The 121,896-nt window shown below is 36.9% G+C and overlaps 6 protein-coding genes across 7 annotated transcripts; 5 read left to right on the top strand and 1 right to left on the bottom strand.

Annotated features, from left to right (window-relative positions):
* Nucleotides 1-6,625: 6,625 nt before the first annotated feature.
* On the top strand, nucleotides 6,626-17,443 carry LOC113520111 (vesicle transport protein GOT1B). Its single transcript, XM_052901301.1, has 6 exons — nucleotides 6,626-6,786; nucleotides 9,504-9,595; nucleotides 10,225-10,403; nucleotides 12,850-12,931; nucleotides 13,714-13,752; nucleotides 16,632-17,443. Exons 1-6 carry the CDS (start codon nucleotides 6,762-6,764, stop codon nucleotides 16,641-16,643), a joined length of 429 nt encoding a protein of 142 aa, XP_052757261.1. The 5' UTR covers nucleotides 6,626-6,761; the 3' UTR covers nucleotides 16,644-17,443.
* A 3,763-nt stretch (nucleotides 17,444-21,206) lies between these two features.
* Nucleotides 21,207-83,521, top strand: LOC113517094 (Kv channel-interacting protein 1). The gene is made up of 7 exons (XM_026901694.3): nucleotides 21,207-22,269; nucleotides 48,789-49,171; nucleotides 66,340-66,409; nucleotides 68,273-68,343; nucleotides 73,899-74,108; nucleotides 74,526-74,692; nucleotides 75,354-83,521. The coding sequence occupies exons 2-6, from the start codon at nucleotides 49,016-49,018 to the stop codon at nucleotides 74,652-74,654; spliced, it is 636 nt and encodes a 211-aa protein (XP_026757495.2). The 5' UTR covers nucleotides 21,207-22,269; nucleotides 48,789-49,015; the 3' UTR covers nucleotides 74,655-74,692; nucleotides 75,354-83,521.
* Nucleotides 83,522-85,388: 1,867 nt separating this feature from the next.
* On the top strand, nucleotides 85,389-89,111 carry LOC128202128 (uncharacterized). The gene is made up of 2 exons (XM_052901302.1): nucleotides 85,389-86,439; nucleotides 86,964-89,111. The coding sequence occupies exon 2, from the start codon at nucleotides 86,969-86,971 to the stop codon at nucleotides 88,838-88,840; it is 1,872 nt and encodes a 623-aa protein (XP_052757262.1). The 5' UTR covers nucleotides 85,389-86,439; nucleotides 86,964-86,968; the 3' UTR covers nucleotides 88,841-89,111.
* Nucleotides 89,112-89,873: 762 nt separating this feature from the next.
* Nucleotides 89,874-96,726, top strand: LOC113517145 (uncharacterized). The gene is made up of 5 exons (XM_026901719.3): nucleotides 89,874-90,075; nucleotides 90,944-91,010; nucleotides 93,800-93,916; nucleotides 94,735-94,844; nucleotides 95,684-96,726. The coding sequence occupies exons 1-5, from the start codon at nucleotides 89,995-89,997 to the stop codon at nucleotides 95,804-95,806; spliced, it is 498 nt and encodes a 165-aa protein (XP_026757520.1). The 5' UTR covers nucleotides 89,874-89,994; the 3' UTR covers nucleotides 95,807-96,726.
* Nucleotides 96,727-97,052: 326 nt separating this feature from the next.
* Nucleotides 97,053-113,183, bottom strand: LOC113517143 (phenoloxidase-activating factor 2-like). 2 transcript variants are annotated; one of them, XM_026901716.3, is made up of 9 exons: nucleotides 112,966-113,183; nucleotides 107,859-107,997; nucleotides 106,264-106,412; nucleotides 104,045-104,192; nucleotides 102,828-102,958; nucleotides 101,745-101,854; nucleotides 100,830-100,991; nucleotides 98,611-98,774; nucleotides 97,053-97,278 (listed from the first exon to the last, which is right to left on the bottom strand). In XM_026901716.3, the coding sequence occupies exons 2-9, from the start codon at nucleotides 107,994-107,996 to the stop codon at nucleotides 97,087-97,089; spliced, it is 1,194 nt and encodes a 397-aa protein (XP_026757517.2). In that variant the 5' UTR covers nucleotide 107,997; nucleotides 112,966-113,183; the 3' UTR covers nucleotides 97,053-97,086. The 2 variants fall into 2 exon arrangements, with proteins under 2 accessions (XP_026757517.2, XP_026757516.2); XM_026901715.3 differs by having other exon boundaries at nucleotides 107,859-108,000.
* A 1,497-nt stretch (nucleotides 113,184-114,680) lies between these two features.
* LOC113513605 (zinc finger protein OZF-like) lies at nucleotides 114,681-120,378 on the top strand. Its single transcript, XM_052901303.1, has 5 exons — nucleotides 114,681-115,222; nucleotides 116,823-116,925; nucleotides 117,913-118,109; nucleotides 118,447-118,620; nucleotides 120,179-120,378. Exons 1-5 carry the CDS (start codon nucleotides 114,696-114,698, stop codon nucleotides 120,258-120,260), a joined length of 1,083 nt encoding a protein of 360 aa, XP_052757263.1. The 5' UTR covers nucleotides 114,681-114,695; the 3' UTR covers nucleotides 120,261-120,378.
* Nucleotides 120,379-121,896: the final 1,518 nt, after the last annotated feature.

Here is a 121,896-nt window from a genome sequence, read left to right on the forward strand (position 1 = left end):
CTGCGGTGGCGCACACGCAGGTGTTGTAGCGGTGCCGAAGCGGTGATGCTGCTGCGATGTATCTTCAGTGCTGCCAAGCTGCTGCCAAACTTTCCCTTCTTGTCGCTTCGACTGCTGGCCGATCAACTACTTTCGAACCATAGCCATATTTCGGCCGTAGTCGACGTGGTGGCGGCGGACGTTGTGGCTTCGGTGACGGCGATTTTTTGTTGCGATGACTTCATGTTTCTCGTAGTCGGCATTTCAGTGATCCGGCTTCAGAATGGTCTTCCTCCAGCGATCCGGCTTCTCGATGTACCAACGGTGTTCCTCCAGCAATCCGGCTTCTCGAAGGACCACGGTGTTCCTCCAGCAATCCGGCTTCTCGAAGGACCACGATGAACGGTGTGGACTGCCGTTCGGTGAGCGTGGACTGTAGGGGCGTTGGTTCAGGCTGGAGTGAAACACAGCGATTACTATTCTGAAGCCTCCGGTACCGTCTGAAGAGAGTATTTTTTCTTCTTGTCCTATTTCTTCTCGAGTGTAGTGCGTCGCTGCCCGGAAGCGAATGCCGCTCGACGGGAGGCGGCCTATCTTTATACCCGCCCGCTCGCACGATAACGTTTCCAACTCGCGTTAGCGAATCTGCGCGAGCGGGACGGGGCGAGAATGAACGAGACGCGTGTCTCTTCAGATCGGTACCCTATAGCGTTTATTTATTTATTACAATTTACAATTTCTTAATTCTATTTATTGTTACAATTTCTATTTCTATTTGTAGGTAATAATGACAACACACAAAGGAATACTTTATTTAACTTACACTATAGGTATCTTAAATCTATGTAAAATCTATATAAAAATAACAGTATACAAAAACGATTAAACTAGGGACTTAACAACTAACTATAAACATTGCTATAAATATTGCTATAATTACACATATACAATAATGTCGCGAACATAATCTCCCGCCGCAGCTCTCGTAGCTGGAGTTAACTCGTGTTCGCGTCGCTCGATGTCGATGTGGGCAGTATGATCAGCTTCTTAGTGGGTCGCCGTAGGATGCCCTTGTTCGTCCGCACGTCGACTGCTCGGATCTCGCCGTCTGGTCCAGGGTAGGTCGCCACCACCACGCCTCGCGGCCACGTGTTGCGAGGCAAGGTCCCATCAGCTATCAGGACCAGGTCGTCCATTTTGATGGCTCCGTGTGTAGCTCGGGGCTCCCGCCGGTGTTGCAACTCGGGTAGGTACTCCTTCACCCACCGGTTCCAGAAGCAGTCAGCTAGCCTCTGGCTGGCACGCCACTCCTTGTGTCCCGCCGCGTCGCTCTCGGTGAAGCTGCCTGGCAGTGGGACGCGCGATGGACCGCCCAATATGAAGTGATTGGGGGTTAGGGCGCTGTCGTCGTCTGCCGATGTTGACACGTGGGTTAGCGGTCGACTATTGAGGGTGTGCTCGACCTCGACCAGCAGAGTGTGGAGGACTTCTTCCTTGGGGGCCCGCTCGTTCAACGTAGCGGCTAGTGCGGTCTTCACGCTACGTACCAGCCGTTCCCACGCACCCCCCATGAAGGGTGCGCTCGGGGGAATGTAGCGCCACCGGATGAAATGGACTGATGACTCTTCTTGGATGGCTTCCTCGGCTGCTTTCTTCAGTTCGACGTCGGCACCTTTGAGGTTGGTGCCTTGGTCGGACCATAGCTCAGCGGGACACCCTCTGCGGCTTATGAAGCGCCGCAGGGCCATTATGGCGGAGTCCGTGCTGAGGCTGCCGGCGATTTCTAGGTGGACTGCGCGCGTCGTTAGGCAGGTGAAGAGCACTCCGTATCGCTTCTGGTGAGTGCGGCCCACTGTCACGGTCATAGGCCCGAAGTAGTCTAGGCCGGTGAACGTGAACGGTCGTTGATGATGCGCCAGCCTGCTCTGTGGATGGTTGCCCGTTGACGGCTGCGCCGGTCTTGCTCTTCGTAGGCGGCACAGCTGACACCTCTTCAGTTCACTGCGGACGGCGTGTCGTAGGCGCAACACCCACAAGTGTTGTCGCACCTCGTTCGTGGTGATCTCGAAGCCGCCGTGGTAAAGTTTCCGATGCACCCATGCGATGTATAGGCGCACCCAGGCGTGGTTTCCGTCGACGATGGGGGGCTCTCGTTGCTCGGCTGACAGATCGGCGGCGGCTGCTATTCTCGATCGAAGACGCAGAATGTCGTCGTTGTCTATGACGACTGACAGCTGTATGAGTCGACTGGATGACGGCAGCTGTTTCCCTTGTTTCAATACTGCGATTTCGTCGCCGAACGCCTCTTGTTGTATCGCGCGAATCCATAGCCGTCGCGCGCGATCTAGGTAGTGTGTGTCTATGGGGATGAAACACACAGATGGACTATTGCTGTTCTTGATTTTCATCTTCGTCTTCTCTCTATCAACTTTCTTCGTGCGGGTCCAAGTGGGGTCGGTGCTCTCTTTCTTCTTGTTTCTCTTTCGGATGGCGGTGCAGCGTTGACTGGTCGGTCGCAGGAGGTCGATGAACTGCAACACCCGTGCTGAACTGCGAACAAGTTTCAACCAATTAGAAAAACGTGACGGATCGGGTAATGCTATAGACAACTGCGTCGCGTTCTGTAGCTTGTGTACGCGTTCTTCTCCCGTTTTCGCTTGACTATCGTCGCTTGAACTATCTTCACGCGGCCACTGTTCTTCGTTTTTGTCGAATTTCCTTTCGACCAGTTGGAGACGTCGCATTGCCGATTCGTAGTTATCCGGCGGCACAGGGTCGTCCTTCTTCCATAATAACCCCGTCTCGTATCCTCCCGCCGGTAGCGGACGAGTTTTCTCTTCTAAAATGCGTAGGGCGCGACGTTCTTCTTCATTGTAAGACCTCTTCGGTGCGATTCCCAGCGATTCGAGCGCGAAATGTTGCTTCATCATTTCTTCCATCGATTGTTCCTCTTCATGTGTCGTCACTATGTGGCTGATTCTGTGCACCTGCTGTCTTGTCCTGCCGCGACTCGTACCGTGCAGTACCCATCCCAGGTCGGTGAGTGATGCGACCGGCTGCGTGTCGGATCCTCTTCTGACTTCGTGGGCCAGCAGTAGGTGCCAGTTGTCTTGCCCCAACAATACCGTCGGTTTGCCCTCTTCATAGACCAGTTCCCTCTCTATGTCTTGTAGATGTGGACAGCCCTTGATGACGCTGCGCGGTACCGACTGCGGTGATAACTGCAGTCTGTCCGTCGTCCGTGCCCCCACTGTGTATTCTTGTGAATTCCGCCCGTGGATCTTGAAGTGAACACGCGTCGATTGAGCTGCGTTGATCCGTGCCCCGGCCACACCTTCCATGTAGAATGGTGCGGGGGGACCCGTAGCACCGATTCGCTCCGCCACCGCCGTCTCGATGATGGTGCAAGTCGACCCGTCGTCCAGTAGCGCGTAGGTGTCGCACGTTCCCGTGGGACCGGTGACTCGTATCGGCAGGATCTTCAGGAACGCGATCTTGTCGTTTTCCCTTGCCGATGCGGCGACTGCGGCGGACTTGTCCTCGATGACGTGTGTTGTCACTTCGTTCTCCGGCTGTTGTCGCGTGGTGTGCAGCAGAGGGTGATGAGTCTGCGTGCACTCATCCACTCCACATCTCTTGCTCTTGCAGGCGTGGCGAAATCTTCTCACTTTGAGGCAACGGAAACACAGCCTATGAGTCTTCGCTAACTCCCATCTCGCCGATGTGTCTGCTTCCTTCATCGTCTTGCAGTCCGATGGAGCGTGTCTCTCTCGTCGACACATCGGGCACGGTGGTGTAGCGGGTTTCTCCTGCGTCGTGTATGTCTTCGCCGTCTTCCTAGGAGCGGACTCCCGCCGGTCTTCGGACGGTATCTCCTCGGCGGGGGCGAAGTTTCCACATCGTGCGGCGGTCCTTTGCAGGAACTGAGAGAGTGTTATGAGGTCCGGTTGTCCCTCCGGTTGGTCGTTGGCGAAATCGTAGTACTTGAAGCGTAGTACCGACGGCATTATCTCTGTGACGTTTCTCACTATTTCTTCGTTGTAGAGGTAGTGACTCTTGTTCAGCGCTCGTATCGTGGCGACGACGTTCTGCACCTTGCTTGCGAAGAGGCAGACGTCTCTTGCGTTGTCCGAGAGTCGTGGTAGCGCGCGGAGTTTGTTCAGTTCGGCTGTGACGAGTGCTCCAGGGCGGCCGAACCTCGCGGCTAACATCTTCATTACTTCTTCTGCGGTCGTAGACCCGACGAATAGGGAGCGTGCCGCGTCCTTTGGGCCCCCTTCAAACTTCTGCGCAGTCTTGCTAGGTTCTCTTGTTCTGTGAGTTGACTTGCGCTCTCTTCATAGGCCATCTTCCATGGTAACCACTCGCTCGACGATCCATTGAAGACTGGCAACTCGGTGACTCTTGACGCTGTGGAGGGCAGTATGTTGCGAGCGGCCATCTGCATGGCGATCGCAAACTCATTACAATCGATGCCCACCTTCAGCACCGGTTCTTCCTTCTTCATCGACTGCATCGCTGCTGCTATCGTAGGCATGGCGGCATGTGGGTCAACGTGGCGTGCGTGGTCCCGGTGAAGTGCGTCGCTGCTCGGCTGTGGCGGCGGCGCTCTCGAATCCTCTTCAACGGGTCTCGATGGGACGAACCCCTGACGCTTGCCGGTGACTTCTTCTATCTCTGGTACATGCGGCTCCATCGTGAGTGCTAGCGTGCTTCGATGAACCCAATCCGACGTTCGTTCTCTTCTGACGGTAGCGTCGTCGTCTTCTATTTCCTCGTCGTCCTCTGATTCGGCTTCCAGGGCGGCGACACGTGCAGCAGCCAATTCCACCTCCTTTCGAAGTAGCTCCTCCCGTGCCTTGGCCAGAGCCTTCTTCTTCTGCGAGGCCGTGGTGCGAACCGTGCGTGCCGTGCCGTGCTTCGGTTCCTTCTTCCTTGCTGTCTCCTCTGTCGTTCCTGTGGCTTCGGTAGTCTCCGTGGCTCCTGTGGTCGTCGTATCGCCGGACGTGTTCGTAGTCGATGTGGTGGCGGCGGTAGACGACGTGGCAGCGACAGATGACGTTCTGACAGCCGCAGACGACGTGGTGGCAGCAACGGACGGCGTGGCAGCGACGGACAGCGTTCCGGCGGCCGTAGTCGACGTGGTGGCGGCGGACGTTGTGGCTTCGGTGACGGCGATTTTTTGTTGCGATGACTTCATGTTTCTCGTAGTCGGCATTTCAGTGATCCGGCTTCAGAATGGTCTTCCTCCAGCGATCCGGCTTCTCGATGTACCAACGGTGTTCCTCCAGCAATCCGGCGTCTCGAAGGACCACGATGAACGGTGTGGACTGCCGTTCGGTGAGCGTGGACTGTAGGGGCGTTGGTTCAGGCTGGAGTGAAACACAGCGATTACTATTCTGAAGCCTCCGGTACCGTCTGAAGAGAGTATTTTTTCTTCTTGTCCTATTTCTTCTCGAGTGTAGTGTGTCGCTGCCCGGAAGCGAATGCCGCTCGACGGGAGGCGGCCTATCTTTATACCCGCCCGCTCGCACGATAACGTTTCCAACTCGCGTTAGCGAATCTGCGCGAGCGGGACGGGGCGAGAATGAACGAGACGCGTGTCTCTTCAGATCGGTACCCTATAGCGTTTATTTATTTATTACAATTTACAATTTCTTAATTCTATTTATTGTTACAATTTCTATTTCTATTTGTAGGTAATAATGACAACACACAAAGGAATACTTTATTTAACTTACACTATGGGTATCTTAAATCTATGTAAAATCTATATAAAAATAACAGTATACAAAAACGATTAAACTAGGGACTTAACAACTAACTATAAACATTGCTATAAATATCACTATAATTACACATATACAATAATGTCGCGAACATATATGTTATTTCCTTCTTAATGGGCCTTGATTGAAAAAATAACACATGTTATTTAATAACAGAAATTTGAATATGTTATTATTACGTAATAATATATACCATATATATATATAATAATATATAACATATATTATGTTTGTCCTGTTATAACTCACTTCTAGTTATGACTATACCTAAGAACATTTTTTATACACTAGCCTGCTATTATTTGAGAAAAATAGCAACTGATAGTCTATCTTTCGTCCTCTTTTTGCTAATTATATTTGCATAAGAAAAAAGGAGTCAACCATATCACTTATAGTTTTTATTTTATCAATCAATGTAATTTGAGAGAAGTGTGGACTGAAAGTCGATGTAGTGACCAAAATCGAAAAAGGAATGTTGCGTTGGTTTGGTCATTTGGAGAGGATGGATGAAAGAAGAATTACGAAAGAGATTTATCGAGCAAGAATGAATGGAGATGTCGGTAGGGGCCGCCCTAGACGGACGTATGTCGACCAAATAGGCGACGTGCTGAAGAAGGGCCAAATTAAAAGTACCCGTAACCGACGAGCGTGTATGACAAGATTGATGAATGTGGAAGAAGCGAAAGAGGTTTGTTTGAATCGAAGCATTTGGCGTTCCATTGTTTCTGCCTACCCTAATGGGAGACAGGCGTGACAGATATGTATGTATGTATGTATGTAATTCCTTGTTCTTAGGACTATATAGCTCATGTCAATTAGACATTGACAGTCAATAAGATTACATTGTCAATTTTGACAAAACAAATATTCGATAGCTAAAATGACGTGGAGTAATAGGTTATGAATTTGTTGTATTAATTTATTTACAATTTAATGAGCTGTTTCTATGAGCACAAATAGGTTAAATCTCCATATATTAAATAAAACAACAAAATGATTGAAATATCTGACGTTCAAAGTAAGTACAATATAACAAGCCTGACCTTACTAGCTATGGTTTGTTTGAATTATTTCCTAATATATTTTTTCAATTTCTTTTAATGAATTCCTCATTAAATCATTATAAATAATGAGGGAGAATTTGTATAGAGTCTTTTAACACATTTGTACAAGTTTCTTTGATTGAATTTTATGATTAACGATGGTAAACCTTTTGTAAATTATTGTCAATAAACTATGATTATATATTCTAACTACTTTAACTTTTAGGGTGTAATCTACTAATTTAATTGGCGCTATTAGTGCACAAGTTTCAAATTTTAATAATTTATCTACGTGCCAAGATTGCACGCAGACATGTTATTAAATTTGAAAATTCTATTCTTTTTTCAATTATGACTAATTCATATTTAAAAAAAAAATATTTTTTTTAAATTATGGTCCTATTGGGGCTTTGATGATGTTGCCAGTATCAAGGTTGGAAGAGAGATTATTTTATTTATGAAGACATTAGTTTATTTCAGGTATTGTAACTTAATTTGCACTTATTTAACAATAAATGCACCACCTATTTATTTCTCTACCTGCCACATTGTTGACTGGTAGAGGCCATTAGGTATCGAGTACACCATATGTGGACATATTTATTTAACACTTTATTGCACCAGAAACATAAATAAACAATAACATAAGAACAATTCAAGTGAAATACAGTATAGATTAAAATATATACATAAAGATACAAAAGGTGGTCTTAACGCTAGAGCAATCTTTTACAGACAACCTTTGGTTAAAGGAGGATTAATTTGTATAATTGGGTATCAAAGTTAAAATAAATAAATATTATTTATATCTGTATTGTTTTTTAAGTAATTAATTTTAGTAAAAAAATCATTTTCAATTTCTCAATATGTTTTTGACTAAATCTACATATGTGATATAATTTGAAAAACTTTGAGAACTTCTGCTCTATAGTAAATAAAGTATGCAATAGAGATATTGTATAATTAATAAACAAAACCATTGTATTTTTTTAACACCACAGAGGTGGTAAACAAGCATACAACTCATTTGACGGTAATCAGTTACCATAGCCTATGAATGCCTGCAATAACAGGGGCATTACACTCGTGTGGACCGTAAAGCATTATTTTGAAATCTTAAGACTCTTGGATATAGTGGAAATGATTATTGGAAATGACAAGCAGTGATTTTATTAAGTTCCCATTTGTCTCATGTTGTTTAAAACACTAATTAAATTTATTATTAATTTAAATTATATTTTAATATTTATTTATATATTAATGTTTAAGGTCATTAACCGACCGGTCACTAAACATAATTGGACATGAAACACTAGATGGCGGTAGAATGAAGTTATATATTTTATTATGGTTTTTTTTTTTTATAATTTTTTTTTATACCACTGAGGTTGCAAATAAGCATACAGCCTACCTAATGATGGTTACCGTAGCCTATGAATACCTGTAATACCAGAGGTATTAAGTGTGCGTTGCAGACCCTGAAGAAACTTCTTTACCTCCCTTTTGAAGAATCCCATGCTGTAGTCTCTTGGGAAAACCTCTGCAGGGAGTTCTTTCCATAACCTGATATAATTCGAGGCAAAATTTATAAATTGGCGAGTGGCTTTATTTATTTTTTAGTGATATAATAATATATTTATTATTATTTTTGTCTTTATTCTCTCATATTGTACAATTTTGTAATAAAACACATACTAGCAAGAGATATTGCAATTGTGTGCGTTATAATTCATCCTGTAAAAGATGGCGTATTATCTGTCTTTCCACATTTGTACATAATAACAAAAACCACTCGTCAATTTAGAAATTTTACTTCCAATTGTCTTTAATTACAAAATAATCAATTAAAACCACAAGTCTCGACTCCAGCGCCATCTATTATTTCTTGTCTAATTTTGTTTAGTGACCGGCCACTAGTGATGTTCCGATACCGTCAAGGTATCGATACCTACTCATTTCGATAGTTATCAAATCTTATTTCGATATTACTTAAACAAATACTCCTGAAGTATCGATACTTACTGATACAGGTATTTTTAGAATTTTTTTTATTTTAAGGAAACTAATGTGAAAATAACGTAAAAACGTAAAAATTACCCATAGTGGTCGCCGGAAATAATATAAAGTGGAAAATATATAGCAATATATATATATATATTGTAGTTATAATATCTATATATTTGCCTAGTAACAAATGTATTAAATGTCGATTACTTACCAAATATAATACCAAAATAAAGAACTCTACTGAAATAGAGATATCCGATTGTTGTGAAAACCCAATATATAGATAACGTGACTTTTGTTAATGTGTGGAATGGTACCCCCCCCCCCCCCCCCCCACCTATCTGCGCTATCGGTATACGCTGGCGGGGCACCAGTGAGAAATGAATGAAAGCAGGTCAGTTAGCCCATCGTGACGAATTTATTTATTTATTTATTTATTTAACACTTTATTGCACCAACATAACATGATTTGTTAAAACAATTTTCAATACGTATAGTGTAGTACAAAAGGCGGTCTTATTGCTAAGCAATCTCTTCCAGACAACCTTTGGGTAGAAAGGATTAAAGCATAAGTAGGTAGGTGGCGCGTTAAAAAAGATAGATTCGAATTCCACTAGGATTAACCACGATGGTGATCGCGTGCGCATTGACGCCATTAATCAGTTAATTATTATTTTTGTTTCAGAAATCGGTGTTGGCCTGGTGGGGTTTGGGATGACATTCCTTTTCCTGGGGATACTGTTGCTATTTGACAAAGGCCTGTTGGCAATAGGCAATGTGAGAATTACCTTTACTTACTAATATAATGAAATACTGTTTTTTTTAACCCTTAAAAGCCTGACTTTTTAAAATAAAATTAAAAAATATATAAAGGTACACATATACTTTTACTGTGTTTACTAATGGGGAAAAATAGTAAAAAAAATCAAAAGGATATTTTTATATATTTAAAAAAAAAACATTTGGTAACATGTAAACAGCCAAATATTAAAATAAAATCGATTGTAGGCGCCCAATGCGATTTATAACCCCGGCATTAAATTTGAAACTTCACGTATTTAAGGGTTAATGGGTGATAATGGAGTGATAACCCCGCCCGTGCTATCGGTATATACTTGAGAGGCACCAGTGAGAGATGTTAGGTGAGGATGAAGCAGGTCAGTTAGCCTATCGTGAGAAATTCAACAAGAATTGTTCACGATGGTTTCCAGGGGGAACCACGTGGACGTCGACCTAATAGGGCATATTGCTAGCAATGGGGCTGTCAAACTCCATTACTAACAATCCCTTTACCCCCAATTCAATAGTGACTAGACGTTTATACATATAGGCATATTATTTGTTTAAGTTTTTCAAAAATTTAAGCCTACATTCGATGGACCTTTCATAATTTTTTTTCCTTGCAGATATTGTTCATCAGTGGTCTGGCTTGCATCATAGGTCTGCAGAGGACCTTCTTCTTTTTCTTCCAAAGGCATAAAGTAAAGGCGTCCGTGGCCTTCTTCGGAGGCATCACGATAGTCCTCATGGGCTGGCCCATGTTTGGGATGATAGCCGAGATATATGGATTCCTTTTACTGTTCAGGTAAATCACTAGTCTGTATTAATATATATCATAGATAGATAGATAGATACTCTCTATTGTTTCCTCCATAAGATTACAATAGTAAACTTATTATAGATACAAACAATTACAAGAAACGATCACAGTGAGACAACAATGGATGGCCTTATTGCTAAGAGCGATCTCTTGCAGCCAACCTTTGGATAGAGAGGAGTAATTATAAACAGTTTGATCGGAGGCACGATGTAAATTCTGTTTTTAAATGCATATATGTATATCATATAGTATATAGTTACAATATCTATATATTGACACAATGACGAATATATTAAATAGTATGAGCAATATTAATTTATTTATTTAACTCTTTATTGCACCATAAATAAAAATATACAATGATAAGTGAATAATTCAAGTGAAATACAGTAATATAAATAAAATACAGATTGAAATATACACATAAAGGTACAAAAGGCGGTGTTATCGCTAGGGCGATCTCTTACAGACAACCTTTGGTTGAAGGAGAACAGATAGAAGTGGGTAGGTGGCGCAAGAGTGAATTAATAATTTTTCGTGCACAAAATACAATAACCTGTAATGCACAAAAATGTCAAATACATATAATTTATTAAACTATTTACAAAACAATATATATATATATATATATATATATATATATATATATATATATATATATATATATATATATATATATATACACACACACACACACACACATATATATATATATACATATATATATATATATGTATATATATACGAGGTTTGTCCGGAAAGTACGTATAAAAGTTTTTTAAAAATTTTATTTTACAATTATTCAGGTAAATCAATTTTATCCCCTTCAAAGTACTCCCCCTGTGACATAATGCACTTGTGCCAACGCCGTTTCCACTGTGAGAAGGCTCCTTGAAAGTCCTCTGGTTGTAGGTTTCTCAGCTGCCCCGTCGTAGCTTTTTTTTATCTCATTTATGTCCCCCAAATGCCGCCCCCGAAGTACCAATTTGGTTTTTGGGAACAAGAAGAAGTCACACGGGGCCAAATCCGGCGAATAGGGGGTGTTCGGTCACCGTAATGGAATTTTTACTCAAAAACTCACGGACAACAAGAGAGGTGTGGGCAGGGGCATTGTCGTGGTGAAGAATCCAACGCCCCTCTCGCGCCAATTCTGGACGAACTCGTGCCACACGAGCTTTGAGGCGTCTGAGCACATCGACGTAGAATTTTCCATCAACTGTCTGGCCTGGAGGGACGAATTCTTGATGGACAATCCCCCGAACATCGAAAAAAACAATCAACATTGTCTTGACATTTGAGCGGGATTTTCTTGATTTTTTTGTTCGTGGTTCCCCGGATGTCTTATCGAATTAGATCGGCAAAAATTTCACGGCCATTCTTGCCGAGTTTCGAGAGAAACTTGATTACGACGCGCTGCTCTTCAACGGAAGCGGGCTCCATGCCGACGGGGTTTCGTTAAGAGGTAACTTCACAGATGGCGTGACAAGCCAGTTCGCACCGCACGGCGGTCAGACCAGAACTGAAGCATTGTTAGGGACATAAGGAAGGGGTCCTGCGCTTACCTGGCCTCCCCACTCCTCTTTCTCGCATTCCAGAACACTTTTATACTTATACGAACTTTCCGGACAGACCTCGTATATATATATATATATATATATATATATATAATATATATATATATATAATATATATACAAAATACATAAACATACACATATAAATACATACATAGCACACACAAGGAGCAAATATGACAAATCTAGTCCAAAAATTACAAAGGAATGGAAAAGAGTAACTACAGTGAAAGAAAATGTGATTTGGTATTGAAATGGGCCATGACTATTTTTATGGATGATAATGGAATGGTAACCCCGCCTGTACTATCGGTATACTCTGACGGGGCACCAGTGAGGGATGATAGGAGAGGTGATAGTAGGTCAGTTAGCCCATCGTGACGAAATCTACAATAACTGCCTAAATGGTTGCGTACAACGCGGTTTCAGAAATGTTTCTTCCCACGAACACTCAGGTTATGGAATGAGCCCCCTGCCGAGGTTTTCCCAAGAGACTACAGCATGGGGTTCTTCAAAAGGGGGGTAAAGAGGTTTCTTCAGGGTCGGCAACGCGCGCGTAATACATCTGGTATTGCAGGCGTTCATAGGCTATGGTAACCGCTTACCATCAGGTGGGCCGTATGCTTGTTTGCCACCTCAGTGGTGTAAAAAAAAACTAACCATGATGGTTTCCAGGGGGAACCGCGTGTAGCTCGAAGTGATAAAGTATATTGCTAGCAATGGGATTGTTAGATCCCATTACTAACAATTCCTTTCCCTCCACACAGGCGGGGTTAACATTCCATTATCGTCCATTAAAAAAAAAAAACTTTCACTCTTTTTTAAAGCAGATTTTAAAGTGAATATTTTTATTTTCAGAGGATTCCTGCCAGCTGCCATCAACTTCTTGAGAATGATCCCAGTGCTAGGAAGTGTACTAAACCTACCATTTATAAGAGGGGTAAGTCGTTATCTATACTTTTTTTTCTACCGTCAAGCAGTTGTGTACGCATGGCTGTGTTTCGGTTTGAAGGGTGCGATATGGCAGTGTATTTACAGGGTACAGAGGAATAACACCTGAGTCCTCAGGAATGGCAACGCATGGGGGGTATCATGGGCGAAACAGTACACTCTGTTATGTCCACGGTACTGCTCATGTTTATAGGCGACGGTTACCACTTTCCATCAGGTGGGCCGTCAGCTTGTTTGCCATTCTAAGTTGTATAAAAAAAAATCATACATATATATATATCCGTCACGCCTCTCTCTGCTAATATTGGGTACAATTTTAGATTATATAGATAGAGTCGCGAGCCTCAAAAAGTGGCCAACATTTTGTCAGCTAATTGTCAAATTAGCTGACTCGTTTAAGCGTGCGTAAGTTTGTGTGTGTGTGTGTGTGTGTGTGCGTGCGTGCGCCTATGCGTGTGTGCGTGCGAGTGTGCGTGCGTGCGTGCGTGAGTGCATGCATGCGGCCGTGCGTGCGTGCGTGCGTGCGTGCTTGCGTGAGTGCTCGCGTGAGTGCGTGCGTGCGTGCGTGCGTTCGTGAGCGCGTGCGTGCGTGCGTGCGTGTGTGCGTGTGTGCGTGAGTGCGTGCGTGCGTGCGTGCGTGCGTGCATGCGTGCGTGAGGGCGTGCGTGCGTGCGAGCACGCGCGCCTGTGTGCGTGTTCGCAGTTAAAGTACATATCTGTTTTTGTGAATATATTTGTTATTTATGTTAATATTAAATTGTATGTTTCCAGATCGTGGACAGGATAGCGGGCGACAACGGGCGCAACATGGTATGATAGTGTGTGCTCAAAGACTTGTATTATATAGTGTATATGTGCGAATGTGTGTGTACCTACGGACCACCGGCGTTCAGTTTGTACCTAAACTAGTTACGTGCTAAATGTATCATATTATTTACTTAAATTTATTTAAATTCAACGTCGTTTTATTCATAAGTTTTTACCATAGAATAAATGACTGGGTAGAACTGACACTCTTTAGTTTTCTTTGTATGTTCCAAAATGTGTACTCTATTGTTTTTTTTTTTTTTTTTATACAACTTAGAATGGCAAACAAGCTGACGGCCCACCTGATGGTAAGTGGTAACCGTCCCCTATAGACATGAGCAGTACCATGGACATAACAGAGTATACTGTTTCGTCCATGGTACCCCCTATGCGTTGCCACTCCTGATGACTCGGGTGTTATTATTCTTTTAATGGGTTATAATGGGATGGTAACCCCACCCGCGCTAACGGTATACACCGGCGGGGCACCAGTAAAGGATGATAGGTGAGGATAAAGCAGGTCAGTTAGCCCATCGTGACGAATTCAACAAGAATGGTTCACGATGGTTTCCAGGGGGAACCGCGTGGAGGTCGACCTAATAGGGCATATTGGTAGCAATGGGGCTGTCAAACTCCATTGCTAACAATCCCTTTCCCCCCAGGTTATTACTCTGTGCCCCGTAAATTTACTGCCATATCCCACCCTTCAAACCCAAACACAGCCAAGCAAACACAACTGCTTCACGGTAAAAACACGAATGGGACAGAGGTGCCCAAGCAGACGACTTTTGTACAATATCTCCTTCTGTTCCCCTCAGAGGATGATCATCATTATTTCAACCATTATTCGTCCACTGCTGGACATAGGCCTCCCCCATAGACTGCCATAAGGATCGGTCCTGAACCACCTGCATCCACTGACTCCATGCAATGCATTTGAGATCGTCTCTCCATCTAGTCATCTAGTGGGGGGTGGTTAAAGGGGGTCAAAGGTAGATACAATTACATAAATATATATACCAAAAAGGAGTCAGTAGGTGATGGTGGCCAGGACCGTTGCTTATGGCAGTCTATGGGGGAGGCCTATGTCCAGCAGTGGACAGACAATGGCTGACATGATGTGCATGATATATACAAGAAATAATAATTATAAAACTCGAGATATGAAGGTAACAACTATGTATTTTTTTTAATGAAGTTCATGGAATGGTAACCCCGCCTCTGATGACGGAATAAACTTTTTTTTAATGGATGACAATGGAACGGTAACCCCGCCTGCGCTATCGGTATATACTGACGGGGCACCAGTGAGGGGTGATAAGTGAAGATGAAGCAGATCAGTTAGCCCATCGTGACAAATTCAATAATGGGACAATCACTATGGTTTCCAGGGGGAACCGCGAGGAGGTCGACCTGATAGATTATATTGTTCGTAATAGGGTTGCTAATCCTCATTACTAAAAATCCCTTCCCCCCTGCTAGAAAAAGCTGGCGAGGATTCAGTGAGTGATGGATGTAGGTCTGTTGGCCTATCATGACGAATTCGTCAAGAACCAAGCATGATGGTTTCCAGGGGGAGCCGTGTGGAGGTCGACTTGATAGTGTATATGTATTGCTAGCAATTAGGCTGTTTAACTCCTTTACTAACAATCCCTTTCTCTCTGCGGGCATTAGCAGTTGCTTTTTTTTAATGGGTGATAATGGATTGGTAACCCTGATCGGTATACACTGGCGGGGCACCAGTGGGAGGTGAGAAATGAGGTTCAGAACAGGTCAATTAGTCCATCGTGACGATTTACATAAGAATTAACCATGATGGTTTCCAAGGCGAACCGCTGCGATAGCGCAGGCGGGGTTGCCATGTCATTTTCACCCACAAAAAAATCCTTCAGATGGATCCAATAGAAATATCATCACAATCGATTCACTAGATGGCGTTTTAAATTAAAATACATGACTGGTTTTGCTACGAACCTTTTTTTGTTGGACTATAAATATAACTGGTTATTTGTACAGAATTATTTTGTTTAATTAAGCTACCATTAGTATGTGTGCGACTGGCAACACTCGAAGATCGACTATAAACACAAATACATATCGAATTAAAATAATTGTAACTAATTAACCAGTGATATCGCCGTATGGTTTCGGCGTAGAATGGCCTACCTTTCCCGTGGGTGTCGTAAGAGGCGACTAAAGTATCTTTTTTTTTTATACAACTTAGAATGGCAAACAAGCTGACGGCCCCACCTGATGGAAAGTGGTAACCGTCGCCTATAGACATGAGCAGTGCCATGGACATAACAGAGTATACTGTTTCGCCCATGATATCCCCCATGCGTTGCCATTCCTGAGGACTCAGGTGTTATTTCTCTGTACCCTGTAAATTCACGTCATATCCCACCCTTCAAACCGAAACACAGCCATGCAAACACAACTGCTTCACGGTTGAAACACGAATGGGACAGAGGTACCCAAGCAATCGACTTTTGTACAAAGTCTCCCTCTCGCACTGTATAACTACATATTTATTTAACACTTTATTGCACCAACATAACAGGATTTGTTAAAACAATTTACAATACGTATAGTGTAGTACAAAAGGCGGTCTTTTTGCTAAGCAATCTCTGCCAGACAACCTTTGGGTAGAAGGAGTTAAAGCATAAATAGGTAGGTGGCGCGTTAAAAAAAATAGATTTGTAAGAAATAATATCTGTGACAGCATAGTTAAATATGTTAAAGTAAATGCTGTGAATACCTATAATAGGCGTGTGCATTAATATTGTATTGTATTTAATGTTTGTTATATGTATTATAATGCAATATGCTGTTGATGTTCCTTTAAATAAATTAATTAATAAATTTGGACTCCTTACTTGCAGGACGACGCGTGACAACCCTACGAGCTGTGACGTCATACTTCCATAAACCCTTTCAGTAGAACTAAAAAAAATAGAGGAAAAATAGAAATAAAAATAATTAACCAGTTTTTCAATTTGAATGAAGTTATCAGAGAAACAGTTTCTACATGAAGTTAGTAACGAATCGAAACGTCCAATGAGTAATAGTTTTTTTTTTTTATTTGTACTATTGTTTGGGCATCGGCGGGCTGTCTTACGGTCGGAACGATTATTCCTTTGTAGTTGTTTGGAGGGAAATAAGTATAACAACTAGCTTTGTCTATTCACATATATTATGTACAGAAGGTAAATATTATATACAAAGAAATATGTAGAAAATAATATATAAAAAAGGAAATTAGAATTGCCAGAGGCGAGCGATCGAGATGGAGAGAATGGCAGCACAAATGAATGTAAGAAGTAAATATCGCTGTCGTGTCTGTACGAGCAGTATGAAAGAAAGAAAGAGACGAAATAAATGTGTACAATTTAATTAACCTACTTGATGGAAAAGAAAGTAATGATGTTGACAAGTAGCTATGAGATGGTATGGTATCATGAGCGAAACAGTATACTCTGTTATGTCCACGGTACTGCTCGTGTCTATAGGCGACGGTTACCACTTACCATCAGGTGGACCGTCAGCTTGTTTGCCATTCTAAGTTGTATAGAAAAAAAAAGATGAATATGTACAATATTTATTTACAAACGCCACAACTTTGTTTATATTTTTGTTAAGTTCTATTGAAACAAGGTATATTATAACATGTTTTCTCAACTGTACACATTCCGTATTATATTTGAAATAATAAAAAATAGAAAAAAAAATTACATATTTTATTATGACTGATTATTTCAGTATGTTATAATAATTATGTCGCATATTTTTCACCACGTCTGTCCTTCATACGCTTTCTGTTTTTACCCAATGGTTAGCTGGTAGAGAATGTCATATGGCATTAAGCTCGCCACTTGGACAAAGTTTTATTGTGCAATAAAGAATAAAATAAATAAATAAATAAATTTTTTTTTGGCAAAGGCAAATGTAAAGCATTTTTTTTATGTACTGTGAAATAAGCTGTCGCTTATATATATGAACCGCGTTGTAAACATCATAGGATGTACTGTGACACCGGGGCACTCCTCACACGTTGCCAGGGCACTTTTTTACATAACGCAGGGGCTAAACGAATGTAGGTCACGTGGTCCTTGCTTACCTCATAATTGTCTGGTGTCCACCGTAGGATGCGAACGGAGCTTTCAACTATGGCAAAGACATATTTGAAAGAAGATAAATTTAAATAAAAATGGCGGCCATTTGCGTTAATTCTGACAGCGGACCCATATACGAAGTATATATGGAACCTCGGATATCGATTTTAAATAACCAGAGGAAGACTTTGTACAAAAGTCGTTTGCTTGGGTACCTCTGTCCCATTCGTGTTTCAATCGTGAATCAGTTGTGTTTGCATGGTTGTGTTTTGGTTTGAAGGGTACGATATGGCGTGAGTTTACTGGGTACAGAGGAATAATATCTGAGTCCGGGGGGAAGGGATTGTTAGTAATGGGGAGTTTAGTCCCTATTGCTATCAATATACTCTATCAGGTCGACCTCCACGCGGTTTCTCCTAGAAACTATCGTGACCAATTTATCATTGAATTCGTCACAACGGGCTAACTGACCTGCCTTTTCATCCTCACCTATCACCGCTCACTGGTACCCCGCCGGTGTATACCGATAGCGCAGGTCGGGTAACCATGCCATTTACACGCAAAAAAAAAACCTGAGTCCTCAAGAATGGCAACGCATGGGGGGTTTGAAGGGTGAGATATAGCACTGAATTTACAGGGTACAGAGAAATAACACCCACCACAGGAATGGCAACGCATGGGGAGTATCATGGACGAAACAGTATACTCTGTTATGTCCATGGTACTGCTCATGTCTATAGGCGACGGTTACCACTTCCCATCAGATGGGCCGTCAGCTTGTTTGCCGTTCTAAGTCGTATAAAAAAAAATAACAAAGAAAATAAAAATGGCGGCCATTTTAATAAATCGTGATATCGGATCCATATTTGAAATATATAGGGATACTCCAATATCAATATTTAATGTCAAATGTTCAATTAATCAAAATGACCGCCATTTTTATTTAAAGTGATAAAAGTATTTATTTGGACAAGGATTAACAAAATATAATTTAAAATACAATTCATTAATTATTATTACATTCAATAACTTAATTATAATTTATTAACTCATGTTTTCTATTCCAATTCCTAGGTGTTTCCAAAAGTCCGCATAAAATTAAAATGGCTCCCCCTTAAAATAATTCTAACATTAATACATGTTTTAAATCTACAAAGATTGTAAGATTTTCGTATAAAAAGAAATCGGTTAAGTAAAAAGAATTTTAAAATGACCGTTATTTTTTTTTATACAACTTAGAATGGCAAACAAGCTGACGGCCCACCTGATGGAAAGTGGTAACCGTCGCCTATAGACATGAGCAGTACCGTGGACATAACAGAGCATACTGTTTCGCCCATGATACCCCCCATGCGTTGCCATTCCCTTCAAACCGAAACACAGCCATGCAAACACAACTGCTTCACGGTAGAAATACGAATGCTACAGAGGTACCCAAGCAATCGACTTTTGTACAAAGTCTCCCTTTGGTGATTGCCATTATCCGTCTATATTTAATGTATATATGGATTAAAATATCGATTGTCAACTTTCGCTTCAAAATTTTACTAATTTTTAAAGTAATGAAATAATTATTAAATTCTATTCTACTGCATTCTTTTTCTTTATCTACGCATTACTCTTAACGCATTTCATTTGACGCAGTCTGGCGAAAAAAGACAGCTTCGTTTTTACGTCGAATACGCGGGAGTAGCAACAGTATCCTGAACATGTTTGTTAATAAATTGGATAGTCCTCTCGTGAGAATGCTCTCCGAGAGTACTAGATCATTATTAGTAATTAAGTATTAACATAGTTTTTAAGTACACTTACTAACAAGAATGGATCCCAGTTATCTAAAAATAAAAATAAATAAAATAAAAAAAAATTATTCTTAATAAATAAATAATTAAATCTATACTTATAATAAATCTGTAGAGAGGTCAATTCTGTACATGAAATATATTTCCAAAATAACTATCAGGCGGTGATTAGTGATCGAGACTGATGCCAAAAATGCAATCAGTAAAATTATTGTCTGTCTGTCTGTTTGTATATTCGTTATGGATGTTAATACTTTTTGGTTGGTCCAAAATTTAAATGCGGTGTGACACCTATTGCTGTGTTGCCTAGCAATTGTTGACTGTCGTTTATTACGAAAATAGAAAATTAGTAGGTGATTTAAATATTATTTTATTTAAACATCAAGTGATATTGTGTGTTCGTTTATATATATATATATATATATATATATATATATATATATATATATATATATATATATATATATATATATATATATATATATATATATATATTGTGTTATTCGTTTGAACTTTATAAACTGTATAAGTGAAATCTACTGACAATTCTGCTAATTCTTACTACCAACCCTTGAAGAGTTCCCTTACTGTACAAGGTACAAGGTACAAGGTACGAATATCTTTAAGTATAGAAACAAAAACTACTCGACGGATTTGAACGAAACTTGGTACAATTATTCTTCATACTCCTGGCCAGGTTATAGTATACTTTTCATCACGCTACGATCAATAGGAGCAGAGCAATGAAGGGAAATGTGTGTGTTACATCAAAACCATTGAACCGTGAGGAAGGCTACTTATTTTAAACGCGGACGAAGTCGCGGGCAACAGCTAGTATATAAATAAAATTAAATATCATAAAGGATTATTTAATTCCAATAATATTTTAAATTACGACCTTCATTTATTTATCTTAATTGAAAGTAAAAATTTTCTAATCTGGTAACCCTATCATGTACACCATTGTATGTAAAAATTGACCCGTTTTTTTAAGAAGCATTTGCATGGAGACACTCTATTTATATAATTTAATGTAAGAATATAGAACAAATGAAACAATGTCCTATATTCGTTCTTCTTCTTCTTCTTCCCGTTGGTAATTAATGCTCCTATACACAAGGTTTACTGGAAGAGAACTCTTATAGAGTTAAGCTGATCTGTTGTACATATTTATTTAAAATTAATTATAAAAATGTAATTTTTGTGTACAATAAAGTATAATTAAATATAAAATAACAATAAAAGGGAAACAAAACAGCTGATTTGACGATTAATTGGTAAAAAGTAGCCTGCCCTTTTTTTAAGATTCGATGCTCTATTTACATAATCTAAGCTCCTAACCTAATATTTAAAATTGATAGTTTCGCAAAATTATTGTTTTATAGACTATTGTAATCTAAATTTATAATATATATATATATATATATATATTTTTAAACTATTAGAAATTTAATCCATTTTGGTTTTGCTGTAATATCAAATTGAAATTGTGATTTTAGAGATAGGTTTATAAAAATGGTGCTTCAGAATCGATCCGACAGGTTATAAATTTTTTGAAAAAAATTCAATATGGCGGCTACGTGGCGCCAATTTCAAATGTGACATTTTTCATTTTATTGTTATTTCAATTTTTAAAAACTTCTTTATGTACGATATTATACCGATGTATGGTATCATATGGTTTTTCCATAATCTAAGGGGTTGACATTTACAAAACGTATACATGTTCCTTAGCAATGGTTTATTAGAAAAAAAGAAGATAAAATCTGCTAAGTATCTATCTTTCCTCTCTTATATACATAGTCTCTGATATAAAAGAAAGATTGCATTGAAGTTTCAACTGTTTGAGAATTACATACTGTAAAATAAGAAAGCAATCGCTTTAAAATCAGTATATTCTTGACGGAGTTACGATAATACTACAAATATAGGTACTATTTTGCACACAATTTTCAATTACTACCTAAATAAAACAGTCGTGTACCTAATTCAATCAAACATTTGGCGCCCAGCTGTCTGACGGAATGACATCGTCTATAACTGTAACTAAAAAAAATTATATCACTTTCTTTATTGCCATAGATTAAAAAGTAATCAATTATGTTACGGTTGTAATGATACGTTATTGCAACAGTAAATCATAAAATGTAATCCGTGGAATATCTGTGGAACATCGATATGATGGTGTAGGTGGCAGCACAGACGAGATAGCTCAGTCACCGCCCGCCCGTTCCCGGGCAGACAGCTGTTCATGAGGGCTGCGATCGATTTTTTCAGCGTTTCGAAACGTACCCATGAAATAACCGCGCGTAGCCTCATAAACATCACATTATAGTGTATATAATGAATAAATTAATACATGAAGAACTGTATAAATCCGAATTATAGTGTTAATCTTAAGTTTAAAATCACTGACTTACCTTATAAAAGGACATAGAGGGAGAGAGGTGTACAAAAAAGGATAGCTAGTAGAATTAACAACGTTTCATTCTGTTTTAATTGAATTATGTTTGGTATCCTGGAAGTGTAATGTATTTTTCATGTGGATTGGGGTTTGCGATTAATTTTCACGACCGCTCCAGATTTTTTTTACAACTGTGAGACATGTAAGTGAATAATTGAATGAAGTATTTTTAAAATTTTATATGTGAATGTGTGTAAATTAGTATGTATTATTATTAATTACTTTTTAACGTCTACCTAATAAATATTTTGATTTTAGAATGCATGCTTAGAATGAAATAAATCTAATATTTTAATAATACTGCTTGTTGAAATTAAAATAGCCTATGTGGTTTTTTTTTTATTTTAATTTTATAGCTTTATTTTTTTTTATATAGCTTGGACACTTCTTTTGTGTACATTGCTTTCCTTATTTTTTTTTATGTTAGCCATTTACCTTATGTTTTGTTGTATTGTTTTTTATTAAATAAAAATTGTGTTATGTTTTATTGTTTTTGTTTTCTTTGCTAACCTTTTCGTGTTTTTAATTTAATTTTATTATTAACAATAATATTATTAAGAATTAATAAATACAGGGCATACTGTGGTTGCCTTTAAATGTAAGAACGGTTAGACATTAGGCCAACTGTAAGGACTAACTATTATATTGTATAGACATGCTTCGCTGTATTTTATGTTGGAAATCTTATAAATAAATAAATAGGTAAGTAAAAAGAGAAAAAAAAAATTTCTACGTGGGCTGTATTCTATTTTTAGTTGACACGTGTCAAATATACATTTCTACCGTGGAGCAGTTATGTTTGCATGGCTGTATTTCGGTTCGAAGGATGGGATGTGCAGTGAATTTACAGGGTACAGAGGAATAACACCTGAGTCCTCAGGAATGGCAACGCATGGGGGGTATCATGGGTGAAACAGTATACTCTGATATGTCCAGGGCACTGCTCGTGTTTATAGGCGACGGTTATCACTTTCCATGAGGTGGGCTGTCAGCTTGTTTGCCATTCTAAGTTGCATAAATAAAATGACTGTGTTAGGTTTTTTTTTTAAAAAGCTAATTTTACATTTCCGTCTTCAACATGTATAAATAAATAGTAATATGTTATTGACAAACTGTATATAAGAATTTCTGAACTAGACGTTTTGCGATGAAATATTTATTTTGAGAAACAAAGTAACTAACACTTTATAGTTTCACACGGGTGTAAATCTATCTATACTTATAATAAATCTGTAGAGAGGTCAATTCTGTACATGAAATATATTTCCAAATTAACTATCAGGCGGTGATTAGTGATCGATACTGATGACAAAAATGCAATCAGTAAAATTTATGTCTGTCTGTCGTGTATGTTCGTTATAGAAACAAAAACTACTCGACGGATTTTAACGAAACTTGGTACAATTATTCTTTATACTGCTGGGCAGGTTATAGTATCTTTTTCATCACGCTACGATCAATAGGAGCTGAGCAGTGAAGGGAAATCTTAAAATTGTCCATCCGTGCGACGCCGGGACGGGCCGCTAGTTGTAAATATAAATCTTATATTGAAATATCGAAATGTCCATGAAATCTGAAAAATATCGAATGTATTAAAATCTGTTGAGTGGTTTAGAAGTAAACGGAGAAATGCCTGTTTTATTTTTATATAGTCTGTATACAAATATATAATGCTGTGTGGTCCCATCATAGAATGGACCACCCCTTCCATTCCCGCGGGTGTCGTGAAATTTGACTGAGAGAACTTAATGGTCGAGTGATGGGCGGCGTCCCTCTTAACTTATCATCAAATCCTAACTGCGGTTGCCAATCCGCTTGCCACGCGCGGCGACTACTAGCAAGATTATTCTGATGCTAAACGGCCATAGGAAACGGCCCCGTTCTTTATAACAGTCTATGCGTGAGGTCTTTGTTCAGCATAGGACAGATAACGGCTATTATGGAGGAAAAGGGACTGTAAGTAATGGGGTTTAACCGAGCCATTGCTAGCAATACACCCTATTAGGTCGAGCTCCATGCAGTTCCCCTTGGAAACCATGGTGGTTAATTCTAGTGAAATTCGTCACGATGAGCTAACTGACCTGTTTTCATCGTCACCTATCATCCCTCACTGGTGCCTCGCCAGCGTATACCGATAGCGCGGGCGCGGTTACCATTCCATTCTCATCTCGGCCTAAAAAAGAACCTCTAATGCATTACGATGATTTCCAGGGGAAACACAAGGAGGTCGTATATTGCTAGCAATAAGACTGGTAATCAGCCAGTCAGAATCTGGTATCATGGGCGAAACAGTATACTCTGTTATGTCCATGATACTGCTTGTGTCTATAGGCGACGGTTACCACTTTCCATCAGGTGGACCGTCAGCTTGTTTGCCATTCTAAGTTGTATAAAAAAAAAGAATTACTAACAATCCCTTCCCCCCCCCCCCCAGCTAAAGGTGCTCAAGGTCATCATTTTAAATGATTCCTTAGGAGACAATCAATTATACAAGCGGTAGAACACACAAAGGGAGACAAAGTCTCGACTTAGACTTTAGAACGTTCGTATAGAACAGGAGTTCCCAAACTTATTTTGTCTACTGCCCACTTTTGCCCACAAATTATTTTTAGCTCCCCCATTTTTTCACCTACTTAAAAACCATTATTACCTCAAGATCAACAAATCACCACCCCAAGCCTCTACACAACGCCCCCATTTTATTCTGGGTCTCTTACCGTTCCCCTTTAGGCCTGCAGCGCCCACAAAGGGACGTTATCGCCCACTTTGGAAAAGGCTAATATAGAAGTCTGTCCCATTCGTGTTTCTACCGTGAAGCAGTTGTGTTTGCATGGCTGAGTTTCGGTTTGAACGGTGGGATATGGCGTGAATTTACAGGGTACAGAGGAATAACACCTGAGTCCTCAGGAATGGCAACGTATGAGGGGTTTCATGGACGAAACAGTATACTCTGTTATGTCCATGGTACTGCTCATGTCTATAGGCGACGGTAACCACTTTCCATCAGGTGGGCCGTCAGTTTGTTTGCCATTCTAAGCTGTATATAAAAAAAAAGAAGAAGGTCTTAAAATAAATAAATAAACTAACTTGTTGAAACGTAGCAACGTCGTAGTAATTACGTTTAATAATATATAGATATTGCTAAACATTACCCACCCCTAGTATCTATGTATTGAGGAAAAACTGAGAGAAAATAATAATTCTCTCAGTTTTTCCTCAATCGCTAGGTGACAATTCCTAATTTAAAAGTAAAAATTCTTTAGATTAATGACTATAGGCTGTGGTTCAATAAAGAAAATATCATAGACAGTGTAATATACTTAGATTAAGGAGTAGTCTAAGGATATTTAGAAGAAGAAAATTCCATAGAGTTTTTTTTTTATTTATTAGGAGTACATGTAACGTACTCTAAGAACAAGGAAAATCTTTGAACGTACCTAAGAATAAGGAAACTGACTATTACTTAATTTATGACCTATTATGGAGATTAGAGATAAAGATAACACTCGATAACCATCTGTATATAAAAAGGTGTAGGTTAAATGTATAGACAATAATGAATAATAAATTAGGGTGGTGCTACTGTAGCAGGTAAATTTAAAAAAAAGTAAACAAGGAAAGCAATTCTTCCGCTTTCCTCGGCATAATTTATTTCTGAAATAGCAGTACATAAAAAAAACGAATATAGATAGACAGTATATGTATTTCACGATGAAGTCGGATCGGGAACCACTTTGAACAAGCGCGGTATTCCTAGATATGACTATATTTTAGTAAACTGAAAATAAATCTAATTGCTAAATGTTATAACCGCTCAAGTTTATTTTACAATTTCTCTCTCCAATTTAAGAAACAGAGGTTGCCATAATCTAGAATGCGAAGTAGAATTGATTGAGCAACCATAATGTTGCCTGAAAGAGATCGCTATTTAGCGACAAGGCCGCCTATTGTTGCCTTTTTATTTTGCTTTTATTTAATTAATTAATCATTTCGTTTGTGTACATATTGTTAATCTTTATAATCTGTGTCATTCGTTGAAGGGAATAAAAAAGAGTTTTCATTAATTCATTTAAAATATTGGCATTGATACAGAGAAAGTATTGGAGACGTTTGTGAGAGTGAGATGAGTACATATGTCTAGTTATGTCATTAACGTAAGAGGTCCACGACTATTTACTATCCATGATAAGCCAAGGGTTTTTGTTAATACATAATACTAGGTGGAACATTATAGATAGATAGATACCCTTTATCGTTTCCTCCATAAGACTACAATAGTAAACTTATTATAGATACAAACAATTACGAGAAATGATCACAGTGAGAAAACAGTGACTTTATAAAAAGCGATCTCTTCTAAGCAATACGCACGCACGATGATAAAAATTCTGTCATTTTTAAGTGCATATAAAGATGTAATACATTTGGTACAAAACTATTCAGGCTGAACCTCCACATATTCCTTGGTTTTGTGGAATTAAAATCAATAGGTACAGTATTAAATTAGCTGTTCGTCTGCGATCTGGTCATTATCCATCAAAAAAATTTGCACATATGATGGGAAAGTCCTTGTCACCCCATTGTCAAACTTGTAATACCATCGATGATGTGCATCATATTCTATTAGAGTGTCGTATTAACACGAAGGAAAGAGAAGAATTCATGCGCCACTTTAACTTGAATAAATTTAACGCTGGCCTTATTCAATCTATGTTAGTTGAACTTAAACCAGAAATTTTTGAACATCTCTGTAAATTATTGATGCCCATTAATTCTTCTCTTTCCGCGTCTAGGGAAAGTAGATAAAGTTTTGTTTGAGAAATCAGTTCAGGGTACAATAGGACTGATATATCTGAAAAAGGTAAAAGCCCTTAAAATAATATTAAAAAAAAAAGATGTAACACATGCAATAATGTAAATATATATTCTCGCTTATTATATATATATATTGCAGCGTTTATTTTACTTTCTGCTTGCTTCATGGTTGACTGGTAAACAACGCCATTAGGTGTTAAATTCGTCATATGTTTTGAAGTTTAAATAAATACGCACACAGCCCGTTGGTAATTAACGCTCCTTTTCACTCAGGGTTTGCTGGAAGAGAACTCTTACAGAGTTAAGCTCGCCTGTTGTACGTCTTTATTTAATATAAAGTATAAATATAAATAAATAAATATACCTACAGCGCTAGCTACAATTCGTCGATGTGTGAACGAATCTTCGTATGCATGCACCTCTAATTACAGAATCTCGAATGTACGCAATTACACGATACAAATCGGTAGGCGCTGACAAACGTGAGCTGAAATGTTTGGCATCACCTGTAAATAACGATGTATTTGTAACTCCGCATTTATTTATATTAATTGTCAATGTACTGAGTCAACACCCACTAAGTTTAGTGGTTAAACATTAAATTCAAATAGTTTTATTTATTTATTTTTACATTCTAAATATTTATTATTCGATTCGGTGTTAGAAAAACAGAAATCTCGGTTTGTTTGCATTTCAAGGGTATTTGCAAGCTAGCATTTTGTTAAAAATTATAAAGAGCTTGTTAGCAAGTTTGAATACAAAGTATAAATGCAGCGCTGCGCTGTAAAAGTGCAACAGCGGAAACTCGGCGCTGAAGGTTACAAAGCGGGAATAGTGATGTACCAACACAAGTTATATCAACCATAAAGTTTTCTTTTTTTTTTATAATATCGGCATAGAGCTAGTATTGCTCATTATGCCAGTAACAAACAAAAACGAGACTGGATATTTTTTTTTTTTAAGAAATTTTGGTATTAATGTTAGTTATAGTTTGATATTACTCGTATTATGAAAAAGTAAAGGAGGCTAAGGAATTATAGATTAAAGGATCAGGATAAGCAAACAGTCATAAAATGGCTGTAGGACAATCTGTCAAACAATCGTACAACCCGCCAAAAGTTAAATTAAAGCAAAAGCCGCACAAATTAAAGTTTCATCCCAACCATCTGGACGAGTGGCGGTCCTTTTTTCGTACTATTGAAAGGGTCCCGCGATTGATCACAATCTCAACTGATGGAAAGCCATGACGTGGTCTGAGACTCGCGGACTCACTAATAGCCTCTTTACATTTGCCTTAAAGATTCTATCTGGAAGAAAAAACATAAGTGGAGAGAGAAATCCACTCCATGGCTGTATGCATGACGAACGAAGTCGCAAAGCACTTTGTGCGTATAAATGGTATGTCTACGACGTAGGGTTGGAGTTTTTCGCCCTGTGTGATCGTCCGATATTGAAAGGGTGAAGGAGGTCCTAGATTATTGGCAAAACCCTCCAAGGAAAAGGCCTATGATCACCAGTGGTTAGTGAACAGCTGATATGATGATGATGATGATGATCTCTCCTTTACAGATATTGTCTAGTTAAAATTTTATTATAAAAAAATATATTATCAGGAATGGCAACGTATGGAAGGGTGTCATGGGCGAAACAGTATACTCTGTTATGTCCACGGTACTGCTTATGTTTATAGGCGACGGTTACCACTTTCCATCAGGTGGGCTGTCAGCTTGTTTGCTTGTTCTAAGTTGAATAAAAAAAAATATAATGTATTAGTAAAATTTATAGCATATGGACACGAATGTCGAGGCATCACTTCACGGATGTACTAAAGTTGGCAAAGCCAGTTACGGCGCAAGCATAACGGCCGACAGGGATCTTTGTAACAATGTTCAAAGTTACCATTTTACAACATGCAATAAAGAGTTATGGTCTGACATAACTTTTTTTATTACATAATCGTAGTTCGTATACATTTAATTGATGTATCTAGTGTTAAAAAATATCACAATACTGCATAGTAGTTTGTATTTACACAAACTCATTATTTATATAATTAAACTTTTTGAAAAAAGCAATAGCTGAGTTTCTTGCCCGTTCTTTTTTGCTGAAATTGCGTTTCGAATGGGCGGTCATAAAAAATAATACTATTCAAAAATGTGAAATCCAAGTTTATTTGAATAAAAATATTACTTTCTTTCTTTCTTTGTTGATGGTGAGTTTTTTTATTAGTGATTAAATGATCAAACGTTGGGGGAAAGAGATTTTTAGTAATGTAGTCTAAAAGCTATATTGCTAGCAATATACTAGCAGGTCGACTCCACGCGGTTCCCCTGAAAACCATAATTAATTCTTATTGAATTCTTCACGATGGACCAATTGGCCTGACCTCATAATTCGTCCCTCACTGGTGCCCCACCAGCTGATAGCGAAGGACATTTTATAAGGGTATTAGTTCATAAAATTATTTATTTATTTATTTAAAACTTTTAAACTTTGAAGCCGAGATTGGAGAGACTATGTCTAAAGAAATTGCATGTACATTTGGGCACAGACATATAGGACTATTACATTTGGCAGATTTAAAATGATGTTCTCTACTAGATGACTATTGAGCAAACAGAGACATACATATATAAAAAATTATAAATAAAGTTCACATAATTTTTTTTTTGATAAGTGAAAATGGTATGGTACCCCCGTCTGCGCTAACGGGATACGCTGGCAGAGCACCAGTGAAGGGTGATAGATGAGAATGAAAACAGGCAGGATAAATTCATCAGGAATTAACCATGATAGTTTCCAGGGGGAACCGCGAGGAGGTCGACCTGGTTGGGTATATTGCTAGCAATGGGATTCTCAGTCTCCATTACTAACAATCCCTTTCCCCCAGTTCACATAATTAGTAGCGCTACGTGTATTTTATTTTTGTAATTTTGACTGATTGTCCAATTCTTAATGCCTATAATGTAGGCCAATTACAGATTAGGTATAATCTAGGGTTTTTAATCTGTAGTAGGTACGGCACAGCTTATTGGAAGATTTTCGTGGGTTAATAGTGCAAGTCACGCACCCTTAACTACTTGGAAATCTACCAAAAAGTCCACCAGACTTTCGCCAATATTAGGTATATATATATATATATATTTACTTATACAAAGTTATGATTGAGGGCAGGCACAGGCCAATAGTTCAAATGTCAAAAACACGGACTATTTTTATTTTGTTTTATGGCCAAGTACTGCGATGTAATTTTTTTTTAAATAGGTAATGATGAAATGGTAAGAGTGTGTAAGTAAGAGTGAGTATTATCGATGTGAGAGTGTGTGTTATTGCCAGGCATACGAATATTGCACAATGTATTTATTAATAAATATATGTACATTATAATTTCTGTATGTTTGTAAAGAATTTTTTTATACCACTGAGGTGGCAAACAAGCATACGGCCCACCTGATTGTAAGTGGTTACCGTAGCCTATGAATATGGCAATAAATTTATTATTTATTTCTTTATCGGTGCACGCTGCTAGTGGGGTATCAAGAGTCGATTAGTAAGCATGAAAGCAAGTCAGTTGGTCTATCATAACAAAATATACAAGAATTAATCATGATGGTTTCCAGGGGGAATCGCGTAGAGGTCAGTTTCATAAGGTATATCGCAAGCAATGGGCTATTAGACCCTATTTCTAATTATTCTTTTCACCCTAACCAGTTTTGATGTGATAGGGTAGGGAGGATAAAGCTTAACAATCACTTTCCCTACGAAATAATATTTGTTAGATCTGTATAATCAATCTTAACATTGGTATATATATTTTTTTATTATATATTTATCATTATACCACGTACTTTAAATACTAGAACTGAATGCCTTTATTTTTACAAATATTTCCTGCTTCGTCTACTTTCATAACACGTCTAATGCGCTTCGGTAACCCTCAACTTCTCTCTAAGCACACCATCTATGTGATATCTACAAATAATGATATTTTGAACGGAGAATTATAAATAGTTCTACAATACAATGAATAAGTATTTATTTTTTGTGTAGATACTTTTGGATGGTTACATATAATACATTTATTTTTGTATTGTTAATATAAGGAGAGTGCTGACTCTTATAATGTAGTGAGTACTTATTCTGAGGTTAAGATGTTTTTCGTTTTCCATGACCATAGAATAAGTATTGTATATGCAGAAAAATATTAATAAAGTTTCTTTTTACTTTTTTTTTGTCTTTATTCTTTAAAAAGCAGAAACAAATATTATATTAAAAGATTTATTAATGATTATAGTGATTTTCAATATGACTTCTATTTCAAGACTTTGGTTCGGAAAAAACTTTACTTATCGCATACAATTTGAGACATCACAAAAATCTGAATAAAGCAATATCCATAAAGAGGGAATTACTGACGGCCATAAAGGCGACCACCGCTCGGTTTTATATCCAACTTTCCCGTTTGGGGACATTTCAATGTAACCTTCATAACTTCTACTGGGGGGGGGAAAGTGAAAAGGGGTAAATAAATGACATGTCGACGTGGGGTACGATTTATGGGAGGGGAAGGTAATATTTTGCTTTTTCTTGAAATGAAAATATTTGTAAAAACAGTTTTATTAAGCAAATGATTGCGTCTGTGATTCACACACACAAAGCATGTAAGTTTTCCTCGTATTCAAAAATGTGATTTATGAACCATAATGATACATTAGAATCTTAGCTTAAATTTTTAAAAAATATTCAAGCAACCATAGTGGCAAAAAGTGCTCAGCTCAAATGTAAAAATATATGCATACGATTATATGTCAAGCACAACTTTTCATACGAATAGTGTTGCCAGATACTATTTCATATTTTTACTCAAATGTCAATATTTCTTTTAAATTAATTGATTTTCCATGACTTTTATCCAATCACAAACTTGTGTTGTTATTCACTACGATTTACCATGTAACCATTACGTGGATGACAAATAAAAAACAACGCTATAAGCTGTGACTAAACAAACTAAAAATTTTAATTCATAATATATAAATTTCAAATAAAAAAAATTACCTGAGTTTACCCATTCTTCTTTGTTGAAATTGCATTCTAAAATAGGCAGTTAAAGCAATAAAAAATACTATCTAAAATAAATAAATTTTAGTTTATTTTAATAAAAAATATTTCTTTCTTTTTCCATTTCTTTTCCAAAATTTTTCTATAATATTTCATCAGAATTGTCCTATGGTCCCGGCATAGAATAGGCCATCCCATCCTTTTCCGTGGGTGTCGTAAGAGGCGACTAAGGGAAGGCGAGCGTTGGACAGCAGCGTCCCTCTTAAAACGTCCTCAAAGCCCAATTGCGGTTGCTAATCCGCCTGCCAGTATGGCAACCATAAATTATCGCGCAAAATTGTATGAAAAATTCGACCTGTTTTTCTCGAAACATTTGTATGGAGACTGTCTATATAATCTAATGCTATTTAGTATATCTTTTTCATACTCAAATTACATGAGCAATACCTTTTACTATAAGAGTTTGTATTTATTATTACCAGAGGGAGACTTTGTACAAAAGTCGTTTGCTTAGGCACCTCTGTTCCATTTGTGTTTCTACCGTGAAGCAGTTGTGTTTGCATGGCTGTGTTTCGGTTTGAAGGGTGGGATATGGCAGTGAATTTACAGGGTACAGAGGAATAACACCAGAGTCCTCAGGAATGGCAACGCATGGGGGGTATCGTGGGCGAAACAGTATACTCTGTTATGTCCACGGTACTGCTCATGTCTATAGGCGACGGTTACCACTTTCCATCAAGTGGGCCGTCAGCTTGTTTGCCATTCAAAGTTGCATAAAATAAAGTAAATAGATTATTATTTCTAGGATATACCCGAGAACACTTTATTACATTCAATATTTGAAATATTTTTGGTGGAACAAAATGTATTGATGAAACGTATTCAAGCCGGTATTCGTGTTTAATATTTAAGTATATATCGTATAATACAATACAAGAAGTGCACCCAATTTGGTTCGGTCGGCTCTAGACTCTATGCATTGCTTATGAATATGTCTACTTTAAAATTTAACAATGGCCGTTTGGTGCCGAGGGCAAATGTAAAATTAAGGTCGGAGTAGTCGCAGTTCGCACATCACTGTTTGACGTGAAAAAATCTGAGGAATCTAAACAAATGTGGGGGAAAAGGATTGTTAGCAATGGAGTTTGACAGCCCCATTGCTAGCAATATACCTTATTAGGTCGACCTCCACGTGGTTCCCCCTGGAAACCATCGTGAACAATTCTTGTTGAATTCGTCACGATGGGCTAACTGACCTGCTTCATCCTCAACTATCGTCCTTCACTGGTGCCCCGCCGGTGTATACCGATAGCGCGGGTGGGGTTACTATTCCATTACCATCTATTTAAAAAAAAATGTGGGTACCTATTTTGCTGCGAAAATGTTTAACCTAAGAACAAGAAATTACATAGAAGGAATGATAAAATAAAAACTGTAAATTACATGGTTGCCTCCTTTCTTCTTATGCAAATATAATTAGTAAAAAGAGGATAAAAGATACACCATCAGTTGCTATTTTTCTCAATTCATAGCAGGCTAGTGTATAGAAAATGTGTATGTAAAATTTTTGTTCATATTGATATGTCAATTGTTTGTCAATAACAAATTTTAGATTACTAGATTATATATTCGATACAGTGTATGTAGATAGTATGCAAGCAGGTTGTATTTAAATTTGGTAGGGTTATACAGCCAATAAAATCAAGTGACATATCTTGATGAAGTTGACTTCTACGAACTAGTCAAAAGGCAGAAGCATTTTTATATGTCTATCCCTCTCTAACGCATTAGCAATGTCATAAATACAACGAGCAACACACTATGTAAATGTATGCATTCAATCTATTCTATTCCGAAATCTGTACTACCGGGGGAAAGGGATTGTTAGTAATGGAGACTGAGAATCCCATTGCTAACAATATACCCAACCAGGTCGACCTCCTCGCGGTTCCCCCTGGAAATTATCATGGTTAATTCCTAATGAATTTATCGTGATGGGCTAACTGGCCTGTTTTCATTCTCATCTATCACCCTACACTGGTGCTCCGCCAGCGTATCCCGTTAGCGCAGGCGGGGTTACCATACCATTGTCACCCATCAAAAAAAAAAAACTATTTTTGACAGGATACTACATATATATAATTTGAGATTAAAATATTAGTCCACATTCTATACGTGTGCGGAATTATAACAAAACCCGAGTCAGTAAGAAGGTCGCATATGAATGCGGAAAGCCAAGGTTTCTCAAACTTATGGCTCTGCGTACTCCTATTAGACTTTCTATATCACGAACGAATCCCTAATAAAACAATTGAAAAACAAATAAGATCATTTATTACAGAAAGAAGTAATAAAAAAAAAAAAACATTAATGCTATTTCTATGATTTCATCAATTTAATGTGATGGATGGATGAATGAATGAAAACTCTTTATGGTTGCCTTCAAAGAATGAATGATGTGGTTGTTTCGAACGCAAACAGTATTGATTCTCGGAGAAATGTATATTTTCACCACCCATTAATTAATCCCCATTGCTAGCAATACACCTTATCAGATCGACCTCCACGCTGTTCCCACTGGAAACCATCGTGATTAATTATTGTCAAATTCGTCGTGATGGGCCACCTGACCTGACCTCTTCCTCTGTATCATCCCTCACTGGTGCCTCATCAGTGTATACTGATAGCGCACGCGGGGTTACCATTTCATTATTGTCCATTTAAAAAAAAGCAAACAAAAGAGGTTGCCAGATTGGGAGATTTTAATACCGTAATTTTTTATTATATAAAAAAAATCTAGAGGAATTGTTCGGATTGATACCTGCTGCTGATTTTCACCACCGTACAACCCGCCGCAAACTAAAGTTTCATCCCAACCATCCGGACGATTGGCGATCCTCCGCCGTGCGTTTTTCAAGGCACTTTCTTCCACGCACAACCGCTCTTTGGAATCAACTTCTAGCAGCAGTATTTCCTAACCGATACGACAACATAACCTTCAAGAAAAGAGCATATTCCTTTTTAAAAGGTCGGCAGCACACCTGCAATGCCGCTGGTGTTGTGGGTGATCATGGGCGGCGGTAGTCACTTACCATCAGGTGAGCCGCATGCTCGTTTGGCCCCTGTGTTGCAAAAAAAATAATTTTAATCCTAATTCAGATTTAGCGCTCAATCGCTTACTATGTGAAAACTTACATCCACATTGCATTACGTAAATTTTGTCGCGTGGCCCTCTACGATCAAATGATGCGCCCACAGGTAGCTAATAACGCATGATCCTTGACAATTTATATAGGAGGGAAATGACCGACCTCTTCATATACAAATGTCAGCTACTTTCCGCGAAGGTCGTCGAAGAAGCTCTGCAACGTTTCAAAATGCCTATCATTGCTGTGAAACTATGCTTAAAGTCTTTAGTTTTTTATACTGGCACTAGCTAGTAGTATACACTGGCGGGGCACCAGTGAGGGATGATAGGTGAGGATGAAAAGTTAGGCCAGTTAGACCATCGTGACGAATTCAACGATAAATTAATCATGATTGTTTCCAGGGGAAATCACTTGAAGGTTGATCTGGCAGGGTATATTGCTAGAAATGGGACTGGTAATCCGCATGACTACCAATCCCTTCAACCCATCTTCTCTATTTAAATATATATATGTATGTTTACACTTTGAGAAACACTGCAATAATCTTTATATACAGTGGAGCGAATACGAGAGGAAAGAGGGGAGAGGATAATATGAAGCACTTATTATTATGGGTTCATCTTTCCCGTACTAACATAAATTCAAGTCAAGATGTAACAAAAACCCAACAAGGATCTTGTTTGTATAATAAAAAATTGTGACTACATGGTGTCTGTACGTCCTTGCTTCTTCACTACATACATAGTAGTATATTATTTTATATTATTCCCAAATTCGTGTATAATATAGTATATGTCATATATGTGTAAGTATATTTGTTATTCATATATATTTATTCGTTTATATATGTAATTTTAGTATGTATGTATATCAATAATTACTAGTACCGCATTCGAGTATTCCGACACTTGCTTACGGTTGACTGGGAGAGAATGCTTTTAGCATTACGTCCGCCATGTACACATATTTGTACTGATGAATAAATAAATAAATAAAAATAGTATAAAACAAAGTCGCTTACCGTCTGTCTATTCCTATGCATGCTTAAATCTTTAAAACTACGCAACGAATTTTGATGCGGTTTTCTTTAATAGATAGAGTTTTTTTACAACACAGGGGCTAACGAGCTTGCGGTTGTAGGCGGCGGTAGTCATTCACCTGATGGTAAGTGACTACCGCCGCCCACGATCACCCACAACACCAACGGCATTGCAGGTGTGCTGCCGGCCTTTTAAAACGGAATATGCTCTTTTCTTGAGGGTTATGTTGTCGTATCGGTTCGGAAATACTGCTGCTGGAAGTTGATTCCAAAGAGTGGTTGTGCGTGGAAGAAAGTGATTCAAGAGGAAGGTTTATATGTATAATACATGCATAATATTGTAGAGGAACACTGATAAATTTAGAGGTTTCTAATGTGCTCCCGTGTGAAGCCGGGGCGGGTAGCTAGTTACTAATATTGACAGTTTGTATGTTTATTTGTTAGGTATCTTTTAGAGCTTTGACAACTTAATCTAGGTTATTTTTAATCCTGGTCATGCAGACGAAGTCGCGGGAAAAAACTAGTAGGATAAGATTAAAAAAATAATATGTGAACATCTTTATCATATGAGCCGTTTACTGCCCACTGCTGGACATAGGATTCTCCCATAAGTGGGGTTTTGTTGTAAGTTACCACGCTTGGCAGGCGGGTTGGCAACCGCAGTTAGGTTTTTGCTGAAATTTTATGAGGAACGCGCTGCTGCCCATTTCTCGACCATTTCTAACAAAACTGAAGGGAAAGAAAGGGTCGCTGGCGGGGTACCAGGGAGACATGATAGGTGAGAATGAAAGCAGGTCAATTAGTTCATCGTAACGAATTCACTTGGAATGAAACACGATGGTTTTGTAGGCGGAACCGCGTAGAGATCGACCTGAATGCAGCCCCATTGCCAGCAGTAATAAGCTAGTCCTCATTACTCATAATCCTTTCTCTCTCCACATTTATTTAAATGCCTATAGCCTGAGTATTAATACAGGAATATGATTTTCTGGCTATAGGATACCATAAGTGTCACAATGTACTTTATCTTCATGGTGTACATGATATGTATAGGTACACATCGTCCATTACAAGTCACATGAAATAAATTAATAAAATTGTTACAAAAAAGTCTTAGTACGAAACCCTCGGTTCAGTGTTCGACTCACACTTGACCGATCTCATTCCTGAACCCCGTTGCCTTGACTCGCCGTGAGAAATAGCACACTGAATGGGAACTAATATAATATTGATATACGATCGATTGTCCGCGGTACAATCTCAAGGCGATTTACAATAATTTAAAAAAGATTAATACTAAGTATTTCACAGAGTACTGAAAAGAAAATTGAAGTATGGATGATACGTCGTATTTTTATTATTCTACGCATAGATAGAGGATACTAACATCTGTAAGTATAAAATACTATGTGCGTATCTTAGACATAGATAGAGGATCGAGTCTCAAAAACAGGTCGACTTTTTGTCAGCTAATTATCAAATTAACTTATTCGTTTTTTTTTTGTTTTATATACTTACGCACGCAATATATCTTGACGTATGTATATTTTATTATATAATAAATAAAATGAGTTTTGCTCATTAAAAAATGCAGGATTTATAAGTAAAAATAAATATAGAAGTTATAAAGAAATCACTCATAACTATTTGTCACGCAAAATCATATGAATAAGTTGACCCGCTTTTCTTGAAGCATTTGCATGGAGATAGTCTATCTATGTAATCTAAGGTTATATATTATTTTCAAAAGTTCTACTTGTGCGAAACTAGGCCGGATTGTTAGTAACCATTTTTTGTTAACCACTTTTCTAGTGTACTTTGTATTATGAAGGAACCAGAAAATGTTATTCGAGTTTTTTAAATATTTCGTTTATGGAAACTGAAGACTTCAGTAGACTAGTGTAAATGTAAAGAGTTTTTAGTGTTAAAGTGCAAGTTAGGTATTAATAAACTCATTAGTGAAATTTGAAAATAGAAAAAAGAAAAATGTTATTGACGTTAATATTTGTCGATTAATATTATTAATAAACTGTAATTAAAAAGTGTAAGTGACGCTGGTCATCTTTCCATATATATCTACTCCTAACAAGGTAGGTAGGGGGGAAAGGGATTGTTAGTAATGAAAACCGAGAATCCCATTGCTAACAATATACCCAATCAGGTCGACCTCCTCGCGATTCTTCCTGATAATTATAATGGTTAATTCCTGATGAATTCATCATAATGGGCTAACTGGCCTGTTTTCATTCTCATCGATCACCCTTCACTGGTGCTCCGCTAGCGTATCCCGTTAGCGCAGGCGGGGTTACCATATCATTTTCACCCATCAAAAAAACAAGGTCATCATCTCTCTCAAGGTCTCATTCAGCTGCCACTCTAACATTTAGAAGTTTTAGCTGTAGCTTCCGATAGTTGTGGGTTCGCCTTGCACAGTACATTTGTATTCACAACTACATCTGTTTGAATTGTCTTTGTGAAGCAAGCATCGTTCTACAAACAAAAATCCAATATCTTTGTCCTCTTTAATAATTTATTCTAACATGTCCGCGGTACCATCATGGTATCGGAGGGGGCAAATTAAAAAGTAAATATGTCGAGCTATGATAGCTCAGGTAAACAATACAAATATAAAAATGTTTTTTTGCATTAATATAAATTGTAAATACTGCAATAATAATTAATGTTAATGCAGCAAAAATCCTAGGCATCCTACCAGCTGGCAGTGATCTCAAAGAAATTTTTTATCTTTTAATAATTTTTAAATTTTTTAATTACTTGTTCTTGATATTTTTATTATAGCAGGTAGATGTTAATTCTTAGTATAATTTCATCTGTAAATGTTAATTGTTATATTTTTCTAACATAAATTTGGGATCTTTGTCTTTGGTTTACAAAACACGAAACCATAGATTAAGCATAAAACCTGTGGTCATCATAAAACTAGCATGAGGTATCTTTGATAGGTTCTTAGTTATAATGGATTATTGTGGGATGTCATATTTCTAAACTTTCTTGTCAGAAACGCTTGGAGCGTCGTTTTAGATTAAGAATTGCTACAATAATTAAATTTACATTTAATATGATATCACAGCTTAAATATCACGTGACCAACTTTTACGCGAGGCGCGAAATTTATTTTTTTATATATAATTTTGGCAAAGGGCTAGCTGCCTATTATGCCACTAACAGACAGGAAACGAGACGGGATATTAAAAAGATACGTCAAGGATTTTCGTATTAGCGAATAAATGAAAAAAAAAGAAAGTTTTTTTTCTAACAAATACAGCTTTTTAAAATAAAAATAGGTGAATAACCATAAATATGTACCTAATTGCATAAATTATATTTTGCTTGCCTATGACATCACTAATAATAATAATAATTCATTATTTGAAACAAAAACATTAATTACAATGTTTAATATGATGATTATAGTATAAAACTGTGTCGTAAATACCAACGTCCACCTCCTCATTGCAGGATTCCAAAACAAACCAAGTAAGGCATATAATTTAGTTACATCAATAAAGACTTTTTTTATGACTAGCAACTACAGTTATTAGATGGTGAGAGGGAGGGTCTACTGATTACTGAACTGGCGACTACCATTATTAGTAAAATACACTACCAGGTCGACCTCCACGTGGTCCCCTTTAGAAACCTGATTTCCAGGTGTATTCATCACGATAGTCTAACTGACCTGTTTTTCCATTCACAATAATTTAAAAAAATAATTTATATATAATAAAAATACTTAATGAAATACTAGTCACCCACCGCGAATTCGTACGAAAAGATATGTAGGTAGATTTATTTTAAATAAAATACAGGTCTCGTGCCAGCCTTGCGTGTTTTAAAAAAAATTTATGAAATATGCAAAGGTAAATATGATAATTTTATATTATAAAATAGCTAGATTAGTTTCGATTTTGACATTTAAAATAGACGTGTATGATAAATAGTTGCGCGACATGATTACGCACTGAAGACAACGGCTGTATAGGCTTAATCCTTTTGCCTTCCCTATTGATAGGGAAAATAGAACTAAATAAAAACATATTCGTTCATTTTGTTGTGTTGATACTTCTAGATGGTTGCATAGATTAATTTTCCAATTTTGTTAATAGAACGACACTTATTATCGGAAAGTGCCTTATAAAACATACCTATTTAACTTTTTTCGTTGGTGCCAGTACTTATTCTTCATCTACGACTTTCAATTGAAAAACATTTCTACTACTCATTCACGGTTCGAATGTAATCATTACACAGAAGCATTACATTGAGCATAAACAACTTTATTAAAACGATGTTTACGAATAAGCTGGCCGTAAACAACGTTGTATTACCGATGGCGGCGCCGTTGTAGCAATTAACTCTATTTATAAAACAACATATGATTTGAATTTGGAACGCGCCCATCGACAAAAATAGTCGATAAATGTAGATATCCCAGAACAGAGATAGCTTGTTTGACAGCGATCGCGCGGGAAATAACGATACCTTTTTAATCTATATTCGATATTACCTATTTCACCCGCCATTCTATATGCATGGCTGTTAGTGACGTAAGCAACTTCTAGATGGCGTATCTAAATAAAATGTACATCAAAATTAAAGTTTGACCTTCAGGAACACAACTGTGAACTGCATCAAATTTGGTATTAAAGTTTTTGCGTGATGCCCGATCCAATATACAGAAAATCAAACAGTTTCTAAGAATTATTATTTTTTACTTTTATTGCTTTTATTAAGTGCAATAAAAATAAATGTCGTAAGAACCGACCAAGGGAGGGCGAGGGATGGGCAGCAGCGTCCCTCTTAAAACATCTCTAAAACATGATTGCGGTTGTCAATCCGCCTGCCTCTCAAGCGGGAGGCTTATTTTCAGCAGTGGACAGTTAAAACCTGATATGATGATGAAAGGGATTGTTAGTAATGGATTCTCTTGGTGTTTCGATGTGTTTTTTAAGTAACGGGGATTTTACTACATCTGTAATTACTATCTCTGAGGGGAGAGGGATTGTTAGTAATGGACACTGAGAATCCCATTGCTAGCAATATTGGGTATATTGCTAGTAATGGGATTGATCGTCCGCGTTACTAACAATTCCTTCCCCCTAAAAAAGATTAAACTAAAATTTTATTCCAACCGTCTGGACGAGTGGCGGTCCTCCACCGTGCGTTTTTCAAGGCACTTTCTCCCACGCACAACCACTCTTTGGAATCAACTTCCAGCAACAGTATTTCCGAACCGATACGACAACATAACCTTCAAGAAAAGAACATATTCCCTTTTAAAAGGCCGGCAGCAAACTTGCAATGCCGTTGGTGTTGTGGGTGATCATGGGCGGCGGTAGTCACTAACCATCAGGTGAGCAGCATGCTCGTTTGCCCCCTGTGTTTTAAAAAAAAAGTTATTATTACTCTTAAATTACCACGATGGTTTCCGAATAGAACAGACGTGATGGTCGACCTGATAGGCCATATTGTTAGCTGTGGGTCCGCCAAAGATAAATTATTAACAGCTCCCTCGCCCTTGTCAATGACTTTCACTACTTCACCTGTCTTCTACGTTAAAGGAAAGTCTTTAAGGTACCTACCTAGCTTCAGCTTATGAGGTAAAGTTGGGTGACGTCACAGGAATACATCAGGCTGCTGTCAAAAGTTAAATGAAAGATGTCAATCGTGTTTTGAGTCGATAGTTAACAGGCTTCGGCTACATTATTCATCGGATTAAAAACATACCTATTTTTTGGTTTCAAACAAATTACATTTTATTCCGTAAAACAGAATTGGGACTTCTCGAGAAATATTGTGTGGTATAACCACACAATATTATTGGGGGGAAAGGGATTGTTAGTAATGGAGACTGAGAATCCCATTGCTAGCAATATACCCAACCAGGTCGACCTCCTCGCGGTTCCCCCTGGAAACTGTCGTGATTAATTCCAGATGAATTCATCGTGATGGGCTAACTGGCCTGTTTTCATCCTCATCGATCACCATTCACTGGTATCCCATTAGCGCAGGCAGGGAAAATGGGTTACCATACCATTTTCATCCAATAAAAAAAAAAACAATATTTCTCGATTACCACTAACGCCACGTTTATTAACATAGCACTTATTGCACAAAAGAAATGCATACGAGCTATCTTTAATATACAGCCTAGGGATTCGTGTAGACAACATTTCAAGCAAAACAAAATACTTACAGTGACATCTATGTACATTATTGAAATTGCACTTTTTGTTAGAAAACCATCCAAAGTTTTTTGCAAAAGTTGTGGAACACTCTAAATTTGAGAGTAGGGATCCCACTGAATTAGTTGTAGCTAAATGTAAAACTTCTCTACATCAAAGGAACCGACATTTTATGTCTAATAAATTTTATAATAAAATTCCCTAGCATTTCAAAAAATTACCAACTAATTATTTTAAATCCCATTTTCAGGCAAATTACTTTATGCAGCTTGAAAAAAGAACGCGACAGAAAATACATAGTTATTCGACTGTTTTTTGAGACGTTTCTCATCGCTCCATTCAGTTTAATGTGACCCACTAGGTACATGATCTAAGCTACGTTATACATTTAAAAAAGGAACAATCTTTTGAAGTAACTAAATTGTTTGGATTCCAATGGAATTAAATGGCGCGCAGCCAAACAGTATCCTGTCATTTACAGTCCCATTTGCTGTTTCCTGTCTGAATACAGCCAAATATTATTCATGTGTACAAGTTTTTAAGCGTATTCTAAAACGAGAATTTGTACTTTTAAATTCGTTTGCGTAATGTATCTCTGCCGTTCTATTTGTTTCTGCCGTGAAGCAGTTGTACTTAAATGTTTTAATAGCTAAAAATGAAATGGTTACCCAGTTTGCGCTATCAGTATTTTTTTTATACAACTTAGAATGGCAAACAAGCTGACGGCCCACCTGATGGAAGGTGGTAACCGTCGCCTATAGATATGAGCAGTACCATGGACATAACAGAGTATACTGTTTCGCCCATGTTACCCCCCATGTGTTGCCATTCCTGAGGACTCAGGTGTTATTCCTCTGTACCCAGTAAATTCACGCCATATCCCACCCTTCAAACCGAAACACAGCCATGCAAACACAACTGCTTCACGGTTGAAACACGAATGGGACAGATTACATACATTAGATACAGTATTCACTGGCGAAGTATCCATGAGGGATAATAGATGATGATCAGGGGGGAAGGGATTGTTAGTAATGGGATTTAGCAACCATATTACTAACAATATACCCTATCAGGTCGACCTCCTCGCGGTTCCCCCTGAAAACCATAGTGATTGGTTCATTGTTGAATTAGTCACGATGGGTTAACTGACCTGCTTCATCCTCACTTATCATCCCACACTGGTTTTTTTTTTGATGGATGAAAATGTAATGGTAACCCCGCCTGCGCTAACGGGATACGCTGGCGGAGCACCAGTGCAGGGTGATAGATGAGAATGAAAACAGGCCAGTTAGCCCGTCCTGATGAATTCATCAGGAATTAACCATGATAGTTTCCAGGGGGAACCACGAGGAGGTCGACCTGGTTGGGCATATTGCTAGCAATGGGATTCTCAGTCTTCATTACTAACAATCCCCTTCCCCCCCTTTCTCACTTAGTATTAAATTTTCTGCTATTAGCTATTTATTTCAATTATGTCACCAATTCTGTACCAACGTAACCGAACAAAGGCATTGTTTGAGGTTGGAACAGTGTAGGCATTTTGTAAAGGCTTGGGTTCTGTTCATGTCTATAGGCGACGGATACCGCTTTTCAATTCTGAAAATAAATTTTATTATTTACTCGTTTTTACCCGCGACTTCGTTTGTATAACCGGAATATTTTTTTTTATATACAATTTAGAATGGCAAACAAGCTGACGGCCCACCTGATAAAAAGTGGTAACCGTCGCCTATAGACATGAGCAGTACTATGGACATAACAGAGAATACTGTTTATGCCCATGATACCCCCCATGCGTTGCCATTCCTGAGGACTCAGGTGTTATTCCTCTGTACCCAGTAAATTCACGCCATATCCCACCCTTCAAACTGAAACACAGCCATGCAAACACAACTGCTTCACGGTTGAAACACGAAGGGGACAGAGGTACCCAAGCAATCAATTTTTGTACAAAGTCTCCCTCTGGTAACTGTTTATTGACCTGAATAAGAAGTAGCCTATATGCTTCTCCATCCCATACAGTAGTTGTATAGCAAATCTCATAACGATTGGTTAAATCAATATGGCGCTAGAATGCAATGAACAAACATACTTTCATATTTATAATATACTAGCTGACTCGGCAAACGTTGTTTTACCATATACATTATTTCGAGAACTATACATGAATATTTATCGTACTACAATTATTATATTCGATCGTCATCTTGCAACCCTATTGCGGCATATAAAAATCGCGATTAAACAACAGGGGTTGATCGTAAAAGGATAAAAATTTGAAGCTGTATGTATTTTTCGATGCTTAGTCATAATAAAATAAAAATAAAAAAAAATTGGCAAAAAATTAAAAAAATATAGTGGGTCACTCTTATCATTAGCGGATATGGAAAATCGATGTTGGCCGATTCTCAGACCTACCCAATATGCACACAAAATTTCATAAAAATCGGTAAAAGCCGTTTCGGAGGAGTTTGGTAACAAACACCGCGACACGAGAATTTTATATAATAGATTTATACTTTTACACATATATAAATAAAAGACGCGGACTGAATGCCTGATGGCATTATCTACCAGTCAACTGTTACGCTGACAGAGAGAGTAAATAACGATGCATTGATCTGACAAAATCAATTTGTAAATTAAATAAATATTTTGAGAAATAACAACGTTAATACATTGTAAGATAAATAAATATACAAACATATAGAATAATATGTTCATAAGTATAATAATAATATTAGTAAAGATTTATTGTACATTTTGCTCCGCTAATTTAAAAACACGTTTGCCCCGTCGAAAATGAAGTATTTAAAAATAAAATTTTAACCATTGTCACTCGGGACGATGTAAAGATTCTAACGACGCCTCATACATCCAAAATTGTTCAGAAATTTAGACGGAAAAAATGAACACATGAACACGAAAAACAAAACTTTTTTTTAACATGTTGAAAAAATACAGGCTTGAGAATTCCTATATTTTTTTGCCAACACTATGTTTTTTCGACGCTTCTATAAGAAATAAGTTTATTCTGCAAACAGTATTCCGTGTACTTATCATACAAACAAAACGAGAATGTACACCAAGGTGAAGTTCGAAGCGTTTTACGAGGCATTATTTTTTTGTAACGTTGTTTTTGTTACGTACATTTATGTACGTAGATAGAGTACATACATCAGTATTTTTTATCTGGCAATTTTACTGTTAGTGCCAAGGCCACTAGAGTTATATAAAAACTGTGCCACTATTTATTATCCCTTATGGGCCACTGAAGGTCTGGAAACGATGGATTTTCTTCAGGGATTAATTCTCCTTTGTGTAACATCATGTTGCTACGTAATCCGAAACTAGTCAAATTGACTTTGTTTAAGTTCTCTTAACAGGCATTCTACACTAGCCAATGCATGTGATTGTGCCATACTGCGTACCAAAGAATTTATAATAAAAAAAAAACAATTTCATATCTTACAACACCTACAGGAAAGGAAGAAGTGGCCCATTCTATTCCGAGACACACATAACATAACATAATACATGAGTCCTCAGGAATGGCAACGCATGGTGGTATCATAGGCGAAACAGTATACTCTGTTATATCCATGCTACTGCTCATGTCTATAGGCGACGGTTACAACTTTCCAACAGGTGAGCCGTCAGCTTGTTTGCCATTCTAAGTTGTATAAAAAAAAAGAGACCACACGGCAAATGATAGTTACAGTTTGATTTTTTTTTATGTTATTAATATGAGAAACAAACGAAGCTAAGGACCTATATGTACAGCTTGTTTGTAATTTCTGGTATTTTTAATCTATGGTAATTTTCGATCGAGTAATGAAAAAATCGAGACTTATTGTGTTGAGGTTTTATATATTTTACTTTTTAAAACAGTATTTCGTTGTTTTTTTTTTCTTTCAATAAATATTTTATTAATAGGGAACGTCTTTTTAAATTATTACTATTATTGTACTAGGAAATCTATACTTATAATAAATCTGTGGAGAGGTCAATTCTGTACATGAAATATATTTCCAAAATAACTATCAGCGGGTGATCAGTGATCGATACTGATGCCAAAAATGCAATCAGTAAAATTTTTGCCTGTCTGTCGCGTATGTTCATTATAGAAACAAAAACTACTCGACGGATTTTAACGAAACATGGCACAATTATTCTTCATACTCCTGGGCAGGTTACAGTATACTTTTCATCACGCTACGATCAATAGGAGCAGAGCAGTGAAGGGAAATGTTGGGAAACGGGAGAAGTTACTACATTTTTAAGCTTCCGTCGCGTGCAGCCTTAATGGCCATTTTTTTAAATGTAAAAATGTCCACCCGTGTGAAGCCAAGATGGGCCGCTAGTATATAATGTATTGAGCATTTTCTGTTTTATTGTGCTGTACAACGAAGCCATTATGTCGTTTTGAACATTGACTATAACGTACTTAATCTAAGGTTAAATATAACTAAAAATATTCCATCTAATTCCACCGGCTACTTACATGTCTGTTTCTAATCAGAGCCTCTTGAAATTTTTTCGAATGTATTTTAGGATATATCTTTCGAGTTGCTAATGTTTTTTTTAATGGATGATAATGGAATGGTAACCCCACCCGTGCTATCGGTATACACCGGCGGAGTACCAGTGAAGGATGATAGGTGAGGATGAAGCAGGTCAGTTAGACCATCGTGACGAATTTAACAAGAATTGTTCACGATGGTTTCCAGGGGGAAATACGTGGAGGTCGACCTAATAAGGCATATTGCTAGCAATGTGGCTGTCAAACTCCATTACTAACAATCCCTTTCCCCCCAGTTGCTAATGTTGGAGAGAGAAACATATTTAAAAATAATTCCTCACCAATGGTATCTTATTTTCAGACTTCGAAAGGAAGGGGATTCTCAAGTCGTTTGTATATCTTTTGCGTTTGTTACTCCATAACTCCGTCAGTCGTAAACTGATTTGGAAAATTCTTTTTTTTTTATCTTAAATAAAAATAAAAATAAATTATTATTTATTTATTTAACTCTTTATTGCACCATAAATAAAAATATACAATGACAAGTGATTATTTCAAGTGAAATACAGTAACATAAATACAGATTGAAATATACACATAAAGGTTTTTGTACCTTGGAAAGGGATTGTTAGTAATCTAGACTGAGAATCCCATTGCTAGCAATATACCCAACCAGGTCGACCTCCTAGCGGTTCCCCCTGGAAACTATCATGGTCAATTCCTGATGAATTCATCATGACGGGCCAACTGGCCTGTTTTCATTCTCATCTATCACCCTTCACTGGTGCCCCGCCAGCGTATCCCGTTAGCGCAGGCGGGTTTACCATACCATTTTCACCCATCAAAAGAAAAAAAAAAGGAAAATTTATGTCAACATATTGTAGATAGGGCCGCAGCTTAGATCACATAGATAGAGCATCGAGCCTCAAAAACGGGTCAACTTTTTGTCAGCTAATTGTTAAGTCAGCTGACTCGTTTTTTTTTTTTTATCAGTATTCTATATATTTACGCATAAAATGTACTTTAACGTATTATTTAATAAATAAAATAAGTATTTACGCATTAAAAGGATGCAGAATTTAGAAGACAAAATAAATATAAAGAAGAAGTTATAAAGGAAACACTCATAACTGTTTATCATGCAAAATTGTATGAAAAAGTTGACCCGTTTTTCTCCGCATTTGTATGGAGATACACTATCTATACAATCTAAGGAGAGTAGCTACTATTCTTTATCTATGTTGTATATAAACAATTTTGTTCAGTTTTAAATTGAAATGTTTTAATTAAATATATCGCCGTACATTACTCTATTTTGTAATGGTTGACATTTCATTCCTTTTGTTTGATCGTATTTTTTTTTCTCCTATTTTTGTTGCTTCGTGTACGGCGCCTTGTATCTATATTGTTGCTACTTGTGAAAACCTATTAGTGGCTTATTTTTTGATTCTAAACTGTATCTATTTGCTCTAGTGTATCCCCGGTTTTCCTATAAATAAATAAATAAGCTTTTTGCTGATTTTTAAAAACATCAATTATTACATACATGATATATCTAATAAAATTAACTCATTAATTATCATATAAAGGGAAAATATAAACATTCACTTACAGATTGACTAACGAAGCCATAAAAAATAGAGTATACATCATAAACAATGTCATACTAAATTAAAAAGAAGGTTTGAAAATCTCGGTGAGAAAAATGGCGCCGTGCCAATATTGGCGGGAAATCATCGTGTTCAATTATATTAGTTTCGCAGAGCCGTTTGTCTTGTCAGGGGAAGATTTAGTAGCGGCAGTAATGTTCCACATAAACTTATTACATGTTTTTTTTTTATTAAAAATGTTTTTATATTGTTTCAGAACATGATCCTGCCCTTCGCCCACCCATAGATGAAGTACAATAGCCTTCTAGACGTATACAGCTATAACAGACGCTAATAAAAAAAAATTAAAGACTAAAATTTTTCATCTGTGGACTTAGAAGATGACAGATACTTGTAGAGATGCACTGTAGCGCAGTAACTGTGAAAAGTAACAGTTATTTTTAGAATGATTTACTAAGAGAAAAAAGAACTGTTATTAAAAAGATGGCGACGCCGCCAGAGTCTCCTGTTGAGGAGCATGCGTACGAATTGGAGCCGAGTCGGACGCCGAAACCTATTCCAGTGGCACTAGAAGAACTGTGTAGGCAGACTAAGTTCTCAAAACAAGAAATTAGGGTCATGTACAGAGGATTTAAAACGGTAAGAAAATTTGTTGAATTATTTTTAATTACGCTAATGGCGATAAAAATGCTAAGCGTTGCCCATAGATATGAACATCATGGACATTATACAATACACTGTGTTATCCATAGTACCTCTCTTGAGTTGCCATTGCTGAGGACTATGGTGTTATGTCTTTGTGCCCGGAAAATTTATTATCAAATTCCATTCTTCAAACCGAAATACTACCATGCAAATACAGCCGTTTCACACTAGAATATAAGGGTGGACATGAATAAGTTTTTTTTTTTATACTACTTAGAATGGCAAACAAGCTGACGGCCCACCTGATGAAAAGTGGTAACCGTCGCCTATAGACATGAGCAGTACCATGGACATAACAGAGTATACTGTTTCGCCCATGATACCCCCCATGCGTTGCCATTCCTGAGGACTCGGGCGTTATTCCTCTGTACTCAGTAAATTCACGCCATATTCAACCCTTCAAACCGAAACAGAGGCATGCAAACACAACTGCCTCACGGTTGAAACACGAATGGGACAGAGGTACCCAAGCAGTCGACTTTTGTACAAAGTCTCCTTCTGGTAAATTAAAACTCTTTATTGCTCCCTTCAAAGAATGATATAGATTATAAAGATTAACAATATGGACACAAACAAAATGAGTACTTAATTCCATAAAAGCAAGATAAAGAGGCAACAATGGACTGCCTTATCTCTAAATAGTGATCTCCACCAGCCAATCTTACGACGGAGAGGAATAATTAAAATGTGCTTCAATGATTCGACTGTATTCTTTAGTATGTACATTACACGATATCTTGTCAATTCTGAATCAATTTTGATGACGATTGGTACTATACTAATTTTGTTTCGATTAATATAGGTAACTATTTTTTTTTATAGAATTATATAATATCATTATATTAGCCGTTGACTATCCACTGTTGAACATAAGCCTTCTCATAAGAGGGGCAGGGGGGTTTGTTAGCAACTGCAGTTAGTAATATTTTAAGGGGAGGGGGGCGCTGCTGCTCGTCCCTTTATTATTAAGCCTCTTTAAAACATACATTATTATTTTAAATTATTAAATATATGTTAAACGGCCGCGTACAGTGCGGTTTTAGAGGAGTTTCTCTCCGTGAACGCTCTGGCCAAGGTATTCCCTAGAGACTGCAATATAAATTCTCCAAAAAGAATGTATTAAGATTTGCTCAGGCTCGGCAATGCATACGTGCCATCCCTGATGTTGCAAGCGTCCATAGGTTAAACTGATCGTGTATCATCAGACGGGCTTTATGTTTATATGTCACCTTCATGGTATATCTAATATATAAAATTCTCGTGTCGCGGTGTTTGTTACCAAACTCCTCCGAAACGGCTTTACCGATATTTATGAAATTTTGTATGCATATTGGGTAGGTCTGAGAATCGGCCAACATCTATTTTTCATACCCCTCAATGATAAAGATGGCCTACCCCTAAATATTTTTTTTTTATTTTTTGTCAATTTTTTTTATTTTTATTTTATTATGATTTACCATTGAAAAATATATACATCCTAAAATTTTCATCCTTTTACAATCAACCCCTGTTTTTTAATCGCTTTTTTTATATTCCGCAATAAGGTTTCAAGATGGCTATATATATATATATATATATATATATATATATATATATATATATATATAATTTACATTATTTACAATTATTTACAATTTAATACACAGTATTTATGTCTTTAAATCAAGTTTTGTTTTAATCAATCAATGCAACTTCACCTTTTCTTACTATCAGATGTGAGAAAGAAACTGGTAGTCCATTAAATGTAGTAATCACTGAATATTAACATTAGTGGCATGGATTACACTGTGCTGCCTATGACACGCCTTATGCGTGTTCATCGCAGAAATAGATTAGACAGTGGTCTTTACACTGTGCCGCTTTATACGTGTTTACCTCAGAAATAGATTAGACAGTGAACCCAGGTGATTTACATAAAACTGTTTTACTCCTATTATTTTTACGGGACCAACAGATAAGGAACATTTATACGATGATGTTATTTTTTAATCTGTCATCTTTATTATGAGACAAATATTTTGTCGCTGCTTTTTACTATGAATATTAAATTACTGTTGAAACGTTTATTTTGTAATTTCTATCTTTAAACTTTTGCCAGAATCGTGACAACAATGTTAATTTTTTTAATAAATTATATTTTTATTACATATTAAATATTTTATCGTTTCTTTTTGCATATTCTTGGTTATAGGCCCAGTTATTATACTAATATGATAAAATTGTAACTAGAGATATCTGTAGGAAACGATATTTATAAGACATGTAAGAGAAAAATACATATATGTGGAGAATTGATAAGAACAATGGAAGGCAAACCAATAATTTTAATATTATTTGACTCTTATGTATGTTTGTTCCGACATCACGCAGAAACTACTGCAGTAAATTGTCTACATACGATATCTACAGTTAAAGGCCCTACCTACCTACCTCGGTACCTAAAGGCTTTTTACGTACTGCCAAAATCCACGCATTGCCATTTTACGGGCAAAAACTAGTTATTGGAAAAAATAACAGTTACCGAAACGGTTATTTTCTAACTTCAACTAACAACACTAAACTTTCTCTACTGTCATTGTGACAAAGGAATCAATTTAAAGGTGCCATTTTTTAGAAAAAAAAATCAATTTCTAAATTTAATTTTTTTTAATAATCAATTAAATTTTAGATACTTTTATGTCAACATTATTATAAATGTAGTTTAGGATGGTCCTATTATAAAATCGTATATAATATATGTATATATATATATATATATATATATATATATATATACAACATAATTTTAATGATGATAAATAAAAACAGCAGATAAAAGCAAAAAGAAAGGAATAAAGAGAAAAAAGAAAGTTATTAAAAAAAAATTACAATTCGGGGAACAAAAGTTATGGGTACTTTTAAATACACTTTAATATATATATTTTTTTTATGTTTCGACAACCCTACGTCTCTTGTGTCTGCTGTAGCGTACATTTCTCGGTCCATTGAAGGGAGTGCGACATCGAGAACAACAAACAAACGGACGTTTTACATTTGTTTGTAGATATAGGGTGCTGTTTTTTGTATTTCAAAATGTTCGTTCTTTTCTATGCAACTTAAAATGGCAAACAAGCTGACGGCCCACCTGATGAAAAGTGGCAACCGTCGTCTATAGATATTAACAGCGTCATGGAAATCATAGAATATGCTGTGTTGCCCACGGTCTCACCAGAGGGAGACTTTGTACAAAAGTCGATTGCTTGGGTACCTCTGTCCCATTCGTGTTTCTACCGTGAAGCAGCTGTGTTTGCATGGCTGTGTTTCGGTTTGAAGGGTGGAATATGGCAGTGAATTTACTGGGTACAGAGTAACACCTGAGTCCTCAGGAATGGCAACGCATGGGGGGTATCATGGGCGAAACAGTATACTCTGTTATGTCCATGGTACTGCTCATGTCTATAGGCGACGGTTACCACTTTCCATCAGGTGGGCCGTCAGCTTGTTTGCCATTCTAAGTTGTATAAAAAAAACCGTCACCTATAGATATAAACAGCGTCATGGAAATCATAGAATACGCTGTGTTGCCCACGGTACCTCTCCAACTTTGCTAATTCTGAGGGCTAAGGTTTTTTTTCTATGGTGACAATGGATGGAGGCGGCAACTCCGCCTGCGCTAACGATATACGCTGACGAGGTACCAGTAAGAAATGATAGGTGAGGATGAAAAGGCAGGTCAGTTAGTGTTTTCTGACCTTTGTGACGAATTCAATATTTAATTAGTCACGATAGTTTCCAGGGGGAACCGCGTAGAGGTCGACCTGATAGGGTATATTGATAGCAATGGGGACTAACCTCTCCATTATTAACAATCCCTTCCTCCCAGGACTAAGGTTTTATGCCTCTGCACTCTATAATCTTAGTGCTACGCATTAAAAAAAATAACAGTATGTTTTAAAATATTAAAACATACAAAACAAGAACAAATAATAATAAGTATGAATTTTGTAAAGAATCAGTACCACGTGTTTGATACTTAGGTTTGATAATAAAATATTTCAATGATTCCGAGTTCTAAATTCAAATATTTTCAATATTTGAATTTAGAACTCGGAATCATCATCGAGATCCCACACACTTGTGCCCCGCTAGTAAACACCGATAGCGCAGGCTGAGTTACCATTTCATATCCACCTATTAAAAAAAAAAAGTAGATTGTCTTTACTCCACACAGATTAATATTGGTTTAAATCGCCATAAAATTTATAAGAGATAGAGTAAACCGTAACTATTACGAAAGGGGTTGTTACGATCGTTTCAGATGTTTTCCATTTTATCAATTTTTAAACTTTGTATTGTCTTTAAAAACACGACTTCGCCAGTCGGCCTTTTTAATGTATTTTTTAACTTTTATACTCTTTTTAGGCTTATGTACCAAAAACATTAAAAAGGATTGGTCCAACTTTATCCATTCGTCGTCCGTCCATTTTTTTTTATTTTCTTTTATACCACTGAGGTGGCAAACAAGCATACGGCCCACCTGATGGTAAGCGGTTACCATAGCCTATGAACGCCTGCAATACCAGAGGTATTACGCGCGCTTTGCCGACCCTGAAGAAACCTCTTTACCCCCCTGTGATGTACTCATTAAAGTTGAGACTGCAAGTCCCCCCGCTCCTGCCACTCCTCTGGGTGACGTCCGGGTGGGTGGTCGTGTGAGTCGCATTGTGACATATTATTGTTTATTATTTCCTACACCTACCTACCATACCAGGAGGACAGCACACCCCCTTTTGACGAACCCCATGCTGTAGTCCTTTGGGAAAACCTCGGCAGGGAGCTCATTCCATAACCTGAGTGTTCGTCCGTCCGTCCGAGACCATTGTATGTCATGTATTTTTTTATTATCTATATAATTTTCCAATAAATTTTTAGTGCTATATTCAGCAAATAGATGGGGTTGTTATAATTTAGTATGCGATTGGATTTTCTTGTAGAGAAATTTAAATATTCTAGTATTATGATTTGACAAAGGTTACTAGTGTATTGATTGACATTTGTATATTATAGTAATTGTGAGCTTAAGACTTAATAATTTGATTAAATTTCTCTTGGTGTTACGATGTGTCTTTTAAGTAACGGGGATTTTACTACATCTTTAATTACTATCTCTGAGGGGAGAGGGATTGTTAGTAATGGAGACTGAGAATCCCATTGCTAGCAATATACCCAACCAGGACGACCTCCTCGCGGTTCCCTTTGGAAACTATCATGGATAATTCTTGATGAATTCATCATGATGGGCTAACTGGCCTGTTTTCATTCTCATCTGTCACCCTTCACTGGTGTTCCGTCAGCGTATCCCGTTAGAGCAGCTTACCATACTATTTCCACCTATCAAAAAAAAAATACTATCTCTTTCTAATTTAGTTTACCTTTATATGTTAAACACGAGAAGAGCATGTTCCGTGTCTATGCAGTCTGAAATGGTTGTTACGGTTTCAATGGAACAGTTCCGAGTTTTTTATTATGCTACTTAGAATTGCAAATAAGCTGACGGCCCACCTGATGGAAATTGGTAACCGTCGCCTATAGACATGAGCAGTACCATGGACATTATTAGTTTTAAAATATATAGTTTTATTTTTTGACGTTGGCTTTTATTGTTCTCCAGTTACACTCTTCTTTTTGGTAGGCATAAAAACTATTTTTTTCAATGTTTTTTCACTAAAATATAAAAAAAATGTTACTGGCAACTATGCAATCTTCAATAAAAAAAAACAAACTGTTAACATCGTTATTGCTGTAAAAGTTTTTTTAAATATCCGTTTGCAATCGGATTTCATGTCAAATTACACAGATAACAGTGCCGTATTCGTGCCACGTCGCCCTCGGCGTCACATATTTCAAGTAAATGTTTAAATTCCCAGTTAATATCATTTGGTAAGAACGATGGCTTTCAGTAATACGTGATTTAAATGTTAAATTTTGTAACCTATATTCTGACCAAGAGAATGAGATGATTTTATTATTTTGGCTGTATGCTTCAGTTACCTTTGCTTGTCTACATTGCGAATTAAAAATAACAATGTGTTTATTTTTGTTCCGTTCGATTCTTTATCTATGACAATAGTACCCTTAATAATATCTCTTGGTTATATATGTTAAGTACCTAATATATTTATTATCTGTGAAACAGAAAGATGTAATAATCTGTGGTTATTAGCTATGCTTTGTAATCTACTCTGTGGTCTCTCTCTGCTGCGCTACGACTCTGGAAACATAGTTCTAATAGAAAGTGAAAAATAAAGTGTTTAAATAAATGGAGAGTGCATTTAATGTTATTAACAAAATTTCTAACCCGCCGCCACATTACTACAATATTAATATACTCTTTGAATAGTATTGTACTAATACATTACAAATAGTAACATTTAAAACTAAGTAATGGTAGGGTAGGTAGTAAGGGTATACTAAAAATTTCATTTTTAACCTACTTAAAAAAGAAGGATCTTTGCAAATCGGTGGTTTTTTTTATGTTTGTTATCTTTTTTTTATACATACAACTAAACAATGGCAAACAAGCTGACGGCCCACCTGATGGAAAGTGGTAACCGTCCTCTATAGACATGAGTTATACCTCTGTTCCATCCGTGTTTCAACCGTAAAGCAGTTGTGTTTGCATGGCTGTGTTTCGGTTTGAAGGGTGGGATATGGCGTGAATTTAAAGGGTACAGAGGAATAACACCCGAGTCCTCAGGAATGGCAACGCATGGGGGGTATCATGGGCGAAACAGTTTACTCTGTTATGTCCATGATACTGCTCATGTCTATAGACGACGGTTACCACTTTCCATCAGGTAGTCAGCTTGTTTACCATTCTAAGTTGTATAAAAAAAAACATTTTAAGTTTAAAAAAAAGTAGCCATTAAATAAATCCTTACCGTTCCTTTTTAATATCCCGTCTCGTTACCTGTTTATTAATGGCATAATGGACGACATTAGCCCTATGCTAATATAAAAAAAAAAAACTCGCTTGTGAATTATACCATTTACAAAGCTTTCATGGTGCGGAAATGTTCGCTTAGATGTCGCAGTGTTTGTCGCCGCGACGTAACCGGGTCACCGGATTGGATAACATTTTTGTCACTCGATATTATTTTGGTAACACTAGTTCTTTATTCCAACATTTTTTTTGAGTCGCCTTCCTAACCTTAATCTATGTTCTGAGGGTTGCGCAAAAAATGTTATACGGCCGTATAACCCTACCAAATTCAGATATAATCTGCTTGCATACTTTCTACATAAACTGTGTCGAATATATATTATATACAAACTGCGCAGAGATGTTGCATCTCTGTGCATCTTCTAGCGAATTTATCATGGGGAGTGTTCTGAGGAATTGTTCGGATTGATACCTGCTGCTGATTTTCACCACCGTACAACCCGCCACAAACTAAAGTTTCATCCCAATCATCTGGACAAGTGGCGGTCTCCCACCGTGCGTTTTTCAAGGCACTTTCTTCCACGCACAACCATTCTTTGGTATCAACTTCCAGCAACAGTATTTCCGAACCGATACGACAACATAACCTTCAAGAAAAGAGTATATTCCTTTTTAAAAGGCCGGCAGCACACCTGCTATGCCGCTGGTGTTGCGGGTGATCAAGAGCGGCGGTAGTCACTTACCATCAGGTGAGCCGCAGCTCGTTTGCCCCCTGTGTTGTAAGAAAAAAAAAAAGAATATAAAGTCTAGTAATGTATATGAACAAAAATTTTACATGCACATTTTCTATACACTAGCCTGCTATGAATTGAGAAAAATAGCAACTGATGGTGTATCTTTCGTCTTCTTTTTACTAATTATATTTGCATAAGAAGAAAGAAGGCAACCATGTGATTTAACATTTTTATTTTATCATTCCTTCTATGTAATTTTTTGTTCTTAGGTTGCGCCAAAGTCTATCAAAGTATGTATATCAAAATTCTAACAGTAACTTTAAACTATAACTCCAGGCTCTTTAATACTAAAAATGTTGCCTTTAATAATTATTATTAATATTTTATTTATGTAAATAACTTTATTTAGCAAAAGAAAATATGGTACAAAAAGCGTACTTAATGCTAGTGGCATTCTCTACCAGTCGACCTTTGGGGTGAACAGTGAATCACGAACGCGGTACTACATTATTGGGGTAGGTAAAGAAAACAGCAACTAATAATGTATACCTATACACAATAAATAATAAATAACATAAAATGTAAATTATATATAAATAAATAAAATACATGTGCTTACATACATGTGCTTATATTGCTTGCATACACCCACTCTAACTTGCCTACCTCGCTATGGAATCAAAATTTTTGTTTGTATAAGTAAAATCCGTTATTGGCTGTATTCATAAGAGACTTAGCATGTAAGTTATTTTTTAAGAGCTGTGGATTTTTGTATAAAATAAAATAAAAAAAAATAAAAAAAATAATGTAAATTCCTCTACCTACGTTAGTTTCAGCATTTTTGTTTTTTGATAATGTAGAAGTATATAATTTGGTTTCCTCTTTTATTCTTATCAATAATATTAAGTTGTGAATTTTCTCAGTTTGTGTTACTTTATTATATATATAGTATTATATATTTATTATTTATATATATTTATTCGTTTATATATGTAATTTTAGTATGTATGTATATCAATAATTACTAGTACCGCATTCGAGTATTCTGACACTTGCCTACGGTTGACTGGGAGAGAATGCTTTTAGCATTAAGTCCGCCATGTACACATATATGTACTAATGAATAAATAAATATATATTTTTAAGGTTAAATATATTATAATTCCTATTTAGGTATTTGTCCATTTCATTACATTATTCATTATTCAACTTTTCTGATCCTTATTCTAAATTCCGTCATCCAAAACTCCCTTTACTAAAATGCTTTTTCCCAAACCTTGTCTTTGGCGTATGCACTTTGTGCTGTGCCAAATGAAGAGAAAAAAAAAGTTACTTAATCATGACTTAGCTAGTCATATTTTTTTACATTTTTTTTTGTTGTAATGAGTCCGTAAGGAGCATGGATTTTTCTCTTGAACATGAATTTATTTAGAAGCTTTCGTATTATTCCGTATCAAAATTATTGTCGTTTCTTTTTAATATACTGACTTGATTTTTTTTTTTATTAATTTTATTATATAATATTTTTTTTTATAAAATATTGTAATTTATTTAAAACATAATTCTATGATTGTTATTGAATAAATAATTATAATATATTAATATGTTACTTGTTTGTTATTGCCATAATGGGCTATTGTTTAATTACACTAAATACATCAACATGCAGTTTTTAATATCTCATACAAGTTATGTCAATAAATAGTAAATCAATACATATAATAAAATCGTAACTGGTCGCTGTCTGTACATGGAACATATATAAGAAAAACTATTATAGGGGGCTTTTTGAACGCAATAGAACTCTTAAACAATGATTTTTAGAATTATTGTCTATTTGTCTGTACGTTTGTGCACGCTAACCTAAGAAACGGCTTAACCGATTCAAATGCGGTTGTAACTAGTACGTTGCAGTTTAACCCACTTAACATTTAGTGTTTGTTTTATTTCAATCGGTTCATAAATAGAAAAGTTATATCAATCTAAAAGGTCACGTAAAATGTCATTAAATAATCGATCAGTAGAATTTGCTGAAACTTTTTAATTATAATACTTTATTATATATAATAAATATGTATTGATTTTCGAAAATTCTGTCTACTCGTCGAAGCCGGGTCGGATTACTAGTCTAATTAAATAAAATTCCTTTTTTTTATGATAAAAGATAGTCAATAGTACAATCTTAATATAGTTTTAAAAGCGCGCCATTTTTAGTGCACCATTTTAAAAAAAAAGGAACAATTGTAAGAAGATACTCTATCTATGTGTTATTGTAGGCCTACTTTATAGCCGATCGATTCTCGTTCGCTGCCGCAACCAACTCGGTTTGACTTTGTACGGATGACGTCTTAATTTCCGTTACATGATTGTCAATCATGTAGCGGACTAGTGATTGATCAATTCCGAATTCCGATTATATTTTTAGAAGGGTGTCGGAATTGAGTTAAGAGTAGTGCGCTGTTTGTTTTCTTTATACAAAACTCGTCCGATTTTTTTAAATAGATGTACTGGTAACCAGCAATACACACTAACAGGTCGACCTCCACGTGGTTCCCCCTATATACCATTCAACCGAATTTTTTGATTGCGTTGATTTAGAAGTTTGATTTTTTCACAGCTTCCAGTGATTGTAGACTTGAATATTCAATACTAGAGCTTCTTGATCTTCTTGACAGACGTATAGACAGACGGGCAGTACAAAGTAATCGTGTAAGGGCTCCGTTTTTTTTTTCGAGGTACATAAACATAAAAACGACCAAAAATTATTGGTTTGTGATGAGAAATCAAATCATGAAATTTTATCGAGAACAGTAAAATTATTAAGAAAAAGTAATGAACCAGAAAGTCTTGAAAAGGGTGAATGAGGTAAGAACATTAATAAAAAGTATAGAGAATAAAAGAGGGAAAATGTTGGGTCACCTTATACGACACAACAATTTTTAAAGAGAATACTAGAAGGAAAAATAGGGGGCAAAAGAAAAAGAAGGGAAGACCGATAAAAACTACTACATGGGATAGATGAAGGAAACACTAGGTGTCATGTCGTATAGGGAAGTCTAAGATACTGGCTGGAATAGAGCTGGCTGGAAGAGAATACATGAGCTAGTTGCTCTGACAAGAGGAAACTTTTAAACCAGTAGAAAAATAAAGTAATAATATATAATTTTTAATTGTCTATGGTAGAACTAATTAAACATAGAGACGTACTGATATTGGACTTAATTCTGAGGGGCCATCTTTTTAAACCGAGATAGGTTTAATTAATTGAACAAAAATTTTAGTTTGAAATCTCAAAGAAGTCTTTATTGTAAGGTCCAATATGAACTAATTTTCTAATAGAATTCGGGTTTTCATTGAAATAGTAATTTCGCGAAATTTCCGAATTAAAACATTAGATTAGGAGATAGGTTTAGAGAACTATTGCCTCAGAATTGGCCCCATTGGCGTTCGTGATTTATTATGTTGAAAGGATTGGAATTAACAAATCCGAACGATGTACCGACTGTATTTGAGTGAGCAATAAATATGTCGGACACGTCTGCCGGTATAAATATATACCGTCGAAAATAAACACGTTGGTCATTGCATAAGTGCGGTCTGCCCGAGTTCAGTTGGCGGGAATTACCACAGAGTCGAAATGTCATAATGCATTTTTTTTATTCTATGAAAGGGGCAATGGCAGACATGGATAGAGCCCGAAATAAATGTTCTTGGGGCTTATTCCAATTTTTAAAAAACGTGGTTTTAAACAGTCATACTAAGCCCCCTGTTGATAAATAGGCAACTGTGTTTTCCCTAAGAGTAATATTTTTTTTTTTTTATTGGTACGATTTTCATATTGACTGTTTATACATATATTTTTTATGGGTGAAAATGGTATGGTAACCCCGCCTACGCTAACGGAATACGCTGGCGGAGCACCAGTGAAGGGTGATAGATGAGAATGAAAACAGGCCAGTTAGCCCATCATGATGATTTCATCAGGAATTAACCATGATAGTTTCCAGGGGGAACCGCGAGGAGGTCGATCTGATTGGGTATATTGATAGCAACGGGATTCTTAGTCTCCATTACTAACAATCCCTTTCCCCCTGAATGTTTATATTTCATTACTTGATGGTTGTACAAAAGTTGAAAAATATTATATATATTTTGTAATATTTATGAATAAAAGGACTTTTGTAATAAAAATCTGCAATTAGAAAATTATTATATAAAATTATATAATCTAACGTATAAAAAATGCTAGTATTTTTTTTATATTAACCTATTTTTATCAAAGTATCTGTAATGATAGGTATTCTATAAATAATACTTTTCTGATGTTGCGGCAATGCTATTGACTGAAGAGGATGGACCGTTTCCTCGTCCCTCATCTACTATTCCTTATAAGACATTCTATTAAAACCTCTCACATTTATTTGAATAAAGAACATACCAAAACAACGAAATACTTGACATGACAAATGTCACGTTGACAAGAGGGCGTTTATTTTTGGCGCGAAAGAACGGTCGTCGACTCTCTTACCTACTGACCTTTTGCTAGACAAAACAACGGGCCGTTAGCTGTCTCTTTCTGTCTTGCAGTTGTCGCGTTATGTAACACCCTTCTGATTCATTAGCCAAAATTGTATCTATATTTATAATGCATTTTATGAAGTGTGAATCGTCGAGGGTCGTAAGACGTGTTCCATTTTCGCGCCTTTTATTAATAGACAACAGAATATAAATGTATTTTTTTTTTTATTTATAGTAGGTATACTAAATTTTTTCTTGGCACTTCGTATGCGTGGATTTTTTTTTTATACAACTTAGAATGGCAAACAAGCTGACGGCCCACCTGATGGAAAGTGGTAACCGTCGCCTATAGACATGAGCAGTACCATGAACATAACAGAGTATATTGTTTCGCTCATGATGCGTTGCCATTCCTGAGGACTCAGGTGTTATTCCTCTGTACCCAGTAAAATCATGCCATATCCCACCCTTCAAACCGAAACACAGCCATGCAAACACAACTGCTTCACAGTTGAAACACGAATGGGACAGAGGTACCCAAGTAATCGACTTTTGTACAGTCTCCCTCTGAAGAAAAAAAAAATCAAATAGACCACTTTAAGACCCTTAAAAAACATTCGCTTTTATAATACTTAGTACCTTATTTTAATAGTTGATAATGGAATGGTAACCCCGCCTGCGCTATTGGTATACGCTGGCGGGGCACTAGTGAGGGATGATAGGTGAGAATGAAAAGGCAGGTCAGTTAGCCCATGGCGATGAACACACCTGGAACTCAGTACGATGGTTTCCAGGGGGGACCATGTGGGGGTCGACCTGACGGGGTATATTGCTAGCAATGAGACTGGTGATCCGCATTACTAGCAATCCCTCCCCCCCCCCCCCGGTATTTTTAAATCAGTTGCATAGACATTTTATCGGCACCGATTCCGAATAGTTTAGTTTTTAAATCGAAATAATCGGTTTAATCATGATTGAGGCAGTTTTTTTGTAGAACACAATTTCAATGTGTTTTTCAACCAACTACCTACGTATCTATATAATACGTATATATATAAGCGAATCTAATATCCTTTATTTGAGGGGAAAAGGATTGTTAGTAATGGAGTACTCCACGCAGTTCTCCCTGGAAACTATCATGGTTAATTCCTGATGAATTCATCATGATGCGCTAACTGGCCTGTTTTCATTCTCATCTATCACCCTTCACCGGTGCTCTGCCGGCGTATCCTGTTAGCGCAGGCGGGGTACCATACCGTTTTCACCCATAAAAAAGAGTTATAAAGGAATTACTTATAACTATTTATCATGCAAAATTGTATGAAAATGTTGACCCGTTTTTCTCGAAGCTTTTGTATGGAGACACTCTATTTATATAAGATTCATATTCAATCTATATTAGCTGCACCAAAAATTAGAAATTTTTGAATATCTCTATAAAGTATTGATGCCCATTCATTCCTCTCTTTCCGTAGGAAAAGTAGAAAGCTTTATTTGAGAAATCAGTTCAGGGTACAATAAAGCTGATATATTGAACCTGATTTAAGATGCAAGATTATTTATTTGTAAAACATGCATATAAAAATATACATGCAGATGTTTTTTTTTTTGATGGGTGAAAATGTAATGGTAACCCCGCCTGTGCAAACGGGATACGCTGGGGGAGCACCAGTGAAGGGTGATAGATGAGAATGAAAACAGGCCAGTTAGCCCATCATGATGAATTCATTAGGAATTAACCATGATAGTTTCCAGGGGGAACGCGAGTAGGTCGCCCTGGTTGGGTATATTGCTAGCAATGGGATTCTCAGTCTCCATTACTAACAATCCCTTTCCCCCCACATGCGGATGTTAATAATACAATCTCGTTCGACATGTTTAGCATGTAAGGCATACAATGTAGAAGAAGGTAACAGGTTCATTTAAATCTAAGCACTTACAGCAAAACAACGTTTTTCAATAAAAAAAAAAAAAAGAATTAAATACGGTTAGTTAGGACATTCCAAGGCCCACGTTGTGGTCACATTTATGTCGGCACGCAAATTTGCGTGCCAAAGGTTCGCGCGCTCGCATTTTATATTTCCAAATAATAAACTTTATGTAAGTATTTGTAGGCGTTATGGAATTTATTTTGACAGATTCGTACGACAAATATCATAGACTCGCTTTCGTCCGCGATTTCACTCGCGAAATGTGGCTAAATCTACATTTTCACGTGTCTAATTTCTAAACTCTAGCCGTGTATTTCCCGGCAAAAAATAGGCCATCTCTTTCTTTCCCGTGGGTGTCTTAAGAGGCGATTAAAGGAGCTTATGGTGGAGGAACGGGCAGCAGCGGACAATTAATGGCTAATACAACAACTTTTAAACTGACGAAATTCCATACAAACTTTCAAACCCCGTTTTACGCCCTTAGGGATTAAATTTCCAAAGTTTCTTATTGTTTACCTACACTATATAAAGAATCTATCTGCATAATTTCAAAATTTTAGATTCAGCGGTTTTGGCTGTGCGTTGATATATGGGTCAGTCAGTCAGTCAGTCACTCAACATGTTCCTTATATATATATATATATATATATATTGCTAGTGGGTTACATTTTTTTTATCAGTTCCGGGAGGAAGGGGTTGTTAGTAATGAAGACTGAGAATCCCATTGCTAGCAATATACCCAACCAGGTCGACCTTCTCGCGGTTCCCCCTGGAAACTATCATGGTTAATTCCTGATGAATTCATCATGATGGGCTAACTGGTCCTGTTTTCATTCTCATCTATCACCCTTCACTGGTGCTCCGCCAGCGTATACCGTTAGCGCAGGCGGGGTTACCATACCATTTTCACCCATTAAAGAAAAAAACATTTTTTTATCTAGTGATATTTTTAATGCCACATAGAATGGCATATAAGCAAAAGATCAAGTTGATGGTAAGTGGTGTTACGCTTTGAACTCTCTGCCAAATTTCATTAAAACGTTTAAAATATCTAACTAGAAATATATAAAACCACTTTCACTTTTATAATATTAATTATAGTTTACATAATAATAATTTACAGATACTATTTGTGTATATACAGATTACAAATAGTATCTGCGCCAAAAGGTGCCAAATATCGAGTGCATAGATTAATTACTTGACATTTTCCTTATAATATTTCTCGCTTTCTACGACGTAGTGGTGTACCGTAGAAAGAGAATGCCCGGTTCACAGATAATATATTATACTAGCACCTGGGCATTATCCTTAATCTGTTTTGTGTTTACTATTTTATTATGCAATATTTACGATTTAAAGGCCTGTCCAAAATTTCTAGATTTTTTTTTATTTATTTATTTAATAAATTTAATTATATCTAGAAGTGTAAAGTGGATTTAACATCATTTGGCGTTATCTACCAGTATCTATGATATTATTTCCCGACAAAAAATGTGTTTCGGTTTGAAGGATGGGATATGGCAGCGAATTTACAGGGTACAGAGGAATCAGGGATGGCAACGTATGGGGGTATCATGGCCGAAACGGTGTACTCTGTTAGTGATAGTGATAGTGCTGCTCATGTCTATAGGCAACGGTTACTACTTTCCATCAGATAAGCCGTCAGTTTGTTTGCGATTCTAAGTTGCATAAAAATAAAACTCCTTTTGAAAGTACCTTTAAAAAGAAGTTACTACCTTAAAAATATGCAAACAAGCACACCGCTGCTATCAGCGGTTTCTTTATAGAAAACATTCTAACTTATTTCTGTTGCCAAGTCTCAGCTTAACTGCATGTTGTTTTCCTGTTTCAATAGTGAAACATTGCAGTAAATTCACTGGGTATATAGGTATCATGGCTTACATTTAACATATTTATTGTTATTATTATTATCCTCAGGCTGATAAACCTATAACACTGCGACATTTTTATGCTCGCCATTTTTTTTTTAAAGTTCACTGCTGATTCTTGACAGTGATAGCAATTTTAATTAATCATTACAATAGACATGAGCTGTATAGGCAGTGCTCTTTGCCTTTTCCGTCGGCTTAAACCATAGACTTAGTATAACGTGCTACGTATTAAACAAAACTAAAAAAAAAAAATATTTTTAAGATGTTCTTAGCAGCTATATTTTTAATCTCCTCACGGTATAATATAAAGTGTATTTTTCAAAGGAAATATGTCGTTTTTGTATGACTGGGTTACAGCCACAAATTAAGTGCTGTGGTTTTTCTTCTTTAACATAATACCTAAGTCTTTTTTTGGGAATGGGCATTAAATATTATAATAATATTTTGGATGTACCTTGTAATAAATTTGAAACTGTTATTAAAAAAAAATTAAACAAAGCCTATTGCACACTAAACGATTACTTGAATGACAAATGTGTATTGTGTTAGTCGATCATGCGCGGGCTTTTAACGACCATGTAATTTTAGACATAGCCGTCACTTATAAATATAAATATACGTGTGCAATGTGTGTGTGTGTGTGTGTGTGTGTGTGTACGTGCGTGCGTGCGTGCGTTCGTGCGTGGGTGTTGAGTGTGGGTGTGTGTATGTGTGTGTATGTGTATTATAATATATGTATTTGTTAATAGACATTTAAAAGAGTAACAGTTGAGTTTCTTGCGGGCTCTTCTCAAGATGAGAATGAAAACAGGCCAGTTAGCCCATCATGATGAGTTCAACAGGAATTAATCATGATAGTTTCCAGGGGGAACCGCAAGGAGGTCGACCTGGTTGGGTATATTGCTAGCAATGGGATTCTCAGTCTCCATTACTAACAATCCCTCTCCCCCCTTATATCTCTGTTTGTCCAACAGTAAATGACGACCAATGACTTGTAGAGAACACCGTCCAGTCTTAAGTCCGCCATATGTACATAGAGTCGCATTGTGCATTAAAATTTAAAAAAAATTAAATAATTAAACGAATTTTTTATTTGTTCCAGGAATGTCCAGAAGGAGTCGTCCAAGAGGAATCCTTTAAAGATATATACGCTAAGTTCTTTCCACACGGCAGTAAGTGTTATTCCATATGTTTACTAACCTTTGCCCGCGTCTTCTATCGCGTACACTATCTCTTTTATTCATAAAACCTTTTACAAAACTTTGTACAAAATTTATTTGCTTGGGCACCTCTGTTCGATTCGTGTTTCTATCGTGAAGCAGTTGTGTTTGCATGGCTGTGTTTCGGTTTGAAGGGTGGGATATGGCGTGAATTTATAGGGTACAGAGGAATAACACCCGAGTCCTCAGGAATGGCAACGCATGGGGGGTATCATGGGCGAAACAGTATACTCTGTTATGTCCATGGTACTGCTCATGTCTATAGGCGACGGTTGCCACTTTCCATCAGGTGGGCAGTCAGTTTGTTTGCCATTCTAAGTTGCATAAAAAAGAAACTAAAACGTACAAACCTACTTTATTTATTACACTATTTTGTCACTTCCTTTCAAATTGGGAATTTAGTGTAAAAGAAAGAGACAAAACAGTTTAATAGCTAAAATGAGTTTGAAAGATTTGATGTATTTATGAATAAGGGAGTAAGTCTGTTATAATATAATTTAATAAATAATAAAAAATATTACTTTGCTATGTGGTCCCGGCATAGAATAGGCCACCCGTTCCTTTCCCGTGGGTGTCGTAAGAGGTGATTAAGGGAGAGCGACAGATAAACAATAGCGTCCCTCTTAAAACATCTCCAAAGTTTAACTGCGGTTGCCAATCCGCCTGCTAAGCGTGGCAGTTATTGGTAAAACCCCCCAAGGGGGTTATGTTCAACAGTGGACAGTTAACACTAAACCTACCGACATTTCATATATACCTAATTCTACCTTGACTGAGAATCCCATTGCTAGCAATATACCCAACCAGGTCGACCTCCTCGCGGTTCCCCCTGGAAACCATCTTGATTTATTATTGAATTCGTTACGATGGGCTAACTGACCTGCTTCATCCTCACCTATCATGCCTCACTGATGCCCCGCTGATGTATACCGATAGCGCGGGTGGGGTTACCATTCCATTATCATCCATTTAAAAAAAGGATGCAGGCTAATTTCAAACTACTGCCTATAATTATGATGTCAACCACAACTGTTAAATAACTCATACGAGGTGAAACTTATTGTCTCTGGCGCGCGCCCAATTGTTTAGTGATATCAACTTGTGCCAATAGGGTGTCACATTTTTGCATTCAATTTACATTTGGCGCCATGTCGAGCCGAATATTTACAATATTTTATTTTCTCACTTCCCTTTTATGGAATATGGTACAGGTTTTTTTTTTATAACTTATAATGGCAAACAAGCTGACGGCCTGCCTGATGGAAAGTAACCGTCGCCTATAGACATGAGCAGTACTGTGGACATAACAGAGTATACTGTTTCGCCCATGATACCCCCTATGCCTTGCCATTCCTGAGGACTCAGGTGTTATTCCTCTGCACCCAGTAAATTCACGCCATATTCCACAATGCCTAGTTGTGGCCAAGGCTTGTATAGTACTTTTCTCAAACAATGCGCGGAAATCAAAAACACAATTTTATTTTTTAAGTTCAATAACGAACAATAATAATTTTTCACGCGCCATAATGTTCCTTTGTTTTTTTTTCAATAAACAGTTTTCCATTTGCAAGCCAGTTCGAAATTTAAATAAAACTTTTTATTAGTTACCTCCTTGGTAGCCATGGACCTATATGAGTTTACATAGTAATTTATCTGGTCGCAAAACACGATAGATATGGATTTTCATACAACTTTTGCCGGCCGCTGCCCGCATGTATCTGGACAGTACGGCAATTTTGATTTATCTCTAAGTTTGTCAAAATAATGCTCACATTTCCAAGCATGTTTGAGAAAAATAAATAACTTTGTTTACAGATTCGGCTCTCTACGCGCATTACGTGTTTAAAGCTTTCGACGTGAATTGCAGTGGGGCGATCAGCTTTAGAGTGAGTATACATTTATTTATATACTAGCTGTTGCCCGCGACTTCGTCCGCGATTCCGTTGTTTTCACGGTTCAGTGGGTTTGATGTAACAGACACATTTCCCTTCACGGCTCTGCTCTTATTAATCGTAGCGTGATGGAAAGTATACTATAACCTGCCCAGGAGTATGAAGAATAATTGTACTAAGTTGCGTTAAAATCCGTCGAGTAGTTTTTGTTTCTATAACGAACATACAAGACAGACAGACATAAATTTTACTGATTCCATTTTTGGCATCAGTATCGATCACTAATCACCGCCTGATAGTTATTTTGAAAATATATTTCGTGTACAGAATTGACCTCTCCACAGATTTATATACATATTTATATATGTATATATTTAAAAAATGAAATTTCACGGTGTCTTACCATGAAATATTATTTTTATTTTAAATAATACGACCATATTTGTAAGTCCAATAACGACTCGGTCCCAATGTTACGCGCTACATTATCTCAGAGAGCAATGTAAGGTACGAAATGAGGAATATCAATGAATTACGAGCACTGTATAAGGATGGGAGTATCAAAACAAAGCCATTCGAGTGAAAGATATTATGACAACAAAATTGGTATCTTTGCATATAAGTATTCCTTTTTTGAACATGTCACGTTCACTATTTGAATCGGGGGAACGGATTGTCAGTAATATAGTTTAATTGTTATGCCACAATAGCTTACTTTATTTTTTAAGCTGAAATATTGAGTATCCGAAACGCGCCAAAGATTTTTTTTTTCATTTATTGTGACTTTGGCGAAAGCCATCAGCCAAGTGCCAAAGATAGTGAGTTAAATGTAACTTTTTTTTTAACAAAAGTTTTACATTGACACATTCTTTTTTCAAAACGCGCGCCTTTTTCTGTGTTGCAATTAATTCGATTATTTAATTGTCAAATTAAAGAAAAAAAAATTGATTCGTTTATAAATTCTTAGATTCCTTTATTTCTCATAATAACATCAAACTATAACTATCACCGTGTGGTCCCAGCATAGAATAGGTCATGCCTTCCTTTTCCGTGGATGTCGTAAGAGGCGACTAAGAGAGAGCCTTTTTTTTTAATGGATGATATGGAATGATGACTCCGCCTGCGCTATCAGTATATGTTGGCATCAATAAGGGATGATTGGTGATGATGAAAAGGCAGGTCAGTTAGCCCATCGTGACGAATTCAACTATAAATTAGTTAGATGGTTTCCAGGGGGAACCGCGTGGAGGTTGACCTGGTACGGTATATCGATAGCAATAGAGACTAACCTCTCCATTACTAATACTCCCTTCCCCCACTAAGGGAGAGCCAGGAATGGGCAGCAGCATCTTTCTTAAAATACGTCCAAAGCCTAACAGCGATTGTCAATGAGGTGGTTTGCCTAGCGTGGTAATTACTGACAAAACCTCAATGGCCTCAGCCTTAATGGTCGCGTACGGCGCGGTTTCAGAGATGTTTTCTCCCACGAACACTCAGGTTGTGGAATGAACTCCCTGCCGAGGTTTTCCCAAGAGACTGCAGCATGGGGTTCTTCAAAAGGGGGCTAACGAGGTTTCTTCAGGGCCGGCAACGCACGCGTAATACCTCTGGTATTGCAGGTGTTCATAGGCTACGGTAACCGCTTACCATCAGTGGTATAAAAAAAAACCTCAAGGGGGAGGCATATGTTCAGCAGTGGATAGTTTGGATGATATGGTGATGATGATGATGATAACTGTCACTTATACTAAATTCCTTACCGTTACTTTTTAATATCCCGTCTCGTTTCCTGTTTGTTGGTGGCATAATGGACAACATTAGCCATAAAAAAAAACTTTTAATTTGATTCGAATTAGGAACTATTTTTAAAGTTTTTTTTTTTCATGTAATTGACTAAGTACTCAAATTATACATATATTAATACATTATAGTACATTATTTTAAACAAAATAAATAGCGATTTTTATAATTCTAATAATTAATACATATATATTTTATATTAAGTCTATTCTCAGATCTGGAAAATTATGCAAAATTTTAAAACGTTTTCCGCGTCTTACTAACTTAAACTTCTTTGTTTTTTTTTTAAAGATTGTCAAGTGTCCAACCAAAGACTAAGTTATAACAATTTCCTGTGTTGCAAACTTTTTTGGACGCGTACCAAAAAACGTTTCGCTATTCTGTGGTCGAGTTAAACTTGCTAATATTTTATTTATTGCTAAAGTTTTGCTTGTAGATAAAACATGGTCTAGGGATAATGTCCGTTGTTATTGAGACGTCGCTTACTCACTTCACATCGTAATAGGCAAATTAACCAATCAAAAAGTTTTATTCATGTCGAATATTTATAGCTCAAGCGGGATTACTATCTCAATTTTTAACCATAAATAAACTTTTTTTTATTCTTTAAATATTTAATCAAATAAATAACTAAAGAATACATTATTTATTTTAATAAATATTTTTTTTTATACAACTTAGAATGACAAACAAGCTGACGGTCCACTTGATGGAAAGTGGTAACCGATGCCTATAGACATGAGCAGTACCATGCACATAACAGAGTATACTGTTTCGCCCATGATACCCCCCATGCGTTGCCATTCCTGAAGACTCAGGTGTTATTCCTCTGTACCCAGTAAATTCACGCCATATCCCACCCTTCAAATCGAAACACAGTCATGGAAACACAACTGCTTCACGGTTGAAACACGAATGGGACAGAGTTACCCAAGCAATCGACTTTTGTACAAAGTCTCCCTCTGGTGATTTAAGATTGCGTCCCACAAAAAAAACTGACTTTTATTTTTTTTATACCACAAACTTGGCAAGCAATTACAGCAATGTACAGCCCGTGTGATGGTAAACGGTCACTGTAGCCTATGGACGACTGCAACACTAGGGGTGTCACGTGCGCGTCGCCGACCCTGAAGGAACCTTAATATAACCTTTTTGAAGAATCCCATACTGTAGTCTCTAAGGAAAACCTCAGCAGGGAACTCATTGCACAGCCTGAACGTTCGCAAGAGAAAATTTAAATCGATTTTAAACATATTTTATCACATCTGTGTGAGCATGTCCAATGCTGAGCAAGTGTCAGGCCTTGGTAAGGTTTAAAGAGGTACGCTGCTGCCCGTCGTTCAACCATTAAATTCCTTCTTACGACATTCATAGGAAAAGAAGAGGTGACCTATTCTACGCTGGGACTACACGACTAATAGAAATAATTATTTGAATCCATTAAAAATTGGCGATATACTTAAGTATAATATAACTTCGTAAAAATTATAAACTAATTGTAAATTTGCAGGTACTCTCTTAATTTATGGTCAAGTCACTGCTTTTGAAAAGCGCTTAAAAATATTACGGTAACCACTTACCATCAGGTGGGCCGTATGCTTGTTTGCCACCTCAGTGGTATAAGAAAAAAAAATATTAGATAAAGGATTGTAAATTGTAACCTCGCCCGCGCTATCGGTTTACACCGGCGGGGCACCAGTGAAGGATGATAGGTGAGGATGAAAGCAAGTCAGTTGGCATATAGTAACGAATTCAAAATTAACCACGATAGTCTCCAGGAGAACCGCGTGGAGGTCGACCTGATAAGTATATTGCTAATAAAGGGACAGTTTTTTTTTAATGAACGAAATAGAATGGTAACCCCGCCTGTGCTATCGGTAAACACTAGCGGGGCACCAGTGAGAGATGATAGGTGAGGATGAAGGTAGGTCAGTTGGCCCATCGTGAGGAATTTAACAATGAATCAATCACGATGGTCTCCTGGATGAACCGCGTGGAGGTCGACCTTATAGGGTATGTTATATTGTAAGCAATGGGATTGCTAATCTCCATTACTAACAATTCCTTCTCCCCCACAAGGGCGAAGTTAAACCCATTATTACCAGTCCCTTTCCTCCCAAAGAATTACCTTGGGTATTAACTTGATCTGCTCGTAATTCAGTAGCAAGCTTTACTATTTCATGACTGGCAGTCACAGTTTGCAAGTTGCAAGCCAACTTCAGCCGAGAGGAAGCCATTGCGTCCGACATTTTAATTAGTTGGGCAAACTTTGTCAATTCGTTAGTTCGCTTGGATGGCGTGGTAGCATTCCTATATCTATCTATATTTGCAGATTTATATAAACTAGTGATGCGCGACTTTACTAATTCGACTATTAATTATTCGACTGAGCAAATTATGATCGAATTTTTAATAATCGAATGATTTTTAAATCATTCGATTATTAAAAACTACTAAATTTATTTAACGACAAAGAGTATATAACGAAGAGATAAGAGAAGGCACTTTATACGAGCCACCTAAAACGACTTGGTCAGGAATATTTGACCAATCTATAGAAAAAAACTTTTACCCGTTACGTTGGCCAGCCTGATATTCAAAATGGAATGTGGTTATAAATAAATTATAGTTTGATAGTAGAAACGCGAATCATGTGATAAAAGTAATATATAAATTTTATGTCAAATTGCATGTTCCAATGAACATTTTTTTAGCAAAAATAAAACAAAACATAACATTTTTAAATATATTTACTTCACATATATTAAATATATACTAATTTCATACTATAGTACTCGTTGATGTACGAGTCGACACGAACATAGCCGAGTCGACCCGATCGTTGAAATATTTTTTTTTAGATAATAGGCAAGAGTGTTGCCATTTTAAATTTAATGAATATTAAAAATTTTCGATACAAATAATGAAATGAAGTAAAATTTTAGTAAATATGTATTTATACTAATTGCGATAGTCATTATGAAGGTAAATAATTAGGAAATTATTATAAATAATAATTATAAATTTATTTATTAGAATATGGTACAACGAGATGACAGTAATAAATAAATTCCGATCATATTCTGCTGTTTCCAGCGGACAAATATTTTATTAAATGTATTTGCTGGCGTTTTCTGTTTCTTTTTTCGTCGTCGTCATCGCTGACAGTGATTTAGTAGCAGGTAGTGGATTTAGTAATATCAGATACAAGAAAAAGACTTTGTTGTAATTAGTTACTAATTATTTGAATCGAATAATTAGTAATTGCTAATTAGTTATCACGTCGAATCACCGTGTGTGCCCCGGCGTAGAATGAGTCACCCCTTCCTTTCCCGTGGGTGTCGTAAGAGGCGACTAAGGAGGGCGAGGGATTAGGCAGCAGCGTCCTTCTTAAAACATCTCTAAAAGCCTAACTGCGGTTGCCAATCCGCTCGCATGAATTCATCGTGACAGGCTAACTGGTCCGATCTAATCCCCATCTATCATCCTCTATTAGTACCCTACTAGTGTGTTCCAATAGTGCAGAGGAATAACACCTGAGTCCTCAGGAATGGCAACACATGAGGGGTATCATGGGCGAAACAGTATACTCTGTTGTGTTCATGGTACTGCTCATGTCTATAGGCGACGGTTACTACTTTCCATCAGGTGGGCCGTCAGCTTGTTTGCCATTCTAAGTTGTATAAAAAAAAACATTCATCAGGTCACCACCATGTTCATAAAGATAATTTTTCATAATTTTTTTCCAGGAGCTTTTAGTAACCCTGTCGACCCTCCTCCGAGGGTCGGTTTACGAGAGACTCCGCTGGGCCTTCCGGCTCTATGATGTTGACGGGGACGGAGCGATCACCAGACAGGAACTGGCCGAGGTTGTGGTAGCGGTACACGAGCTGTTGGGACGACGGGCTCCACCAGGGTCCCCTGCTGCAAGATTGGACGATGCGAAGGCTAATGAACAGGTTAGATACAGGCATAGAGGAATTCTTTTAAATAGATTAAAATGGGATTCTACGCTACCACCAGAGGCAGACTTTGTACAAAAGTCGTTTGCTTGAGCACCTCTGTCCCATTCGTGTTTCAACCGTGAAGCAGTTGTGTTTGCATGGCTATGTTTCGGTTTGAAGGGTGCGATATGGCGTGAATTTACAGGGTACAGAGGAATAACACCTGAGTCCTTAAGAATGGCAACGCATGGGGGGTATCATGGGCGAAACAGCATACTTTGTTATGTTCATGGTACTGCTCACTTTCCATCAGGTGGGCCGCCAGCTTGTTCGACATTCTAAGTTGCATAAAAAAGGACGTCTTCTGTGCAGTCTCTCTCTAGTGAAAGCTCTCGTTAGCATGACTATTCATTGTTGATCTTGATTACACAGGTGGACCGCGTGTTCAGGAAGCTGGACCTAAACCAGGACGGCGTGATCACCATCGAGGAGTTCCTGGAGTCGTGTCTGAAAGATGACGTCATCACTCGCTCGCTGCAAATGTTCGACACGGCGCTATGACGTCAGACTGACACAGCGGAGGCGCGCACTGCTCCCAGGTGTGGGTTAAAACTTTAATAAGATCACAGAATGGCTGCCTTACTTTTTTTTATATAAATGTACGACACGACCACATAAATTCTGTGTAAACGAGGGTTTTTTTTTAATTTTTTTACAATGGTAACCCCACCCGCGCTAACGGTATACGCTGGCGGGGCACCAGTGTGGGATGATAGATGAGAATGAAGCAGGTCTGTTAGTCCATCGTGATGAATACACCTGGAATTCAGCACGATGTTTTTCAGGGGGGGACCACGGGGAGGTCGATCTGACAGAGTATATTGCTAGCAATTGGACTGATACTGATACTGATCGATTGCTATGGTGACTGCAACCGATTCTTTTGTTTGTATGAAAAAATACTATTCAAATATGCCGGCAGCACATCTGCAATGCCGTAGGTGTTGTGGGTGACCATGGGCGGCGGTAGTCACTTTCTATCAGGTGAGCCGCATGATGGTTTGCCCCCTGTGTTGTAAAAAAATATATTTCTTTCTTTTTTCTTTTTAACCTCTGTTACTTGCTGATAATGTAACTTTTTATAAATAAAATACTTATAAAATCAGTTAAGCATTTTTAAGTGCATTCATAATAAAAAAAAACCTTTTTCTTTTCCTAATAAACACAACGAACACCCTGACCAACATGACTTTTCTCTAGGAGCGTAGTTAAGCGCGCGGGCCCGCCATATCGTATTTCCCGCCATTACTGCCACTGCTCCCGGGCCCAGTCGGGGTTCCTCCACGGCATGGCGGCCGCGTGGCGCCTCCGCGCGCAGGAGTACGCGCGCTACCTCGCCGCCTTCGAGAACTTCTACGTCGGCATCCTCCGCCCGAAGATCAAGAGCGTACTGTTTTTCCATTTCTAGACGTTGTTCCCGTTCGCGTGTTTAGAGTTAGCCGACCCATAATGTTACTGGACACGGTTTTAATTTGGCTGTTTGTATTGTCTACCTTACGCATTTTGTCTGTACCTGATAATAAAAAATAAAAAAAATAGATACCATTATAGATGTAGATTCCGAGATATAGTTTGAGCATGATTTAAATACTACGTGACTTGCGCAATAACAGTTTCACAATAAGATCTACTGCGCAAACAACTATAGATAGTTTGTTTAAGTTTATTTCCTCGACCTACAATGATATAGGAACCTTAGATTATAAATTGAATAACAATAACTTTAAAAATGGAATATTTTTTTTGAAAATAGAACCCTAATATAATATGAAATATCAAGTTCAACTTTATTTTTTCAATATAGTAAAAAAAAAAAAAATCTTTATAGTACATACCTAAGTATGTATAACTATCAAAACTATGATGAGTTCTAAAATCAAATATATTTTTTTTTAAATAGACTTTTTAACACACGATATTTCATTCATTTAGATAAATATTAAAAATATTATTTTAAAATAACAATTATAAATGCAATATTTCAAATCTAGTGACACTCAAGGAATTTAAAGTCTTTTAACTGGATTAATTTTTCGTTTCCATAGACTAGATAGTAAAATAGACAATTTCAATCATGTTAAAAAAAGTGAAATAGTTGTTGAATAGAAATAAAGTTATGCAATGTTAATGTTAGCGAATCCAATTTTAACTGCCAATGTTTTGTTGATTAAATATAGCTGTTTGCGTTATTGATTTAGTATCTTTTTTTTTTTTTTTTATTAAAAAAAGCTTTCTCTAGGAACGCGAATCACGTACGGAATGTAGCCAATAGGCTGTTTTAATATGTAGCATTTTAAACATTTTCTAGTATAGTACGGTTGAGCGCAAAAGTTTTTTATTTTTTTTAATGATCTATGTGTTTTTTTTTTCTTAATATTCTAAATTTAAAATGTATTTACTCTGTGGAGATATTCAATATAAACCATACATATATCGACCAGCATAAAATAAATTACTTAAATAACTCTTAATTTTTAAATTAGAGACATTTTTTAATTATAAATTGATTGATTAATTATGTAGATATTGAACTCATAGTTTTCTCATACTTTTTTAATAACTTACGTAATACAGTTTAAAATACGAAAGCGTCTATTGTGCAAATTTTATTCTATATATTTTTTCCTTGTCGTTTTCTTTCTAAATAAAAAAAACGAATAGATACATTTATTTTCAAATCATAGAAATAAATTGAATAAATTTAATTTACTTTAAAAGTTCACATACTTATTTTTTTTTTATATGAAATTAGATTATTTTTGGATAAATTTCAATTGACTAATAGAGTTAAAAATCAGAACCAATAATAATAATTAAGAATAAGTATATAGCCGAAAATTTTATTAATTTAATGTAATTGTTATTATTACTGTATGTTTTAATATAACAAAGAGTATTACATAATATTATATACCCATTTAAAAATGTCGACGACAAATTACTTTTACGCTCAACCTGTCATAGCGAATTGTTATGCAGTTTTTTTTTCTATGGTAGTGTATTTAGTAACAACAATAAATAAAATAGTTATGTCCCGTGAGTTGAAAAATTAAAAAAAAAATTAGGTTAGTCGATGCATAATGATTCGATAGAAAAATAAACATAAATATGAGACTCTTATACATAAGTAGTAAAAGATTTTACTTTTTTGATTTAGAAATGTCCATTATCAGAAATATATCAAGCAATTAATTCTATTGAATTTTTCAATTACTAGCTAAGTATTATCAGACTACATATACTAATGTACTTTATAGTTTTTATTTCGTTTTCTCGATTTTCATGTTGATTTTAAGATATCGGTAGACAGTTGTAGATTAAATATTAAATGCAATAGATACAATTTGAGATTATTATAAATTAACACAACAACAAAGAAATAAAAGTATAAGTCTTCACTAGCCACAGGTATTCACAGGCACACATCCTTTATTTTTTGACAATGGCAACAACTGCTCGTGTTACAATCAATAGTTACGTATTAAAAAAAAAAATAGCACTAGGCTGTATGGGGCTCGTTCTTTGCCTGTACGATCTGGACGAAATTTTTAAAAAACATCAATACCTAGTTCTTCGACTAAAAACATTTATTTGACATGTTTACTTGATGAGTGATATTTTTTCTACAAAAAAAAAAAATGACAGGGTAAAACAAACCGCTCCTAATGACACAAACTTTTCAAAATGTGCGCGTTTTAACGAAATTTTTGACACGCTTATCATGAAAGATGTATTTTTCGAAAAAAAAACATTTTCTTTGTACAAATTCTTTTGGCTTGTGTCCGTTTTTTATCACGGCTTTTTTTATAACATTTACAAAACGCAAAACGCTTCGATGGAAATTTTTAATAAACACATTTTCTAATGTACTTCTTATTGTTATCATTATCATATTGATAAATTAATGCGTACTCCACAATGTAATATCTATAATCTAAGAACAAGGAATTACATAGAAGGAATAATAAAATAAAAAATATAAATCATATGGGTGCCTCCTTTCTGCTTATTTATTATAGGATTACCAACATAAGATACAGCTAAACATTTCAATACAATACACTGGTAGATTAGATCTAACTGTTCTTACATTTATACGCGACCACAGCATGCCTTGTGTTTGATAAACATTAAAATAGAATTAAATTATTAAATGTCATTAAACAAGTAAAAATATTATCAATATAAATAATGAAACATGTAATTGTTTTAAATTATAAATAAATATAATGCAATGGCGAGGTACATCAACATTTCAATTTAGCCATGAACACAGAGTGACAATCGTTGTGAATATCAAGTTCGGGCTTGGTTTTTACAATATCGTTATACAGACACGTTATGCGGACGATAGGTGATTCGCAGCCCAAGTTTGTTCTGCAAGCTGCATTTTTAAATAGATTGCAAGGATGCAAATACAATTTATTTATTTATTTATTTATTTAAACACCAACAGCATATTGCATTATAACATATAGGTATAACAACATTAAATACAATACAATATTAATGCACATGCCTATTATAGGTATTCACAACATTCACTTTAACGTAATTATACAGTGTAAGAAATTTAAGTAAATAACAAAAATAAACATGTAATCTAAGTTGTGAGCAAAATCAGTTACAATTAGTAAAAAGGGGACGAAAGATACATCATCTGTTGCTATTTCTCTCAATTCACAGCAGGCTAGTGTATAGAAAATGTTATACAGCCATATAACCCTACCAAATTCAGATACAACCTGTTCGCATACTTTATACATAAACTGTGTCCAATATATAATCTAGTAATGTAAATGAACAAAAATTTTTACATATATATTTTCTATGCCTGCTATATGAATTGCATATCTTTCGTCCTCTTTTTACTAATTATATTTGCATGAGAAGAAAGGAGGCAACCATATGATTTTACAGTTTTTATTTTATCATTCCTTCTATGTAATTCCTTGTTTTTAGATCTATCATCGCTAATGTATAGGTTACTTATATACCTATTGCATAGGTACATACTTGTTAATTACTCTATGGAGTTTAAAAATATAATATTATCTATGGTTGCTGTTATTATTTACGGTACTTAGCAAGATATCATACGATTTTACCGTCACGATATAATAGGAGAGTAAAATATATTTGTTTTTGTTTTTTTTCTGTAATGTGTAATCTGTTAAAATATCACTCTTTCTTACGTTCTAATCGAATACGCCTATTTTAGGTAAGCATTCATTCTCCCTGATCAATTCCCAACCCTCACAAACTATTTTTTTTATACAACTTAGAATGGCAAACAAGCCGACGGCCCACCTGATGGAAAGTGGTAATTGTCGCCTATAGACATGAGCAGTACCATGGACATAACAGAGTATGCTGTTTCGCCTATGATACCCCCCATGCGTTGCCGCTCCTGAGGACTCAGGTGTTATTGCTCTGTACCCAGTAAATTCACGCCATATCCCACCCTTCAAACCGAAACACAGCCATGCAAACACAACTGCTTCACAGTAGAAACATAAATGGGACAGAGGTACCTAAGCAATCGACTTTTGTACAAAGTCTCCCTCTGGTATCAATTAATAATAATAATATGTAATAACCTATAAACATATAATAATTATATCAATTAAATGGAATACTTTCATTTTTCGATATCATTAAAGCATAAATTTAAAATCGTCTCTATACAATCTTTATTAATAATATAAATGTGAAAGTGAGTTTGTTTATTTTATTTATTATTAAATTACCTTTTAGCGGCATAACAGCTTAATCAAACACTATGAAATTTAGTATATAGGTACGTACTATATGTGATGGAGGTGGGCATAGGCTTCTCTTTATCTCGGTCAATAAACATCTCTCTCTCTCTCTCTCTCTCTCTCTCTCTATATATATATATATATATATATATATATATATATATATATATATATATATATATATATATAACAGTTTCATATATTTCGCTCTCCATTATTTACTGACGGTATTTAAAAGCGTCCTAATGTATCAAATAAAGTTACAAAAAGGATAAATATTCAAATATTTTACAAAAATGGACGCTTGGATCTTTGTTACACTTTGTTACATGGATAGAGGATCTCGTTTGTTCTTAATGAACAGAAATATTTAAGGCCTATAAAATCAAAGGCAGCTAAACGTCAAAAAATCGATTTCATTTTCACTCTGTACTCAAATATAGAGGGAGTTCTATTAATTAGAATTCAAATTATTACCAATATTCTATTTTTTTTTTTCAATCTGATTTCAAATATAGAATATCGTTCCATATCCATGACAAAATATTAGTTTTGTAGTTTCCTGAACATTTGACAGATTTGGATTTAGCTGTCTTTGATTTTATAAGCCTCATTTGTAATAAATGTTTATAGCAATCAACAAGCAATCTAAATCATATCATAACTAATTAGCTTAAATATAATTTGGCAATTTTCGGATAAAACTTTATTAAAAATATCATAATATTTAATAATTATCCACTGATTTATCTGACCACATTATCCGGAAGTTTTATCTGGAAATTGAATAATTGGTTATGACAACGACAAATAATTTGAACAAGATTTTAATGGCATGCGACTTGCGCAGTCTAATATCTACGTATAAAAGTATCTGTAAAAGGTACTGCGCAAATTTCATTGTTTTCGTTCAAGTTATTTGGCGCGAACTGTACATTACCTACTGCGAAAATTATTTTTCCATAGACAAACTAATCGCATTTCAAATGCTCTGTATTTAAATTAAAATGATTGTGAAATAATAAATGGAATTGATTTTATAAAAGTTGGCGCGAAGTTTTAACGTATAATTGTTTTTACCAAGGAATTGAAATTTGTAATTAATTAAACTATTATTTATTACATGCGTTTATTAAATATGATTTTTATCTAAAGAACTCCATGTTTTATATTATGCTTATCTATACCTTTTTTTTTTAATCATCTACGAATGACTTAAAACTGAACGGTTTTATATCCGCATTTATATTTGTATTTGAGTATCAATATTATTAAAAAAAAAAAAACTATTAATTGCTTAAAAAAAAACAACATTATTAACTAGTTACCTTAGAGTTAAATGTACTTACATATTATTATTTTCACAGCAAATCGCTTTAATTTCAGCAAACTTAATAAATAAAGAATTATACTTAATTCTTTATTTAAAATCAATTTTTAAAATATTAAATTGTTAGTCCTATCATAGCGCAGTCATACATTATTTTTAAACCATAATACTAGTCTAGTACGCAGTAGGTTATTAAATAATCTTATGAATTATAGATTTAAAGATTGTAATCATTCACTGCGGTGTAAGATACTGGCTGAAACTAAATAGTTGTTTTTTATTCGTTTATTTATACATAAAATTAAAAAAAAAGAAATAATAAACATTCTTTGATGACCAATTATTTTTTTATCTCTATGTATGTACCTAGAAAGAATTGGCGCCAAAATTCCTTACTACTCAGTTCAATTTCCAATCAATCAAGAGAGTTAACCAGTTATTCACCGCGGTCGAATGCGCCATAGAATTGAAATCATAAATTGTGACTGATAAAGAAGATGGTTCTTCGTAGTTAAAAGTTACTGGAATACTTTTTTCGTAACTTCAATACTTTTTAGTCTGTGGCAAGGACCAAGTATGCATTTTTTTTAACGTATTGTATTGTCCATGCATTGTGTTTACCTCTAAAGAGCCAATGTAATGACAAAAAAGCATAATAAATATTGGTAAGCCGTTATCTAACGGATACAGCGTCCTCCATAAAACCGTCTACTGAATTAGTCCCGATAGGCTAACTGGCCTGTTTTCATCGGGATCACGGGATCACCATTCCTGTATCACCCATAAAAAAAACCATAGTCTACGGTTACTATTCCATTATTATTATTAATAAAAAAAGTTTTACTTTGGGTAATACAGTCCGAGACAATACATAGTTACTCAATTGAAGTTACAAAAATGTATTCATAGTTTTATTCATGTTTTAGACCTATTAGAGTAGAAGAGTATATACTATCAGGGTTAGACATGGTTGGTTTACCGAAATATCGTCATAGTCGTAGAATACTGACGGATCTATATATGTAATATTTGTCAGATCCGTCGGTATTCTACGACTATGACGATATATGCATTTTGAATGTTATTTCTTTTTATATTATTTATGTAAGTGACATAGGTGTTAATTTGTTCATTTTCCTAATTCTATAAACCTATATTCAATTATGTGCTAGTTGGTAAAATCAATACAAGTTGGATATATTAATAAAAATTATATATTATATATTTAATTTTTAAACTACAGTAATTCTGTACTTACAAAAAAGTTTCAATTAAACTGCTCATAAATTCATATTAAGCGAATTCAAAACTTTCCTTTGCTTTATAGATTCTTTTATTATTATATTAATTTATAAAATACATAAAAATGTGTTTAATAATTCGAGTACCTACTTTATTTTTTCTTTTACCTACAGTTCATAATTTATTATTTTTAACAAAGCCGAAATTCGCGCGATACTGCATAATAATAATTAAAACGAGTGACACATTTACATTCATACCTATTATAGGAGTATTTACCTAGAAATTTAAAATGACGCTGCAAAATCATCAGTTTGAATAAATTTAAATCGATTCACTGCCGCAAAAACAATCTATAGTGAGCAGAAATGACTATTTACTCAAATAACACTAATGTAAGATACGAAATATCTATTTTCCTAGGTGGTTAGTTATTTTCTATACATACTAAAGCGATATACCTAATATATGAATAATTAAATATTATGTGTTTAGCAGCATCGTTTTAAATTTCATTTTTATCAAATTATACAATTAATTGTTTACTACGACGAAATTAAACTATACAATAAATGGAGGCACCACAATCTGTGTATTATTATATTTTCGAATACGCCAGAGTATTTGGCGGTAATACTTAACTTTAAGACGTTATATATTTGTATTTAAATACGCGGCAATTGCTGATTGTATTAAAACAGTATTCTTTCTGTATTCATATTAATAATACATTTAAAGAGAAATAGATATTTACAAGTAACAAAGTTCGATTGTCACGTGACTTGAACTGTAACAATTTTTTCCTTTGCCTCTACTGCGCAAACTTCATTCTCTATGGTATTGTACGTAAATTTTTGCCGCGAACTGTTCAATCCATTATCTATTAAAATTGAACGATAAATTAACAATTTATCACTGTATTATTTAATGTCGTCGAAGAATAACGATTGTAAATTGTAATGAAAATTGTAAATATTTTTTCGCTGTGTCGAGACGTCCACGTTACATCTGATAGTAAATCAGTTCTTCATGTTTTCCTGTGTTTTCTTTAATCAACCTCTTTTTCATTATAATAAACTAAAGATGGCAAGTGAACATAATTATACAGCCTTCAGCGCCCCAATCTTTATTTACTCCCCTAGACAAGCGAACAACGATCCAGTCGATTCGATAGATATTTTTTTATTAGCATACGCACTAGAAAGAACAAGATGCAGGCTATTGCTGTCTCGTTTTATCTCATGTATTCTGTAGTGATAACGTATCCAATGATGCTGAGCAGTGCTTTAACCTATATTGCGCTTGCACGTTCATATTATACTTCTCTTGGGGATTCCAAATCTTATAAATCATTGTCACACAGTACAGTTTGTAATATTACAGAGTAATGAGATCTTACAGGTCAATTACTAGCAATGCACCTTAACAGGTTGACCTGCACGCGGTTCCCCCTGGAAATCATAGTGATTATTTTTGGATGAATTTATCATGATGGACTAACTGACTTGCTTTATTCTTACCAATCATCCCTTTCTGGTGGTTTGCCAGCGTATACCCATAGCGCAGGTATACCCATTTGGATCCATTAAAAATACCCTAACAGTGCTATTGGTAAACACCAGCGGAGTACCTTTGATGGGTGAAAATGGTATGGTAACTCCATCTGCACTAACGGGATACGCTGGCGGAGCAACAGTGAAGGGTGATAGATGAGAATGAAAACAGGCCAGTTAGCCTATCATGATGAATTCATCAGGAATTAACCATGATAGTTTCCAGGGAGTTTGCCATTATTTTCACCGGTACCTTTCCTGCACTAGATTACCCGCCAATTAATTATTTTCTCTCTAACTACACTGGGTTGGCTGGAAGAGATCTCTTTCAGAGATAAGCCCTCCCTTGCTAACAAGTTGTTAAACTAATCGCTATATGTATTGTTCAAGTGCAATAAAGAATATATATATACATATATAATAATGAAATTTTGTACACTGTATGCGGTTTAATTCAGCTTGGAAGATTTTTTTTGATGGACGATAATGGAATGGTAGCCCCGCGTGCGTTAACGGTATACACTGACGGGGCACCAGTGAAGGATGATACGTGAGAATGAATAGGCAGATCAGTTAGCCCATCGTGATGAATACTCTTGGAATTCAGCACGATGGTTTCCATGAGGGACCACGGGGAGGTCGACCTGTTAGAGTATATTGTTAGCAATGGGAGTGGTAATCCGCATTACTAACAATCCCTCCCCCCCCCCCAGCTTTCCCAGAAAATTAGGTAGTTTTTATTTCAATTCACGGTTCCAATATTTTATTTCATCTGCGAGTTCCTTAAATGTTTAACAGATGGCGGTGTGTGTTAGATTATCAACGTAACGCTTCAACTCTTAGTGTCCGGATTAGTAAGTATCTACCGGTACTACAGATGGGCAAAATGGTAAAAACCCAATAAACACCCATAAACTCCCATAATCACCCAAAAAAATAGGTTTTTACGTATTTTTTTGAAAATATGTAAGTAATACCAATAAATTATTTTTATAAATTGTATTGATCAATTCTACAATATTAAATAAAACGTTAACTAATAATATTTCAGGAAATTTTAAAAATCTATATATAATAAAATGAAAGTAATTAATTTTCAGTGTTTTCATGTTGCAGTTGATCAACATGTTGGCCTTTTGCTTCCCGTAGATACTTTAAAATTTCTTCATAACACCTCGTTCGCACACATGGCCGTATATATTTAAATTCTTGAGCCACTAACAGTCCGAAATACTCATTTCTTTTATCCTCTTCTCCATAAATTAAGCATTTAGAACAGTTTGTTTCTTCTTTCAGTAAATTTTCTTTTACTTTATCCTCGTTTTTTTCTTTGTTGCGACGACGCTGGGTAAATCATCTGGACACTGGGTCTCACTATCGCCAAATATATTTGGAGATCGGCTTCGGCTACGGCTTGGCAGACATTTTTTTCTTTCTACAATTTTAAATTAAATTTATTAGAATAAATGCTTCGAACACACGCGATCTAAGTACCTTTTGTGTTTATTATACCTTACCTACCTAGGTATAAAAAGAGTACTTACGTAGATTTTCTTTTATTAACTGTTTTATACGAAGATCTTGATCTCTCAAATTAGCATCCATTTTACTTCCAGTGATTATCAACTAAATTAATAATCCACAAAGTATTAAATAACGTTTTTATGAAATATTTAGCACAAAAACAATACCCTTTAAATATCGATCGTCAGTAACTGTGGCTGACTTACCTATATTCTAGCAAGCAGGACTGCCAGATGTGAAGGGGAAATCCCCAATAAATTGTTGCATGTGACTGATGATGTGAGCATGTTCGTTTCATAATAAAAATGTTGCCAGGTAACCAAAAAGTCGTATGTTTTTGTGCGAATTACGATCATAATCTTTACGATCGTACATTAAAAAATAGACAAATAATAGTATGAGTACGATTTAAATCGTATATCTGTCAACCCTGCTAGCAAGACAGCGACAAAATCACGTTGCATAACAATGTAGCCCAAGCTTATATCTTATGAAATATACGGAAGAGATACGGACTTAGAAAAAACAGAAATGTTGTTCTTTGTGGAAGTCATTGATGAAATTCTATGTATTTTAGCCCGCAAACTTTCTTCAAACAAAAACAGCGCCATCTAGTATCGAGTTCTGTAATTATCTCTTTGTTTATGGATTTGAAGTAAGACCGCCACGCATGCAATACATTATGACTGGGGATTCCCCTATTCGTCGACGCTGAATATGAGGCGACGACAATCACTGTCAAACGTGTTCACTATTACTCTGACTCTGGTAACGTGACTTCCTGGTAACGTGTTAGGTAGGAAAAGCAGTAAAAAAGTGCATATTAAGGGAGCAGATTTGAAATAATATTTATACTTAACAAGAAATAATTAAAGGTAAGTGGATTTTTGAATGATACAATTATATCATGATCACTTAACAATTTTAACTTAAAATTAGATGTATTATTACAAGCTTTTATTTAGCTTGCGTTATGTAAATAAAAGTATGTAGGTATGTTCGTATGTTGATGCAATTATCCTCAATCCTCAACCGACTGGGATAAAATTTTCCATACACGTTTATTTTGGATGATAGTGCATAGTTAGCTGAGAGTCGTCATTGGATAATAATGGTGGATAGCCTAAGATGTGTACTAGATATTTATTTTTAACATAATATGCGTAAGTACCTAATCGAATTAAAGAAGTTGCTGAGAAAAATACAGAACAATACGATAATAAACTAGCGTCTGCGTTTAATCCTCCGAGGAGATGTAATTTTACAAAGGTTTTTTGTATTTATTTTATTATTTTTTTAATAAATTTATTGTAAATAACAAGAAATAATCATTGTAAAAAAATAGGCACTCTATTGTTGAATTTTCGTCAGACCAACTAATCATCGTTCATTTTTTTAGGTTCAATGGGGAGACCTAAAGATTTACGCATATGGGAGCACTACCGTACTTTACCAAACAAGTCTGTTTCTTGCAAGCTTTGTAATAAGGTCTACAAATTCAGTAATGCTGCCAAAATGCTTCAACATCTTATCACTTGTCCAAAATCTCCAGAAACATTAAAAGACTCTATGAAACTTATAAAAGATAGCTCGTCCAAAACCAAAATGTCTGGACTGTCAGAGATAGAGACAAATGATTCTTTTATAAGCCCCTCGTCGTCTGCTAACACTACAATAAATGCTGAGTTTCAAGACACCGATGATCATATAAAAACAGAATTAGCGAGAGCTATATTTGTAACAGGGACGCCATTATCGATGGTGCAACATCCTTTATGGATACAATTTTTCGAAAAATTGCAACCAAAATTTAAAATACCTTCACGTAAAGCTTTAGCGACAAAATACTTAGATAAAATATATAGAGAAATGCGTTTTGAGTTAAATGAGGAACTAAATGCTTGTAGTTACTTACACCTTCAGTGCGATGGCTGGTCTAATTTAAGAAATGAAGGAATAATAAACTTTCTTATATCAAAACCTCAACCTGCATACGTTAAAAGTTTGAATACAGAAAGTAATCCTCACACTAGTGAATACCTTAGCCAAGAAGTTGAAAAAGTAATGAAAGTGTATGGAGCAAATAAGTTTCTTGTACTTATTGGCGATAACGCTAGAAATATACAAAAGGCATTCGAATTAACAAAACTCAAATATCCACATGTTGTTCCTCTCGGTTGCTGTGCACATATCCTTAACTTGTTGTGCCAAGATATTGTAAAGATACAAGAAGTAACTGTGTTTATTATGCAAGCCATAAATATAATAAAAACTGTTAAAAGGAGTCAACGATTAAGTTCCTTGTTGATAAAATCAAGGCAGGGTGAAGATTCTACACAAACACTAAAATTGCCTTGTGCTACAAGATGGGGAAGTCATGTTACTTCGTTAAAAAGTTTGAAAGCAAATAAGATAGCTTTGCAAATATTAACAGTTAGAGAAGATATGGTAATTTCAAGAGATATTAAAGATTTAATTCTAAGTGATGATTTCTGGACGAAGACAGGGGAATGTATAAGTATTTTGGAACCAGTCACTGAAAGCATATTTTACTTAGAGAGCGACCAGAATCGTTTGCATCGCACATACATTACATTTAGAGATGTACAAGCTAAGATACGTTTTGCATTAAATGAGATTTCGACATTGAGCGAAGAAAGCAAACAGCAGATTCTAACATCAGTATCTTCAAGATGCAATATGGCAATGAGGCCAATACATTTTGCAGCATATATTCTAGACCCCAGGACTCTAGGAGTCGAACTTACTCAAGAGGAAGAACTTAAGGGTATGGAGTTAATCTACAATTTAAGCCAACACTTAAGTTTGTCAAATGTAATGGCAGATTTGGCGTGTTATAAAGCTAAAGAAAACTTTTGGGCCAGAGGATTTGTATGGAGCTCATTAGATAGCATTGAGCCCCTAATATGGTGGAAAGGTATTTGTGGTTCCACTGAGTTAAGCAAAGTAGCGATTCGTATTCTATCAGCTCCCTGTACTTCGGCAGCCACTGAGCGTTCCTTTAGTATCCAAGGCTACATACATAATAACAAAAGAAATCGACTTACAACTGAAAGAACTGAAAAAATTTCATTCATTTGTTATAACTGGAATCTTAAACATAAAGCTGAATGCGAGGACATTCAGTTTAATGAAGAAAATACCTTAGAAGCTTTCATTGAGCAAGTAAATGAACATAACAGTTTAGACGAAATAGAGCCTATCGAACCTATACAATTCATCGCTTGTAATAACTCTGAATCTGACAGTGATTGACTGTAGTTTTACATTTTACTTTCATCTCTTTCTTAATAAACTCAAAATCAAATTAAAAGTTTTTTATTCTGTAGGCTGCATAATAATATTGTCTATGTCCAGTATAGTGGACGTCTTGCGGCTGAGATGACGATGATGAAGTACAAAATCATAAACACCCAAAAATTTGGGTGTTTATGGGGTTTAAACCCAATAAACCCAAAACACCCGGTTTTTACCCACCAGACTTTAAACCCACCCAGGTGGATTGCCCATCTCTAACCGGTACAGATAGATGGTACTGTTTTTTCTATGGGTGATAATGACGTTGTAACCCCACCCGCGATATCGGTATACACTGCCGGGACACCAGTGAAGGATGATAGGTGAGGATGAAGCAGGTCAGTTAGCCTATCGTGACGAATTCAACGAGAATTGTTCACGATGGTTTCCAGGGGGAACCACGTGGAGGTCGACCTAATAGGGCATATTGCTAGCAATGGGGCTGTTAAACTCCATTGCTAACAATCCCTTTCCCCCGATGGTACTATTTTATTTTTGTTGGGTGAAAATGGTAAGGTAACCCCGCCTACGCTAACGGGATACGCTGACGGAGCACCAGTGAAGGGTGATAGAGGAGAGTGAAAACAGGCCAGTTAGCCCGTCATAATGAATTTATATATATCGTTATATAGCGAAAAAAGTCGATATTGATATATCGATGTATCGGTGTAACAAACCGATATATCAATATATTTTTTTTTATTTTTAGAGAAAAAAGCAATCGGGATAAAAGTCAGCCCTATTCATTGTTCGAAGTGGAACTTCTTAACAGCTTTTGATTCCTTCCCAGGGAGGGTGGAGTAATATAGAAGAACCAGACACAGATAAAACAGCTTAAGTCGGGACGGTTAGTAGTACAAAAAACGATATATTGAGTTCGTATCGATATTATTATATCGATATCGACTTTCTTCCGATATCTGTATATATCGATATTTCGGATGTCGACATATCGATAGTTATCGGGTTCCCAATATATCGTTGCAACCCTAGTTGGCTGATATCTGTGTCACGTCAAAAAGTCCAAATGTCAAAATAGTTTTCGTATTTGTTTACATTTTTCAATTAATTTTATTAAATATATTAATTAATAAGTTTAAAATACCTTTAAAATGTCGAAGTCCGCTCACGTAGTAGATGGCGAAGCTTCAGAATCGGAGTCCGAAATCGAAGTTGAAATTGGAAGAACACCAGTTAGTATTAAATATTTTGTTTTTATAAACTTGTTTTTATTAATGTGGCCAGTATTTTTGTTCTTCAAAAAAACAATAACGGCAAGTGTTACTTGATATTTCCTTGCTCTTACAACTTGATATATATTGCGGTTGAGTGGTTAGTACCCATCGTCTACATGGCAAAGAGTAATTATAGCGGAACTATAGTTACGCCATGCCTAGCCTCGCTACTGCGAACTAAGGTGTTACAGTTCTGCTATCAGAGATTAATACAATCTTATATACAGATTGGATCTCATATAAAATATATTCAAATACATTTATAGGATTTACGACTTTTTTTTATTTATTTTTTTATACAACTTAGAATGGCAAACAAGCTGACGGCCCACCTGATGGAAAGTGGTAACCGTCGCCTATAGACATGAGCAGTACCATGGACATAACAGAGTATACTGTTGCCATTCCTGAGGACTCAGGTATTATTGCTCTGTACCCAGTAAATTCACGCCATATCCCACCCTTCAAACCGAAACAGAGCTATGCAAACACAACTGCTTCACGACTGTGATCCCGGCATAGAATAGGTCACACCTTCCTTTCCCATAAGTGTCATTAGAGCTGACTAAGGGAGGGTGTGGGATGGGCAGCAGCATCCCTCTTAAAACATCTCTAAAGTCTAACTACGGTGGCCAATCCACCTGCCAAACGTAGGAACTACTGGCAAAACCCCCCCAAAGGAGAGGCTTATGTTCAGCAGTGGACAGTTAAAGCCTGATATGATGATGATGATGATTTATTGGACTAAATAAAGATAGCTATGTGCAAACCCGCGAGATACAAGTTATAAAATAAAAAAAATTTTGAATATTTTTTAAAATTACAGGACAGCCATCTGTCTCCAAGTATGGATAACTTTGTCATATCTGGAGAAGCGCCAGAATCTGATGATGGTATGTTGATTGTCTATACATAGATGTATTATATAATTATTTTATTTATTTATTTATAAAAAACATACCAACAATACGCACACAACAATTAAGCAGACAATGTAATAATAATAATAATAATAATATAAGCCTTTATTCAGACATTTTTTTTTAAAAAAACAATGTATTAAAACTTATTATTTAATTGCTGTTGTCTGTTTGCTTATTAGCAAAGGCCTCCTCCAACTGTCTCCAATGGTCTCTATTGCTAGCAATTCTTGTCCAAATACCCCTGCTTCAGCCCTAATGTCATCTACCCATCTTCTATGTGGTCTTCCTCTTCTCCTTTTTTTGTCTTTCGTGTACCAAAACATTATCTTTTTACTCCATTTATCTCTCCCTCTAATTGTATGCCCTGCCCATTTCCATTTAAGTTTTTTAACTGTGACTGTAACATCTTTAGTTTTTATGTGTTTTTTAATTGTGCTAGTTTTAATTCTGTCTGATAATCTTATCCCCATCATACTTCTTTCCATGGCATTCTGGCAATTTTGTAGTTTTTTAAAGTGGGATTTGGTAAGAGCCCAGGTTTGGCAACCATATGTAAGAACTGGTAAAATACAGGTTTCAAATAGTTTACCTTTTAAGGCTGTGTTTGTCATTTTGCTTTTAAGTATTTCCTTTAGACTCCAAAATCGTTTCCAGGCATTTCCTATACGTTTTTCAATCTCCTTTGTAGTTAAGTCTGTTGGTGAAATTATTTGACCCAAATATACATACTCATCTACATATTCAATTTTTTTGTTGTTGATGCAGATAGTTTCCCCTTTTTTCCCATTTGTCATAATTTTTGTTTTTTCTTTGTTCATAACCAAACCTACTTTTCGGCTTTCTTTATCTAATTCATTAAGCATTACTTGTAGATTGTCTCTTGTTGGGGAAAATAAAATTAAATCGTCGGCGAATCTCAGATGTGACAGGTATTCCCCGTTCATTAATAGTCCATACTCATCCCAATTTAGTTGACGAAAGATCTCTTCTAATACTGCAGTGAAAAGTTTAGGTGATATGGGGTCACCCTGCCTTACTCCCCTTTCTATTTTGAATTCCTTTCCTTCTTTTTCTAGCTTTACTTTTGCTTTACTGTTTCCATATATGTTCTTCAATATTCTGATGTATTTAATATCAATACCCTGATTTTTAAGTGCATACCAAATTGCCTCATGTTCGAGGGTGTCGAAAGCCTTACTATAGTCTACAAAGCAGCAGTAAAAGGTGATATTGTATTCTTTACTTTGTTCGAAAAGTTGCTTGACAACATGGATATGGTCTAAAGTTGAATATCCACTCCTGAAACCTGCTTGCTCCCTTGGTTGGTTATCGTCTAATAGTTTGGTTATGCGGTTTAAAATAACTTTAATAAAGATTTTATATATGTTCGACATAAGGCTTATGGGTCTATAATTATTAATATTACTTTTGTCCCCTTTCTTGTGCAACAATATAATGGTGGATATAGTCCATTGTACACATTATAGACAATGTACATTGATACGAGGTTTGTCCGGAAAGTACGTATAAAAGTTTTTTAAAAATTTTATTTTACAATTATTCAGGTAAATCAATTTTATCCCCTTCAAAGTACTCCCCCTGTGACATAATGCACTTGTGCCAACGCTGTTTCCACTGTGAGAAGGCTCCTTGAAAGTCCTCTGGTTGTAGGTTTCTCAGCTGCCCCGTCGTAGCTTTTTTTATCTCATTTATGTCCCCCAAATGCCGCCCCCGAAGTACCAATTTGGTTTTTGGGAACAAGAAGAAGTCACACGGGGCCAAATCCGGCGAATAGGGGGTGTTCGGTCACCGTAATGGAATTTTTACTCAAAAACTCACGGACAACAAGAGAGGTGTGGGCAGGGGCATTGTCGTGGTGAAGAATCCAACGCCCCTCTCGCGCCAATTCTGGACGAACTCGTGCCACACGACTGTCTGACCGTTAAACGACGGTCCCCATTAACACAAGTTCGAATTCTTTCCACGTTTTCGTCGGAATGTGAAGTGGAAGGACGTCCTGAACGTGGGTCATCTTGAACGCTTTCTCGGCCCTCTCTGAATCTTTTTAGCCACTTGTGGACGGTTGGTTCCTTCACAGCATCATCCCCATAAACTGTTCTGAGATCGGCAAAAATTTCACGGCCATTCTTGCCGAGTTTCGAGAGAAACTTGATTACGACGCGCTGCTCTTCAACGGAAGCGGGCTCCATGCCGACGGGGTTTCGTTAAGAGGTAACTTCACAGATGGCGTGACAAGCCAGTTCGCACCGCACGGCAGTCAGACCAGAACTGAAGCATTGTTAGGGACATAAGGAAGGGGTCCTGCGCTTACCTGGCCTCCCCACTCCTCTTTCTCGCATTCCAGAACACTTTTATACGAACTTTCCGGACAGACCTCGTATAAATTTAGTAAAAAGTGAAAAACTATATATATAACAATATAAATATATATATATATATATATATATATATATATATATATATATATATATATATATACAATATTAGCAAAGGGGAACTTATCTCTAAAAGAGATCTCTTCCAGTCAACCTAACACAGTGGCATAGCAAGTAGTGAGTAGGCAGTAATAGTGCAAGACAGAAATTTAAATAAATGTTTACACAAATTATAAATCATTATATATATATATATATATATATATATATATATATATATATATATATATATATATATATATATATATATATATATATATATATATGTATGTATGTATGTCCTATGGTGTGAAATTGTTGCAGAATCAAAGCTGTCACCTGCTGACCCTATTGACATAGATCTCCCACTGAACACAGCTCTGTCTCAACCGACCAACCCCAGCAAGCTGGTGTACACGTCTCTGCTGCATCAGAAATTATGTACGTACTAGTATTCACTGGGGGGAAAGGGATTGTTAGTAATCATGTTTTTTTTTAATGGATGATAATGGAATGGTAACCCCGCCTGCGCTAACGGTATACGCTGGCAGGTCACCAGTGAGGGATAACAGTTAATAGATGATAGATGAGAATGAAAACAAGCCAGTTAGCCCATCATGATGAATTCATCAGGAATTAACCATGATAGTTTCCAGGGAGAACCGCGAGGAGGTCTACCTGATTGGGTATATTGCTAGCAATGGGATTCTCAGTCTCCATTACTAACAATCCCTTTCCCCCCGAAGCAGGTCTGTTAGCCCATCGTGATGAATACACCTGGAATTCAACACGATGGTTTCCAGGAGAGAGCAAGCGGAGCTCGACCTGATAGGGTGTATTGTTACTAATGGAACTAGTAGTCCGCGTTACTAACAATCCCTCCCCCCCACCCCTAGTGGGGTCTAAAAGGCCCGTTGTTAACAATATATGCTATAAGGTATATGATACTAGATGGAAAACAATAAAAAAAATCTGTGTAAGGATGCCCTAATCACCTAGTGGTGTGAAATATACTTTACAATCTATTCTCATACCTAACAAATATACATAAAAAATTCATAAAATTCGGTCGAGCCGTTTCAAAGGAGTGCGACCACAAGCAACGTGACACAAGATATATATATATATACATACATATATATATATATATATATATATATATATATATATATATATATATATATATATATATATATATATATATATATATACAGATTTATATACCACTAAACCTAATTCACTGGCCTAATTTATTTCAGGGGAATGCAATGTATCGCTAAGGGCAACCATAGAAGGTCTTATCAGGCATACAACAGACATTTCCGTAGAGAAATTGACCAGTGCTGATAAAACTTTGCTAAACGTGCAGGTCAGTATTTGCATATGTCATTCATAAACGCACTATTAAAGATATCGTGAAAATAGAGTTAATAAATATATAGGTAATATGGATACCGATCCAACATCTATATATTGGGTTTTTAGGAACATTAATGGCAAGAAAAAGATTTGTTGGCAACCAATTGCTTTTTATTTAAAATACTGTATACTGCATGGAAAGGGACTGACTGACCAGAGGGAGACTTTGTACAAAAGTCGATTGCTCGGTCACCTCTGTCCCATTCGTTTTTCAACTGCGAAGCAGTTGTGTTTGCATGGCTGTGTTTCGGTTTGAAGGATGGGATAGTGCAGTGAAATTACAGGGTACAGAGGAATAACACCTGAGTCCTCAGGAATGGCAACGCATGGGGGGTATCATGGTCGAAACAGAATACTCTGTTATGTCCATGGTACAGCTAATGTCTATAGGCGACCGTTACCACTTTCCATCAGGTAGGCCGTCAGCTTGTTTGCCATTCTAAGTTGTATAAAAAAAAGGGATTGTTAGTAATGCGGGCTACCAGTCCCATTGCTAGCAATATACCCTGCCAGGTCGATCTCCATGTGGGCCCTGGAAACCATCATGCTGAATTCCATGTGTATTCATAGCGATGGACTAACTGGCCTACCTTTGCACCCTTACCTATCATCCCTCACTGGTGCCCCGTCAGCGTATACCGTTAGCGCAGGAGGGGTTACCATTCCATTTTCACGTATTAAAAAACTTATTCTAACATATTATATGTTGCCATGACAGGATGTAGTGTTGCCATTACGGAAAAATTAAAATGTCCAACAGTTACAAGCTGAATTTGTATTTATTTCCAGGAAAGCATGAGAGCAACTAACGCCAACCTAACCCTCGCCAAAGCGAGACTGCAGCAGCTGTGCGCGGCGTTGGACAAGGCGAACTGTGCGACCGCTTTACCCACTGTCAAAGTGAAACATTGATTTTTACCCAAATTTTGACGACCATTGTGACACAGCAGTAAGCATCAGGGATGTGTAATATATAAACTATATAGCATTATCTATATATTTTAGTCATGCAAACACAACTGCTTCACGGTTGAAACACGAATGGGACAGAGGTACCCAAGTAATCGAGTTTTGTACAAAGTCTCCCTCTGGTAAATACGTTTGTAAATTAATATATCCATTAATGAATCAATATATTTTACTACAATATATATATATATATATATATATATATATATATATACGTATATATATATACGTATATATATATACGTATATATATATATATATATATTGCTATATGCCAGCTATCATCATTTGTTTTATTTTTATGTATATTATTTTAATATAAGGATTGTATATATAAAACATAAAATATAAGACGGGGCAACTTTTTTTTAAATATTAGCTAAGTGCTAGTGTTAGCCATTATGCCACTAATAGGAAACAAGACGAGATTTTATATTAGTAACGGGCAACACTAGCAAATTTAAAAACGCACTTTTTCAGTGTTACAAGTTTAAGATTAGATTACGATTCCCAGATCAGGTCGTTTTAAATTAGGATTTATGATTCAAATCTACATATTGCTTACAAATTAATAGATAGATAGATACTCTCTATTGTTTCCTCCATAAGATTACAATAGTAAACTTATTATAGATACAAACAATTACAAGAAATTATCACAGTGAGACAACAATGGGCGGCCTTATCGTTAAGAGCGATCTCTTGCAGCCAACCTTTGGATGGAGAGGAGTAATTATAAACAGTTTGATCGGAGACACGATGAAGATCCTATTATTTCTAAATATGGAGATATAATACATGTTATAATGTAAATATATATCCCTACTCAATTAAAAGAGCGGCCGTTTTAATTTTTTTTAAAACGAAAATATTATACACAAATATAAATCAAAGTAATTAGTAAAGATGAGTATCATTACGAATCATTATGGACTGTTTATTCAGTGTTTTCAAATGTATTCGTAAAAATTTTACTTCCTATTTTTCAATTTAACCTGTTAATATACTTTCTCCCATATACATAGTAAGAAATGTACATTATGGCAACACTATTCACGCAGCATGATAAAAAAGTTGGCCTGTTTTTACTGACACTTAGTTTTTTTATCTGTTAAAATTTTTAGATAAGACCATGTTTTCTATTCTTTATCTATGTTTAATTTTAATGTTAAATAATAAAACACGTTACTGTCAAAGATAGAGAAATATTTATTTTAATATCCTTAAACACTATATCCGCTGATGTCATATCCCCACGCCGCCATCTTGTCGTCCACCCACTTCCTGAACATGGGTACGTTCGCGTATACCGCGGGGACATCCTTCTGCCCGCACCCTATACCCCATGAGACTAAGCCTGTCAGTTTATACCGGTCACCTCCTATGGGACACGCTAGTGGCGCCCCACCGTCACCCTATGGGAAACAAAAAATAACAATAAAAATATACTCCAGAGCATACATACATACATACATATCTGTCACGCCTGTCTCCCATTAGGGTAGGCAGAAACAATTGAACGCAAAATGCTTCGATTCAAACAAACCTCTTTCGCTTCTACCACATTCATCTATCTTTTCATACACGCTCGCCGGTTACGGGTACTTTTAATTCGGCCCTTCTTCAGCACGTCGCCTATTTGGTCGACATACGTCCGTCTAGGGCGGCCCCTACCGACATCTCAATCTCCACTCCAGAGCAATAATATTCTAATTGAAAAAAAAAAAGTATTTTTTATGGTATTGATGGGAAATGGTAACCACCGCCCATAGATATAAGCGAAACATGAATATGAAATACACAGTGATTCCTACGGTACCAGTCTGCTTTGCCAGTCCTTCGAACTATAGTGTTGTACCTCTGTACTCTGTAATTTCACTGCCATATCCTACCCATTGAATCGAAACAGCCACGCTAGTGCAGTTGCTTCATGGTAGAAATACGAGAGTTATTTTGGTATTTTGATTTCACGGTGGATATTTTCCAATGGTTCCAGACCCCTTTTGTATGACGCATATGTACTCTCAAACATGCTTGCGGAGCTTCGCTTACATTTTGGAGTGGGACTGTCCACCTGACCCTTCTCTCCCCCCTCAAAAGGGGGGGATTGTTAGTAAAGCGGATTACCAGTCCCATTGCTAGCAATATACATGTAGGATTGATAGTAGGGTTCATATTGTAAATAAATTTAATCAATAATTAAAAAGAACAATAATTATTTTACAGTAAAACGAATAAATGTTTTAAATTGTCCAAGTCAACAAAACACTCTCTCCGGTCGCTGGCCCGTGCGCGGTATGCGCGCGCAGCCAACAATCACAAAGCGCATGCGCGACCTGCGCGCGCATCCTGCGACTGAGTGCCGCGACCAAGCGCCATGTTATAAATATATATATATGACAAAATGTTAGTTTGCTTGTTAAAACTTAATTATATTATAAAAGTTGACATATAAACATTGGTAAGTATTATCTCACCACACACTATCAGGTCGATCTCCACGTGGTCGTATATGCAAACCATCGTGCTGTATTACAGGTGTATTCATCACGATGGGCTAACTGACCTGCCTTTTCATCCTCACCTGTCATCCCTCACTGGTGCCCTGTCAACTTATACCGTTAACTCAGGCGGGGTTACCATTCCATTATCATCCATTAAAAAAGGGGGAGGCCCCCTCCCCCTCATTCCGCCTATGTTAGCATCGTGTTCAGTTTTATTATTAACTGTCACGACATAATACCTACTTGACAAGTGTCCTTCCCTTCTTCCCCTCCAGCACATACAAAGCTGCTATGCAGCCTGAACTTGGAGCCGAGCCGAGTTTTCTTCAGTTGTGCCTCGCATCGCGTGTGTGGAACCATGTCCACTTGCACCTTCTTCAGGATCACGGCGTACCGCCCTTGAAGACCTGGTGGAGATGGGATTGTTAGTGACTATTTTTTTTATACAAATTAGAATGGCAAACAAGCTGACGGCCCACCTGATGGAAAGTGGCAACCGTCGCCTATAGACATGAGCAGTACCGTGGACATAACAAAGTGTACTGTTTCGCCCATGATACCCCCCATGCGTTGCCATTCCTGAGGACTCAGGTGTTATTCCTCTGTACCCAGTAAATTCACGCCATATCCCACCCTTCAAACCTAGGACACTAATCTTAGGCCCTAACAGAGGAAGACCAGAAGGAGACTTTGTACAAAAGTCGTTTGCTTGAACACCTCTGTCCCATTCGCGTTTCTACCGTGAAGCAGTTATGTTTGCATGACTGTGCTTCACTATGAAGGGTGGGATATGGCATCAATATATAGTGTACAGAGGAATAACACCCGAGTCCTCAGGAATGGCAACGCATGGGGGGTATCATGGGCGAAACAGTATACTCTGTTATGTCCATGGTACTGCTCATGTCTATAGGCGACGGTTACCACTTTCCATCAGGTGGACCGTCAGCTTGTTTGCCATTCTAAGTTGTATAAAAAAAAACTGTCCACTGCTGAACATAACCTCCCCCATAAGAGGGGTATTGCCAGTAGTTGCCACGTTTGGCAGGCGGACTAGCAACCGCAGTTTGGCTTTTGGTGATATTTTAAGAGGGATGCTGCTGCCCATCCCTCGCCCTCCCTTAGTCGCCTCTTACGACACCCACGGGAAAGGAAGGGGTGGCCTATTCTATACCGGAACTTACAACAATTAAAGTTTTAACAGTTGTCGGTTAATAGCCTCTCAACTGTGTCATGCAAAATGGTGTAAAATCCACATCTGTGGCGTCCCGTGAGCGGACTTTACACAGACTAGGTATTTTTAGCGTATAGGTTTAAAAAACCCTGATTTTTCCGAAATCTATTTGGAGTTATACAAAATTCAGATTAGATTTATATTCCAACTAGATTCCTTATGTAATTTCTTACACTACACTCGACTTGAATTGCATTGCAACTGTTTTATGAGAAATAAAATGGCGTCACCTATAAATTGCCTTTTATTTTTCAAATATTAAAAAACTAAGACTTTGCTGGATGTAAAATTATATATTTTTTGTACAATATTATATACTTGATAAAATAAAAATAAAATTGCTTGTGTTCCAATACATTTTTTTTATACAGCACTTGTTTATAAACATGGACCAAAAAGAGACCCTCTTTAATTGACACTTAAGTGGGCCTCCTATACATTCTTGGCGTTAGGGACATAAGGTGGTTTGTTTACAATAATTTAAGCTTATCGCCAAGCTAGCTTATCCTTTTAAAATATCAATAAATATTAAAACCTACAAAAAGAAAATTAAACATTTTCACCTTGATGCTAACTATGCCTACGCAGATCTTACCTTGACATGTCATGTCTCCATAAGATGGTGAATAATCACATTGATTGCCCACCTCTACTGGGGAAACTAGATTACAATGTACCTACTAGAGTGCCGCGGCATCCTTGTAATCTATTTAAAAATGCAGCTTGCAGAACAAACTTGGGCCGCGAATCACCTATCGTCCGCATAACGCGTCTGTATAACGATATTGTAAAAACCAAGCCTGAACTTGATATTCACAACGATTGTCACTCCGTGTTCATGGCTAAATTGAAATGTTGATGTACCTCGCCATTGCATTATATTTATTTATAATTTAAAATAATTTAATTACATTTTCCATTTATTTATATTATATTATTATTCATATTGTTAATATCTTTACTTTTTTAATGACATTTAATAATTTAATTCTATTTTAATGTTTATCAAACACAAGGCATGCTGTGGTCGCCTATAAATGTAAGAACAGTTAGATCTAATCTGCCAGTGTATTGTATTGAAATGTTTCGCTGTATCTTATGTTGGTAATCCTATAAATAAATAAATAAATAAATAAAACAGTATATATGGCATTATTATTTATATGTCCGCTCAGCGGACGCGACACAGTTGAGAGGATAGTTAAAAATTGATATGTCGATAACTTACCAAACACGTCCTTTCCCCATCCGTTTGCGACGCAGCTCTTGTACTGGTCGAAGCTCTCGTCCTGTCCTGGCATGCATATGACGTTTATATGCTCCGCCAGCTCCAGCGGCGACTCCAACTTCAGCAGCGCCACGTTATACTTCAAATTCTTCCGTTGAAACTCTGGTGAGGAAGATCGTTTGTTTTTGGACAAACAAAAACCAACTTCAATCGTGGCAGAATCAGTTATTGTTAAAATTCGAACTGCTGAACCGTTTTCGATAAGGTTTTTATTTACTCTTTATTGCACTAAAACATATAGTAATAATAGCAATTAATAATAACGTAAGCAAAGGTGGAGTTATCTCTAAAAGAGATCTTATGGGACTAATCACAGAGTTTAAAAAAACAAAATTCCAAAGAGATTTACGATTGATCCGGTTGGGGGAGGGGATTATTAATAATGCGGACTACCAGTCCCTAACTGCCTTTTAACCACGAGGAGCTAACTGCCTTTTCGTTCTCACATATCATCCCTCACTGGTGACCCGCCAGCGTAAACCGTTAGCGCAGGCTGGATTACCATTCCTAAATCACCCATTGGGGGGTAAGGGATTGTTAGTAATGGGTAATAACAGCCCCATTGCTGGCAATATACCGTATCAGGTCGACCTCCACGCGATTTCCCTGGAAACCATTCTTGTCAAATGGTGGTGCCTCACCAGGGTATACCGATAGCGCAGGCGGGGTTACCAATCCATTTTCACCCATTAAAACAAAGCTATCATAGAAACATCTAGTAAATTAGAAATAAATTATTTTATGATAACTTATGGAAAGTGGTAACCGTCACCAATAAACATAGACTGCACCGGAAACATCACAGTATATACTGTGACGCCCATATTTGGTAAGTCATTTCTGAAATTGTCTAACCAGGATGCGAGGTTACGTCGACGACCGTCTTCTCAACAGACTTGAGCCGCTCCCCGGTGGTTTGAGTGTCCCACTCTCCTGCGCGGATCTTGAGATTTCCAGCGCCGTAACTGGGAAATATTTAAACAAATGCTTTATAAACATTAGTCGTAGAACTAGCCACTTCCTTGCCAGCTTGCAGGGAGGGTTGCCTGGAAGAGATCGCTTTTAGCGATAAGGTCGCCCATTGTTTTCTCATTGTGATCATTTCTTGTAACCGTTTGTATCTATAATAAGTTTACTATTGTAATCTTATGGAGGAAACAATAGTTTTTTTTTTTTTATACAACTTAGAATGGCAAACAAGCTGACGGCCCACCTGATGGAAAGTGATAACCGTCGCCTATAGACATGAGCAGTACCATGGACACAACAGAGTATACTGTTTCGCCCATGATACCCCCCATGCGTTGCCATTCCTGAGGACTTGGATGTTATTCCTCTGTACCCAGTAAATTCACACCATATCCCACCCTTCAAACCGAAACACAGCCATGCAAACACAACTGCTTCACGGTAGAAACACATCTATCTATCTAAGGGATGGTTGGCAACAGTGGTTAGGCCTTGGGGATGTTTAAAGACGGACGCTGCTGCCCATCCCTCTACCATGTTTCTTAGTCGCCTCTTACGACACCCATGGGAAAAGAAGCATTGACCTATTCTATACCGAGAACCTACGGTAAATTAATAATAATAATTAAAAAAATGAATGTATGTAAATGTATAATTCATTTGTATTGTATGACATTTGACATTGACTTGTTATGTATTTGTTTTTGTTTAGTTTGTATTTGTATTTGTTTAGTCTGCTACCATTAGTATGTGTGCGGCTGCCAATATTTATGGATTGACTCCTACCAGGCTATTAATATACGTATGCCACTAAATTATAATACTAAATTTGCATGCCTTTAGATAAGGCGAAATGTGTAGATCTATTATATTTAAGACCATTATTATAACCACATTTCTAGCAAATAAATAAATTTTTATTAAATAAATAAATAATTATATTTGTATATAATTTTCTTTAAAACTCACTTGTGAACGACATGAGCCCCCGTCATGACCACCTGAGGATGGATCAGCACCCCAACGCCGATGTACGACTCGTTCATCGAGTTTAACAGTGCCACGACCCATGGAAACTCGCCAAACTCAGCTTCGCCCCCCTGGTGGAAATAAGACACTTTTTTATGCAACTCAGAATGGCGAACAAGTTGACTGCCCACCTGATGGGAAGTGGTTACCATCATTGCCTGGTGGAAAGCAATTGTTAGTAATGTGTATCTAACAGCCCCATTGCTAGCAATATAGGGTATATTGCTAGCAATGGGGCTGTTAGATTCTCCTCGTGGTTTCCCTAGAAACTATCGTGGTTAATTCTTGAATTCCTCACCATCGGCCAGACTTCATCCTCACCTATCATCCCTCACTGAAGGGAAGAGATTTTTAGTAATGGAAACGCTAGTCCCCTTTGCCAACAATGTACCCTATCAGGTCGACTTCCACGCGGTTGCCCCTGGAAACCATCGTGACTAATTTATCGTTGAACTCGTCACGATGGGCTACCTATCACCCCTCACTGGTGCCCCCCCCCCCCCCAATGTATATCATTAGCACAGGCGAGGTTACCATACCATTATCATCCATTAAAAAAAAAACATTCCTTACTAAGGGGAAAGGTATTATTAGCAATGGGGACGTTAATTCCCATTTCTAGCAATATACCCTGTTAGGTCGACCTCCACGCGGTTCCTGGAAACCATCGTGATTCATTCTTGTTGGATTCGTCACTATGGGCCAACTGACCTAATTCATCCTCACCTATCATTCATCTCTGTTACCATTCCACTATCATCCATTAAAAAAACCGTGCGGAGATAGGGTATATTGCTAGCAATGGCAATGTAATACTCCATTACTGGGGGGAAAGGGATTGTTAGTAATGGAGACTGAGAATCCCGTTGCTAGCAATATACCCAACCAGGTCGACCTCCTCGCGGTTCTTCCTGGAAACTATCATGGTTAATTCCTGATGAATTCATCACGATGGGCTAACTGGCCTGTTTTCATTCTCATCTATCACCCTTCACTGGTGCTCCGCCAGCGTATCCCGTTAGCGCAGGCGGGGCTACCATATCATTTTCACCCATCAAAAAAGAAAAACACTCCATTACTAATAATTCCTTTCCTTCCGCATTACTTAGTTTAAAACTAGATGGAATTACGTCCAATTATATTTATTATATACTAACACTTCCTCCGGTGATAGTGAAGTCCAGCCCTTTAGGGTTTCTGTACCCGCAGCCTTTCAGGGGCCGCGCGGGTATCACCACGTCTTTCTCCTCCTTGGGGCTGGTGCAGCAGCGTTCGACGCTCTCCTGACATTCGTCCTCCCCAAATCTGGATCATCAGATAAACAACTATGAGGGTCGTATTTTTTTTGCTATTGAAGGGTCCAGCTATTGGTCACGATCCTACCTGATGGAAACTGATGTTGTGGTCTAAGATGGGGCTCGCAGATTTACGAATAGCTCACGTCACGTCGTGACAACAAATCTACACTAATATTATAAAGAGGAAAGATTTGTATTTTTGTCTGTATGTACATTTGTAATGAATAAACTCAAAAACTACTTTGCCGATTCCAAAAATTCTTTCACGATTAGAAAGCTACATTCACCCTGAGTAACATAGGCTATATTTATTGCTAGAAAACATTAGGGCTCCTTACTAAAACTTTAGTATCGTAACTCAAGGTGTAAAAAATGCTATGAAATATCTTTGATCGCGTGCGCTGCGGAAACTATTGGTGATAGAACAAAAGTATGTTCTACAATATTGAAGAAAATATCAATAACTGTAAAAAACTTAGCGACACTATATGTCCAACTATTATCGTTATGTCACAATAATCACTTTTTAAAATGTTGTAAAAAATGTCCACCCGTGCGAAGCCGGGACGGGCCGCTAGTTCGACTATAAATTAGTCACAATGGTTTTTTTTTAATGGATGGTAATATAATGGTAACCCCGCCTACGCTAACAGTATATAGTGGCGGGGCACCAGTGAGGGATGATGGGTGAGAATGAAAAGACAGGTCAGTTAGCCCATTTAGAAATCAGCATGATGGTTTCCAAAGCGGACCACGTGGAAGTCGACGTGACAGGGATATATTGCTGGCAATAGGACTGGTACCCGTATAACTGACAATCCTCCCCCCCCCCCTAGTTACAATGGTTGCCAGGGGCAACCGTGTGGAGGTCGACCTTATTTGGATATATTGTTAGCGATGGGGACTAACCTCCCCAATGATAACAATTCCATACCCCCAACGCGCAGACGGAGTTACCATTCCATTATATTAAGTGAAAAAATATTAAAGGTTGCCTGCGAGAGATCGCTCTTAGCGATAAGGTCGCCCATTGTTGTCTCACTGTGATCATTTCTTGTAATTGTTTATATTTATAATAAGTTTACTATTGTAATCTATTGGAGGAAACAATAAAGAGTATCTATCTATCTATCTAAAGAATAATGGGGTATATCAACCCCATTACGGGGAGGAAAGGGATTGTTAGTAATGAGGTATAATATCTTAATTGCTGGCAATACATCTTATCAGGTCGACCTTCACGCGGTACTCCCTGGGAACCTTCGTAACATTAATTCTTGTCAATTTTTTTTTCTTTTGATGAGTGAAAATAGTATGGTAACCCCGCCTGCGCTAACGGGATACGCTGGCGGAGCACCAGTGAAGGGTGATAGATGAGAATGAAAACAGGCCAGTTGGCCCATCATGATGAATTCATCAGGAATTAACCATGATAGTTTCCAGGGGGAACCGCGAGGATGTCGACCTGGTTGGGTATATTGCTAGCAATTGGATTCTCAGTCTCCATTACTAACAATCCCTTTCCCTCCACTTGTCAAATTAGTCATGACAAGTCAAGTGATGAGTTATCCTCACCACCTTTTACTGTTGCCTTACCAGTGTATACCAACAGCGCAGACGGGGTTACCATTCTATCGTTACCCATTAATAATTTAACAGAGGGAGACTTTGTACAAAAGTCGTTTGCTTGAGCACCTCTGTCCCATTCGTGTTTCTACCGTGAAGCAGTTGTGTTTCAGTTTGAAGGGTGGGATATGGCGTTAATTTACTGGGTACGGAGGAATAACACCTGAGTCCTCAGGAATGATAACGTATGGGAGGGTGTCATGGGCGAAACAGTACACTCTGTTATGTCCATGGTACTGCTCATGTCTATAGGCGACGGTTACCACTTTCAATCAGGTGGGCCGTCAGCTTGTTCGTCATTTTATTTATTTATTTATTTATTCATTAGTACAAATATGTGTACATGGCGGACTTAATGCTAAAAGCATTCTCTCCCAGTCAACCATAGGCAAGTGTCAGAATACTCGAATGCGGTATTACGCTCTACATTCTAAGGTGCATTAAAAAAATACCTAATATCCAAAACGCCAAAGCCTGTAACCGAAGCGTTGTTAACGTCCACTCCAATTAGGTCATCATTACACAGGTAATAAGGCACACATTTGCACGTGTCACCATTTTTGTCAACAAATTCGTTTTTGTCCGTGGGCCGAACTGTTATCTGAAAAAAGGAAAATTAAAAAGTTTTATTATTGTTGTTGTTTTAAAGTTCTTCCAAAGCGGAAAGTTAAGGAGCGTGGATCATACAGCTTAACTATATTATTTGTTTTTTGTTTTTTATTTTTATTTATAAATAATACTTATTTTTATATAAATAATTTATAAGTACCAAGCGCTTACAAACATCACACAATCTATACTTATAATAAATCTGTAGAGAGGTCAATTCTGTACATGAAATATATTTCCAAAATAACTATCAGCGGGTGATTAGTGATCGATACTGATGCCAAAAATGCAATCAGTAAAATTTATGTCTGTCGTGTATGTTCGTTATAGAAACAAAAACGACTCGACGGATTTTAACGAAACTTGGTATAGTTATTCTTCATACTCCTGGGCAGGTTATAGTATACTTTTCATCACGCTACGGTCAATAGGAGCAGTGCAATGAAGGGAAATGTTAAAAATGTCCACCCGTGCGACGCCGGGACGGGCCGCTAGTATTTAATATATTGAATTGGCATACAATATGAGGCACATTTCAACGATTCAAAATATATTTGAAAACTCGAAACCGAGACGATAAGTTTTTAAGTTTTTAAATCTGTTTTTTTAGACCAGACTAATAGCTTGTCACCAAAAACTTCTTTTTTTATTTATTTTTTTCTCTTTTACACACTAAGCGTTAAGACTTTTTTTTCTTTAATAGATGATGAAATGGTAACCCCGCCTGCACTATCGGTATACACTGACGGCGCACCAGTGAGGGATGATAAGTGAAAATGAAAGAGCAGGTCAGTTAGCCCATCGTGATAAATACACCTGGAATTCAGCACGATGATTTCCATGGGGGACCATGGAGGTCGACCTGACGGGGTGTATTGCTAGCAATGAGACTGGTAGTCCACATTACTAACACACTGTTAATTTTTTAAATGAAAAATTCTTTATTGTTTAAAATATTAATCCATTTGTCCCATAGAAATTTTATAAAACTCGGTCCGATAGGTTAGTTTTTAGATAAAAAAAGACTTCACTTTTTTTGTGAAACACAATCTCTAATTATTATGGGGGAAGGAATTGTAAGTAATGGGGAGTTTAGTCCCCATTGCGATCAATATACCCTATCAGGTCGACCTCCACGCGGTTCCGCCTGGAAACCTGGCTGACCAATTTATCATTGAATTCGTCACAATAGGCGTGACGTGACCTGCCTTTTCATCCTCACCTATCACCGCTCACTGGTGCCCCGCTAGTGTATACCGATAGCGCAGGCGGGGTTACCATGCCATTTTCACGCATAAAAAATGTCTAATTATTAAAAAAAATACGCGTTTTTTTTTATTAATATATTTTACGGCTCTGGATACAAGTCCTTTGGAGCCCAAACTAAGTGTTGCCAGTAATTCGATTGAAAAATCCAAATCAAAAAAAAAATATTTACATCTTCAAGTTTTGGCGACGTAGTAATAGTGGCCTGCGTCGCTGGTGGAGGTCCAAACACGTCGATGAGCACCGATGGCTCTATAGTCGGGTCCTGTGCCAGCACCGACGTGATCACCAGCAAGACAATGGGTAACATTCTACTGGAAAAAAAAAACACAAATGAATATGTTAAGTAAACTGTATAGGTTAAGGGGGTAAGGGATTGTTAGTAATGGAGTATAATAGACCCATTTCTAAGGTCGACCTCCACGCGGTTCCCCCCGGAAACTGTCGTGGTTAATTCTAGTGGAAATCGTCACGGTGGGCCAACTGACCTGCCTTTTCATCCTCACCTGTCATCTCTCACTGGTGCCCCGCCAGCGTGTCCCTATAGCGCAGGCGGGGTTACCATTCCATTATCACCCATTAAAAATAATTAATATGTACCTATATGATATAAACAAGATTTGACTAGTTTTTTTTTTTTTATCTGTTCTTTTTTTAAATAGAAAAGTCTTTAATATGGTAGGCCTTCCTCTTTCCCGCGCAGGCGGAGTTACCATTCCACTATCATCAATTAAAAAGTAGCTGCTTCTTTTAAAACTCGTTTTTGTTCTATTTACACGTGGCAATTGTTTACATTTCATTACGTCACAGTCAACGCGCGATTCGGTTTTTCCTCTTTGCCTGCTCAAATAACTGCAATTATTGTCTTACATCGAAGTCAACTAACAAGTTTATTATCGTTCAAGTAAAACCGAATAAGCCGTCTGTCCGGTTTACCAATACGTTGTACTTATATGGCTGTATGCAAATTGCATAATTTCGGTACAAAAAAAGGTCATTGTTCGATTTTTAATTAGTATTTAAACAAAAAAAAAAAAGATATTTTTTTTTTACTTGAACATGTCTCATTGTGACGTTTAACTACTTAGATTTTTTTTTTAATGGATGATAATGGAATGGTAACCCCGCCCGCGCTATCGGTATACACCGGCGGGGCACCAGTGAAGGATGATAGGTGAGGATGAAGTAGGTCAGTTGGCCCATCGTGACCTATTCAACAAGAATTGTTCACAATGGTTTCCAGGGGGAAGCACGTGTAGGTCGACCTAATAAGGTATATTGCTAGCAATGGGGCTGTTAAACTCCATTGCTAACAATCCTTTTCCCCCTTAACTTCTTAGATTATGAAGTATAGAGGCAATGTAAAAAAAGAATATATTATAACCTATATGTTAAAGCGAGATAGACAATAGGACAATAATTTGCACAATAAATACTCGAAGCTGATTTGGTGGAAATATAAACAAAATAATTTCTAACCTAACCGTCTATTTAACCGTCTAACCGTCGCCTATAGACATGAGCAGTGCCATGGACATAACAGAGTATACTGTTTCGCCCATGATACCCCCCATGCGTTGTCATTTCTAATGATATATATATATATATATATAATTAGGACTACGGTGTAAGGAAAACTTAGATCTTTGTATACAACAATTAAATCCAAGAAACATGTTTTAGAAATAATAGCTGTAAACTTGGTTCTTGCATAAATTACCTATATAATACGCTTCCGCTTCGTAACAAGGACAATTCAATTAAAGCATTTATTTATTTATTTTATTTATTTATTTAATACGGTTCACCTACAACTTCTACATTTTACATGCTACTTAATCAATAACACAATTTTTTTTTTAATCTTTTTTATTTAGAGGCTTTTACCCTATAAGGATATGTCAGCCTCATCATACCCTAATTTTATAAAATACCTCACATACTTAAAACATTGATACATAAATAAATAATACGTAATGTCTTAGTAGTGTATTTGATAAAGGGAATTATTGATACAAAAATATAGTAATTAAAGATTTTGCCATTCCGCAATGTGGCTCTGCGAGTATATTTGAAAACAAACCAATCTCCTGTCTGTTGTCAATCAATCTCTTGTCAGTTTGTATCAATACTTCCCTTTGTGTTTTGTATTTCGTACATTCGGATATCATATGGTGAACATCATACAAAAAAATATTTTTGCCTAATGCAAAAGTTTTTTACAGGCGAACACCACATGCACTATTATAATATTTAATAATTATTAACAATGACAATAACAATATCTGAATAATAAGTAGGTCAAGAACTTATGTTTAATATTTCCCTCAATAAGTTATCTAGGCTGTTGATGGATCCAAAATTGATGTCAATTTGAACGCTGTGAGCATTCAGAATCCTACATAATCCGGGTACAGGCGAGTTGGCTCCTAACACTGTTCTTCTTAACGGAGGACATAAAGGTGTTATCTGTTTCCGAGGTATTCTAGAGGGAATACGAAGGTGAAACAATTGAAGCATTTGTGGACAATCTATTTAAGTATATCTATTAGAAAGAATTTAAGATTCATGAATGTGGAGGAAGCGAAAGAGGTTTGTTTGTATCGAAGCATTTGGCGTTCCATTGTTTCTGCCTACCCTAATGGGAGACAGGCGTGACAGATATGTTTGTATATTATTATCATATATATTACTATTATTTCAGCCATTAACCGTCCACTGCTGGACATAGGCCTTTCCCATAAGGGGAATCTGCCAGTAGGTGCCACACTTCACTTGCGGTTTGGCAACCACAGTCTAAGGACTTACCATAAAATGTTTTTCGAAATTTCGGAACCAAACAAAACACAAATTTGATGTTAAAATAACACAATACATGCCGTTCGGAAATATTAGAAATGTTAAAATATCGTTCCTTTGTACTTTTATGATAGGATGTATGACGAGCGAAATGTTAAACTCCATTTATTGGTCCGATTTTGGTAAAAACAAAAACACGAAATTGAGTTCGAAAATTCGGTATTTCATTTCATGGTAGACCCGCAGGATTTAGAGATGTTTTAAGAGGGACGCTGCTGACCATCTCTCGCCCTCCCTTAGTCGCCTCTTACGACACCCACGGGAAAGGAAGGGGTGGCCCATTCTATTTCAATGCTACATCATAATAAAATAAAAATGGAAAAATTTGTCAAAAAAATAAAAAAAATTTTTTGGGTAGGGTCACCCTTATCTTTGAGGGGTATAAAAAATAGATGTTGGCCGATTCTCAGACCTACCCGATATGCACACAAAATTTCATGAAAATCAGTAAAGCCGTTTCGGAGGAGTTTGGTAACAAACGCCGTGACACGAGAATTTTATATACCATATAAGATTTCTGAGAAATGACAGATAAATGCGACGTTGCCACACTTAGGTAAGCAGAAGCTATGAGCGTTCTCATAATTCTCAGACAAACGGTTAATTCCCTTCTCCAGCGCCTACATATTACAATTATATTTTTTTTAAAGCGTACTTCTCAATAAAATATTTATTTATTTATTGACTACTTTATAAAAAAAATATGCGGTACAAAAGGCGGACTTAATACTGTAAAGCATTCTCTCGCAGACAACCTTTGGCAAAACAGAAATATGATTATGCAGTGAAAAAAATTGAAAATTGTCGTAGATAAACATGTTTCCTCCCACGAACACTCAGGTCATGGAATGAGCTCCCTGCCGAGGTTTTCCCAAGAGACTACAGCATGGGGTTCTTCAAAAGGGGGGTAAAGAGGTCTCTTCAGGGTCGGCAACGCGCGCGTAATACCTCTGGTATTGCAAGCTTTCATAGGCTACGGTAACCGCTTACCATCAGGTTGGTCGTATGCTTGTTTGCCACCTCAGTGGTATAAAAAAAAATTAGAGGCACATATCGATATTGAATTACAAGTCACAACACATACAATGGATTAATTGATATTAAGGATTAATCGATGCATAAAATAAAAACGTGACTGGCCGCTGTCTGTACATGTAGATATATAAGAAAAAGTATTATAAGGTGGCTTTATAAACGCAATAAAACACAAAACAATGTTTTTAGAATTTCTGTCTGTATGCTTAACCGATTTGAATGCGGTTTTCATTAACGCGTTGCGGTCTGCTCCACTTAACATTAAGCGTTTGTTTTATTACAATCGATTCGTAAATAAAAAAGTTATATCAATCTAAAGAGTCACATATAAAATGCTATAAAATAACCGATCAGTTGAATTGGCTGAAACTTTATGAAGGTAGGTTGTATATCATATTTTAACTTATAGGATATTTTTATATACCGATTCACGCAGGCAGCGCCGCGGCAAACAGCTAGTATTATAATAAAATTGTGTTCCAAAAAACATCCAACTTCAACCGTGGCTTAGGCACGATTTAGACAAAATATCCTATCTCATATGAAAAATACGACTAAGGTTCTTTTTATACAACTTAGAATGGCAAACAAGCTGACAGTCCACCTGATGGAAAGTGGTAACCGTCGCCTATAGACATGAGCAGTACCATGCACATAACAGAGTATACTGTTTCACCCATGATACCCCCCATGCGTTGCCATTCCCGAGGACTCAGGTGTTATTCCTCTGTACCCAGTAAATTCACGCCATATCCCACCCTTCAAACCGAAACACAGCCATGCAAACACAACTGCTTCACGGTAGAAACACGAATGGGACAGAGGTACCCAAGCAATCGACTTTTGCCAAAATTCTATTTAATTAAAATCAAAATACATAATACCACTGCAAAAGCATCTATATACCGATAACTAGTAAATTACTTTATTGTTTTACATTTATTTATATACACAAGATAAACAACAATGCAATAACACATTTATCGGGGAGAAAGGGATTGTTAGTAATGGAAACTGAGAATCCCATTGCTATCAATATACCCAACCAGGTCGACCTCCTCGCGGTTCCCCCTGGAAACTATCATGGTTAATTCCTGATGAATTCATCACGACGGGCTAACTGGCCTGTTTTCATTCTCATCTATCACCCTACACTGGTGCTCCGCCAGCGTATCCCGTTAGCGCTGGCGGGGTTACCACACCATTTTCACCCATCAAACAAAAAAGAACACATCTATCATGTACCTACCGTCTAAATTTAAACAAATTTATTTGTCAGTGCATTGTTATCATAGCAAAAACAGCATCTAGGTATCTATTTAGCGTGTATTAAAAAACTGTTATTAACTTCTGAGAAGCTAAGGTCATTAGCGAGATATACTTACATAATTTATTATAAAAAAAAAAAAAAAGTTTTATCACCAAACTTAAAATAGCCACTTAATCACGTATCATTAATTATTTATAATACTAAATGATCACATCACTATTTCTTGTTTTTATTGTCTATGACAATAAAAAAGATAAAGTTTTATTTTTTTATTCTATTATCTGTACTCGCGTGTATTCAACCGCGCATTTCAATGGTAACTGAACTGAACTGGGCAACTGGTCAGGTCAAGTAATGTAATAAAGTTGTCAAGATTCGATAACCTCCGCGCGGGACGGTCGATTCGACGTATACGTAATACATATATATATATATATATATATATATATATATATATATATATATATATATATATATATATATATATATATATATATATATATATATATATATATATATATATATATATATATATATATATATATATATATATATATATATATATATATATATATATATATATAAAACTAATGATTTCATACATTAACATTAATAACTATGCAATTATTGTTAATTCGAGCAACAATATATTAACTGACCTGTTTTCATTCTCATCTAATCACCTTTCGCAGATGCCCCGCCATAGCGATAGCGCAGGCGGGATTCCCGTTCCATTTTCAAATTTCAAAAACCAACTAGAAGCCCTTAAAAGAAAAAAAGAAAAAAAACCGATTAACAATTTGAACTACAAACAAAACACATAATTGGCGAAAAAGAGATACTTGGTAATTTGGTCTAATAGCTTCATTGGGGGGTATCATGGACGAAACAGTATATTCTGTTATGTCCGTGGTACTGCTCATGTCTATAGGCGACGGTTACCACTTTCCATCAGGTGGGCCGTCAGCTTGTTTGCCATTGCTAAGTTGTATAAAAAAAAACTTAGCAAGGGTGGGCTCATCTCTGGTATACGCTGGCGGGGCACCAGTGAGATATGATAGGTGGGAATGAAAAGGCAGGTCAGTTAGCCCATTGAAATGAATATATTTATTTATTTAATACTTTTTTGTACACGTCAGTTATAAGAATATGACAGAGGTAAACAAATGTACAGAGGCGAGCTTAACTCTGATAGAGTTCTCTTCCAGCAACAGCCAAAGTGGAAAGGAGCATCAGTGTCAGCGGGTACAGCGGTGTACAATATTGGGGCAATTTTTAAACGAACTAGACAAAATTAAATTAGTATATAATATAATATACTTGGAATGCAGCCTAATGGTTTCCAGTAGGGCCCATGTGGAGGTTGGCCTGACTAGGTATTGCTGGTAATTCGACTGATATTATGCATTTTTACCAATCCCTTTCCCTTAGGGAAGGTAGTGAAATTACAGGGTATGGAGGCATTTTGTTATGTGCATGGTGCTGTTCATGTCTACAGGTGACGGTTAGCTTTCCATCAGGCGGGCCGTCAGCTTGTATTTAAATTGTATAAAAAAAAAAGTTGACTTTAAGCAGACTGTTTCCGGATCAATTTGTTGATTCCAGATTTCTATATGGCCGTATGGTCTCGGCATAGAGTGGACCACCCCTTCTTTTCCCGTGGGTGTCGTAAGAGGCGACTAAGGGAACTTAATGATCGAGGGATGAACAGCAGCGTCCCTCCTAAGACATCAGTAAATCCTAACTGCGGTTGCCAACCCGCTCGCCAAACGTGGCGACTACTGCCAATACCTCCCTTCATGGAAAAGGGGTATGTTCAGCATTGGACAGTTAACAATAGATACGATGATATTTCCAGAGTTGCCGATGTCCAAACTGCAGCAGATGATGCGTGAGCGCGACCCCGCCTACATCAGGGAGACCAACATCCTGACTATAGTGGAGTTCTCGTACGTGTGCCCCTTCAAATGCCGTCACAACCACCTCCTGTGCTACTACTGCGGCCAGAACTTCCAGGATCCCCTCCTTCTGCGCGAGCACACAGAGAACGCGCACCATCCGAAGAAGTTCAAAGTGACAGAGACGAAGAACGTGATAAAGCTCGACTTGACAAGGATCGATTGTCGATTGTGCGGCGCGTCAATCGACAATCTGGAGGATTTCAAGAAGCACATCACTAGTGTGCACAGAAAGAAGTATTATTACAACCATAAAGATTCGATACTGCCGTTCCGTTTAACGAAACACGAAATGAAGTGTGCCCTATGTGACGTTCTGTTCCCTTATTTCCACGCGTTAAACAAACATATGAACGAACATTTCAGTAATTATGTATGTGAAACATGCGGTTTGGGCTTCGTGGACAAAGCCAGGTGAGTTGGGTTGTTTTATTTGCCTGTTGAGTATTTTGTTTTATACAACTTAGAATGGCAAACATGCTGACGGCCCATCTGATGTAAAGTGGTAACCGTCGCCTGTAGACATGAGCAGTAGCATGCACATAACAGAGTATACTGTTTCACCCATGATATCCCCCATGCGTTGCCATTCTTAAGGACTCAGGTGTTATTGCTCTGTACCCTGTAAATTCACTGACGTATTATTCACTTCAAAGCGAAACACAGCCATGCAAACACAACTGCTTCACGGTTGAAACACGAATGGGACAGAGGTACCCAAGCAATTGACTTTTGTACAAAGTCTCCCTCTGGTATAGAGTGGCCATCCCTTCTTGCATTGCCATTTCTGAGGACTCAAATGTTATTCCTCTGTACCCTATAAATTCACTGCCATATTCCACCCTTCAAACCAAAACACAGTGGTGGAGGGGGGATTGTTGACTTGTCGGTAATGATTGTTCTCCACGATGGAAAGAGGGACATTGGTACGACCCGTATAATGGGCATCCCCAGTGCTGTCATACGCATAACAATGAATGCTACCAAAGGTTAACATATCATTAATATGCAGCAGAAACAGCGTTGGGGACAGCACAGAGCCCTGCGGGACGCCAGCGTTAATATCCATGCTATCGGAGCAGCAACCATCTACAACGGTTTCTATGCATCTGTCAGACAAAAAACTGGCGACCCATTTACAGAGGCAGTCGGGAAGTCCATAGTAGGGCAATTTCGATAGAAGACCCCGATGCCAGACCCGGTCAGATGCCTTTGCAATATCAAGACTGACAGCGAGCGCCTCACCTTGACTCTCAATGGTGTGGTTTTTTTAATGGATGACAATGAAATAGTGACCCCTCCTGCGTTAACAGTATACGCTGGCGGGGCACCAGTGAGAGATGATAGGTGAGGATGAAAAGGCAGGTCAGTTAGCCCATCGTGATGAATACACTTGGAATTCTTTCAAAGCACTTTCTCCCATGCACAACCATACTTTGGAATCAACTTCCAGCAGCAGTATTTCCGAACCGATACGACATCGTAACCTACAAGACAAGAGCATATTCCTTTTTAAAAGGCCGGCAGCACACCTGCAATGCCGTAGGTGTTGCGAGTGATCATGGGCGGCGGTAGTCACTTACCATCTAGTGAGCCGCATGCTCGTCTGCCCCCTGTGTTGTAAAAAAAACTTCAGCACGATGATTTCCAAGGGGGTTGATAAGGCATATTTCTAGCAATGGGACTTTTTTTTTAATGGATGATAATGGTATGGTAACCCTGTCTGCGCTATTGGTATACACCGGCGGGGCACCAGTGAGGGATGACTGATGAAGATGAAAGTAGGTCAGTTAGCCCATCCTGACGAATTAAACAAGAATTAGTCACGATGGTTTCCAGGGGGAACCACGTGGAGGTCGACCTGACAGGATATATTGCTAGCAATAGCAATATACCCTATTGCTAGTAATAGGGCTATTTGACCCCATTACTAACAATCCCTTTGCCCCCGCAGTGGGACTGTTAGTCCGCATTACTAATAATTCCTTCCCCCCCCCCTCCCCCTATATTTCAGGTTCGTGATGCACCAGCAGCGTCACGACGTTGGCGATTTCCCGTGCGAGACCTGCGGGAAGATATTCAAAGCGCAGTACAACAGGGACCTACATATAGACAGGGTATGTACAGTGTCTCGCCGCCCTGGAAGTTGGAGGCCAATGCCTGTGCCAGTAATTAAAAGTAATTAAAACTAAAAGGAAAGGGATTGTTAGTAATGGAGACTGAGAATCCCATTGCTAGCAATATACCCAACCAGGTCGACCTGCTCGCGGTTCTCCCTGGAAACTATCATGATTAATTCCTGACGAATTCATCATGACGGGCTAACTGGCCTATTTTCATTTTCGTCTATCACCCTTCACTGGTGCTCCGCCAGCGTATCCCGTTAGCGCAGGCGGAGTTACCATACCATTTTCGCCCATCAACCCCCCCCCCCCCCCCCCCCCCCCAAGGGGGAGGCTTATGTTCAGCAGTGGACAGTTAAAGGCTGATTGCTTCTAATTGGCTTACAGTTGTCATATATATTTATATATCATATAATATTTAATAATTATTATAGTTTTAAGTTATATATATATATATATATATATATATATATATATATATATATATATATATATATATATATATATATATGTATTAATGGTTTTTTTTTTGATGGGCGAAAATGGTAACCCCGCCTGCGCTAACGGGATACGCTGACGGAGCACCAGTGAAGGGTGATAGATGAGAATGAAGACAGGTATATTCACCATTAGAAAGCTACATTCACCCTGAGTAACATAGGCTATATTTATTGCTAGAAAGGATTAGGGCTCCTTACTAAAACTTTAGTAGCATAACTCAAGGTGTAAAAAAATGCTTTAAAATATCTTTGGTCGCGTGCGCGGCGGAAACTATTGATGATAGAGCAAAAGTATGTTCTACAATATTGAAGAAAATATCAATAACTGCAAAAAACTTGGCGATACTATATGTCCAACTATTATCGTTATGTCAAAATAAGCACTTTTTAAAATGTTGTAAAAATGTCCACCCGTGCGAAGCCGGGACTGGCCGCTAGTATATAAATAAATAAATACCAACCTGTATATATTCATCCGAAGGTACACAACAAGAGGGGCAGGGTATATTGCCCCAAGTGCGACATGAAGCTGATGTCGTACCCGCAGAAGCTGAAGCACCTGGTGGAAGTGCATGGGGAGGAGCCTCTGAGTTTCCCGTGCAGCATGTGCGACAAAGTATGCGACACGCGTCGCACGCTGACCATACACCGGCGGAAGGACCACCTAAAGGATTACAGGTACCTACTTCTCTTCACGGGCTTCGAAAAGTAAGAGGATCTTGCTGCTGGTAGTATTGAGACGACGTGGTTTGCGGAAACGTATTTCCGAACCGATACGACATCATAACCTTCAAGAAAAGAGCATATTCGTTTTTAAAAGGCCAGCAGCACAGCTGCGGAGGCGCCAGTGAGGGATGATACCTGGTTGGGTATATTGCTAGCAATAGAGCCTTTACTTTCCTTTACTAACAATCCCTCCCCCCAATATACCCTATATATATATATATATATATATATATATATATATATATATATATATATATATATATATATATATATATGTTTGGTTTTACAGATACGAATGCCAGTGTTGTGGCCAGAAGTTCTTCACGCGATTCGCCTTAAATAATCACATGCCCACGCACACGGGCGAGAGGAATTACAAGTGTAAAGTGTGCGAGAAGTCGTACCCCAGGCTCAAGACCCTGAAGGACCATATGAGGATACACACAAACGATCGGAGATATAGGTATGATATTTATTTATTTATTTATTTAAGGACAACCAACAAAGCATACATTTATATCTTTTTTTTTTATACAACTTAGAATGGCAAACAAGCTGACGGCCCACCTGATGGAAAGTGGTAACCGTCGCCTATAGACATAAGCAGTACCATGGACATAACAGAGTATACTGTTTCGCCCATGATACACCCCATGCGTTGCCATTCCTGAGGACTCAGGTGTTATTCCTCTGTACCCAGTAAATTCACGCCATATCCCACCCTTCAAACCGAAACACAGCCATGCAAACGCAACTGCTTCACGGTTGAAACACGAATGGGACAGAGGTGCCCAAGCAATCGACTTTTGTACAAAGTCTCCCTCTGGTGAATCTATTTAAAATACATTATAATAAGTTTATAAAATGCTGCCTCAATTAAAGGCCGCCACGACATGCCTATTTACAATCTTTCATTAGCCACCCGTCATACTCGTGAACGGGTGCTCCTTTTAGGGACTGATAAGTGAATGGATTTTGTTTATTAAATATTAGTGATTGGGGGGAAGGGATTGTTAGTAATGCGGCCTATCAGTCCCATTGCTAGCAATATACCCTGTCAGGTCTACCTCCACGTGGTCCTCCATGGAAAGCGTCGTGCTGAATTCCAGGTGTATTCGTCACGATGGGCTAACTGACCTACCTTTTTATCCTCACCTGTCACCTCTCACTGGTATATATATACTTCTTTCTTTTCATTTAAGAGTTCCCTCTTGTCGGTGCAACTAATTCACGCATCTTCCTCCAGCCAGCTCTATCCCAGGCCATATCCTTGACCTCCCTATACGACATGTCACCTAGTGTTTCTTTTATCTGTCCCATGTAGTTACTCCTCGGTCTTCCTCTTCCTCTTTTGCCCTCTATTTTTCCTTCTACTATGCTCTTAAAAAATCATCATGTCGTATAAGGCGGCCCAGCATTTTGCCTCTTCTATTCTCTATTATTTTAATTGATCTTCTGTTCTCGTTCGCTCTTTTTAGGATTTCCTCATTCATTAGTTTTTCTGTCCAGCTTATCCTTTCCATATATACATATAAATATATATAAAATAGCCTCTTTATGTACAATAAAACTACCTTAGTTAGTTTTGGCCTTATCGCTAAATAAGCAATCTCTTCCAGGCAACCTTAGGATGGACAGGAATCAAACCATCGAGTATTTCTGAACATTCTAACTAAACGTTGACTGGTAGAGAACGCCTATAGCATTGGGGGGGAAAGAGATTGTTGGCAATGGAGTTTGACAGCCCCATTGCCAGCAATTTGCCTAATAGGTCTACCTCCACGTGGTTCCCCCTGGAAACCATCTTGAAAAATTCTTGTTGAATTCGTCACGATGGGCTAACTGGCCTGCTTCACCCTCACCTATCATCCTTCACTGATGCCTCGCCGGTGTATACCGATAGCGCGGGTGGGGTTACCATTCCATTATCATCCATTAAAAAAAAAAAGAACGCCTATAGCATTAAGTCAGACTTGTACCACATTTAATTGGTCAGTAAAGTTTAAATTTTGTTTTTTCAGATGTCACATTTGCGGCCAGGCGTTCATACAGAATTGTAGTTTGAAAGGCCATATGAAGAGTCAGCATCCAGAGTATGGATAAGATTAACGTATCTGTTTAGACATATAAAATCGTATTGTGGTATTTTTATTATAGAAATTTTAATATAAATTAATTATTTCTAGATCTCGATTTGAAATAATGTGGTTGATTACGGGGCGTCATTTTTCTAAAATATATATATATATATATATATATATATATATATATATATATATATATTATATCGTCATAGTCGTAGAATACTGACGGATCTTTATATGTAATCTTTGTCAGATCCGTCAGTATTCTACGACTATGACGATATATTTATTATATTTATATTATTATTTTATAATTTTATATTTAATAGTATAGTTGGTAACCCTAATCGGTATTCGCGAGCGGGGCACCAGTGAAGGACGATGGGTGAGGATGAAGAAAATCAGTTGGTGATTTTAATAGTAAATCTATCACGATGGTTTCCAGGAGGAACTGCGTGGAGGTCGATCTGATAGAGTAGGGTATATTATTCAACAACAAGCCCTTCTATCCAATATTAGGTTAAGTTAGAGGATTGGCGCCTCAGAATTGGCTCCAATGAAAGCTTTTTTTTTCTCTAACACATTACCAAAATAGAGTAAAACAATAAAAAAAAACTATACCTACTCTGCGTGTTAATACAGTAACGGTAACTTCGACTTGCGAACTACAAATTATTTGATCATGAAGAAAAAAAAAATTCATGACTTACGGATTCAGGAAAACATTTGAAAAGTTATGTATAATGATTATATTAGATTAACTTCGACTTTAAAAATCTCGCTCAACATAATTTTGTTTTTAGTAAAAAAAAACGTCTAAATTGTCAAGTGTCACACGCATCGTGTTAGGATTTTAATAAATACATTTTTCTCAAACATGCTTGGAAATGCGAGCATTATTTTGACAATCTTCTTCAAGATAAATCAATATTGCCGTACTGTCCAGATACGAGTACATGCGGGCAGCGGCCGGCAAAAGTTGTATGAAAATCCATATCTGTCGTGTTTGGCGGCCAGATACATCTGTCCTGTAATTTAAAAATGAAATAATCTTTTACTTCTAAACATGGCTACCAAGGAGGTAACTAATAAAAGGGTTTATTTAAATTTCGAACTGGCTTGCAAATAGAAAGCTGTTTATTGAAAAAAAAAAAAAAACAAAGGAATATTATGGCGCGTAAAAAAATATTATTATTCGTTATTCGTCATTGAACTTAAAAAGTAAAATTGTGTTTTTGATTTCCGCACATTGTTTGAGAAAAGTACTATACAAGCCTTGGCAACAACTAGGCATTGATGGACTCATGTATGTGTGCCTCGGCAACGCCTCGGCCCACATCTGCACGTTCGTCCATCAATGCCTCAGTTGCTGGCCAATGTACTATAATATATTAACTTTTCAACTGACTTCAAAAAGAAGAGAGTTCTCGTTTCGGTTGTATTTTTTTGTTTATGTTTGTGACCTCATAACTCCCTCAGTTGTGAACCGATTTGGAAAATTCTTTTTTTATCTGAAAGGATATACTTACAGATTGGATTCATAGACAGAATTTTATCAAAATCGACTTAGTACTTTAGGTTTAAAGTAAAATTAACTACAATTTATTTTATTTAATTTAATATTTTCAAATTTATTATATAAAACAATTTTAATT

Source organism: Galleria mellonella, unplaced genomic scaffold (genome assembly GCF_026898425.1).
Source record: "Galleria mellonella isolate WM207_F2 unplaced genomic scaffold, CSIRO_AGI_GalMel_v1 utg778, whole genome shotgun sequence".
NCBI classification, from domain to species: domain Eukaryota; kingdom Metazoa; phylum Arthropoda; class Insecta; order Lepidoptera; family Pyralidae; genus Galleria; species Galleria mellonella.

Bases quoted from the DNA above. Each gene is read 5' to 3' on its own strand.
- LOC113520111 (XM_052901301.1), top strand. From the start codon at position 6,762: ATGATTGAAATATCTGACGTTCAAA. The intron at 9,596-10,224 runs GTGAGAATTACC...TTTTCCTTGCAG, and splicing joins GCCTGTTGGCAATAGGCAAT to ATATTGTTCATCAGTGGTCT. The intron at 10,404-12,849 runs GTAAATCACTAG...TTTTATTTTCAG, and splicing joins GGATTCCTTTTACTGTTCAG to AGGATTCCTGCCAGCTGCCA.
- LOC113517094 (XM_026901694.3), top strand. From the start codon at position 49,016: ATGGCGACGCCGCCAGAGTCTCCTGTTGAGGAGCATGCGTACGAATTG. The intron at 49,172-66,339 runs GTAAGAAAATTT...TATTTGTTCCAG, and splicing joins TGTACAGAGGATTTAAAACG to GAATGTCCAGAAGGAGTCGT. The intron at 68,344-73,898 runs GTGAGTATACAT...ATTTTTTTCCAG, and splicing joins GTGGGGCGATCAGCTTTAGA to GAGCTTTTAGTAACCCTGTC.
- LOC128202128 (XM_052901302.1), top strand. From the start codon at position 86,969: ATGGGGAGACCTAAAGATTTACGCATATGGGAGCACTACCGTACTTTA.
- LOC113517145 (XM_026901719.3), top strand. From the start codon at position 89,995: ATGTCGAAGTCCGCTCACGTAGTAGATGGCGAAGCTTCAGAATCGGAG. The intron at 90,076-90,943 runs GTTAGTATTAAA...TTAAAATTACAG, and splicing joins TTGAAATTGGAAGAACACCA to GACAGCCATCTGTCTCCAAG. The intron at 91,011-93,799 runs GTATGTTGATTG...AAATTGTTGCAG, and splicing joins AGCGCCAGAATCTGATGATG to AATCAAAGCTGTCACCTGCT.
- LOC113517143 (XM_026901716.3), bottom strand. From the start codon at position 107,996: ATGTTACCCATTGTCTTGCTGGTGATCACGTCGGTGCTGGCACAGGAC. The intron at 100,992-101,744 runs GTTAGACAATTT...CTTCCTCACCAG, and splicing joins CGACGTAACCTCGCATCCTG to AGTTTCAACGGAAGAATTTG. The intron at 98,775-100,829 runs GTAAGTTATCGA...CATCTCCACCAG, and splicing joins ATGGGGAAAGGACGTGTTTG to GTCTTCAAGGGCGGTACGCC.
- LOC113513605 (XM_052901303.1), top strand. From the start codon at position 114,696: ATGATATTTCCAGAGTTGCCGATGTCCAAACTGCAGCAGATGATGCGT. The intron at 115,223-116,822 runs GTGAGTTGGGTT...CCTATATTTCAG, and splicing joins GGCTTCGTGGACAAAGCCAG to GTTCGTGATGCACCAGCAGC. The intron at 118,110-118,446 runs GTACCTACTTCT...TTGGTTTTACAG, and splicing joins GACCACCTAAAGGATTACAG to ATACGAATGCCAGTGTTGTG.